This window comes from Ornithorhynchus anatinus, chromosome 8 (assembly GCF_004115215.2).
Source record: "Ornithorhynchus anatinus isolate Pmale09 chromosome 8, mOrnAna1.pri.v4, whole genome shotgun sequence".
NCBI classification, from domain to species: Eukaryota; Metazoa; Chordata; class Mammalia; order Monotremata; family Ornithorhynchidae; genus Ornithorhynchus; species Ornithorhynchus anatinus.
In genome coordinates this window covers 1,868,358-1,973,374 of record NC_041735.1, presented here as the reverse complement: position 1 = coordinate 1,973,374, position 105,017 = coordinate 1,868,358, and the positions used below count along the sequence as shown (strand labels likewise).

At 61.0% G+C, this 105,017-nt stretch overlaps 5 protein-coding genes across 6 annotated transcripts; 2 read left to right on the top strand and 3 right to left on the bottom strand.

The window, feature by feature from the left end:
* The first annotated feature begins 13,593 nt into the window (after positions 1 to 13,593).
* ZSCAN2 (zinc finger and SCAN domain containing 2) lies at positions 13,594 to 19,948 on the top strand. The gene is made up of 5 exons (XM_029071435.1): positions 13,594 to 13,668; positions 14,911 to 15,375; positions 17,120 to 17,214; positions 17,364 to 17,493; positions 18,488 to 19,948. The coding sequence occupies exons 2-5, from the start codon at positions 15,021 to 15,023 to the stop codon at positions 19,858 to 19,860; spliced, it is 1,953 nt and encodes a 650-aa protein (XP_028927268.1). The 5' UTR covers positions 13,594 to 13,668; positions 14,911 to 15,020; the 3' UTR covers positions 19,861 to 19,948.
* Positions 19,949 to 25,632: 5,684 nt separating this feature from the next.
* Positions 25,633 to 34,173, bottom strand: WDR73 (WD repeat domain 73). 2 transcript variants are annotated; one of them, XM_029070125.1, is made up of 8 exons: positions 34,086 to 34,173; positions 31,128 to 31,195; positions 30,845 to 30,933; positions 29,002 to 29,090; positions 28,515 to 28,579; positions 28,082 to 28,246; positions 27,492 to 27,872; positions 25,633 to 26,405 (listed from the first exon to the last, which is right to left on the bottom strand). In XM_029070125.1, exons 1-8 carry the CDS (start codon positions 34,139 to 34,141, stop codon positions 26,173 to 26,175), a joined length of 1,146 nt encoding a protein of 381 aa, XP_028925958.1. In that variant the 5' UTR covers positions 34,142 to 34,173; the 3' UTR covers positions 25,633 to 26,172. The 2 variants fall into 2 exon arrangements, with proteins under 2 accessions (XP_028925958.1, XP_028925959.1); XM_029070126.1 differs by lacking the exon at positions 34,086 to 34,173 and adding an exon at positions 33,662 to 33,694.
* A 4,921-nt stretch (positions 34,174 to 39,094) lies between these two features.
* Positions 39,095 to 41,476, bottom strand: NMB (neuromedin B). Its single transcript, XM_039912874.1, has 3 exons — positions 41,242 to 41,476; positions 39,699 to 39,915; positions 39,095 to 39,406 (listed from the first exon to the last, which is right to left on the bottom strand). The coding sequence occupies exons 1-2, from the start codon at positions 41,474 to 41,476 to the stop codon at positions 39,707 to 39,709; spliced, it is 444 nt and encodes a 147-aa protein (XP_039768808.1). The 3' UTR covers positions 39,095 to 39,406; positions 39,699 to 39,706.
* Positions 41,477 to 46,334: 4,858 nt separating this feature from the next.
* On the bottom strand, positions 46,335 to 62,295 carry SEC11A (SEC11 homolog A, signal peptidase complex subunit). The gene is made up of 6 exons (XM_029071260.2): positions 62,193 to 62,295; positions 52,894 to 53,003; positions 49,851 to 50,000; positions 47,822 to 47,941; positions 47,285 to 47,342; positions 46,335 to 46,775 (listed from the first exon to the last, which is right to left on the bottom strand). The coding sequence occupies exons 1-6, from the start codon at positions 62,241 to 62,243 to the stop codon at positions 46,725 to 46,727; spliced, it is 540 nt and encodes a 179-aa protein (XP_028927093.1). The 5' UTR covers positions 62,244 to 62,295; the 3' UTR covers positions 46,335 to 46,724.
* A 12,206-nt stretch (positions 62,296 to 74,501) lies between these two features.
* On the top strand, positions 74,502 to 104,203 carry ZNF592 (zinc finger protein 592). The gene is given in 16 exon segments (XM_039912873.1): positions 74,502 to 74,530; positions 86,326 to 86,437; positions 88,405 to 89,745; positions 89,748 to 90,550; positions 93,264 to 93,442; positions 94,714 to 94,890; positions 95,833 to 95,992; positions 96,091 to 96,155; positions 96,157 to 96,349; positions 96,998 to 97,110; positions 97,469 to 97,604; positions 98,743 to 98,932; positions 98,935 to 99,076; positions 100,092 to 100,155; positions 101,324 to 101,522; positions 104,112 to 104,203. Coding segments are annotated over 14 exon segments (3,834 nt in total). The 5' UTR covers positions 74,502 to 74,530; positions 86,326 to 86,437; positions 88,405 to 88,424.
* The last annotated feature ends 814 nt before the right edge of the window (positions 104,204 to 105,017 follow it).

The following is a 105,017-nucleotide window of genomic DNA, read 5'->3' as shown; positions in this document are numbered from 1 at the left end:
GTCTTCCTCCACACTTTTGCTTATTACATTTATTCGCTTTGCTGTTTGTAATTCATTTTCTGTCCGCTTCCCCCGTGACGGTGTGTGACCTCACTGTGGGCAGGAAATGTGAGATGGCAGGTTTGGGATTTCCTAAAGTCTTAGTGCAGCTCATTACACCCAGCGGGCGCTTAGTAAATATTCATTCAGTAGTATTTACTGAGCGCTTACTACGTGGACCGTACTAAGCGTCGGAACGTAGGATTCGGCAAGAGATAGAGACGATCCCTGCCCGACGACGGGCTCAAACGTTACTCCCGCTGATCCTCCCGCGCCTGCCGCCCTAATCCGGGGCTCGAAGTCTGCCAGTTTTCCACCTTCACGAGCCCTCCGAAAACCCGCTCCCTCCAGCGAGCCTTCCCTGCTTGACTCCCGACAGCCCGATTTCTCTCGTTTATTCAATCGTCGTATTTCCCGAGCGCTTACTGCGGCCCAAGCACGGTGCTGAGCCCTTAGAACAGCTTGCGTCGGCCCACGGGCCATCCCCGGCACTTCTATATTTAAACCCCTCCTCCGTGCCGGCGGACACAGGTTCCGTATATTCGACGATGCGTTCCGATTGCCCTCTTGTGACTACTTTGACGCCTCTCTTCCTCATTAGAACGGAAGCTCCTTTTAAGCAGGGTGTCTTGAGCTTCCTTTGTAATTCCCCGGGTGCTTAGTACAGTACACTGCACTCGAGAGGCACTCAGTAAATGGCACTGTACTCCCTGTGCCCAGGGGAGGGAAAGCAGTCTAACTTGATCATCCTTTACCTGCCTCACCCCTGGGAACGTAATACACGCTTGACAAATCGATCAGTGTAGCGTGGCTCAGGGGAATGAGCACGGGCTTGGGAGTCAGAGGTCATGAGTTCGAATCCCGGCTCTGCCACTTGTCAGCTGTGTGACCGTGGGCAAGTCACTTAACTTCTCTGTGCCTCAGTGACCTCATCTGTAAAATGGGGATTGATACTGTGAGCCTCACCTGGGACGACCTGATTACCCTGTATCTACCCCAGCGCTTAGAACGGTGCTCAGCACCTAGTAAGCGCTTAACAAATACCAACATTTAACCAATGCTTATTGTATGCAGAGCACTGTACTAAGAACTTGGGATGATGATGATAATAATAACGATGGCATGCGTTAAGCGCTTACTAGGCGCAAAGCACCGTTCTAAGTGCTGGCGATCGGGTCGACCCACGTGGGGCTCACAGTCTTCATCCCCCTTTTCCAGATGAGGTAACTGAGGCCCAGAGAAGTGAAGTGACCCGCCCAAAGTCACCCAGCTGACAGGCGGCGGAGCCGGCATTAGAACCCACGACCTCTGACTCCCAAGCCCGGGCTCCTTCCACTGAGCCGCGCTGCTTCTCTTAACTGTTGGCAATTGATCGACAGTGTTTATTAATAATAATAATAATAATAACGTTGGTATCTGTTAAGCGCTTACTTGGTGCCGAGCACCGTTCTAAGCGCCGGGGGAGATACGGGGTCATCGGGTCGTCCCACGTGAGGCTCACAGTTAATGCCCATTTTACAGATGAGGGAACCGAGGCACCGAGAAGTGAAGGGACTCGCCCACGGTCACACAGCTGGCAAGTGGCAGAGCCGGGATTCGAACCCCTGACCTGGGACTCCCAAGCCCGGCCTCTTTCCACTGAGCCACGCTGCTTCTCGTAGCCACGTGTTTAGTGAGCGCTCACTCTGTGCCGGTACTAAGCGCTTGGGCGAGCATATTGAAGTTGGCAGATGGGAGCCCCGCAAGACTGAGTGGGGCTTGCTGGCCTCGGCTGGGGTGCCTCTGGCCGGTGGGTCTGGCGGCCGGTGGGTCTGGCGGCCGGTGGGTCTGGTGGCCGGTCACCGAGGTCTGAGAGGAAATAGGAGTAGTCCGGCCCTCGGTCTGGCCCATCCCGCCGTCGACCCCCGGGCCGCCCTCCCTCCTCACCTCCGCCAAACTCATTCTCTTCCCCTCTCCGAAACCCTACTTAAAACTCACCTCCTCCGAGAGGCCTTCCCGGACCGAGCTCCCCTTCTCCCTCTACCGCCCCCCCGCCCCTTCACCTCTCCGCAGCTTAACCCTCTTCTCCCCCCATCTCCCTCTGCTCCTCCCCCTCTCCCTTCCCCTCCCCTCGGCGCCGTACTCGTCCGCTCGACTGTATACGTTTTCATTACCCGATTTATTTTGTTAATGAGATGGACGTCGCCTCGATTCGATTTAGTCGCCGTTGTTTTTACGAGGTGTTCTTCCCCTCGACTCCATCTATCGCCATCGCTCTCGTCCGCCCGTCTCCCCCGATTAGACCGTAAGCCCGTCAAAGGGCAGGGACCGTCTCTATCTGTTGCCCACTTGTTCATTCCAAGCGCTTAGTCCAGTGCTCTGCGCATAGTAAGCGCTCAATAAATACTACTGAATGAATGAATGAATGGTTTTGCGCCCCCGTCCCCGGCTCAGACTCTTGTCTCCACCCTCTGGAAAGTGTTCCCCTTCCCCCTCTCCTCGGGCCCCCCGGGGCTAAAAGATCCTCCGACCCCAGGCCCCAGCAGCCGGCCGGCCGGGGTCCAACCAAACGAGCCGGAGGGGGCTGAGCCGGCAGGCCTGTGGGATCTGACTTTATTAAAGGCAGCGATAATAATAATACTGTTGGTATTTGTTAAGCGCTCACTCTGTGCAGAGCACCGTTCTAAGCGCTGGAGGAGATACAGGGTCAGCGTGTTGTCCCACGTGAGGCTCACGGTCTCCATCCCCATTTTCCAGATGAGGTCACTGAGGCCCAGAGAAGTGAGGTGACTTGCCCACAGTCACACGGCTGCCAAGTGGCGGAGCCGGGATTCGAACCCGTGACCTCTGACTCCCAAGCCCGGGCTCTTTCCGCTGAGCCGCGCTGCTCCTCTGCAAAGGGGAGCAGCAGGCGGTCCGGCAGGCCGAGACCTCTCTCCGGGGCCCGGTTCCCGGGCCCGGGGGAGGGAGGGGGTTTCGGCCCCTCCCCATCCCGCGGGAGCGATCCCAGCCGGCCCGCGGGCCCGGCCCCGAGACCCTTCCCCCGGGAACGCGGGAGGCTGGAGGCCCCGGTGCCGTCCGGTGGCCACTGGACCGTGAGCGCCGTAAGCGACCGGGGCCCCCTCGGACCGAGTGCCGCTCGTCCTCGGAAAAGCCGGCACGCCCTCGGACCGGCCTCGCCCCCGGGGTCCACCGGCAACCTCGGTAGCCCGGCCACCCCCCCGGGCCCGGGGGGCGTCCCCGGCCCACCGGAAGGGCCTCGGCGGCTTCCCCCGCCTTCCTCCGGCGCCCACCGGATCCGGTCCCCCGCCTCCGGGAAGACCTGCCGCACGGAGCTCAGTTGGGCCGAGAGCTCCCCGAGTCTCTCGCGCGGCAGGAGACGTCAGCGACAGAGGGTTCCGGGACGGTGCCGATCCGCGCTCGCGCCTGGACGCCTGCGAGAAAGGCGGGGGACCTCGCCCCCACCCCCGGGCGCCGGGCCGAACCCCCGAGCGACGTCTACCCCGCCGGGCCCGTTCCCGGGGCTCCCCCGCTTCCGCCACCCCGCCCGCCCAAGCCCGCCTCCTTCCCCGTGGCCCGGGAGGCGCGGGGAGAAGGAGGGGGAGGTCAGAGGGCGCGGGAAGCAAGCCGGGGTGGTCGTCGTCGTCGTCGTCCAAGCCTCCCGAGGGTCCGGCTCTCCAGCCGGTGCGGGCGGCCCTAGGTCCGACGGGTGTTCCGGTGGGCCAGAAGGTGGGCCTTTCTGGGGGAAGCTCTTGTCGCGGCGGCCGCGCCGGAAGGGCCTCTCGCCGGTGTGGGTCCTCCGGCGGGTCGGGAAGCGCCGGCGCCGGTCGAAGGCCTCGCCGCAGTCGGGGCACTCGTGGGGTCTGTCGCCGCGGTGGATCCTCTGGTGGGCGATGAAGCGGGAGCTCTGGCCGAAGGCCTTTGCGCAGCGGTAGGGCCCCTCGCCCGTGGGGACGCGCCGGTGCCTCGGCAGGGCCGAGCCGTCGGCGAAGCCCTCGCCGCAGCCGCCGCACCCGGGGGGCCGCCCGCCCGGGTGGGTCCGCCGGTGCTCGACCTGGTCCGAGCTCCGGCCGAAGCCCTCCCCGCGGTCCGGGCAGCGGCGGGGCCTCTCGCCCGTGTGCGTGCGCCGGTGGGTGGCCACGTCGGAGCCGCGGCTGAAGCTCTGGCCGCAGTCGGGGCAGGAGAAGGGCTTCTCGCCCGTGTGCGTCCTGCGGCGCTCCGTCAGGGTGGAGCTGTCGCCGAAGCTCCTCTCGCACCGGCCGCACGCGTAGGGCCGCTCGCCGGCGTGCGTCCTCCGGTGGGTCACCGCTTGAAGGCCTTGCCGCACCGGGCGCGGCGGTAGGGCCTCTCGCCCGTGTGGGCGCGCCGGTGGCGCGCCAGGTAGGAGCTCTGCGTGAAGCTCTTCCCGCGCTCGGCGCAGGTGTCGGGCGGGGGTCCCGGACCCCCCTCCGGGAGGCCCCGCGCCTCCGCCGCCTCTCGCTTCCGCGGCCGGGGATCGGGCGGCCCCGCGCTTCCCGGCCCCCCGTCTCCTCGTCCCCGGCCGGGCCCCCGGGGGGCTCCCGACGGGGCCCCGGCCCGCTCCTCGGCCTCCGGCCCTTCCCGCTTCAGACTCGCCTCTCGGCTCCCGGGGCCTGCACGGGGTCGGGGGACGGGAGTGAGCGGTCCAGGGTCGGGGGACCGGGGGAGGCGGAAGATCCGCGTGGCGCGACCGACGCGAACCCCCCTCCCCTGCGGTCTTCCCGCCGCCGGGCCTCCCCTCCCGGCCTCCTTCCCTCCCTTCTCACCGCAAGGGCTCTGGGTCAGGATCGTCCCCTCCTCAGACGCCTGGAGGTGGGGGGTCTGCAGCTCTTCGCGTCGTTCCGGCCGGGAGCCCGCCTCGGGCGCGGAAATCCTGGGGGACGGATCACATCCGACCCCGGTCCCTGTCTCGGGGGAGTCCCCAGAGCCTCCCTTTCTCGGGTGGCGGGGGCGGGGGGGCCAGGGGAGAGGACTCGATCTCCCCCTCCTCCGCCACTCTACCTCTGTATCTACCTTTACACTCCTTCCCTCTATCAACCGTATTTATTGAGCGCCTGCTGCACGCCCGGCACTACACTAAGCGCTCGGGAGGGTAGAATAATAACAGAGGCAGTAGACACGTTCCCCGCCCACAAGGTAATTCTGCCTCCCCCCTTAGACTGTCAGCTCCTTGAGGGCAAGGATCGTGTCCACTCTTCTACCGTCCTCCGCCGAGGGCTCGGCCCAGTGCCCCGCGCAGAATAAGCGCTCGGTAAACACCGTCGACTGACCGGGAGGAGCCTCGGGCGGGGCACGCGGGAGGGCACCGTGCCCGGCTGGGTGATTTCCCCCGGATCGGGGGGAGGGAGGGGTGTTGAGAATTGGTTTTCCGCCGTCCGAGGGGGTGGGCGGCGTGAGGGAGATGAGTGAGAGGGCGGAGGCGAGGGAGAGGGAGGAAGGGATCCGGCAACGACCAGAACGCTAGGGCGGGCGAGCGACGGCGGTTCCTTACCCGGAAAATGCCCACTCTCCTGGGTCCCCGGTTCGATCTCCCCGCAGAGGGCTCCCTTCGCAGGGTCCGGGCGGCCCGTTCCTCCCGGGACGGGTCCCCGGCCGCATCATCCGGTATCATCGGCCCCTAGAACGGAGACGGTCCCCGTCCCCCCCAAATCGGCACTCCCCAGCCCCTCCCTCCACCGCCGGGCAGCAGTGCCCTGCCCTCTCACGGCGCTGGGGCAGCTCTGGCGCCGGCAGGCCCGGGCCCGAAAGAAGGAGTAATGATAATAATAAAGATGGTGTCCGTTAAGCGCTTACTAGGTGCCAAGCGCTGTCCTAAGCACTGGGGTAGATACAAGGTAATGAGGTTATCCCACGTGGGGCTCACGGCCCTTACCCCCATTTTACAGTTGAAGTGACTGAGGCACGGAGAAGTTGAGTGACTTCCCCGAAGTCACGCAGCTGAGAGGTGGCGGAGCCGGGATTGGAACCCACGACTTCCGACTCTCCAATCCTATTTATCATCGCGATCAATAGAATCAGAGATATAGACGCATCATTAACAAAATAAATGGAGTAATAAATAATATATAGAAATGTGGACAAGTGCTGTGGGGAGGGGAAGGGGGAAAGAGGGGGAAGGGTCTCTATCTGTTGCCGAATTGTACATTCCAAGCGCTTAGTACAGTGCTCTGCACATGATTAGACGGTAAGTCCGTCGATGGGCAGGGATTGCCTCTATCTGTTGCCGAATTGTATATTCCGAGCGCTTAGTACAGTGCTCTGCACATAATAAGAGCTAGAGAAGCAGCGTGGCTCAGTGGAAAGAGCCCGGGCTTGGGAGTCAGAGGTCATGGGTTCGAATCCCGGCTGGGCCACTGGTCAGCTGGGTGACTGTGGGCGAGTCACTTCACTTCTCTGTGCCTCAGTTACCTCATCTGTAACATGGGGATGAAGACCGTGAGCCCCACGTGGGACAACCTGATTCCCCTGTGTCTATCCCAGCGCTTAGAACAGTGCTCGGCACAGAGTAAGCGCTTAACAAATACCAACATTATTAGATAAATACTATTGGATGAATGAATGGGGAGGGGAGGAGGGGCAGAGGGAAAGGCCTCCATTCATTCATTCAGTCGTATTTATCCATTCCTTCAATGGTATTTATTGAGCACTAACTGTGTGCAGAGCTCTGTGCTCAGCGCTTGGAAAGGACAATTCAGCAATAAAGAGGGACCATCCCTGCCCAACAACGGGCTCGCAGTCTCAAAAGAGGGGAGACAGGCTAACCAGATAGATGACTTGTGACTGTGGGCAAGTCACTTCACTTCTCTGTGCCTCCGTTCCCTCATCTGTAAAATGGGGATGAAGACTGTGAGCCCCGCGTGGGACAACCTGATTCCCCTGTGTCTACCCCAGCGCTTAGAACAGTGCTCGGCACATAGAAAGCGCTTAACAAATACCAACGTTATTATTATGACTAGGATCAGAGATATAGGCCCATCGTTAACAAAATAAATGGAGTAATAAATAATATATAAATAGGGACAAGCGCTGTGGGGAGGGGAAGGGAGGAGCTCAATCTGGGAAGGCGTCCTGGAGGAGGTGAGCTCTCAGGAGGGCTTTGAAGGGGGGGGGAGAGAGTGGGTTTGGCGGCTGTGAAGAGGGAGGGCAGTGCAGGCAGGTCAGCGGGAGGACATGTTGGGCCCTGGCCGTCAATCAGCGGTCCGGGACGGGATGGACGGGGGTTCGGGCGTTCGGGCCTTTCCGGGCTCGGGCAGGGCGGAGAAGCCGAGCGCCACCCCACACCCCCCCCCCCCCCCCCCCCTCGACAGGAAGTACCCGCCCCTGCCCTCTTGGGATTGGCCCCGCCGACCCAGGCCCCCGTTCCCATTGGCTGCCTCGGCCGTAGCTCTTTGAGGCATTTCGGGAGATGTAGTCCTGGGCGGCGGGGCTCGGCCGGCGGCGCGGGGCATTTCGGGAGATGTAGTAGTCCTGGGCGGCGGGGCTCGGCCGGCGGCGCGGGGCATTTCGGGAGATGTAGTCCTTGGGCGGCGGGGCCCGGGGCATTCCGGGAGATGTAGTCCTGGGCAGGGGCTGGCCCTCGGGAGGGAGGACCTCGGGAACTCGGAGTTCCAGCGTTCCGTGCGCGGGGGCCGATTGGGCCGCTGAGACGGAGCGCGAGCGGCCCGGCTGGGGAGTCAGGGGTCGGGGGTTCGAATCCCGCCTCCGCCACTTTTCAGCTGTGGGACTGGGGGCAAGTCGCGTCGCTTCTCTGGGCCTCAGTCCCCTCCTCTGTCAAATGGGGATGAAGACTGGGAGCCCCACGGGGGACAACCTGATCGCCCTGTATCCCCCCCCCCCCAGTGCTTGGCACAGAGTAACCGCTGAACAAATACCGTGGCTCAGTGGGAAGAACCCGGGTTTGGGAGGCAGAGGTCATGGGTTCTAATCCCGGCTCTGCTGCTTGCCAGCTGGGTGATTTGGGGCAAGTCACTTTAATCATCATAATAATAATGTTGGTATTTGTTAAGCGCCTGCTGTGTGCAGAGCACTGTTCTAAGCGCTGGGGGAGAGACGGGGTCATCAGGCGGTCCCGCGTGAGGCTCACAGTTAATCCCCACTTTACAGATGAGGGAACTGAGGCACAGAGAAGTGAAGGGACTCGCCCGCGGTCACACAGCTGACAAGTGGCAGAGTCAGGAGTCGAACCCGTGACCTCTGACTCCCAAGCCCAGGCTCTTTCCACTCTCAGTGACCTCATCTGTAAAATGGGGATGAAAACTGGGAGCCCCACGTGGGACAACCTGATCCCCTTGTAACCCCCAGCGCTTAGAACAGGGGAGGGGACGGGCTCCCTAAAGGGGGAGTCGGCGTGGGTTAACTCTGCACCGGCTCCTCCCCAACGAGTGAGCGCGGGCCGAGTTTCGGGGAGGTATTTGGCTGGTCCCGGGGATCCGGGAACCCGGTTTCTGGACACAATCAGGCTACCCCAGGCCCTCCCACCGACTGGGACGGAGCGAGGTGGGGCGGGAGGGAGCAGCTGGGCCCGAGCCCCTGGCTGCTCCACCCAGACCCGAGACCCCCACCGGCCGAGGACCCCCGGAGCAGGCTGCTGAGCTGTGTTTGGCAGTGGGGCTGCCGTTCCCCAGGGCGGGACTCCACGTCCGCTTCAAGGGGCCGAGAGAGAAAGTCTCCACCGCCGCAGAGGGACGTCCCCCTAGGGTCAGCTGAAGTGCCAATGGAGTTGCCCCTGCTGGGTTCCGGACCATCTGTTGACCCCAAGTCCTCTGGCCCCCCCAGGCTCCTGAGTTGACCAGCCCGGGCCCAGCCCAGACAAATTTCCACCATGCCCCCCCTCTGGCACCCTTCTGCCCCCACCTGCACTGTGGCTTGGGACTCTGTCCTTTCTCCCTGCCCGGACCCCTCTGCCAGTTCCGCTGCCAGGTGCGGACAGGACTGTCTTGCTCCAGGCCGCGAGGCGGGCCACAAGAGACGGGCAGGGTGGTGGTTGGGGAAGGATTCCGCCTTCCCCACATTCGGCCCCTCCCGCCCCAAGCTGGATTCTCTTTCTGGAAATCTGAAATTTCTTTCCCCTCCAAACGGCCGCATTTCCCTTGTCTCTGCAGTTTCCCAAGGAGAATGGCGGGGGGCCCGGGAGAGAGGGGACCGCTCTGTCTCCGGGGGGTCACCTGGTCCGGGCTCCCGCCTCTAGGTAAGTGAATGATTAACCCACCTAGGCTGGCAGGGCTGGCTCCTTCTTCCAAGATCTCCAAGGGTCAAATCCAAGCCTGTTCTTGCAAATGATTCTGAGCCCGCTGGATCCCCCAGACCTCAGGCTCTTCCTTAGGTCTAAAGGAAATCTCCCTGCTGCTTTATCACCTCGCCTCTTGCCCAGCCCTCAGAAGACGAGGAGATGGTCACTTCTCCCCACAAAACCTTTCAATCCCCACTAATCCCCGCTCGACCTTCTCCCCCTCCGGGTTAAACGCCCCTCCACCTTTTCAGAGCCCTGATTTTTCTATATCCTTCATCCCCGCTGAGGCTCTTTTCTAAAAACTCCCCGGTTTCTCTTCTTTTTTTTTTTTTTTTTTTTACAATACCGTGACCTTAACTGGATCCGGAATCCCAATGAAGATCTGACCAGCACAGAACCCTGACGCCTGACTCCTCTCTGCCAAACCTCTCTCATGGTTATACGGCCTCCGCTTCGGTGCCGAGTCATAATTGCTAGTGGTCCACTATGACCCCCAGCCTCTTGCCTTCTCCAAAATAGAGTTTTGGGGGTGGACGCTTGCTCTATGGTTGTTGCTTCTGTGACAGCAAAACAAAATAAATAAACAACAGACAATAAAGACAATCAGGCAGGACACGGTTCATGACCCACAGTGGAGCTTCCGGTCCAAGGAGATGGGAGAACGGGTATTGAATCCCCACTTTACAGATGAGGAAACTGAGGCACAGAGAAGCTAGATGACTTACCCCAGGTTACAGAGCAGACAAGTGGAAGAATCAGGATTAGAACTCAGGTCCCCTGACTCCCAGGCCTGTGTCTTTCAACTAGGCCACGTTGCTTTATATTAATGCTTTCCCGCTCTGTAATTTATTTCATTATCTGCCTTCCCCTGTGTATTTTAAGCTCCCTGTGGGCAGGATTTGTGTACCAACTCCAATTTGTGTACCAACTCCAGTGAACTGTACTCTCGAACCACCGAGTTCAGTGTTCTGCACACAGTAGGGGCTTAAGAAACCCCACCGATGGATTGGGTGATTAAAAAGCAAGTTTAGTTCAGCATCAGTAGCCTTACTCGGAACAATCCACCAGTGGCATTTGAGCACTTATCGTGGGCAGAACACTGTGTACTAAGGGCTTGGGAAAGTACAACAGAGTTGGTAGACGGAATCTCTGACCACGAGGAGCTCACAGTCTTCAGGGGGAGATGGACATTGACATAAATCCAAGATGAGGGGAAATAATAACCTATAAGGGCACTTACAAAAGTGCCGTGGGGCTGGGGTAGGTATCAAAGGTACGCGGCCAAGTATGTAGTCGACAAAGAAAGGAAGACGGAGCGGGGAACAAGTGCGTAGTCGACAAAGGAAGGCGGAGAGGGGAAATAAAGAACTTAATCCGGAAAGACCTCTTGGAGGAGATGTGATTTTAGGAGGGTTTTGAAGGTGGGGAGAGAGTAGTGGACTGTCAGATATGAAGCAGGAGCGAGTTCTAGGCCCAAGGGAGAAGGTGGGCAAGGGGTCGGGGGTAAAATAGATGAGATTGAGACCCAGAGAATAAATTGGCGTTAGAGTAACAGAGTGTGCCGGTTGGCGTGCAGCAGGAGATCAACGAGGTTAAGTGGGAGGGAGCCGACGGCATGCCTTAAAGCCTTGGGTAAGGAATTTCTGTTTGATGAGGCGGTGGACGGGCAACCAACCGGAGGTTCTTGAGGAGTGGAGAAGATGTGCCCTGAATGTTTTTGCAGGCAAATGATCCGGGAGGCAGAGTGGAGCAAGCACTGGAGAGGGGAGAGACGGGAGGCAGAGAGGTCACTGAGGCGGCTGATGCAGCAGTCAGGGTGGGAAATAATAACTGTGGTATTTCTTAAGCACTTTCTGTGTGCCAGGCACTCGACTGAGCCCTGGGGTGGATCCGAGCAAATTGGGTTGGACACAGTCCCTGTCCCCCTTGGGGCTCAGTCAATCCCCATTTTACAGATGAGGTAACTGAGGCGTGGAGAAGGAAGTGGCTCACCAAAGGTCACACAGCAGGCAGGTGGGAGAGCCGGGATTAGAACCCACGGCCTTCTGAATTCAGGCCCGTGCTCTCGCCACTACACGTTTTCCGTGGTCGGATCAGGGTGGCAGCAGTTTGAATGGAGGGGAGAGAGGGAGGATTCTAGCCACGTTGTGAAGGTAGAACCGGAAGGATTCCACGATAGACCGCACGTATGGGTGGCGTCGGAGACGGGTTGAGGAAAACGTCGGAACTATGATGCCCGTCCACTCTAAACCCAAGCTCCAGGCAGGACCGGAAGAGTGACGGAACCAGCCGGCATTTAGCCTCGAGGGCACCCTCTTACAGAGAGAGAGAGCCTCAAGGCCAGCCACTGCCCACCCCTTCCCCGAGGCCCTTGCAGATCTAGGGGTCCTCAGGGGACCCCCTCCCTTCCTGTGAGATATGATGCCTCAGCCCAGGGAGCCTTACAAGCAGGAGCAGAGGAAGGCAGACACTGGAGCACGGCAAGCTTCCCTCCCCATCCAGACCACCTGTATTGAGCGAAATCAGGGGGAGGCCGGGTCCAGGGGTGGGAGGAGCCGGGGTGGGATGTCTTCTCTGGGCCGCCGGCTCTGGTCACTCTTCATTCCGTAACCTGGGAGAGGGAAGAAGCTCAGGGCAGAGGTAGGAGGAAGGACAAACCGGTGGGGGAGAGGGGTTAGCCCAGGTTGTGGTCCAGGCCCCAGCCCGGGAAGTCATCCCCTTCCGCACCCCGCCGCCGGGAAAGCCAGTGGGCCCGGGGGGGACGGGTCCCGATGTGGCTGAGGACCCCAAACTCGGGGATTAGGGTTCAAGAGATGACCACCCTGTTGGGCAGGGATTGTCTCTGTTGCCAGATTGTACATTCCAAGCGCTTAGTACAGTGCTCTGCACATACACGTCAGGACACCCCCCTGGGGCTCCAGCCATCGAGAAGTGGGGCTCCCGGCGAAAGGAGCCCCAACCCGCGCCTCGGGGCTCCCTGCCCCCACCGAGAGAGGAGCCGGTGAGGAAACCAAAGGTTAAGACGTTGGGCCACTTCGGAGCTGGGCTTCGGCCTCTCCTCGGCACCCACACCCACCTTGGGAGGAAGAAATAAGCCGCCGCCGTTAACGTAACAGCGAGGATGACACTCGAACCCTGGGCGGGGAAGAAGAGACCGAGGTCAGGGTGGACTGCAGGGAAGGAGCCTCCGACCCCACCTGCCCACCCTAAGCTTCCTGGGGGGGTTTCCTTCTCCCTCCCCTGTCCCAAAACCATAATCGCCCCCCGCCCCATCCCCGTTCTCACCTCCCCCTTAATCGCCCCACGTCCCTGGCTGAGCCGACCCCAGGTGGTGGGAAGGGATCCCTCCATCGGGGCACCCAAACGCCGGCCTCCGTGCCTCCCTTACCTCGTGGAAATAGAAGAGAACGGCAACGGCAACCCCCACGGCAAAACTCACACTCAGACTCTGTGGTCCCGCGCGGGAGAGAGAAGCCACATCAACACCCAACCGCTCCGCTCCTTCAAGTGACTCCCCCACGCCCGCTGCTCCTCTGCGGGCCTGCCCTCGCCCTCCCCTTTCCCCTCTGCCCTCACCTGACCCCACTCCATCTCCTCTGACCCGGGCCCCTGTCTCCGAAGGTCCTGTTAGTCGGGTTGCCGTGGAGACGGGAGCTTCCAAGGTAACCATGGAAACCCCCGGCCACTGAGGCTCAGCTGGGACCCCGGAGGTCCCAGGAGAAGGCAGGGAGGAAGGCAGGGAGGAAGGCAGTCTCCTCCTTCCCCCACCGGCACCCACGTGTCAGAGGTGAAGGGGTCAGAAGAAGGGCAAGGAGCCCCTCCAGAGAATGCCGCCCAATCGTCCATTCCCAGCGCTGTGCACCTAGTAGGCGCTCAATCAATACTATGGGGGTGAATGAGAAGCAGCGGGGCTCGATGGAAAGCGCCCGGGCTTTGGAGTCAGAGGTCATGAGTTCGAATCCCAGCTCTGCCCCTTGTCGGCTGGGTGACCGGGGGCGAGTCACTTCACTTCTCCGGGCCCCAGTTCCCTCATCTGTCAAATGGGGATGAAGACTGAGCCTCCCGTGGGACAACCTGATTCCCCTGGGTGCCCCCCAGCGCTCAGACCGGCGCTCCGCACCCGGTGAGCGCTTCGCAGCCGGCCGCGTTATGAGCGGAAAGGCGTCGACGGGGGCGGGCCTCCCGAGCGGACTACAAGTACCAGAAGCCCCCGCGCCGAGGCCGGGCCGGAGTGGCCGCCCGGCCCGTCCGTCATCTCGGGCAGCCAATAGGAGGGCGGGGCTCCCCGGGCGGCCGGCGGGGGGGGGCGGGGCCTTCCGCTCCATTGTTCTGGCTGGCGGCGCGGCGCGGCGCGGCCTGGCGGGGCCCGGGAGCCCCGAGACCCCCGAGACCCCCATTCCCCGGTGAGTCGGGGCGGAGCTCGGGGGGCTTGGGAGGAGGAGGAGGAGGAGGAGGAGGAGGGTGGGGGTCTGCACGGAGGCTGCCCCCCCGCTAGTCCACTGGCCTCGCCCGCCCCCCGACCTGCCCCGTCGTCGCCAACCTCCTCCTCCTCCTCCTCCTGCTCCTCCTCCTCCTCCCCGGCCTGCTGCCCAGCCTTCTCTCTCCTTCACTCGTATCGACGGAGCGCTTACTACGTGCCCAGCACCGGACCGAGCGCTTGGAATGGACAGTTGGGCCACAGCTAGAGACCATCCCCGCCCAGTGACGGGCTCACGGGCTACTCTTCTCTCCAGCCTCCTGCCCAGCCTTCGCTCTCCTTCCAGCCTCCTGTCCATCCTTCTCTCTCCTTTCCAGCCTCTTGTCCAGCCTTTCTCTTATCCAGCCTCCAGCCCGGCCTCTCTCCTTTCCAGCCTCCTGCCCATCCTTCTCTCTCCTTCCAGCCTCCTGCCCAGTCTTTCTCCTTTGCAGCCTCCTGCCCGGCCTCTATCTCCTATCCGGCCTCCTCTTTCCTTCAAGCCTCCTGCCCAGCCTCTCTCTCCTTTCCAGCCTCCTGCCCAGCCTCTCTCTCCTTTGCAGCCTCCTGCCCAGCCTCCTCTCTCCTTCCAGCTTCCTGTCCAGCCTCCTCCCCAGCCTTCTCTGTCCTCTCTAGCCTCCGTCCCAGCCTTCTCTCACCTTCCCAGGCTCCTCCCCAGCTTTCTCCCTCCTCTCCGGCCTCCTCCCTTCTTCTCGGTCCTTTTCCGTCTCCTCGGCCTTCCCCCTCCTCCCCGGCCGCATACCTCCTCCTTCCTCCAAGACCCACTCGGGGACCGAGGGGGTCCCGCCCCTTCTCCCGGGGCAGGCGGTGATCTCCCCCCCCCACCCCCCACCCCCCCGCCGCCCCGTAAAGGGGTCGAGCCCATCAAGGGGCTTCTGGTTTCCCCTCCGCTGTCTCCGGTTCTCAGACGGCGGGTGCGCCCGTTTCAGATTTCAAGGAGGACGATCTTTGGGATTTCACTCGGTCGCCGCAGTTTCCCACCCTCGGATCGTTCTTAAGGGGCGTCCCGGGCGGGTGGGATTTGATGCACCCCCTGGGGTCCAGGCATAGACGTCCACGCCTGATCCCGGCAGGGGCTCGAGGATTGACCGCCGTGGCCCTCACGGCGCTCATTCGTCGTACCTGGAGACGTCACGGGCGCTGACCGTCTCGCGTTGTCGTCTGCTTTCAGCACAGCCTGGACCAGTCGTCCCAGGGAGGATCTCTCCGGAGTGGTGAGGAAAGACAAGAGCGGGACCCCGAGCGACGACCCCGCCGAGAAGCGGCCCCCGGAGCCGGACGATGGCCGCCGAGGCCCCGGGAGGGGCTGCGGCCCCGAGCCCTCCGGCCCAGGCCCCGCGGGACGAGGAAGAGGAGGTGGAGGAGGCCTCGGCCGGGACCCTGGAGGAGAACTCCCGGGAGCGGGAAGCGGACGCGCCCGGGGACACCCCCGGGCCGGGCGTCAGGCCCCGGGAGTCTCTGGGCCGCCTCCGGGAGCTGTGCCGCAGCTGGCTGAGCCCCGAGGGGCGCTCCAAGGAGCAGATCCTGACGGTCCTCCCCGGGGAGATTCGGGCCTGGCTGCGGGAACGTCGCCCGGAGAGCAGCGAGGAGGCGGTCGCCCTGGTGGAGGATTTGACCCGGACCCTCCGGGAGAGCGGTGAGGGCCGAGATCCGTTGGGAGGGGGTGGCCGGAGGTCCGGGTCGGCTCCCTCTCCCGCCCCGTCCCGGCAGCGGGGGGCGGGACGAGCTGGCCCGGAGAGTCCGCCCCGAAGCGCCGAGCCCACGGGTACCCCCGGCGCCTACTGAATCTTCTGAGGGCTTTTTTTGTGGGAAGACCCTGTTCGGGGTACTTAGGAGCCCACGAAAAGAGGAAAGGACGTGATCCCTGCCTTCAAGGAGCGTCTGGCAGGGGAAGACGGGCAGAAACCGAAAAACAGCAGAGTTACGAGGTGCAAAATTGGTATAAGTAACGGCAGCGGAGGACTACTAACGGATAGATAAATCCATGAGTGCTGGAATGGCCGACGGGATAGCACGATCAGAAATACAGCGGGCCCCGTCACGCCCCCTCCGATCAGGGAAGGCTTCCTAGAGGTGGTGGTTTTTGAGACTGAAAGTGAAGCAGACTGAGGGGGCATCTGCAAACCGGGAGGGGACCCGAGGGGCAGCAGGAGCGCCCAGGTCTCGGGAAAGCGGCCGGAGCCCTGCCCCTTTTCCCGCCCCTCTGGGGGTCGGTGTCTACCGGCCTGGGGGCAGAGGATTGCCGGGTTTCACCCTAGCTTACCCTCGACGACCCCACGTGAGGGCAGTCTAACCAGATCATCGATCCAGCTGTTTTCATTTATGGCCCGGGGCGTTTCGTCGTTCTCTTCCTCCCTCGGGGGAGGGGGTTCCCTCTCAACCGGGGACCGACTGAATTCCAGGAACCGTCACCCCGGAGACATGGCAGAGAGCAGGGGGTGGTCTGCCAGTGACGCTTAGCCTCTGAAGGCATGCGGGACATCCCCAGCGCAACACAGAGAAGATGTGGGGAGGTGTTTCGGAAGGCAGATTCCCTGTCCTCGCCCGGGCGGCTCTGCTGGGATTCCAGCCATCACCCCTCACTTTCCCGGAATCTCTGCGCCTCCTCGGCAGGGTCGGCTGAGGATCTCTGGCCAGGGCAGGGTGGGGAGAAGGCTCCCGCCTTCGGCCGGAAACCGAGGCTTGGGACTGTCCGGGGGCTGCCGGCAGATCCGGCTTCCCAGTGAGCCGTTTGAACCTGAACGAGTCCCGGGCGAAAGCCGGGGCGGTCCCGGCTTGGCTCCTTTTTTTCCTGCGACGCCTTCCGCCCAGCGACGGGGCCGGCGGGAGAGCGGCCCCCTCGAGGGCTCTGGTGGAAAGACCCCGGGCCTGGGAGGCACGGGACGTGGGTTCTAATTCCGGCTCTCCCGCGTGTCTGCTGCGTGACCTTGGACAAGTCGCTTCGCGTCTCTGGGCCTCAGTTACCTCATCTTTAAAATGGGGATTAAGATCTTGAGCCCTGTGTGAGACAGGGACCGTCCCCAACCAGATGACCTTATATATTAAGAGAAGCAGCGTGGCTCAGCGGAAAGAGCCCGGGCTTGGGAGTCGGAGGTCGAGGGTTCGAATCCCCGCTCCGCCACTTGTCAGCTGTGTGACTGTGGGCAAGTCACTTCTCTGGGCCTCGGTGACCTCATCTCTAAAAGGGGGATGAAGACAGCGAGCCTCACGTCCCTGCATCTATCCCAGCGCTTAGAACAGTGCTCGGCACCTAGTAAGCGCTTAACAAATACCAACATTATTCTTATTTACCCCCAGCACTTAGAACAGTGCTCGGCACAAAGGAAGCGCTTCACAGATACCACGGTTATTGATACTGTTCTGGTTTCTCCCCGCTGCAGCTCTGTCAGCTTCCCGGCGCCCGGCCCGGCCCACCCGAGAGAAAAGTGAAGACCGAGCGGAGGCGGCGACACCGTGCCCCACGGCCCGGTCTCCGGTGAGCTGTGGTTTTTCTCCGGGACTCCTGAGCGCCCGGGCGTGGCCTTCCTCGCCCCTTCTCCCACACCGCGGGGGGACCCTCCCTCACCCCGTCCCGGCCGCCCGCGGGGCCCGCAGCGCTGAGGGGATGGTCTTGGGCTGTTTCAGGGGCCGGTGGCGCTCGGGGACAGCGGCGATCGCCTCTCGCGGGAGGAGCGGGGGCGCCCGGAGCCCACGCGGGAAGACGCCCACGGGGAAGCCGCCGCGTCCGAGAATCGTGGCAGCCAGGACGCGCCAGGTAAGGATCGCTTCCCGCCCCTGGGGCGAGTTGAACTCAGCCTCTCGTGACGATTCATCCGAGTCACCGCACCGGTGCCTCCTAAAACTGCAGTTCCGACAGCCTAAAATTGTGTGTGGGGGCAAACGTCACCCACCAGAACAGCCCCCTCCCAGAAACAGACGCTGACCGGTCTCCCCGCCCCACGTACACTCTCACTCCGTGCACGGTTTGGGAGCGCGTCCCGTGGGCCGGTGAGGGACGAGGGAGTTTGGACTGAGGTGAATGCTACCTTGGGGAAGACTTCCAGGAGGAGGTGAGGTTGTGGAAGGGCTTAGAAGAGGGGGAGAGCTGCAGGCTGGTGGATCTCGAAGGGAAGGGAGGTGCGGGCCGAGGGGCCGGAGGCGGGAGAGTCGAGGGCGAGGTAGGGTCAGATGAGGAGCCCGGAGTGCGAGCTGGGGGAAGCTGGTGCGACGGAGCTGATTTGGAAGCCAGAGGGGGCTGGGGGAGGGCCTGCGCCGTCCCCGCGTGGGGCCGGCCGCAGATATTTCGGCGGGAGGTCGTGGGTTCTAACCCCGGCCCCGCCGCTTCTCTGCTGCGGGACCCTGGGCCGGTCACTTCAGTTCCCCGGGTCTCCGTTTCCTCATCTACAAAACGGAGACGAAGACCGTGAGCCCCACGTGGGACGCGGACCGAGCCCAACCCGATTAGCTTGTGATCTACCCCGGCGCTTGGTACGGTGCCCGGCGCATAGTAAGCGCCTAACAGATAACCGTGACGACGATCATCATCATAATATCTCGCTCCCCTGGGGCGGGGAACGACCCATCACCTCCTCCGCGTCTGTTTGAGGGCGGCGCGGGGCAGCGCGTGCCGCAGGCCCTCGGAGTAACGGAGCGGCTTCCCCGTCGGGGGCCGGCCGTTCGTTCCCCTCCCTCCCGGGGTTCCCTCGCGGGGCGCCCCCTGACACACACCCCCCCCCCCAACCCCGCTCCTCCCCTTCGCCCCCGCTCAGGTCCGGCGGTCCCGGGGGACGAGGACGCCGAGGAGGATCGCGGCCCGGAAGGGCCGGAGGCCGGGGGAGCGTCCGGGCGTCGGGAGCGGGGCCGAGCCGGCGGGGCCGCGCGGAGCGGGGCCGGCGCGGGCCCCTCGCGGGAGCCGGGCCGCTTCATCGGCCTCCGGGGGACCTACGTGGGCGAGAAGCCCTACGAGTGCCCGCAGTGCGGCAAGAGCTTCAGCCGCAAGTCCCACCTGGTGACCCACGGGCGCACGCACACGGGCGAGAAGCACTACAAGTGCCCCGAGTGCGGCAAGAGCTTCAGCGACGGCTCCAACTTCAGCCGGCACCAGACGACCCACACGGGCGAGAAGCCCTACGCCTGCCGGGACTGCGGCAAGAGCTTCAGCCGCAGCGCCAACCTGGTGACCCACCGGCGGATCCACACGGGCGAGAAGCCCTACCGCTGCCCCGACTGCGGCAAGACCTTCAGCCGCAGCCCCAACCTCATCGCCCACCGGCGCACGCACACGGGCGAGAAGCCCTACCGCTGCGCCCAGTGCGGCAAGAGCTTCGGCAACCGGTCCAGCCTCAACACGCACCGGGGCATCCACACGGGCGAGAAGCCCTACGAGTGCCCCACCTGCGGCGAGAGCTTCGGCTACAACTCCAACCTCATCCGCCACCAGCGGGTCCACACGGGCGAGAAGCCCTACCGCTGCCCCGACTGCGGCCAGCGCTTCAGCCAGAGCTCGGCCCTCATCACCCACCGCCGCACCCACACGGGCGAGCGGCCCTACCGCTGCGCCCAGTGCGGCAAGACCTTCAGCCGCAGCTCCAACCTGGCCACCCACCGCCGCACCCACCTGGCCGACAAGCCCTACAAGTGCGCCCGCTGCGGCAAGGGCTTCTCGCAGAGCTCCAGCCTCCTCGCCCACCAGGGCGCCCACACGGGCGAGAAGCCCTACGAGTGCCCCACCTGCGGCGAGACCTTCGGCTGGAGCTCCAACCTGCTCAAGCACCGGCGGGTCCACACGGGCGAGAAGCCCCACCGCTGCCCCGACTGCGGCCGGGCCTTCGCCCAGCGCTCCCAGCTGGCCGCCCACCGGCGCACCCACACCGGCGAGAAGCCCCACCGCTGCCCGCTCTGCGGCAAGAGCTTCAGCCGCGGCTCCGTCCTGGTCATGCACCAGCGGGCCCACCTCGGGGACAAGCCCTACCGCTGCCCCGACTGCGGCAAGGGCTTCAGCTGGAACTCCGTCCTCATCGTCCACCAGCGCACCCACACCGGCGAGCGGCCCTACCGCTGCCCCGACTGCGGCAAGGCCTTCGGCAACAGCTCCAACTACATCACCCACCGCCGGACCCACCCGCGGGCCGAGCTCGGCTGAGGGCGCGCCCGGCTCCTCGCGCCCCCTCTCTGGGCCGCGGTCCCGCCCCGCCCCCCGGCTCCCGCGGGACGGGGAGGGCCGAGACGGGCGAGACCGTCTTCTCGGCGGGAGCTCCGGGAGCGGGGCCCGGTTCCTCCCGCCCCTGCCTCGGCGGGGCTCCGGTGCCTTCATCCCCCGGCCGCCTCCCCGCCGGGAGGAGTCGCCCCCGGGACCGGAGCCTTTCCTCTTCCGTGACTCTGTCGCGAGATGGCGGGAGGGGCGGCCCGGCTCGGTCTCGACGCCGGAAGGGTTCGCCTGCCTGCCGCGGCCCTCGCCCCGTCCCCCGTCTTCTCCCTCTTCAGGGGCGGAAGCGTGTCTCCCCCCCCCCCCCCCCCCCCCCCCCGCTGTCGGAGGGGGAGGGGGCTGGAACCAGGGTCCCGCAGCAGCCGGGCCCGCCCCCCGCCCCCCCGGTCCCTCCCGCGGCTCTAGGCCCCCAACTCCCCCTTCTCTCTCCCCACGTTTAGAGCTTCTTTCTCTCATCTAGCCGGTAGTTAGCGACGCTCTCCGAACCTTTTCTCCGCCAGTGAGCCGTGCGGACCGAGGACTCCCGGCCCGCTTCGGGACAGGTTCGGGGGGCCCGGCCCTGGGTCGGCTGGGTGGGAAGGTGCGTGTGTGATTGGGGGAAGAAGTGGAGGCGGGACCCCGGGGCCGCGGTGTCGGGGGGTGGGCGGAAGGTGGCCGACTGTGGAACGGCGGCTGCCGGTCCCGCGCCCCGCTCTTATAAATAAAGGGGCTCCGGTGGGGGCCGGCTTCCTTCGCGGGATCGGATCCTGGCGCCTGCTTGCCGGCTGGTCTGCGGGTATGACACCGTGCACGCACCCCCACGCCCTCACGGCCCCCTGCCCTCCAGAGGGGATAAAGCCGGCCTGAAACCTGGCCTAGAACTGGGCCGCAAAACAGCGGTGACGAGCCTGGATGGGGGCGGAAGCTGCAGAGCGGCAGGGGTTGAACAGTCCCGAACTCCTGAACATCCAGTGTGGGATAAGCTCCTCCCTTCACGCCAGAGCCTGAGTTCGGGGTGGTAATTCAAATTAGCCCACGCGGGTACTGCCCGTCGGTGGATTTATATGCTTTACCCCTCTGGTAACCGGCAGAGGGTAGAACCTTTAAGGAAACAAAGTTTCTTGGAAATCTAGCCCACTGTTCATTCAACAAGGGCAGAATTTTTAAAAAGCTAATGACGGTGATTAAACTCGGTGGATACACGTCCCGAAAGTACTTTTTAAGGGGAGATGGAGAGGTGTCCACAGAGTCGCTGGGGGTCGGAAACGATCCCACGGCATTTGAAGGAGGATGACACCGATTAGACCCTCCCGTAAATAGAAGATAAAAAGACGGGGGGGGGGGCGCGAGGCGGGGACTGTACCCCGACTCGTCGTCGGAGAGCAGGGATCTTGGCTCCCTTTTACAGCCGAGGACACTGAGGCCCAGAGAGTTTGTAGTGGCTCGCCCGAGGTCTCAAAGCGGAGCTGCGGCGAGAACCAGATCTGATTCCCAGCCGGTCCTTGCCGTCGTCACCAGGCCACGATGCCTCCTAGGCCGCACTGAAGACAGCCCCTGAAGTTAGCAAATGCAACGGCTAAATGAGCCCTTCTACACAGGCCCAGGGGAGAAGGAAGTCTTCCTTTCAGCAACCCCTGCGTCCGTGGCTAAGATCTCCCTCGACTAGTGTCATCCTCAGACCCGAAGGAGGGCTCCGAATAACAGTGCTTCCTATTACACTAGATTGCAAGGTCTTCAGGGGTCGTTCCTGACGGTTCCGTTGTACTCTCCCAAATGCTTGGTACGGTGCCCTGTACGCGGTATGTACTCAATAAATATCACTGATTGACTGAAACCGGATGGTTCATAAAGGGGAACGAAACAAGGTCCGCGGCCCTGAAAAGCTCGCCGTCTAGGCGGGAGGCAGGAGAGACGCAAATAGATCCACACGGGAGAGAAAACGACTCAGGTGACAGAGGTGTAGTGATGAGACAGGTGAGTCAACAGTGGCGTGACCGTGCCAGCCGAGGGCAACCCCGATCGGGGAGCCCGGAGGAACTGGAGGTGACCCACCTTCTGCACGTGCTCTTCTGTCACGTGGGTTAGTTCTAGAACAGGAACGATGCCTCTGGAGCAGGGCTGCCGCCCAAGAGCACGAATTAGCTCCCCGATGCCCCTGGAGTCGGCAGGTGTTACCGAGGACGTGTCTGGATCCGACGGGGGAGAATTTACCACGCCGTTCCTTCCGGGCCTCGGGCCTGGGGCGGTTGGTCGGAGGAAGCCGGACCACCTGCGCGGGGACGGGGATTCGGAGTTGGCTCAGAACTGTGGGTGGGGAGGCCGCCTTCTCCACCGGCGGAATCCGGACGGGGACCCTCGTAAACCCTCGATACGATCGATGACTGATTCGGGGGCTGGTGTGGCTCGGGGGCCTCTCGGCCCTTAGGAAAATCCTTCGGCTGGTCCATTCCGAAGGGCTGGTTCCCCCTGGGGTGCCAGCGGAGCCCCTCCCGCCCTTCAAGGATGCCCAGTGGCTGCCCCATCGCCATCACTCCCCACCCTCTGGCTGCTTCCCCCGCCCGGGGCTGTACCTCCTCCCTTCGCCCCACTGAGGTGCTGGTCGTTCCCCCCTCCCTGTAACTTGTTTCAGCGTCCACCTTTCCCCCTCCACCGGTGGACCGTAACCATCTTGAATGCAGAGAAGAGCACCTCAGTCCAGTGGAACGAGCCTGGGTGTCGGGGGATCCGGGTTCTAATACCAGATCAGCCCCTTGTCTGCTGTGTGACCTTGGCCTGTGAAGGGCCTCCACCGGCTGGGGCAAGCACCTCTTGCCGGTCCGATCCCACGGCGGCCAGGACCGCCCTCTCCCTCTGGGACTCTGCCGTCCCAACCCTTTATCGCCCACTGTCCAGGCTGCCCGAGCCCGGAGAGAAGCCGAGGTGCAACCACGGCATCTTCGGCTCCGGTCTCCCGTAGCAGCCGAGGAGGAGAGGCCGGTGGCCCCCGCTCCGCCGGGCCGAGAGCCCTCCATCCCTCGGGCTCCCGGACTGGAACCTGCCGGACACGCTCAACTCCCTCGACTTAGTGCGCTGCTTGGCACGTAGTAAGTGCTTAAATACTAGGATTTTTTTTAATGGCATCTGTTAAGCGCCTACCGTATGTCAGGCACTGTTTTAAGTGTTAGAGGTAGATACACAAGCCCGGTACAGGCCCTGTCCCACATGGACTCAGTCTAAGCAGAAGTGAGTACAGGTATCGCATCTCCATTTTACAGTTGAGAATACTGAGGCCCAGGGAAGTCAGATGGTTTGCCCAAGTTCACACAGCAGGCTAGTGGGGTAGCTGGAATTAGAAGCCGGGTCCTCTGGCTCCCGGGCCAATGCTTTATTATTATTATTATTATTATTAAATCATCATTAAATCCTATCCACCGGTTGAGCTGGAAGAAGCAGACAGAAGGAAAGGCAGATCACTTCCCCGAGGCCTAGATCATCATCACCACCCATCGTATTTATTGAGCGCTTCGAGTGCTGACGGTGTGCAAAGCACTGGTACTGTTTGGGACGGTATAACGTTCCCTCCTCGCAACAAGAAGGTGGATGGAGGGGGCTGATGAGGGAAAATGTGGGGGCGGGAGGTTACGGAGGCTGTGACCCACTGGCTCGGTAGAGGACAAGCCACTCCCGGGATGTTGGCCGAGCCAGCACGGTGCCCCCTAGGGAATGGGACCTGTTTGCCCCCGGGGCGCGGAGGGGAGACTAGTTACCGTCTGCTGAAACCAGGGGGTCCCCAGGGGGTCCCCAGGGGCCAGCAGACAGCAAGGGGTGAACTACCGGTCCCCGGAGGGCAACCAGGAGGCAGGACCGACTACTGCTGGCGTGGCGGATAGGGCACGGGCCTGGGAATCAGAAGGACCTGGGTTCTAATCCCATTTGCTGGCTCTGTGACCTTGGGCAAGTCGCTTCACTTCTCTGGCCCTCAGTTACCTCATTTGTAAAATGGGACTGAGACCGAGAGCCCCACACAGGACAGGGACTCTGTCCAGCCCGATTTGCTTGCATCCACCTCCGCTTCAGTGCAGTGCCTGGCACGGCGTAAGCGCTTAACGAATACCAGTTATTATTATTACTGTCAAGTGAAGCGTCAGCGTGTTGCACGGGCAGTAGGGGCTCAATAAATATCACCGCTTAACTGAGCAAGCTGCAAGCCGGCTGTTAGAAGACGTGAGTACAAGAGGGCAGCCTGTCCCTGGAGGAACGTAAACTCCTCCAAAGAGACCAGGGTTGCACGAGCCTACATTGAAGGGTTTGGATCTCGTGGCTGGAGCCTGGCCCTGGGAGTCGGAAGGACCTGGGTTCTAATCCTGGCTCCGCCACTGGTCTGCTGTGTGACCTTGGGCAAATCACTGCACTTCCCTGGGCCTCAGTTCCCTCATCTTTAAAATGGGGATCGAGGCTGTGAGCCCCACGTGGGACAGGGACTGTGTCCAACTCGATTTGCTTGTATCCACCCCAGCGCCTGGCACATAGGAAGCGCTTAATAAACACTATTATCATTCACTTCTCTGGGCCTCGGCGACCTCATCTGTAAAGTGGGGATGAAGAGTGTAATCCCCGTGTCCAATCCAATTAACTTGTATCTACCTCAGTGCTGAGAACAGTGCTTGGCATATAGTAAGCGCTTACCAAGTACCATAACTATCATTATTACTATCACTTGGGCCCCGGATGGTGGGCTCCACCGCCCTTAACCCCCAAAGAGGCTGAGGCTCTGAGTCGTTCCCCGGGGCTACGCAGATCCCTGATTATTTCATCACCGCCCCAGGGCTGGGAGGACCAGTTGGGCCCCATTCCAGCGTGGTCACTTCGGGTTTGCGTGCCAACCCGTCTACGCCTCCGGCCGACACTTATCACAAAAACCCCTCTGTCCCCCTGCCCCTGAGAGGATTCTGGGGGCCTGGCAACCTCTAGCCGCGGCCCGAAGGGAGTCTGATGTGGTGGGTGTTTAAGGGAACGTTGCTCTCCGGGGATTTTCCTCCCGGACGAGGACCCCGGCGACAGTCCCAACAGGAAACTCCCCCCCCCCCCCCCGAAACAACTCTCACTTTCCGAAGCCCAGAAGAGCAGCCCGGCCCTTCTCCAGGTTTAGGGGGGCCCGGGGTGGTCAATAAGTACTGACTGGCAGACCGCTGCAAGGGCTGCCAGGCCGGGGATCCACAACTCTGTCCCCACACGGACATCACCCCATCCATCGGGCCAACAGCAGGAGCCCACCAACCTCCTCGCTCTCCCCCCGCCACCTCCTCTACACGTACGAGTAGACGCGTGATATACACGTACGCACAGAGAAGCAGCATCGTCTAGTGCACAGAGCGAGGGCCCGGAAGTCGGCGAGTCCTGGGTTCTGATCCCCGCTCCGCCACTTGCCCGCTGTGTGACTCTGGGCGAGTCACTTCGCTTCTCTGGCCCTCGGTTACCTCATCTGTAAAATGGGGATTAAGACCGAAAACCCCATGTGGGACCTGATTACTCTGGATCTACCCCAGCTCTCAGAACAGGGCCCAACACGCAGCGAAGCGTTTAACAGATACCATTTACAAAAACAAAAGATAGTCCGAGGGCTGGGAGGAGAGCTGCCCCGGGGTCCGGCACGCACCAGTCCTTGTCCGAAGCCCTCCAGGAAGTGGCTGTGGATGCCCCCGTCCCTTCTAAGCAGCCCCTGGCCTTTCGCCACCAGCACCAAGCACAGAATACGCTGGAGACCGTTTATTCGAGGCGAGGGTAGTCAGACCCTTGGGCACGAGGGGGAGCGAGGTCCACGGCGTGAGGGTCGGAGGCCTCGGCTCCTGCCCCTGCGCTGGACCCGGGCCGAGTCCGCTCAGGCTCCCTCCTCCAGCGACGCCCCTTGACCAACCTCACTCCGGCGGCGGCGGCGGCGGCGGGGGGCTCCGAGCTCAGGACCGGAGGTGCCGGGTGACCGCGGCCCAGTTGCCGCCCAGAGCAAGCGGCTTCCGCGTGCTCCTCAGGGGCCGGGAGGGTTGCTGCCCTCCGTCGCCACCGCTGCCAGGGCAGGGGCTGGCTCTGGGGCCCGGCCCGCCCACCCCGACCCGAGCCCGGAACGGGGGTCCCGCCCTTCAGCTGGATTTCACGTCCCGGGACCGAGGCAGGGGACGGAGATGGGACTCCTGGGCTCCGGGGTCGGTGGGCCCCAGGTGGCAGGAGGAGGACGCCCACCCTCTCGGGGAGCGGGCCCAGCTCCTTCCTCCCTCCCGCCGGGAGCGGGAGGCCACGTCAGCCGGCGGCCCGAGGGTCCGTCCAGTCCCACACGTGCAGGGAGCCGTCGGCGGCCGCCGACAGCAGCGTTCTGGGGCGCCAGGGGTGCCAGGTGTGGGCAGTGACCGGCGGCGGGATCTCCCCTGGGCCGTCGGGGGCCATGAAGAGGTGACCCCTGTGCACGAACAGCGGCTCCGCTCCGTCCCCTGGGGCGGCCGTGGTGTCGTAGACTTCGACGGTGCCATCGAGCCCTGGAGAGGAGCACAGGTGGCTGGAAGCGAGGCTCCAGGCCTGGGGACCGAACCCGGAAATCGGGGCTGTGGACCTCCACTATACAAAGAAGCCGGGTGAGGGGGGCTTTGGGCTCTTGGGAAAACAGAGGGGCGGCGTGGCCTAGCGGCTAGAGCACGGGCTCGGGCTCGGGCTCCGGGAGGCAGAAGGACCTGGCCTCTAATCCCCGCTCCGCCACTTCCCTGCCGTGTGACCTCGGGCAGGTCACTTGGCTCCTCTGGGCCTCGGTCACCTCATCTGTAAAATGGCGATTAACACCGTGGGCCCGGGACGGGGACTGCATCCATCGTGATTACCTCGTAGTTAGCCCCGCGCTTGGCACAGTGCCTGGTACACAGCAGGTGCTTAACAAATACCGTTAAAAAATTACGAGAATGATAATTATTTCTTTAATGCTTACGACGTGCCAAGCGCTGTTCTAAGCACTGGGGGAGACAGAAGTCGCTGTCCCCACTCGGACACACCCCGGTCCCAGATGGGCCTCCCGGTCGAAGAGAGAAAACAGGTACGGCATCCCCGTTACGCGTTAAGGAAATGGAAGCAGAGAAGTCGGGAGACTTGTCCGGGGTCCGGCGGGCCAGCGGCGGAGCCGGAATTAGAACCCAGGTCCCTCTGACCTGCAGGCCCCGGCTCTTTCCGCTAGGCCACACGCCGCTTCCCGAAGGCCCCACCCAGCCCACGAGACCCTCGTCTGTGTTCTGCCACCCCCCGGGGCTGGACTGGGGGGCACTGGCCTGCTCTGCCCGCTGACTTGCCCACGGTCTTGGCCGGGGGGCCTCTGTCCTAACGGCAGGCAAAACTCCCGGGGCTGGAGGAGCTGGGCTGCGGGCAGGGAGGGGAGGGCGGCAGGGCCGACGTCCCCGGGTGCCCCGGGGGCAGGGGGTTCTGCCGTGCGTGCTGGGAGGCAGCAGGAGTCACCTGAGACCCCGGGGTGGGGGCCGAGGCCAGGGCCAGACTGAGGGGCGAGGGGCACGCTGAGCCTGGAAAGGACTACGCTGGCGGCTGCAAGTACCAGGTCGACGTCCCGACGCCCGGCTCCACCCTACCTGAAACAGCCAGGCAGCCGTCCAGAGCCGGAGCCCAGGTCACCTGCAGCAGCTCCCCGTCCGCGCCGGGCACGGCGGTCCCCGGGCGGCGGGCCCGCCACGCGGGCCGCCGCGGGTTCCGCAGGTCGGTGATCCGCAGCTGCCCTCCCGAGGAGAGGCTGGCGACGGCGGGGTCCGGGCCGCCCGCGCCGCCCCCGGCCCGGTCGCGGGCCCCAGCGCACCAGCGCTCCCCGGCGGGCCCGGGGACGGGTCCCAGGCTCGCCGGGGTCCCCGGGGCCTGGCGGAGGTCCAGCAGGCCGAGCCTCCCCGACGCAGAGCAGAGGAGGAAGGTGTCCGCGTCCAGGACCTGGAGACTGCTCACTTCGTCGTCGCCGCTCAGCCCTGGAGAGCGGCAAGCGCGGGAGGAGGGTTTGCCCCCGGCTCGGCTAGGCGAAGGGGCAGGGAGGGGGGTGGGGGGCAGGTCTGGAGGGAGGCGGGGGGTTCACCGGGCTCCCTTGGCCCGGCGGATGCCCGGCGGAAGCCGGACCGAGGAGGTGGGAGGCGCGGAGGGGGAAGGGGCCCGCGAGCCGGGCCGGGCCCGCTGTCGGTACCTGCCCTGAAGACGACGGCCCGCGACTCCACCTCGGTGACCTGCACGTCGCTGAGTCTGGCCCCGTGGACCACCCCGGGGGCCCGGCCGACGGTGGCGGCGATCCTGGGCCACGGGCCCCCGGCGGCCGCCCCGGTGCCGACGGTGCTCGCGGCTCGGATGACATCTTGGGGGAGGGCAGCGGGACCCCATGAGGGGGGCTTCTTCAAGGAAGGCGGCCCGCAGCACCCGCGCCCACCCCAGCCGCCCAGCTCCAAGGCCACAACGGACAACAGAGGGCTCTGGACCACCAGCTCCCCCGGCCACCCCCCGGGGAAGGAAGGCAGCAGCAGCGGGGTCGGACGGCCCCCGGTAGCACCCGCCTTCCCGCCCCCAGCGTGCCCACCCTCCCGGAGGCAGCTCGGGGCGGGGGGCCGAGATGCAGACACACTCACCACTGTCCTCCGCCATTTCCCAGACTTGCAGGGCACCGCCCGGGGGGCCGCTCGTAACCAGCAGCCTGGGCCAGGCGAGGACAGGAGACTCTGAGCGAGGCCGCCCCGGGGAGGCCCCTCGGCCCATCCCTCTCCGACGGGGCCCCCAGGATACCCGGCGGGCCCGTGTGCTGGACGTCCTCCGGAACTAGACCATCCCACACCCCCGACTCTCCCCTCTTCATCATCCCCGCCTCTCCCCCAGTGACCCACCCGGACCAACACCCGTGACTCTCCCCTCTCCCTCCCCCCAGGGACCCAGCGAGGGCCATCCGACACCCCTAACTCTCCCCCCGCCCACGACGCCTCCATTCACCTCTTCTCCCTGGTCTCGTCCCCTCTCCTCCCTCACGCCCCCCTTCCCCGGGACACCACAGGTACCAGAGACCCGCGAAGGGTACCCGGCTCTCTGACCGAAAAAGCTCAAGAGGCGCCCGGCCCAGCGTACCTGGAGTCTGGTATACGTTTCAGGTTGTACACCGGCCGGCCCGAGAAGCCTCCACGCTCCACCCTGAAGTCTCTGTCCGGGCACAAGCCCTCAAGGAAACCAAAAGGTGCTCAGACGTGCCCGTCTTCAAGCAGTTCCTCCGTCGCCTCCCCGGGGGCTCCCCAAAAGGGACCAGCCCAATCCCCCTGGGAGAGTGGGAGGGAGGGCACGGGGAGATCCGGGGGGCCGAGGGAGGGGAAAGCTACGGGGGATCTCTCCCCGCCTTCAAAACCTTATTAAAAGCACACCTCCTCCAGGAGGTCTTCCCTGATACACCCTCTTTTCCTTTCCTTCCACCCCCTTCTGCGTCGCCCTGACTTACTCCCTTTAATCCTCCCCATTTAGGTACATATCCGTAATTTATTTATACTAATACGTTTCCCACTCTGGACTGTAACCTCATTGTGGGCAGGAAACGCGTCTGCTGCATGATACTTTCCCGAGCGCTCAGTCCAGTGCTCCGCACACACAGTAAGCGCTCGATAAATACGACTGATTGGTTGGTTGAGGGTGCAGGAGAAGCAGCGTGGCCTACTGGATGGAGCGTGGGTCTCAGAGACAGAGGAGCTGGGTTCTAGTCCCGGCTCTGCCCAGTGTCGGCAGCGTGACCTTGGGCAGATCACTTCACTTCTCTGTGCCTCAGTTACATCACCTGTAAAATGGGGGAATAAAGCTGTGGGCCCCAAGTGGGACGTGCACTGTGTCCAACCTGATTATCTTGTATCTACCCAGTGCTTAATAAGGTGCCTGGCGCATAGTAAGTGCTTAACAGACACCGGAAAAAAAAGGACGACAGTGGGAAAGAAGTCCCAAGGAGTTGGAGAGCTGCAGCTCGGGGCCTGTCAGAGAGGTGGAGGAGGACGGGCTAGACTGTCAGTTCGTCGCGGGCAGGGAATGTGTCCGCTTAGTGTTACACTCTTCCGAGCGTCTAGTACGGTGCTCTGTACACTCCAAGTGCTCTGTACACAGCTCCTCCAAGAGGCCTTCCCAGATTGAGCTTCGCCTTTTCCCTCTGCTCCCTCTCTGCTCCCCCTTCGCCTCCCCTCAGCTGAGCCCCCTTTCCCTCCGCTCCTCCCCCTCTCCCTTCCCCTCGGCACTCTGCTCATTTGTCTAGATTTTTATTACCCTATTTACTTTGTGAATGAGGTGTCCAATCCCTTCATTCTATTTATCGTGATTATGTTGTCTTGTTTTGCCCATCCGTCTCCCCCGATTAGACCGTGAGCCCGTCATCGGGCAGGGATTGTCTCTATCTGTTGCCGAACTGTCCATTCCAAGCGCTCAGTCCAGTGCTCTGCACATAGGAAGCGCTCAATAAATACTATTGAATGAATGCTGAATGAATGAATGAACGAGCTAACCACTGCTCAGGCAGAAGCTGAAGCAGAGTGGCTCAGTGGAAAGAGCCCGGGCTTGGGAGTCCGAGGTCATGTGTTCGAATCCCGGCTCTGCCACTTGTCAGCTGACTGCGGGCGAGTCACTTCACTTCTCTGTGCCTCAGTTCTCTCATCTGGATAATGGGGATGAAGACCGTGAGCCTCACGTGGGGCAACCCGATGACCCTGTATCTCCCGCAGCGCTTAGAACGGTGCTCTGCACGTAGTAAGCGCTTAACAAATACCAACGTTATTCAGGCCCCCTGGCCCCGCTGACCCAGGCACCGATCCCCTGATCCGGCCCAACTCTTCCCCTTCCAGCGTCCCCCCGTTGCCTGGGCGAGGCAGCCTCTGCTGTAGGGTCTGAGGCCGGGATTCCCCCCCCCCCCCCGGCCCCCCAACCGCCCCGGCCCCTCTTCTCCCTGTACCTGCTTCTCCTGAGCACAGAGTTTAGGGGGGAGAAGGAGCTGGAGAATCTCATTCTTTTTCTGATGCTCACACCCCGCGACACAGATACCTGGCAAGAGAGAGCAGCATCCGGGCTAGGCCCCCGGTCGCTCCCACCCCCCGCTCCGGGGAGCCCCGGGGATCCCCATCTTAGTCCCACCCTCGGGGAGCCCCGGTGAAAGGAGGCGCCCGGGCCGGGGTCTCGGCGGGTCCGGTTCCCGCGGGCGGCAGGAGGGCCGATTCGGGCCGAGGGCGGAGAGTTACTCTTGTCTCCTGTCCACTCGATGGCTCGCGTGGGCCCCTGCAGCTCGAAGGCGTGGAGATCCTTGTACCTGAGGGGGAACGATAACGACGGCATCTGTTAAGCGCTTACTGGGAGCCACGCACTGTTCTAAACACTGGGGTAATAATAATAATAATGTTGGTATTTGTTAAGCGCTTACTATGTGCACAGCACCGTTCTAAGCGCTGGGGGAGATACAGGGTCATCAAGGTTGCCCCACGTGAGGCTCGCGGTCTTAATCCCCATTTTACAGAGGAGGCACAGAGAAGTGAAATGTCTTGCCCACGGTCACACAGCTGACAAGTGGCAGAGCCAGAATTCGAACCCATGACCTCTGACTCCCAAGCCCGGGCTTTTTCCACTGAGCCAGGTGACCGGGTGGTCATGAATTCAATCGTATTTATTGAGCGCTTACTATGTGCAGAGCGCTGGACTGAGCACTTGGAACGGACGATCCGGCAACAGGTAGAGACCATCCCTGATCAATGACCGGCTCCCACGTGGGGCTCACAGCCTTAATCCCCATTTTACGGATGAGTGAACTGAGGCCCAGAGAAGCTACGTGGCTTGCCCAAGGTTGCACAGCAGACAGGTGAGAAACACTTGCTTCAATACACTATTGAATGCCCGTCTACTCGTTTTGTTTTGCTGTCTGTCTCCCCCCTTCTAGACTCTGAGCCCATCGTTGGGCAGGGATTGTCTCTATCTGTTGCCCAACTGTACTTTCCAAGCGCTTAGTACATTGCTCTGCACACAGTAAGCGCTCAATAGATACGATTGAATGAATGAATGAAGCAGCATGGCCTAGTGACAAGAACACAGACTTTGGGAATCAAGAGGATCTGGGTTCTAATCCCAGCTCCGCCCCTTGTCTGCTGTGTGACCTTGAGCAAGTCACTTCACTTCTCAGTGCCTCGGTTACTCCCACTGTCAAACGGGAAATAAGCCAGTGCACGTGGACGACCTGATTATCGTGTACCTACTGCAGTGCTTAGAAGAGTGCTTGGCACAGAGTGAGCGCTTAACAGATACCATCATTATTAATCTCTTTTATTAATGATGGGTCTATATTTATGATTCTATTGATCTATTTTGATGATATTGCTGCCTACTTGTTTTGTTCTGCTGTCTGTCTCCCCCGATTAGACCGTAAGCCCGTCAAACGGCAGGGACCGTCTCTATCTGTTGCCGACGTGTTCATTCCAAGCGCTTAGTCCAGTGCTCTGCACATAGTAAACGCTCAATAAATACTATTGAATGAATGAATGAATGAATGAAAGGGACGGTCTCTATCTGTTGCCCAACTGTGCATTCCAAGCGCTTAGACCAGTGCTCTGCACATAGTAAGCGCTGAACAGATATGATTGAATGAATGAAAGTGGTGGAGCCGGGATTAATAATAATAATAACGATGATGGTATTTAAGTGCTTCCTATGTGCCGAACACTGTTCTAAGTGCTGGGGCTTATACAAGTTAATGAGGTTGTCCCACGTGGGGCTCCCAGTCTTCATCCCCATTTGATGGATGAGGTCACTGAGGCCCAGAGAAGTTAATAATAGTAACGATGATGGTATTTCTTAAGCGCTTACTATGTGGCGAGCGCTGTTCTAAATGCAGGGGGTTAATACAAGCTCTGTAAAATGGGGATGAAGACTGTGAGCCTCACGTGGGACAACCTCGTTCCCCTGTATCTCCCCCAGCGCTCAGAACAGTGCTCTGCACAGAGTAAGCGCTTAACAAATACCAATATTATTATCATTATTATACAGGATAATGAGAAGCAGTGTGGCTCAGCGGAAAGAGCCTGGGCTTGGGGGTCAGAGGTCATGGGTTCGAATCTCGGCTCCGCCGCGTATCAGCTGTGTGACCTTGGGCAAGTCATTTCACTTCCTCTGTGCCTCAGTTCCCTCATCTGTCAAATGGGGATGAAGACCGGGACCCTCACGTGGGACCACCTCTTTCCCCTGTATCTTCCCCAGCGCTTAGAATAGTGCTCTGCACATAGGAAGCGCTTAACAAATACCAACATTATTATCATTATTATTACAAGATAATGAGAAGCAGCGTGGCTCAGGGGAAAGAGCCCAAGCTTAGGAGTCTGAGGTCATGGGTTCGAATGTCAACTCCACTGCTTAATAATAATCATGTTGATCTTTGTTAAGCGCTTACTCTGTGCAGAGCACTGTTCTAAGCGCTGGGGGAGATACAGGGTCATCAGGTGGTCCCACGGGAGGCTCACCGTCTTCATTCCCATTTTACAGATGAAGGAACTGAGGCCCAGAGACGTGAAGTGACATTATACTAATAATAACGTTGGTATTTAAGCGCTTACTATGTGCAGAGCACCGTGCTAAGCGCTGGGGGAGATACAGGGTCATCAGGTGGTCCCACGTGAGGTTCCCAGTTAATCCCCATTTTCCAGATGAGGTCACTGAGGCCCAGAGAATAATAATGTTGGCATTCGCTAAGCGCTTCCTCTGTGCCGAGCACTGTTCTAAACGCTGGGGGCCATACAGGGTCATCAGGTTGTCCTCCGTGGGGCTCCCAGTCTTCACGCCCATTTGACAGATGAGGTCACTGAGGCAGAGAGAAGAAGAAGAAGAAGAATGTTGGTCTTTGTTAAGCGCTTCCTAGGTGCCGAGCACTGTTCTAAACGCTGGGGGAGAGACCGGGTCATCAGGTGGTCCCCCGCGGGGCTCCCAGTCTTCATGCCCATTTGACAGATGAGGCCACTGAGGCCCAGAGCGGTCAGGCCCAAAGCTGGTGAGGGGCGGGATTCGAACCCATGACCTCTGCCCTCGACGGCCTGAGGGGGGGCTGGGAGGGAGGAGGAGGGAGGAGGGAGGAGGAGGACGGAGGGAGGAGGAGGACGGAGGGAGGAGGAGGACGGAGGGAGGAGGAGGACGGAGGGAGGACGAAGCCCCCCAGCTCCACTCACAGGCGCAGCGAGTCGAACAGCCAGTCCCCCTCCATGGCTCCGGGCCCGGCCGCCATTTGGGCCCGGAGAGCGGACTTCCGCTACGTCACTTCCGCCCCTCCTCCCGGGCTCCCCCTGCCGGCCGCGGGGAGAGGCGCCGGGCCGGGCCGGGCCGAGCCGGGCCGCGCCTGCGCCCTGAAGCCTCCGCTCGGCCCCGCCCCCTCCTCCCCTCCCCGGACCCCGCCTGCTGCGGCCGGGGCTCAGGGGAGACGGCCCCGGCGGGGGAGGCCCAGGTCGGGGGTTCGAATCCCACCTCCGGCGCTTGGCATTCATTCATTCAATAGTATTTATTGAGCGCTTACTCGGTGCAGAGCACTGGACTAAGCGCTTGGAATGGACAAATGGGTAAGAGCTAGAGACAGTCCCTGCCCTTGGACGGGCTCACGGTCTAATCGGGGGAGACGGGTAGACAAGAACAATGGCAACCAGCTGGGTGACTTGGGGCAAGTCACTTCACTTCTCTGGGCCTCGGTGACCTCATCTGTAAAATGGGGATGAAGCCTGTGAGCCTCACATGGGACAGCCTGATGACCCTGCTTGTCAGCTGGATAACTGGGGGGCGAGTCACTTCACTTCTCTGGGCCTCAGTTCCCTCATCTGTAAAATGGGGATGAAGACCGGGAGCCTCACGTGGGACAACCTCCTTCCCCTGTATCTCCCCCAGCGCTTAGAACAGTGCTTTGCACATAGTAAGCGCTTAACAAATACCAACGTTATGATTATTATTAAAATGGGGATTAACTGTGAGCCTCACGTGGGACCACCCGATGACCCTGTCTCTCCCCCAGCGTTTAGAACGGTGCTCGGCACAGGGTAAGCGCTTAACAAATACCAACGTTATTATTGAGAAGCAGCGTGGCTCAGTGGCAAGAGCCCGGGCTTTGGAGTCAGAGGTCATGGGTTCGAATGCAGCCTCTGCCACTTGTCAGCTGGGTGACTGGGGGCAAGTCACTTCACTTCTCTGGCCCTCAGTTACCTCCTCTGGAAAATGGGGTTGGAGACTGGGAGCCCCACGTGGGGCAACCTGATCTCCTTGTATCCTCCCCAGCGCTCAGAACAGTGCTTGGTGCCTAGTAAGCAGTTAGCAAATGCCATCATTGTTATTATTAAAATGGGGATGAAGAGTGGGAGCTCCACGGGGGTCAACCTGATTACCCTGTATCTCCCCCAGCGCTTAGAACAGTGCTTGGCACAGAGTAAGCGCTTAACAAATACCAACATTATTATTATTAGTATTATTATATATTATACAATAATAATAATGATGATGGCATTTGTTAAGCGCTTACTATGTGCAATAGTATTATTATTACACAATTACACAATTATTGGAGAAGCAGCGTGGCTCAGTGGAAAGAGCACGGGCTTTGGAGTCAGGGCTCATGAGTTCGAATCCCAGCTCTGCCACTTGTCGGCTGTGTGACTGTGGGCAAGTCACTTCACTTCTCTGTGCCTCAGTTCCCTCATCTGTAAAATGGGGATTAAGACCGTGACCCCCCCACGTGGGACAACCTGATTCCCCTATGTCTACCCCAGCGCTTAGAACAGTGCTCGGCACCTAGTAAGCGCTTAACAAATACCAACATTATTATTATTATTATTATTGTGTTCTGGGGGCGGGGCTTCCGGGAGCCGTCTCCCGCCCCTCCCTTGCCTGGTCTCCGAGCCAGGTTCTGTGGTGCGCTTAATAATAATAATAATAATAATAATAATAATAATGGTGTTTGTTAAGCGCTTACTAGGTTCCAAGCACTGTTCTAAGCACCAGGGGAGATACAAGGTGATCAGGTTGTCCCACTTGGGGCTCACAGGCTTCATCCCCATTTTACAGATGAGGGAACTGAGGGCCAGAGAAGCGAAGTGACTTGCCCAAAGTCACCCAGCTGAGAAGTGGAGGAGGGGGGATTAGAACCCACACCCTCTGACTCCCAAGCCCGGGCTCTTGCCACTAGGCCACGCTGCTTCCATAGTAATAATAATGACGGTATTTTGTTAAGCACTTACTACGTGCGCAGCACTGTTCTAAGCGCTGGGGAGATACAAGGTGATCAGGCTGTCCTACGTGAGGCTCCCAGTCTTCATCCCCATTTTACAGATGAGGGAACTGAGGCCCAGAGAAGTGAAGTGGCTTGCCCAAAGTCACACGGCTGACAAGTGGCGGAGTCAGGATTAGAACCCACGACCTCCGACTCCCAAGCCCGGGCTCTTGCCACTAAACCACGCTGCTTCTCTAGTCAATCCCTTCATTCATTCATTCAATCACATTTATTGAGTGCTTGCTGAGTGCAAAGCTCTGTACTAAGCGCTTGGGAGAGCACAATACAGCAGTAAAGAGAGACAACCCCCGCTCACAATAAGCTTACAGTACTTACTGAGCGCTTACTTTTTTTATGGGACTTGTTTAAACACTTACTATGTGCCAAACACTGTGCTAAGCCCTAAGGCAGATACAAGCTTATCAGGTTGGACGCAGTCCCTGCCCCACGTGGGGCTCAGTCTTATTCTTATTCTGGGAGAAGCAGCGTGGCTCAGTGGAAAGAGCCTGGGCTTCGGAGTCAGAGGTCATGGGTTCGACTCCCGGCTCTGCCACTTGTCAGCTGTGTGACTGTGGGCAAGTCACTTCACTTCTCTGTGCCTCAGTAACCTCATCTGTAAAATGGGGATGAAGACTGTGAGCCTCACGTGGGACAACCTAATAATAATAATAATGTTGGTATTTATTAAGCGCTTACTATGTGCCGAGCACTGTTCTAAGCGCTGGGGTAGACACAGGGGAATCAGGTCGTCCCACGTGGGGCTCACAGTCTTAATCCCCATTTTACAGATGACGGAACTGAGGCACAGAGAAGTTAAGTGACTTGCCCACAGTCACACAGCTGACAAGTGGCAGAGCTGGGATTCGAACTCATGAGCCCTGACTCCAAAGCCCGTGCTCTTTCCACTGAGCCACGCTGCTTCTCCGCGATAACCTGATTACCCTGTATCTACCCCGGCGCTTAGAACAGTGCTCGGCACATAGTAAGCGCTTAACAAATAACAAATACCAACACTTACTAAGTGCCAAGCCCTGTACTAAGCGCTGGGTTAGCTACAAGATAATCAGGTCCCACAGTCTAAACAGGAGGGAGAACAGGTAATAAATTCTCACTGTGCAAATGAGGGAACTGTGGCAAAGAGAAGTGAAGTGACTTGTCCAGGGTCACTTAGCAGGTGTGTGGCAGAGTCATTCATTCATTCAATAGTATTTATTGAGCGCTTCCTTTGTGCAGAGCACTGTACTAAGCGCTTGGAATGGACAAATGGGTAACAGATAGAGACAGTCCCTGCCCTCTGACGGGCTTCCAGTCTAAGCGGGGGGAGACGGACAGACAAAAACAATTGCAATAAGTAGAATCAAGGATTCTATTAGAATTCTATTAGAATAGAGGTGGGATTAGAACCCAGGTCCCCTGACTCCCAGGCCCAAGGTCTTTCCACTAGACCACGCTGCTTCAAGACAGGGAGAGCAGTGGTCTGTCGGCCGTATATCAGGAAGGTAGCTGAGAAGCAGCATGGCTCAGTGGAAAGAGCAGGGGCTTGGGAGTCAGAGATCGTGGGTTCGAATCCCGACTGCCACTTGTCAGCTGCGTGACTTTGGGCAAGTCACTTCACTTCTCGGTGCCTCGGTTCCCTCATCTGTAAACTGGGGATGAAGACCGTGAGCCCCACGTGGGACAACCTGATTCCCCTGTGTCTACCCCAGCGCTTAGAACAGTGACTTGCCCACAGTCACACAGCTGACAAGTGGCGGAGCTGGGATTTGAACTCATGACCCCTGACTCCAAAGCCCGTGCTCTTTCCACTGAGCCACGCTGCTTCTCTAATGTTGGTGTTTGTTAAGCGCTTACTATGTGCAGAGCACTGTTCTAAGCGCTGGGGGAGATGCAGGGTCATCAGGTGGTCCCACGTGAGGCTCACGGTTAATCCCCATTTGACAGATGAGGTCACTGAGGCCCAGAGAAGTGAAGTGACTCGCCCACAGTCACACAGCCGACAAGCGGCAGAGCCGGGAGTCGAACCCATGACCTCTGACTCCGAAGCCCAGGCTCTTTCCATTGAGCCACGCTGCTTAACTCCTCTGTGCCTCAGTTACCTCATCTGTAAAATGGGGATGAAGACTGTGAGCCCCACCTGGGACAACCTGATAGCCTTGTGTCTCCCCCAGCGCTTAGAACAGTGCTTGGCACATAGTAAGCGCTTAACAAATACCATTATTCTTGTTATTATTATTAGCTCCCCCAGAGGGACTGGCGGGGTCAGCATGGGAAGGGGCTCTGGGGGTGAAGGGGATGGTGCCCCGTGGTCCCAACCGTGGGGGGCATATGGGATGGTGCCGCCGAGTCCCAGGTGGCATATGGGCATATGGCATATGGGCATATGGGCACAGCGGGCACGTGGGCATAGGAAGCGCTGAACAAATAGCATCGTTATTATTATATGGGATGGTGCCCCGGGGTCCCAGCCGTGGGGGCGGATGTGGCCGGTGCCCCCGGGTCCCACCGGCGGGTGCGGATGTGGCCGGTGCCCCCGGGTCCCAGCCGTGGGGGCGGATGGGGAGGTGCCCCCGGGCCCCAGCTGAGTTGGCGAGCCCAAAGCGCTTCACAGATACTCTCATCATCATCGTCGTCACCGCCGCCTGAGCCGGAGGCCCAGCCTCACTCGCTCCCGGTCTCCCCATACCCGGAACCGAGGGTCCCCGAAGGGGGGATCCGTCGACCCCGAGGTCATTCATTCGTTCGATAGTATCTATCGCGCGCTTACTACGGGCGGAGCACTGTACTAAGCCAGCACCACCCGAGTCGGCGTCCGTGACCCGTCGACTCCGCACGGCGGGCCTGACCCCGCTCCACCCCGTGCCTCCCCAGATCGGGGAGACCCTCCCTCCCGTCCCCTGCCTCCCCCACCCCACAGAAGGAGAGTCTCACACGTTCTGTGCAAACGGAAGGGTTTACTGGTGGAGGCAGGAGAGCGGGGCACCGTACAGGTGGGGTAAGGGGAGCGTGGGGGGCAGGAGCTTCCTCCGGGTCTCTGGCAGCAGATCGCCGGAGCGGCCGGGGGGCCCGCGTGGTGACGGGGGGGGGTGGATCATACGGGTAGAGCCGCGGCGCCGCTCCGCTCTCCCCTCCTCCGCCGGCCTCGGGCCCCGGGCCGGCTCTGCCCCCCGCACGGCCCCGCCGAGGGCCCGGGGGCCCGGCAGCGGCCTAGATGTATCCGCCGGGCGTCCGCACGGGCCGCCGTCGGTCCTGCCGGAGGAAGCGTCGCCGTCAGGAAGAGAAGGTCACCGGGGTCACGGCTCGAGGTGGGGACACAGCGCGGGGAGGCGAGGGGTCGGGGGAGACGGACGACGTCCGCCCAAGCCGGCGGCCGAGGGGTCGGGGGAGACGGACGACCTCCGCCCAAGCCGGCGGCCCAGAGGTCGGGGACCCCCACGTGCCCCCCACCCCAGGCCGGGGGCTGGACTAAGCAGGCGAAGAGCGGTTTCCGCGCTCGGGCCCGGAGGGCCGCGAGGGCACGCGGAGGGGAGGGGCCCCTCACCTGGGCACTCATTGCAGGGGCCCCCGGCCCAGGCTCCGACCTCTCCCCGGCAGCCGGATCTTACCCAAGCCGCGGCCCGGCTGCCCCCTCGCCTCCCCCAAGGCGGCCAGGAGCCGGGGGGCGGGCATCGAGGGCAGAGAGTCCAGCTCGGAGGGGGCGGCGGGGCCCGGGACGACGGGGCCGGGGGACGCTAAGCTCTTCTTTCCCATGAAGTGGCCTGGAAGAGAAGCAGAGGAGGTGAGGAGGGAGGAAAGGGGAGTTGGCGTCGAGGATCGGGACGCGGCATGGACCGGCGGAGAGAGCCCGGGGCCTGGGAGTCCGCCGTGCAACCTTGGGCCCGTCACCTCACTCCTCTGTACCTCATCTGTAAAAGGGGGATTCAATCCTACCCCCTCCTCCTTAGACCGGGAGCCCCATATGAGGCAGGCGCTGTGTCCAATCTGATCATCCTGTATCTACCCCGGCACTTGGAACGGTGCTCGGCTCGAAGTAAGCGCTTGGCAAGTAATTTTTATTTTCGAAAGGGTCACCGTTACTCCGGAGAGAGAGGAGCAGGGCAGGACGGATCCTACCCCCTCCGCCCTGGCCCGGCCCCGGACCCCGACCGCCACCGTGCGTGGGGATCCCCGCGGCCAGGGGACCACCGTCGCGGGGTGGGGACGGAGGGCGTTGCCGGGATCGGAGGGAGTGTGACCGGAGTCAGGAGGGGCCCGGCTGAGGTTCGGAGGGGGGAGAAATCGGTGGGGTCAGGGAGGGCACCGCCGAGATCTTTCTGAGGCACGGCTGGGGTCGGGAGGAGCGTGGCTGCAATCTAGCCGGGGGACCACGGGCAGGGTCGGGGGAGCACAGCGAGGGTCGGGGGAAGCACAGGGAGGCTCAGGGGGAGCACGGTCGGCGTCGGGAGAGCTCAGGGAGGGTCGGGGGAAGCACAGGGAGGGTCAGGGGGAGCACGGTCGGCGTCGGGAGAGCACAGGGAGGGTCGGGGGAAGCACAGGGAGGGTCAGGGGGAGCACGGTCGGCGTCGGGGGAGCACAACGAGGGTCGGGGGAAGCACAGGGAGGCTCAGGGGGAGCACGGTCGGCGTCGGGAGAGCACAGGGAGGGTCGGGGGAAGCACAGGGAGGGTCAGGGGGAGCACGGTCGGCGTCGGGAGAGCACAGGGAGGGGGAGGGGGAGCACAGGGAGAGTCGGGGGAGAACAGCTGGGGAAGGGGGAGCTGGGCCTGCGGTCGGGGGAGCACGGGGAGGGTCAGGGGGAGCCCAGCCGGGTTCGGGGGGAACAAAGGAGGGGCAGGGGGAAACCCAGCTGGGGTCAGGGGAGCGCAGGCAGGGGCAGGGGGAGCACGGCGAAGGTCAGGGGGAGCACGGCGAAGTCAGGGGAGCGCAGGGGGGAACACAGCTGGGGTCGGGGGAGCACATGCAGGGGCAGGGGGAGCGCGGGTCGGGGTCGGGGGAGCCCGGGCAGGGTCCGAGGGGACCAGGGCCCGAGTCCGGCGCGGGGAGCGGGTCCGGGAGCGGGTCCGGGCTGCGGGTCCGGCGGGCTACCTGTGGCCCAGAGGTTTCCTCGGGTCTGGAGGCTGATGCGGGGCGCGGCGCGGGGGTCGGGGCGGTCGGGGTCCGTGCGGCGGAGGGCGGGGAGGCGGAGCCGGGGCCGGTCCTGGCGGAGCGGGGCGGTGGCGGCCAGCAGGGCGAGCACCAGGAGGCAGCCCAGGGGGCCCAGGGGGCCCAGGGGGCCCAGGGGGCAGCTCCGCGGGGGGCGTCCGGCCGGCCGGGGGGCCATGGCGGCCCCGACCCCCGGCCTCGGGCTTCCGCCGGGGGACGATGCGGGAGGGGATGCGGGAGGGGACGCAAGAGGGGATGCAGGGGAGGATGCAGGGGAGGATGCGGAGGAGGGTCCCGCCGCCGCCTCCTTTAAAGCCCGGGCTGGGGCGGAGTCACCGCCGGCCCCAACGCTTCCCCCAGCGCTTCCCCCGCTCCCGGGGGCAGCCCCCCACCTTCCCCGCCCCCCTCCCCCCTTCCCCTCTGCCTGCCCGACCCCCTCCCCGGGGCGCACCTGGGCCGAGCCCCTTCACCTCCCCGGACCTCGGCCACCCCATCGGGAGAGTGGGGGTGAAAGCGCTTAAGAAATACCATCGTCGTGACCCCTTGGTAACTTCTCTGGGCCTCGGTGGACTCAGCCGGAAAATGGGGATGGAGACCGTGAGCCCCACGTGGGACGAGCCGATCACCTCGTCTCCACCCCGGGCGCTCGGCCCAGAGTAAGCGCTTCCCAGACCCCGTCGTCATCGGTGGTGTCAGGACGGTGCCCGGCACATAGTAAGCGCCTAACACATACCGACGTTATTATTATTACGGCTGGGGCGGGGGGCCGGGAGGGAGAGCCGGGGAGAAGGTAGCCAAGGCGGGCGGAGGGCCAAGGGGGCCCCGGGGCCGGACGGGCAGCGGCGGGGCCGGCAGGGACGGAGGAGGAAGGTGGAAATCGAGGCTCTGAGAGTCAGGTGGAGGCCCAAGACGCACGGGTCCTCGATGGAGAGGAGGAGGAATTGGGGGTCGGGGGGCGAGGAGCCACCCGGGGGGAAAGCGGCCGCCGCGGGAGATCGAGAAGCGGCTAGGGGACACGCACGGGGTAGAAAGAAGAAGGGCGTATAGGGAAAAAGAGAACTCCGGCAGAGAGACAACCCGGGCAGGGGACCAGGCAGAAAGTGAACCTAGGCGGACAGGCAACCCGGGCAGAGAGAGATCCAGGCAGAGACAGAACCCAGGCAGAGACAACCCAGCCGGAGAACCTGGCAGAGAGAGAGAGAGAGAGAGACTGAGGGAGAGAGAGAACCCAGGCAGAGAACCTAATAATTCTATTTATTCTATTTATTGATATGGATGCCTCTTTACTCGTATTTATGTCTGTCGCCCCCCCTCCCCTCCCCCCCAGACTGCAATCACGTCGTGGGCAGGGATTGTCTCTCTTCATTGCTGCACTGTACTTTCCAAGCGCTTAGTCCAGTGCTCTGCACATAGTAAGCGCTCGATGCATACGATCGAATGAATGAACGAATGAACCCAGACAGAGAGAGAGAGAGACCCTGGCAGAGGGAGAATCCAGGCAGAGAGAGAACTCAGCCCAAGGGAGAACCAGGCAGAAAGAACACCGAGGCACAGAGAAGCGGCGGGGCTCAGTGGAGAGAGCCCGGGCTGGGGAGTCAGAGGTCATGAGTTCGGATCCCGGCTCTGCCACTCGTCAGCTGTGTGACCGTGGGCGAGTCACTTCACTTCTCTGGGCCTCAGTGACCTCATCCGGAAAAGGGGGATTAACGGTGAGCCTCACGTGGGACGACCCGATTATCCTGTATCTCCCCCGGCGCTTAGAACGGTGCTCGGCACATAGTAAACGCTTAACGAAAACCACCAAATAATACCAAATACCGAAAACCACCACCAGAGCGGAAGTGTCGGGCACCGGGGTTGCCCCATCCGACCCGTAATTTACGGAGGGAGCCTGCTCTGTCCCAGCCCCGCTGCGGGTCTATCTTCGCCCGGACCACCTGCCTCGGTAGCGACAACCCCCATCTGAGCCGGAGTCCGGCCAGAACCGTGGCAGGACTGGGCCCCAGACCGGGGGCGTGAGAGCCTCTCGGGGCGAGCTGGGCACCTGGAACCCCAGACCAGTTTGACCCAGCTCACTCCTCACTCCCTGGCAGGGGAGTCTGGTTGGGTACCTCTACCCCGGATCCCAACCCCTCCCCACCTCCTCCCCCGGGGTGCCCTGAGCCCCCACCGGGGCCGAGCGTGGTCCCTAATCCCAGCCACGTAGGCGGGGGAGCCCGGCCTCCAGCCCCGGAGCCCCTCTACTGCTGCTAGGGGGACAAGGGGGAACCAGGACCGTTGTTGACTCCTCAGGAACCCCGCTGCGGGCACCACCCAGCTCTTCACTGGGGCATCTCTTCCGTCCCTCTCCCGGCACATGACCTTCACACGGCAGGCGTCACCACCCGGGGTTGCATCGGGGCGCCTGGGGCCGAGGCCACTGCCCCTCAAGTCCTGTTTCTCAGCGGGCCCCCTCCCCGCCCGCTCCCAGCCCGAGAACCGGCCTTCGGGCCTCCCGCCCTCCGGCCGAGATGCCGGCTTGGTCGGGAGGCAGGTGGCCGGAGGCAGTTTGAGCCCCGGTGGTCAAATCGGCTCCGGCTCCCCAGCTGAGCCTCACTGCGGGAGCGGAGTCGGACGACGCAGGGGCGGCGACACGGGCCGGGCCCTCCAAGGACGGTCAGGACGGGCTCCGCTCGCCCCGGAGATGCCGCTGAGGCGAGAGCGGCCGTATTAGTGGCGGTCTGGCCTGGCCGGCCAATCCCGACCCGCTCCGACCTCTTCCTGGCCTCTTCGGAAGGAGCTCCGAGGTCCCGGTCCAACCCCCACTTCTTCCTCTGCGATTGGGAACTCGGCCTCGACCCCCTCACGGAATCCAGCGGAGGACCCTTGGGTCTCGTGCGGCATAGTGGATAGGGTTCGGGTCTGGAGGTCAGAAGGTCCTGCTTCCAGTTCCTGGCTCTGCCACGTCTGTTGCGTGACCTTGGACGCGTCACTTACCTTCCCTGGGCCTCGGTTCCCTCCTCTGTAAAATGGGGATTGAGAACGTGAGCCCCGCTGGGGCAAGGACCGTGTCCAGCCTGATTCGCTTGTATCTATCTCAGCACTTAGAAGAGCGCTTCGCACTTAGTAAGCACTGAACAAGTACCACTTATTGAGCTCTTACTGTGTGCAGAACACTGTACTAAGCGCCTGGGAGAGTAGAGTACGACATAAGAAGTTCGCTGCCCATAATGAGATTACAATCTCGATGGGGAATACCTTGGTTTTCTCTAAGGCTTTTATTCCCAAAGCACTCTCACATTAATGAGTTCATCTCAGCCCTCATGACAACCTCGCGAGGTAGAAAGGCAGGTATTATTATCCCCACTGTATAGATGAGGAAACTGAAGTACAGTATCCTAAATGCTCACGCAGAGGCGAACGCCCTTCCCGGCATCCCGGTGGACCCGGGGCTAGAGGTCTCCCGGTTACTTACAGAGGGGAAACCGAGGCCCAGAGACTCGCCCAAGGTGCCCAGAATGCCAGGGTCAGAGCCGGGGCTACAGAGTCACGACAAGCCGTGAGCTGTAGGTGACGGCAGCGGGCCGGGGGTCGTCCCCGCGATACGTCCAGGGAAGGCGTGGTGGTGGGGAAACAAGATCTGGAAGGCCGTCCCGGTCCCGGATCCTCATCGGGGCCAGTCGCGCACCCAGGAGGGCGGTTGAGCGGGGGGCAGGGCGAAAGCAGAAGCCGTGACCCCGGGCTTAACCTGGTCCTGGAAGCGAATCCCAGAATGGGCCATTTGCTCTGGACTTCGGCCCACTGGCCCGGGGTAATCACGGGCAGGGAGGGGGCAGGGTCGTGGTCCCGTCAAAAGCCGTCCAAGCAGGAGCCCCGCTTGCTTAGCGAGAGGCCCCCCCCCAATCCAGCTCGGTCCCAGAGCTGGGGCGGGCGGGTAGTCCAGTACGGGGTCTCCGGTCAGAGGGCACCCCCCGGCCCCTCCGGATCCGCCCAGGGCAGCGGGCGGGTGCCCCCGTCCCGGGTGAGGCGAGCACCCGGGCGCTGAGGGGAGGAACTTGCTCTCGATTCGGGGCCAAGTGACCCCAAGGGACTTTTCCCTGGCTAACATCGTCACCGACGACGCTCTGCGGGCGAGTTCGTTGGAGTCCCTGCATCCGCTCCCTGATTCTAGGGTCCCGCACGTCAGTCTCTGCTGCAACTCCCTCAGGTGTGAACAGAGGTCCAGCCCTTGCTGATTTATAAGGTATCGAGTGATTATAACAACAACAATGATAATAATAATAATTGCGGTATTTGTCAAGAGCTTCCCGTGTGCCAGGAGGTGTTCTAAATGCTGGGGTGGACATGAGCAAATTAGGTTGCAAATAATCCGTCCCACACAGGGCTCACAGTCTTAACAACCATTTTACAGATGAAGTAACCGAGACAGAGAAGTTAAATGACTTGCCCAAGGTCGCACAGCAAGCAGACAAGCGGCAGAGCAGGGATTGGAAGCCAAGTCCTTCTGATTCCCGGGCCTGCGCTTTAACCTCGGTCCCGCTGCTTCTGTGTGTCAAGCACTGTTCTAAGCCCTGGGGTAGATAATCAGGTTGGATGCAGTCCCTGGCCCCCATGGGGCTTACGGGCTTAATCCCCATTTCACAGATGAGATAACCGGGGCACAGAGAAGTGACGTGACTTGCCCAAGGTGGCCAAATGGCAGAACCGGGATTAGAACCCAGATCCTCTGACTCCCAGACCCACGCGCTGCTTCCCCGCGGGGCTCGAGCGGCCGCTTGCTTGGCCGCCCCCGTAGGTTGCCCACGCTGGCCGGGAGAGGCGGCCCCCTCCGTCCCCCGGGCAACTCCGGCCACCGGTTCCCAAACGCACGTCAGGGATGAGGGTTCGAGGTGCAAAGTCTTTTTATTCGAAAGTTGCGGCGGGGAGCCGCCGGCGTCCAGAGACCCGGCAGCCCGCTTACACGCCCGGCCGGGGGGCCGCCCGCAGCGCCAGGAACACGGCACACCGGGGCACTTGGGGGACCGAAGCTTTGCTTCCAAATACAAACGCCGAAAAGCTTTGGCTTAATCTTTTAATATAAAAGTTCACTGAGGTACAAAAATGCTAAAATGTGACATGAGAACATATGAAATCTTGGGGTGCGTCTTCTCTGCGTGTGCACGCCTGCACGCAGGTACACCCACGCAGAACCAGACACGCACACGCCCCCCTCCCCCCCCAGCAGACCTCACACACGCATGCACGCACGCACGCACGCACACCAGACGCACACATATATAGACACACACACACACATTCTGCAGTGGAAACACAAGCTAACCCAAACCGGTTCTGGTTAAAAGCGCTGAGACGCAGGTTCTCCGGGGCCACCTGCGGACCAGGATCTGTTCCAAACTCTCGGGCTCCAGAAGCCGGCCGTCCACCCCGGCAGCGGTGCGGGGCCCTGTCTACTCTCGGTGAACCAGCACGAACAAGCCCAGTAAAAAGAGGACGGCGTACTGCGAAGACAGACGGCCAGACGGACACGGGGCCCCCGGTCAGGTCGAGGAGCGGCGAGCCCCGCCCCATCCGACCCCCCTCATTCCCTCCGGACCGTGAGCTCGTCGTGGGCGGGGAATGTGTCTGTCGACGAACTGTGTTTTCCCTAGCGCTTTCCCAAGTGGTGTTTTGCACACACTAGGCGCTCGATATATACGACTGAATAAATTAATTTCCTCTATCCGCCGTCCCCTCACCGATCACACGCCGGGTTGTGGACTCCGGAAGCACTCCGATACTCGCCCCAGCCCTACGGCACTCACGTCCGCGTCCTTACCCTCTACTATTTCCCCGATCGGCAATTTATTTTAATGCCCGTCTTCCCTTATACGCTGTAATTTCCCCGTTGGCAGGGATCCGGTCTACCGACTCTGTTCTTCCCCGAGCACCTAGTCCAGTGCCCCGCACCCGCTATATGCCACCGATATCGACCCGATGGCCCGGAGCCCCGGCCAGGGTGGAGACTCACCTTGAACTTGGGGTAGTCGTTCATGAGGATGGTCACGATCCCAATGTAGGGGACGAACCTACGAGAGAGTCCCCCCCGGTTGTCGTCACCCCTGACCCTGCCGGCAGCCGTCACACCTCGGGGACGGAGGAACCACCGAGGATGGGAGAGAACGACTCCGTGGGGCGGGGAGGGAGGGGCCGAGGGTGCTACACCCTGGGCGGGAAGCCGGGCAGTGCCCGGGAAGAGGGAGGGAGGGAGGGAGGGAGGGGGCAGCCGGTGGGCTGGCAAGGCCCTGGGGTGGTCCAGAGATGACCGTCACAACAACGGGCCCCTGACCGATCCGCTCTCCGGGACACCCGAGCCCCTTTCGATCCGTAGATCCCGTCGGGTCTGAGGGCTTGGGGGGGGATTCCCGGAAAAGGCCGACCCGACCCCCACGGGACCGGGCCACCCGGATCCCCGCCCTCACCCCCCACCCCGCCCCGGGGATCCAGATCCATCCGGCGCCTCGCCTCCGGCGGGGGGAGGCGGCCCCCTCCTTGGCCCCGGGCTCACCCTCGCGCCCTCCCGACCACGTCCTTCTTCTCCAGCCAGTGCTGCCCCTGCTTGTAGAGCCCCCGGTCGTCCACAGCGTTGTTGTCGCCTTTGGTCAAGAACTTGATGTGTCCGTTGCGCCTGGAGGGAGGGGAGAGAGGGGGCAGGGATCACGGCGGTGGCTCCCGGGGCTAGGACGGCGGCGGGGCGGTGCCTCAGCGTCCCCGATTGGCCCCGGTGAGCGCCAGCGGCCGAGTCCGCGCCGCCCGCCTGGGCCCTCAACCCCGTCGTCGGGATCGGCCGGACCCCGCCGGCCGATTTCCCCGCGCGGGAGTCCTGGCCCCCGGATTCATTCGGTCGTATTTATTGAGCGCTGTGTGCAGAGCACTGTACTAAGCACTTGGGAGAGTACAACGTAACAACAGTGCCCACAACGAGCTCGCAGTCTAGAGTGGGGGAGACAGACATCAATTCAAACAAATGCTACGAAGCCTCCGGAGCCACCCACGAGAGAGGGGTCAGAGCCTCGAGAAGCAGCTTGGCTTAGTGGAAAGAGCCCGGGTTTGAGAGTCGGAGGTCGTGGGTTCTAATCCCGGCTCCGCCACTTACCAGCTGTGTGACTTTGGGCAAGTCACAACTTCTCTGTGCCTCAGTTCCCTCATCTGCAAAAGGGGGATGAAGACTGTGAGCTCCACGTGGGACAACCTGATGACCTTGGATCTACCCCAGTGTTTAGAACAGTGCTTGGCACATAGTAAGCGCTTAAATACCATCATCATCATCATCATCATCATCAGACTAGACTGTAAGTTCGCTGCGGGCAGGGAACACGTCCACCGACTCTGTCACATTGAAGTGAGAAGCAGCGTGGCGCAGTGGAAAGAGCACGGGCTTTGGAGTCAGGGCTCATGAGTTCGAATCCCAGCTCTGCCACTTGTCAGCTGTGTGACTGTGGGCGAGTCACTTAACTTCTCTGTGCCTCAGTTCCCTCATCTGTAAAATGGGGATGAAGACTGTGAGCCCCACATGGGACAACCTGATTCCCCTGTGTTTACCCCAGCGCTTAGAACAGTGTTCTGCACATAGTAAGCGCTTAACAAATACCAACATTTATTTAAGTGTAGAGAAGCAGCGTGACTCAGTGGAAAGAGCCCGGGCTTGGGAGTCAGAGGTCATGGGTTCGAATCCCGGCTCTGCCACTTGTCGGCTGTGTGACCGTGGGCAAGTCACTTAACTTCTCTGGGCCTCTGTGACCTCATCTGTAAAATGGGGATTAACCGTGAGCCTCACGTGGGACCACCTGATGACCCTGCATCTCCCCCAGTGATTAGAACAGTGCTCTGCACATAGTAGGCGCTTAAATACCAACATTATTTAGTGTACTCTCCCGAGTGCTCAGTACAGTGCTCTGCACACAGTAAGAGCTCAATAAATCCCACCGAGTGATTGATCGGGCGCTGTCCCTCCCGCCCCGGGGAGCTCAGTCGCTAGAAAAAGGTCGGGTCAGCGGCTGGCGAGCCCCTCGGGCGAGGCCGCCGCCAGGCCCGCGGGAGGAACGGGGGAGGGAGGAGGGGGGAGGATAAGCCATGGAGCGCGTGGGAGTCGGAGGTGTGATGTCGAGTTCTAAATGGGGAGCCGGCAGCAGTACGTCAGCGCGGTCGGCGGAGGACGCCGAGAGGGAGGTGTTGCCGACACGACACGGAGACGGCCAGCCCTGCCCCGCGGGGCCCAGAACGGCCGCAGCGGGGGCAAGTAACAACCCCCCGGGGCCCGAGGAGGGGGCACGGCCCGGGGGTCGAGAGGGTCGGTTGGGTGAGGAGAGGCTGGCGGAGCGGGGGGACCCCGGGTCGCTCGCCCCCGCCCCCCAGGCTGGACTCACACTTCGGCCCGCGGGGCCTCCCTCGCCAACTTGAGTCCCAGCTGCGGGGCCGGGCACCGGAGGGAGGTGGGGGTGGGGGAGATCCTGGGGTGACCCCAGCTGCTGCCCAGCGGCCGCCCTCGATGCCCCCTCAGCTGAAGGTGCCCCCGCCCGCCCCCGCCCCGCACCTACTTTTCGTGGATCTTCAAGACGCGGTGGACGATGGGAATCTCCCGCCCCTCGATCCTAAAGACGACGATCTCGCCCACTCGGATGGGGTCTTCGACCCGGTTGGTCAGGAAGAGGAGGTCTCCTCGGTGGAACGCGGGCTCCATGCTGCCACTGAGATAAACCGCGTGGCGGGATCGGCACGGGGCGGGAGGGAGAGAAGGGGGACGTGTCAGAAGCACCCGCGCCCCAAGGGGTGCCTTAAAACCACCCCCCCCCCGAAGAGTTCTCTCTCCTTCGTCCAATCATATTTATTGAGCGCTTACTGTGTGAAGAGCACTGTACTAAGCGCTCCTCACGTCACGGACGACTTCAGGCCAAGAGGGGCTTTAAAACATCACCGTCCTGGGATCGTAAGAAACACCACTACCGAGTCAAGGTCCGGTGGGGCAGCGGGAGGAGAGATCTCTGTCTCTCCCGGGAGGGTGGGTGCCCCGAGGGGAGACTGGGACTCTGTGGAACTTCCCCAAGCACTGAGGACCGAGCGTGGCAGCCAGGGGGGCCGCTCGGTACATACTACCGTGGCTCCCGCTGCCCGCCTCCTTCTTGGGCTCCCACTGGAGCCTGCTGGTGTGCCCGTCCCATAGCCCACCTTGTGCGAGTGGCTTCCGAGCGCTCATTCAATCCTATTTAGCGCGCGCTTACTGTGTGCAGAGCGCCGTACTAGACGCTGGGCTTGCGCGGACCGCCCGCCAAGCAACGGTGCGGAGGGGAAATGGGGCGACCGATTCTGGGCTCCCCCTCCCGCACCCTTCCCGGTCGAGTCTTTTGTGGTAGAGGGGTCCGGCTAGATGGCTTCCGGCATTACTATGCGAAGACGCGCTCTCCCGTCCTGTCTCGAAGATGACAGAATGCCGCTAAATCCTTAACCTTTCGAAATTTCAAATGAAGATCGCGGTAGGAGAGGAAGTGATGAACTTTACAGAAACAGCAGCGCGAAGCGCTAAACCTATTCTGGTATTCAAATGAGAACAGTGTGCCATTGTGCTAACGATGTGGCCAAGATAACCCAGTGAGACGGGGGACGGAGGAGGAGGAGGAGGATGGAGGACCCCTCGTCCACACAGGCAGAGATAAAGCCTTCGGGCAGAGATAACACCGGGCAGAGATATGATATGACTCGGGCAGAAGTAACACTTGAGGCCTCCTCCTTCTCCCCGCTTCACGGGTGGGTGGTGGGAGGGAAGTGGGGGCGCGCCGGATGGGAGGATGGGAAAGAGGAGCCCGAGGAAAGAACTGATTGCGAGCGGCCAGGAGATGAATTAGCGCGCCTCTCGGGGAAAAAAATGGGATCCGGGGCTGACGCACCGACTCGTCACCGTGACTCAAGCCGCCGAACACTCCCGGACCCGCCCGAGACTCTCCGTCTCTCCCAGGAATCCACGCCTGGTTTTCCGAGCTCCTCGGGAACGGGACTCTCGGGATCTGGAGGGGCGGGGGACGATCTGTTCCCGTTCCCGGCTTTCGGAGCTCCCCGGGGAACGGGAACGGGCGTTTCCCTCGGTGGGTCTGGAGCCTCGAGTTTTCAGGGGAACGGAAAGGCAACCTGGGGCCCGACGGGACCCCGGCAAGATCTCGCTGTCCTGGCGGGCGACCCTGAGAGCCACCGGCCGTGGGCCCGGTGGGCACATGGGGTGGGGGGAGGCCTCCTCGGCCAGAAGCAGCGTGGCCTAACGGATGGAGCACAGGCCCGGGGGTCCGAAGGTCCTGGGCTCTAATCCCGGCTCCCCAACTTGTCTGCTCTCTGAACCTGGGCAAGTCGCTTCACTTCTCTGTGCCTAAATTCCCTCGTCTGTAAAATAACGATTGGGACCGTGACTGTGAGACAGGGACTGTGTTCAACCTGATTCGCTTCGATCGACCCCGGTGCTTAGTAAAGTGTCCGGCACATAGTAAGCGCTTAACAAATACCATTAAAAAAACCAAACAACCGAACAAAACCTTTCCCACCAACTGCCCAGTCCCACAGGCAAAGCCGGGATCAGAACCCAGGCCTCTGGGTTCCCGGGGTAAGTTCTCCCCAGAGAAGCAGCGTGGCTCAGTGGAAAGAGCCCGGGCTTTGGAGTCAGAGGTCATGAGTTCGAATCCCAGATCCGCCACTTGTCAGCTGTGTGACTGTGGGCGAGTCATTTAACTTCTCTGTGCCTCAGTTCCCGCATCTGTAAAATGGGGATTAAGACTGTGAGCTCCACGTGGGACAACCTGATTCCCGTGTCTACCCCAGCGCTTAGAACAGTGCTCGGCACATAGTAAGCGCTTAACAAGTACCAACATTATTATTATTACCCCAGAGCTCAGAACAGTGCTCTGCACATAGTAAGCGCTTAACAAATACCAACATTATTATTATTATTACCCCCCGACCCCACCACAGATGACAGGGCGAAGCAGCGTAGTGGAAAGGGCACGGGAGTCGGAAGGACCCGGGTTCTAATCCCAGCTCCGCCACTTTGCTGTATGGCTTAACTTCTGTGCGCCTCAGCTACCTCATCTGTAAAATGGGGATTAAGACTGTGACCCTCACGTGGGACAGAGACTTCGTCCAACCTCACTAGCTTGTATCCACCCTAGCGCTCAGAACAGTGCTCGACACACAGTAAGTGCTTAACGGATACCATAATGATAATAAAAATAATGATTATTTCTATGATTTGGGCTTTTTTTTCTCCCGGGACCCCCCACGGACAGACACGACGCGGTAAGATACAACGCACAGGATGACCCAGGATAAGGGAGGCCCAGGCACGCTTTGGCGGGGCGGCTCCGGAGAAGGGAGAAGGTGAATTAGGGCAGATGGCACGTCCCGGGGCACCACCACACACACTGTGGCCGAGGTGGGTGCAGGGGGGCGAGGGACCCCCCCGGGAAAGCGGAGGGAAGCCCCCGGGGCGAAGGAGGGTCAATCTCCAGCCGCCCGCTGCCAGCGGCGGGTTTTCCGGGAGTCCCCGGGGAGCGGCCTCGCTCTCGCCCGCTCGAGCGGCAGCGCAACGGGGCCGAGGGCGGTTACCTGAGCACCACCACGATGGGGCTCTCGCTCCCGGTCACCACCATCAACCCCTTCCAGATCATCAGCGCCGAGGACACGATCATGCCGAAGTTGAGCACCTGGTAGTACAGCTGCAACAACGAGAGAGACCGCGGAGGGTCGGCGCGGACGGGGCCGGGCCTGGAAAAACCAGAGACCTCCGGCCGCAGGCCCCGGGGGGGACGGGGACGGTGTCCAACCCGATTAGCTGCAACTACCCCGGTGCTCGGAACAGTACCTGACACATAGTAAGCCCTCAACAAATACCATTATTATTATTATTATTACATTTTCCGCCCCAAACCAGCTTACAGTCCAGAGGCCGAGTTTACAGCCCGGATGTCCAAGCGGGAGGATCGGTGGCAGGGTGGCCAGCTGACTTCCCTGAGCCCTCCTCCCGCCCGACACAGAGAGACTGCTCCCGGAGGGGCGCTGCCCAGCAACCCCGAGTGGAAAGAGCCCGGCCTTGGGAGTCAGAGGTCATGGGTTCGAATCCCGGCTCTGCCCCTTGTCAGCTGGGTGACTGCGGGCGAGTCACTTCACTTCTCTGGGCCTCAGTGACCTCATCTGTCAAACGGGGATGAAGACTGTGAGCCTCACGTGGGACAACCTGATGACCCTGCATCTCCCCCCGCGCTCAGAAGAGCGCTCTGCACATAGTAAGCGCTTAACACATACCAACAGGGCCTCGTGAGCCCGGGCGGTGGAAGCCGGGGACGGGCCCCCGGCCTGGGCTGGCTCGGACGGGTGCCAGGGGGACGCAGAGCGAGCCTTCGGTGAGGGGCTCCCTACCAGCCGGGGTGGGGTACGCGCGTGGGGGAGTCCAGGTCCCCGGGGGGGGAACCGGGACCCCCACGCGGGTTCTGTTTTCCTCGATCCAGGCTCGGCCATCGGGGCTGTGGGGCTGAAGGCCACCACCGAGCCAGGGCTTCTGCCAGCCTGCGGGCCCCCCTCCGGTCCAAGGGTCTGGTCACTCTCACCTGCGGTGGGGCGGAGGGGGAGAGGCCGGTGGTCACGCGGGAACTAACCAGAACTTGAAAGCCTCTTCACCAGGATGGCGACACGCCCTGCAGGCAACCCAGGCGGACCAGAGCGGTACCTTTAGGTAAAAACCACCATCGCCACCATGGCACCAGCTTCTGGTAGGGATGTGGCCCCAGACCCGCGTGTCTGCCGGGGGGAGGAGGAGGAGGGGAGAAGAGGAAAGGCCTGCGGGGCTCTCACCGGTCTCACGACCTCTGCAAATCCCCGCATCCCAACCACGGATGGTGACAAAAGGTACGATCTTAGTTCTGGAAAACGAGGCGGGGCCGGGCTGACCCCAAGTAGGGGAAAAGGGGAGCCGCTTCCTGCTCCCCTATTCTCGGGGGGCACAAACTACACCCGGCTTGCTGAATAATAATAAAAATAGTGGTATTTGTTAAGAGGTTACTCTGTGCTAGGCACTGTACTTAGCGCTGAGGAAGGCAGAGGATAGACTGGTTGGACCCAGTCCCCGTCCCACACGAGGCTCACGGTTTAATCCCCATTTTACGGTCGCGGTAACCGAGGCCCGGAAAAGTGAAGTGACCAGCCCGAGGTCACAGAGAAGACAGGCGGCGGAGCCGGGATCAGAATCCAGGTTCTTCTGATTCCCGGGCCCGGGTTCTAGGCGGCTCTCCGCCGGCCCGGTCCCGTCCGTGGCCAGCGGACAGTTAGGCGGTGACCCACACGCTCCCGGTCCGAGCCACGTCGGCCGCCGGTGTCCCCGCAGACGCGACGGCGGGAACCCGGCAGGGCCACGTCCGCAAGCGGGCAGGGAGGCGGCGTAGCCTAGTGCAAGGAGCGCTGGCCTGGGAGTCACAGTACCTGGGTTCCGACCCTGCTGCTGTGTGACCTTGGGCAAGGCACTTCGCTTCTCCGTGCCTCAGTTTCCTCAACTGCAAAATGGGGATTCAATACCTGTTCCCCCTCCCACTTAAGACTGTGAGGCCCATGAGGAACAGGGACTGTGTCCGACCTGGAAGCAGCTTGGCCTAGCGGGCAGAGCGCGGGGCTGGGAGTCAAAAGGATCTGGGTTCTAATCCCGGCTCTGCCACCTGTCTGCTGCGTAACCCTGAACGAGTCACTTACAGAGAAGCAGCGTGGCTCGGTGGAAAGAGCCCAGGCTTGGAGTCAGAGGTCACGGGTTCGAATCCCAGCTCCGCCACTTGTCCGCTGTGTGACTTTGGGCAAGTCACTTCACTTCTCTGGGCCTCAGTTCCCTCATCTGTCAAATGGGGATGAAGACCCTGACCTCCATGGGGGACAACCTGATCACCGTGTATCTCCCCAGCGCTTAGAACAGTGCTCTGCACATAGTAAGCGCTTAACGAATACCAACATTATTATTATTACTACTTAACTTCTCTGTGCCTAAAATGACCTCATCTGTAAAATGGGGATGAAGACTGTCAGCCCCAGGTGGGACAGGGACTGCAACGTGATTCGCCTGTATCCACCCCAGCGCTTAGTACACTGTCTGAATTATAGTAAGCACTGAACAAATACCATGATTATTATTATTACCTGTACTTACCCCAGCACTTAGAACAGTGTTTGTCACCTAGTAAGCACTTAACGACCGTTGAAAAAAACAACCGAGCGTTTGGTCCGAGTTGTCTCAGACCAACGCAGGGCCCAGATCCCTTCGCCGGCTCTCTCGCCCCCTTCCCTGAACCACGGCTCAGCGGTCATCCTGAGCCGACGAGGCCACGCTGCCGGACGATGGCAACGGGCTCGCGGGGAGAAGACCTCTGCCAGGGCACCCAGGGGTGGCGGCAGCGGTGGCTGAGCGGCCCCGGGTGCGACACGCTCCGCTAGGCGCTTGAGAGGTCCAAGACTCAAAAGAGACGGGCTCGCTACCGACCGGGGCACCCGGTTCAATCCGCCGTCCCGCCCCTCAATGAGGACCGCGTGAGACCCGCGGCCTCTTCTCCCGCCGACCCGCGAACCGCCCGGAAGACCGACCCTCCATTCCACTGGGTTGACCGGAGCGGGGCTGGCCGTCCCCGGCCCGCCTCCCAAAGCGGCGAGGCAGGCGAACCCTCCCGTCAGCCCTCGGTTCCTTGCGGAAACGTTTCCCGGCTCTGCCCCTCCGTAGGACGCGCTCCGACGGCCCAGAATGTTAACTGGGTCCCCGCTCGGCGCGGGGCACCGCTCAGCCTGCCACTTCTCCTCCGAATGTGGGCCACGCACACAATAGCTCCTTCAGGGACTCCGGCGAGACGCTGGGAAACGGGACAGAGGGAAGGCAGGGAAGGAGGAGTAATCGGAGAGCCATTACTTTGAAGCAGTTACGGAGGGAACCCACCATAAATAAGGATGTGTCACGCCCGGACTTTGCAACGTTTGGACAGGATTTAGAGTGGCCTTGCTCAGATCTTGCTCTGATGAGCAGAAAGCGAAGAATGCCATCTTCGCTTCTTTGAATAACTGGTTGAGACCGGGGGAAGTGTGTGTGTGGGGGGATAAACAAAGGAGGATTTGAGGGCCAAAAAAGGTCTGAACACGTCTGCAAAATTAATAAAGACAGAGTCTGCCGCTGGCTGCGTGCAGGTGGTTAATTCACTGACATCTAGAAACCCCGATCTCCACCTCACCACCTCTCCAGAGATAACGACGGTGGTATTTAAGCGTTGACTAGTGCCACGTACTGGGGTAGATGTAAGATGATAAAGCCGGACTCACTCCCCGTCCCAAACGGGGGGGGGTCATTCGTTCTGCGTGACTCAGTGGAAAGAGCCCGGGCTTGGGAGTCACAGGTCACGGGTTCTAATCCCGGCCCCGCCACTTGTCAGCTGGGCGACTCTGGGCGGGTCGCTTCACTTCTCTGTGCCTCAGTGACCTCACCTGGAAAATGGGGATTAAGACTGTGAGCCCCACGTGGGACAAGCTGATCACCTTGTAACCCCCCTCAGCGCTCAGAACAGTGCTTTGCACACAGTAAGCGCTTAACAAATACCATCATTCATTCATTCGATCGTATTTATCGAGCGCTTACTGCGTGCAGAGCACCGTACTAAGCGCTTGGAAAGTACGGTTCGGCAATAAAGAGAGAAAATCCCTGCCCACATGGACTACAGTCTAGGTGGGAGAGAGACGATGTGTGTGACTGTGGGCAAGTCACTTCACTTCTCTGTGCCTCAGTTCCCTCATCTGTAAAACGGGGATGAAGACTGTGAGCCTCACGTGGGACAACCTCATTCCCCTGTATCTCCCCCGGCGCTTAGAACAGTGCTCTGCACGTAGTAAGCGCTTAACAAATACCAACATTATTATTTAATCCCTAGTTTATAGGTGAAGAAACAGAGGCCCAGAGAAGTGAGTTGCCCGAGGGCACGAGGCAGGCAGAACTGGGATTAGAATCCAGGTTATCGAGGTCCAGGCCTGTGCTCTTTCCACGAGGCCAGGCTGTTTCCCCGAGATGAAAGGGAAGGTAAAAGTGGGGCACGGAGAAGTAGGGCCAAGTTAGGAAAAGCTGAAGAAGAGGAGGCTGATTCTTTATAATAATGTTGGCATTTGTTAAGCGCTTCCTATGGGCAGAGCACTGTTCTAAGCGCTGGGGTAGACACGGGGGAATCAGGTTGTCCCACGTGGGGCTCACAGTCTTAATCCCCATTTTACAGATGAGGGAACTGAGGCACAGAGAAGTGAAGTGACTTGCCCACAGTCACACAGCCTTTATCGTAGGAGAGTGGGGAGTTCTGACCCCATGAGAGGGGATAAACCTGCTGATCCTGAGAGGCAGCAGGGCGTAGCAGATAGGGCCCGGACCAGGGAGGCAGAAGGACCTCCTCCAAGAGGCCTTCCCAGACTGAGCTCCCCTTTTCCCTCTGCTCCCTCTACCCCCTACTTCACCTCTCCGCAGCTAAACCCTCTTTGGGGTGAAATTCGGATGTGAAACCCTCTTTTCCCCCCTTTCCCTCTGCTCCTCCCCCTCTCCCTTCCCCTCGGCACTGTACTCGTCCGCTCAACTGTATATATTTTCATTACCCTATTTATTTTGTTAATGAGATGGACATCCCCTTGATTCTATTTATTTGCTATTGTCTTAATGAGATGTTCATCCCCTTGAGTCTATCTATTGCTTTTGTTCTTGTCTTTCCGTCTCCCCCATGAGACTATAAGCCCGTTATAGGGTAGGGACTGTCTCTGCCACCCCCTCCACCTGCGCCTCGGACCCCATTCCCTCTCACCTTCTTAAAACCATCGCCCCTGCCCTTCTACCTTCCTTAACTTCTATTTTTAACCACTCGATCTCCAAGGGCTCCTTCCCCTCTGCCTTCAAACATGCCCACGTCTACCCCATCCTAAAAAAAACCCGCTCTCGACCCCACTTCCCCCTCCAGTTATCGCCCTATCTCCCTACTACCCTTCCTTTCCAAAATCCTAGAACGAGTCGTCTACAATCGATGCCTAGAATTCCTTAACTCCCATTCTCTCCTAGACCCCCTCCGATCTGGCTTCCATCCCCTCCACTCTACCGAGACTGCTCTCTCTAAGGTCACCCGTGACCTCCTTCTTGCCAAATCCAATGGCTCCTACTCCATTCTGATCCTCCTTGACCTCTCTGCTGCCTTTGACACTGTCGACCATCCCCTCCTCCTCCATACCTTATCTCACCTTGGCTTCACGGACTCTGTCCTCTCCCGGTTCTCCTCTTACCTCTCTGGCCGGTCATTCTCGGTCTCCTTCGCTGGAGCCTCCTCCCCCTCCCATCCTTTAACTGTTGGAGTTCCTCAAGGGTCAGTTCTTGGCCCTCTTCTGTTCTCCATTTACACTCACTCCCTCGGCGAACTCATTCGCTCTCACGGCTTTGACTACCATCTCTACGCAGAGGACACGCAGATCTACATCTCCGCCCCGTCCTCTCCCCCTCCCTTCAGGCTCGCATCTCCTCCTGCCTCCGGGACGTCTCCACCTGGATGTCGGCCCGCCACCTAAAACTCAACATGAGCAAGACCGAGCTCCTCATCTTTCCTCCCAAACCCGGTCCTCTCCCAGACTTCTCTATCACCGTGGATGGCACGACCATCCTTCCCGTCTCTCGGGCCCGCAATCTCGGTGTCATCCTTGACTCGTCTCTCTCGTTCACCCCACACATCCTATCCGTTACCAAGACCTGCCGGTTTCACCTCTACAATATCGCCAAGATCCGCCCTTTCCTCTCCACCCGAACGGCTACCTTACCGTTACGGGCTCTCGTTATATCCCGGCTAGACTACTGTGTCAGCCTTCTCTCTGACCTCCCTTCCTCCTCTCTCGTCCCGCTCCGGTCTATTCTTCACTCCGCTGCCCGGCTCATCTTCCTGCAGAAACGATCTGGGCATGTCACTCCCCTTCTTAAACAACTCCAGTGGTTGCCTATCGACCTCCGCTCCAAACAAAAACTTCTCACTCTAGGCTTCGAGGCTCTCCGTCACCTTGCCCCTTCCTACCTCTCCTCCCTTCTCTCTTTCTACCGCCCACCCCGCACGCTCCGCTCCTCCGCCGCCCACCTCCTCGCCGTCCCTCGGTCTCGCCTATCCCGCCGTCGACCCCCGGGTCACGTCCTCCCACAATCCTGGAACGCCCTCCCTCCTCACCTCCGCCAAACTGATTCTCTTTCCCTCTTCAAAACCCTACTTAAAAATCACCTCCTCCAAGAGGCGTTCCCAGACTGAGCTCCTCTTCCCCCTCTACTCCCTCTGCCATCCCCCCTTTACCTCTCCGCAGGTAAAGCCTCATTTTCCCCTTTTCCCTCTGCTCCTCCACCTCTCCCTTCCCATCCCCCCAGCACTGTACTCGTCCGCTCAACTGTATATATTTTCGTTACCCTATTTATTTTGTTAATGAATCGTACATCACCTCGATTCTATTTAGTCGCCATCGGTTTTTACGAGATGTTCTTCCCCTTGACTCTGTTTATTGCCATCGTTCTTGTCTGTCCGTCTCCCCCGATTAGACCGTAAGCCCGTCAAACGGCAGGGACTGTCTCTATCTGTTGCCGACTTGTTCATCCCAAGCGCTTAGTCCAGTGCTCTGCACATAGTAAGCGCTCAATAAATACTATTGAATGAATTTGTCCATTCCAAGCGCTTAGTCCAGTGCTCTGCACATAGTAAGCGCTCAATAAATACTATTGAATGAATGCCCCTGGGCTCTAATCCCAGCTCTGCCCCTTGTCATCTGTGTGACTTCGCGTTTCTCTGTGCCTCCGTTACCTCACCTGGTGACGAAGCACCGAGAAGCAGCGTGGCTCAGTGGCAAGAGCCCGGGCTTGGGAGTCAGAGGTCATGGGTTTGAATCCCGACTCTGCCCCTTGGCAGCTGGGTGACTGTGGGCGAGTCACTTCTCTGGGCCTCAGGGACCTCATCTGTAAAATGGGGATTAACTGTGAGCCTCATGGGGGAGAACCTGATGACCCTGTTTCTCCCCCAGCACTTAGAACAGTGCTCTGCACATAGTAAGCGCTTAACAAATACCATTATTATCTGTAAAATGGGGATTAAGACTGCGAGCCCCGTGTGGGACAGGGATTGCGTCCCACTTGCCTGGCTTGTATCTACCCCAGCGCTTAGGATAGAGTCTAGCACGCAGCAAATGCTTAACAGATGCCTGAACTATTATTATTATTCTCCTCCAAAGGCCTCTGAGGCTGTGGGAGACAGGATCAGTCTGATGAGCGCTAAACTCTGGGCCGTAAGGGGTCGAGGGAGTCAGGAAGATAATTCCGCTGGGTCGAGGGGCTCCCTGGAGGAGCAGCGTGGCTTCGTGACAAGAAGTCGTCGGGGGAGAAGTCGTGGATTCTAATCCTGCCTCCTCCACTCGTCTGCTGTGCGCCCTTAATAATCATAATGATGATGGCATTTGTTAATCGTTTACTATGTGCAAAGCACTGCTCTGAGCGCTGGGGGGGGCGGATATAAGGTGATGAGGTTGTCCCACGTGGGGCTCACAGTCAGAGAAGCAGCGTGGCTCGGTGGAAAGAGCCCGGGCTGGGGAGTCAGAGGTCATGGGTCCGACTCCCGCCTCTGCCACCTGTCGGCTGGGCGACTGTGGGCAAGTCACTTCACTTCTCTGGGCCTCAGTCACCTCATCTGTAAAATGGGGGTGAAGACTGTGAGCCTCACGTGGGACAACCTGATTCCCCTGTGTCTACCCCAGCGCTCAGAACAGTGCTCGGCACATAGTCAGCGCTTAACAAATACCAACATTATTATTATTATTCTCTGGGCCTCAGTGACCTCATCTGTCCAATGGGATTAAAACCTGTGAGCCCCACGTGGGACAACCTGATCACCTTGCATCCCCCCAGCGCTTAGAACAGCGCTTGGCACATAGCTGTGTGACTTTGAGCCAGTCACTTCACTGGGCCTCAGTGACCTCATCTGTCAAATGGGGATGAAGGCTGGGAGCCTCACGTGGGACAAACCGATGACCCTGGATCTCCCCCAGCGCTTAGAACAGTGCTCTGCACAGAGTAAGCGCTTAACACATACCAACCTTATTATTCTTCTTCTTCTCTGTGCCTCAGTGACCTCATCTGTCAAATGGGGATGAAGACTGGGAGCCCCACGGGGGGACAACCCGACGACCCTGCATCTCCCCCAGCGCTTAGAACAGTGCTCTGCACAGAGTAAGCGCTTAACACATACCAACCTTATTATTCTTCTTCTTCTCTGTGCCTCAGTGACCTCATCTGTCAAATGGGGATGAAGACTGGGAGCCCCACGGGGGGACAACCCGATGACCCTGCATCTCCCCCAGCGCTTAGAACAGTGCTCTGCACAGAGTAAGCGCTTAACACATACCAACCTTATTATTCTTCTTCTTCTCTGTGCCTCAGTGACCTCATCTGTCAAATGGGGATGAAGACTGGGAGCCCCACGGGGGACCACCCGACGACCCTGCATCTCCCCCAGCGCTTAGAACAGTGCTCAGCACATAGCCAGCGCTTAACAAATACCAACATTATTATTATTATGCTCGGGGCCTCAGTGACCTCATCTGTCCAAGGGGGATTAAAAGCCGTGAGCCCCACGTGGGACCCCCTGATCACCTTGTATCTCCCCCAGCGCTTAGCCCAGTGCCGGGCACAGAGGAAGCGCTTAACAGATACCCCCATTATCATCCCCATTGGACAGATGAGGTCACTGAGGCCCAGAGAAGTGGCCAGAGGCGGAGGGGCGGAGGCGGGATTCGAACCCGCGACCTCTGCCTCCTTCGGCCGGTCCCGGGGGGAGGAGCGTCCGGAGGCGCGGGCCCCCGCCCGGCCTCACCTGCCGCTTGTTCATCCGCCGCACATCGTCCAGAAAGTCGAGGGACAGCATGGCGCCGGCGAGCCGACCGGATCGGGAAGGACCGGCGGGCGGCGGCGGCGGGGCGGGGGCGGGGCCGACGCTCGCGGGGAGGGGCGGGGGGGGGGGCGGGCGGGGGGGGGGCGGGCGGGCGCCGCCCCGCATTTCCGCTTCCGGGGCGCGGGGTCGCTTCCGCCCGCGCCCGCCGCCAGACAAAGGGCAGCGCCGCGCGCATGCGCCCCGACGCCGGGCCCGCGGGCGGGGTCTGACGTCACACCCCAGCGGGCGGGGGAGCGAGGGACCGACCAATGGGGAGCCTCCCCTAGGCCACGCCCCCCCGAGACCACGCCCCCTCCCTTGGGCGCCCCAGGCGGGAGGGCGGCGGGGGGCGCACGTGACCCGCAGGCCCCGCCCCCCCCCTCCGTCTGAGGGAATCGGGCCTCCGTTCCGCTGCCATTCATTCACTCGGTCGTTCATTCATTCATTCGCATTTCTTCATCATCGTCATCGTAATAATAATGATGATGGTATTTGTTAAGCGCTTATTATGTGCAGAGCGCTGTTCTAAGCGCTGGGGGAGGTACAGGGTCATCGGGTTGTCCCACGGGAGGCTCACGGTCTTCATCCCCATTTGACAGATGAGGGAACTGAGGCCCAGAGAAGTGAAGTGACTTGCCCACAGTCACACAGCTGACAATAATAATAATAATGTTGGTCTTTGTTAAGCGCTTACTATGTGCAGAACACTGTTCTAAGCGCTGGGGCAGATACAGGGTCATCAGGTGGTCCCACAGGAGTCTCATGGTCTTCATCCCCATTTTCATAATGTTGGTATTTGTTAAGCACTTACTATGTGCAGAGCACTGTTCTAAGCGCTGGGGGACATACAGGGTCATCGGGTTGTCCCACGGGAGGCTCACGGTCTTCATCCCCATTTGACAGATGAGGGAACTGAGGCCCAGAGAAGTGAAGTGACTTGCCCACAGTCACCCAGCTGACAAGCGGCGGAGCCGGGATTCGAACCCATGACCTCTGACTCCCAACCCCGGGCTCTTTTCACTGAGCCACGCCACTTCTTGAGCGCTTACTCTGTGCGGAGCGCTGTACTGAGCACTTGGGAAGGTACTATTTGGCAACAGCGAGAGACAATCCTCTCACAGACTGAAAGGTGGAGACAGACAATAATAATAATAATAATAATAATAACAATAATGTCCCCCGTGGGGCTCATTCTTTATGGTCCCCCTGCCTCTCCCCATTACATCCGGCCTTAAAGTCTATACTTCCTGACTCAGTTATACTTCAAACCACCACTGGCTCCCATCTCGCCCATCCCCATTCAGGGTTATTACCCTATTTAGTTTGTTATTACCCCATTTAGTTTGTTAATGAGATGTCCATCCCCTTGATTCTATTTATTGCTATTGTTTTTGTCCGTCTTTCTCCCCCGATTAGATTGTAAGCCCGTCAGTGGGCAGGGACTGTCTCTATCTGTTGCCGATCTGTCCATTCCAAGCGCTTATTCCAGTGCTCTGCACATAGTAAGCGCTCAATAAATACTATTGAATGAATGAATGACGGATAATAATCATAATAATAATAAGAAGAAGAAGAATATTTGTTAAGCGGTTACTGTGTACCGAGTACTAAGCCCTGGATGATAGGTCGGACACAGACCCTGTCCCACATGGGGCTCCCAATCTTTATCTCTATTTTACAGATGAGGCAACTGAACCCCAGAGATGTGAAGTGACTCACCCAAGGTCACACAGCAGACAAGTGGCGGAGCCCGGATTAGAAACCGCGTCCTCCGACTCCCACGCCCGTGGCCGTGCTGCTTCCGAGGCCCAGGTCGGTATCGAGACAGACCGGCTGGGAGCGGGGTGAGAGCGGGGCCAGGGAAGGAGAAGGTGACCGTACCGGGTGACCTGCCCAGACCCCGAGGTCCAGGATTCCCCGGGAGGGTTTACCCAGAGGAGATCCAACCACAAATTTCCAGCCATGTGGATGAGCAGCGGAGACCCCGCCGTGAGAAATATCCCCGCTTCTGGCTTCTTTCTCTCCCCCGGGAACGGCTGCTGTTCTTCCTCCCGACCTCCCTCGACTTCCGTCTCCTGACCGGCCCGCTCCTGATGTTCTCTCAGCCTGTGTGAAAAGCTTGGGTTTGGTTTTTGTAATTTTATTCTCCTCAAAGGGAGCCTATCACATGGCATTGCGGCTAGACTGCGAGGCTGACTCAGATTTCTGCCAACTATCACCCGACAGCCCTGCGCTTCACTTCTCTGTGCCTCAGTGACCTCATCTGTAAAATGGGGATAAAGACGGTGAGCCCCACGTGGGACAACTCGATTACCTTGTATCTACCCCAGCACTTAGAACAGTGCTTGGCACTTAGTAAGCGCTTAACTAATACCATAATAATAATAATTATCATCATCATAAGGAGAATAATGGCATTTGTTAAACGCGTGCTATGTGTCAAGCACTCTTCTAAGCGCCGGGATAGATACCAGCCGTTGACTTTGGACACAGTCTCTGTCCCACATGGGGCTCACATTCAAAGGCCGGTGTGGATAACTGGAAAAAGAAGTTTGGCTTAAAGCATCTCCTTGGACCTTAGCCCGTTAGAGGTAGACAAACTCAATTTTGTCCAAGCTTCTCTGATCTGTCTCCTTTGGTTTGGAAGATGGCAGAGCGGTTCTGTCAATCAAACAGTCAGTGGTGTGGATCGAGCACTTATTGTACATGGAACACTGTACTAAGCATTTGGGAGACACGATAGGGTTAGGAGATGTGATCTCTGCCCTAGGGGAGTTTACAATCTAGCGGAAGTCAGACAGAAGTCATAGGCTAAACCCGTGGTAGCAAGGGGGCTGAAGCAGGAAGAGGAAGGGGCCCCCGGGATAATAATAATAATTATAACAATTGTGGAATTTGTTTAGCGCTTACTATGTGCCTGGCACTGTACTAAGCGCTGTGGTGGATATAAGCAAATCTTCTTGGACAGTGTCCCTGCCCCACATAGGGCACACAGTCTCAACCTCCATTTTACAGAGGAGGTGACTGAGGCCCAGAGACTTGCCCAAGGTCACACAGCAGACAAGTAGCGGGGCTGGGATTAGAACCAGGTCCTTCTGATTCCCGGGCCCACGCTCTATCCACTAGGCCATGCTGCTTCTTGCCCACCCCGCACCCCCTGCCCCCCCGCCACGCTTCTTCCCTCCATTCTCTGCTCCAAGTTCAAGATTGGGGCTCTCCGCCCCGGGCTAGGCTGGTTTGGGTTGGCGTTCCTGGGATGGGAGGGGGAGATGGAGGGATTTCCCGGAGGGTCAGGGACAGAGATGACCCCCGGGAGGTGAGCGGGAGAGATTCTGATGTGGTGACCTAACTAAAGGCCAGCCTGGGACAGGTCCCCCACTCAGCCTGCTGCACGGGAGAGGGCCGGAGCCGGACATCTCTGCCCCTTCAGGGAGAAAGGGACCCCCAGGCCACTTATTAAGCACCGATTGACTGCCTACCTGCCTGCCTGCCTGAAACCAAAGAGACTCAAAGCGAACGGCCCAGGGCCCAACGGGCACAGGCCATTTTACGGGCAAGGAACATGGTAATTTGGGAACCCACAAGCGGAGAGGCCCATCCGTCGTGGAGCGGAGTGGAAAGTGGGGGGGGGGTCGGTGACCCCCTCAGCTGTAGGACCCAAGGCCTCTGGCAAAGGCTGACCCCACTTTACTCGATTCTATTTATTGCCATTGTTCTTGTCTGTCTGTCTCCCTCAATTAGATTGTAAGCTCATCAAAGGGCAGGGACTGTCTCTATCTGTTACTGATTTGTACATTCCAAGCACTTAGTACAGTGCTCTGCACATAGTAAGCGCTCAATAAATACTACTGAATGAATGAAATGACCCCCAATGGCCCGTTTGCTCTAAGCCCGTCCTCTCCCCATTCCCAGACCCTCCTAGAGCCCCTAAAATCCCTTCTGCCCTCGCGGTGAGAAGGTGGCACTTTGCCCACATGAGTTTTGGCCCGTAAAGATGCCGAGGGTTCCCTCTCCACCTTCTCTGATTTGCAGAAAGCAGGAGGCCACGGGGCCAGTAGGTCAGGCCAGGGATCTTAGGGGAAGGACACCACATCAGAGTCTCTCCCGTTTGCCTCCCCGCGTCCTCTGTGTCCCTGGCCCAGCCTTGCAGGAAGCAGTGTGGCCCAATGGGTAGAAGCACGGCCTAGTGGAGAGAGCCTGGGCCTAGGAGTGAGGGGACCTGGCTGTGTGACCCAGGGCAGGTGAGTTAACTTCCACATGCCTCAGTTTCCTCCTCTGCCAGATGGAGATTCGAAACCCGTGCTCCCTCTTACTTAGCCTGGAAGCCCCATGTGGGACCTGATAATAATAATAATAATAATAATGTTGGTATTTGTTAAGCGCTTACTGTGTGCAGAGCACTGTTCTAAGCGCTGGGGTAGATACAGGGTAATCAGGTTGTCCCACACGAGGCTCACAGTCTTAATCCCCATTTTACAGATGAGTAACTGAAGCACAGAGAAATGAAGTGACTTGCCCACAGTCACACAGCTGACAATTGGCAGAGCCGGAATTCGAACCCATGACCTCTGACTCCCAAGCCCGGCCTCTTTCCACTGAGCCATGCTGCACCTGATGACTTTGTATCTACCCCAGGGCTTAGTACAGTGTTTCACACATTGTAAGCACTAAACGAATCCCTCGGTTACTATCATCAGGTGAAAGGGGGAGGGATAAGGGGACACATCTAGGTATTTAATAATACTAATGGCAAGAATACTAAATGATGATGGTATTTATTAAGGTCTTCCTAGGTGCTAAGCACCGTGCTAAATGCATTGCCCTTGCACTTGAATCTGTACCCTTTAAGTGGTTGATATCCTGTACATACCCGTAATTTGTTGGACGAAGCAGCGTGGCTTAGCGGAAAGAGCCCCGGCTGGGGAGTCAGAGGATGCGGGTTCTAATCCCGGCTCTGCCATCTGTCTGCTGCGTGACCTCGGACAAGCCATTTAACTTCTCTGTGCCTCAGTTCCCTCATCTGTAAAATGGGGATGAAGACTGTGAGCCCCACAGGGGACCACCTGATGACCTTGTCTCTAACCCAGCGCTTAGAACAGTGCTTGGCACAGAGTAAGCGCTTAACAAATACCATCACTATTATCATTTTAATAATAATATTTATCAATAATATAATTTAAGTCCATCTCCCCATCTAGACTGTTAGCGCCTTATGGGCAGGGAACATGTCTGCCAACTCTGTTGTACCGTAATCTCCCAAGTGTTTAGAACAGGGCTCGACGCACAGTAAGCACTCAATACATACCGTCCGTGTAAACTCCTTGAGGGCAGGGACTTGCCTCTTAACTCTCGTCTACTCTCACGAACACAGCGAGCATGCCTGTGGGAACTTTTTATCGCGTATCTACCCCAGTGCTTAGTTCAGGGCTTGGCACATAGTAAGCGCTTAACAAACAGCACAGTTATTCATTTTACTATGCAGCGGTTCTTTATGCGTAGCACTGACCTAGACACCAATCTAATCTCCCCCGATTAGACCGTAAACCCGTCAAAGGGCAGGGACTGTCTCTAGCTGTTACCGATTTGTACATTCCAAGCGCTTAATACAGTGCTCTGCACATAGTAAGCGCTCAATAAATACTACTGACTGAATGAAAGAACCTGTGAGAGTACAACAGAACAAGAAGACCTGATCCCCGCCCTCAAAGAGTTTACAATATTACTTCCTCAGATCTGTAATTACTTTAGCGGCTGCCTCTTCCACCGGATTGCAAGCTCCCGACGGCAGGGGTCACATCTACTAAATCCACCATACTCTCCCAGGTGTTTAGCACATAGAAGGAGCTCAATAAATACTACTGTCTCATTGATGCCTCTCAGCAATCTGGCTCCCCAGTCAGTGGTATTTAGTGAGCACTTACTCTGTGCAGAGTACTAAGCGCTCAGGAGAGTACAACAGAACAATAAACAGACACATTCTCTGCCCTCAACGAGCTTGCAGTCTAGAGGACTGTACTCATTCATTCATTCATTTATTCAATAGTATTTATTGAGCGCTTACTGTGTGCAGAGCATCCAACAATAAACAGTCACGTTCCCTGCCCAAAACAAGCTTACAGTCTAGAGTGGGGGAGACAGACAGCAATACAAATAATAATAATAATGTTGGTATTTGTTAAGCGCTTTCTATGTGCAGAGCACTGTTCTAAGCGCTGGGGTAGATACAGGGTAATCAGGTTGTCCCACGTGAGGCTCACAGTTAATCCCCATTTTACAGATGAGGGAACTGAGGCCCAGAGAAGTTAAGTGACTTGCCCACAGTCACACAGCTGACGAGTGGCAGAGCCGGGATTCGAACCCATGAACTCTGACTCCCAAGCCTGGGCTCTTTCCACTGAGCCACGCGGCTACTCAATAATGACTGTAATAAATTAAATTACAGATATGTACGGGAGCGGTGAGGGGCTGGGAGGGGGAAAGAGCAAAGGGAGAGAGTCAGGGTGACGCAGAAGGGAGTGGGAGGAGAGGAAAAGTGGGACTTAGTCTGGGAAGGCCTCTTGGTGAAGTCCCTTCAATATATGCATCATTATTATTATTATTATTATTATGGTATTTGTCAAGCGCTTACTATGTGTCAAGCACGGTTCTAAGCACCGTGTTAATGGCTCGGACACAGTCCCCGTCCTACACAGAGCTCACAGTCTTAATCCCCATTTTACAGATGAGGTAAGTGAGGCACACGGAAGTTAAGAGATTTGCCCAAAGTCACCCAGCAGACGAGTGGCAGAGCCACATTTAGAATCTAGGTCCTCCAGACTCAACCACTCAACAGAGTCTTCCTCACTAGGCCCTTCCCCCGGTGTGGACAGGGCTTTTCTGGGTATTTGTAACCCAGAAAACTCAACAACAGTACTCAAACCCAGTGTAACTCAACAACGGTACGTTAAAGGATAAACTGTTTTATGTAAAAACACACACACACACGTACAACACCCCTCTCTCCCTCCCTCAGCTTTAAAGAATCCTGCACTATCAAGACTGGAAATCTGGCCAGATCTCTAAAGAGGAACGAAGAGACGTGGCCCATTTCATAAAGGCAGAAGCCTTAGCTAAGCTGAAGTGTGGAAGGTAGTGGATAAGGTAGGGTCCCGGGAGTCAGAAGGACCTGGGTTCTAATTCTGGCTCCTTCACTTGTCTGCTGTGAAACCTTGGGCGAGTCTTTTAACTTCTCTGTGCCTCATTTCCTCGTCTGTTAAATGGGGATTAAGACTGTGATCCCTATGGGGGGCAGGGACTGTGTCCAAGCTGATTAACTGGTATCTATCCCAGTGCTTAGTACAGTGCCTGGCACATAGTAAGAACTTAAGGAACACCATAAAAAAGGCACCCCCAAAATCTTCAACTCCGTCGATCAAGAAAGGAGAACAAGGCAAGCAGCTTCCTCCCCCTCCGGATAGGCCTGGCGGGAAAGCTGATAAGGAACTGTGAAAAAGCTGTTGAGCTTTGATGGCTTTGTCACCTTGCTTTTATCAAAAAAAAGCAACCAGAGGGCGAGACATTGGCATACACACCCCTGGGCCAAGTAGAATCGCTGGAGCCTTGGACAGAGAGAGACCAAAGGGGCCTATTGACCCGAAGGATAGGGTGGCTTGGGCGTAATGGCCATCAGTCATTATTCTGGGGGATGGGACTGGTCACCGGAGCGGGGGAGAAAGATACTCTCCCTCATCTTGTGAAGAAGGGGCATAGGTAATTACGGGCAGGTCAGCCTAACTCTGAAACAATTTGCCACCTCCTAACAGAGCCCAAGATCCTAGAAGATACATGACTCTGTGAAGAGCAGACTGTGCCAAACCAATTTAATCTCTCTCTGTGACCGAACGACAGGCCGTGTGGCCCAGGGAGAGGCAAGAGACGTCATTTTTCTAGACTTCTGTAAAGCTTTTGAACATGAAAGATTCCGTACTGTATTCTCACAGGCGCTTAGTACAGCTCTCTGCGCACAGTAAGCGCTCAATAAATATGATCGACTGGGCCAGGCCAAGGGTCCATCTAGTCCCCTTCGGCTCTGAAGGTGGCATGGGGAACTTGGAGGAACGCTGCACGTGGTGTTTAACCTACGGTGTGCAGAGCAATATACTGAGCACTGGGGAGAGTTCAGAGAGTTGGAAGACACGATCCCTGCCGTCAAAGAGCTTACGATTTGATAGCCATTCATCCTTTCGAACTGTCGTCGTTCCACCTAACGTCAATCGAGCGTATTTATTGAGCATTTCCTCTGTGCGGAGCACTCTGCTGAACGCTCGGGAGAGCAGACTGCAACAGAATTAGCCGTCAAGTTCCCCGCCCCTAACGAGTTTACAGTCTCCGGGACATCTCCCGGCTCCACTACTTGGCTGCTGCGTGACCTTGGCCAAGTCACTTCACTTCCTCTGTCCTTCGGTTACCTCATTTGTAAAATGGGGATGGAAACCGTAAGCCTCACATGGGCCAGGGACCGTGTCCAACTCGATTTGCTCGTGTCCACCCCAGCGCTTACTACAGTACTTGGAGCATGTAAGTGCTTAACGAATACCATCCTTATTATTATCTCTCCTCTTCTCCTCCTCCTGCCTCTCTCTGTCTCTCACATAGCTCATTCTGGACACAGCTCATTCTGGACCCGCTGGCCTACGAATGTTTCCCAACCCCCTCTTGACCCTGAAGTTGTTATGAGAACTGGAGGTGGAGTGGACGATGAGCTCATCCCCCGTGCCATTCCCAGCGAACCGTCCGCCTGGTCTAGGACAATGGTTTCCAAGCATGGTGTTCCAGCATATCCGGCCCAGCCGGCACGTCGGTGTGGCTTGGCGACCCACCAGCTGGGTTCCGGCCGCCTCAGCCGGGATGTCGGGTTTTACCTTGTGCGCACAGGTGAGTGCCAAGCCGCTCATAATTAAGCAGGGAGAGCCCAGGACCCTTTTATTGTTCTGAGACAAACTGAAGGCAAGAGGAGCAGACTGGGATTCCCTCCCCACTCTTCCCTGTTTTTATTATTATTATTATTTTAACAATATTTGTTAAGCGCTTACTATCTGCCGGGCACTGCTCTAAGCGCCGGGGTACGTAGGAAGTCATCAGATTGGACACAACCCATGTCCCACAGGAGGCTCACAGTCTTAATCCCCATTTTACAGATGAGGCTCACAGCCTTAATCCCCATTTTACAGATGAGGGGCTTGAGGCCCAGAGATGTGAAGTGACTTGAAAACTATGATTCCAGGTAAGGATTCTAATTAAGCACTTACTCTGTGCCAGCCACTGCTCGAAGCACTGGGGTAAATACAAGTTAATCAGGTTGGACACAGTCCCTGCCCCACTTGGGGTTCACACTCATATCCCCATTTTGCAGATGAGGTAACTGAGGCCCAGAGCCGTGAAATGACTTGATAATTATGATTCTAGTCAAGGATTCTAGTTAAGTACTCTGTGCCAGCCACTGCTCGAAGCGCTGGGGTAAATACAAGTTAATCAGGTTGGACACAGTCCCTGCCCCACATGGGGTTCACGCTCATATCCCCATTTTTTAGATGAGGTAAATGAGGCACAGAGAAGTGAAGTGACTCGTCCACGGCCACAGAGCAGACACGCGATCGAGCCGGGATTAGAACCCAGGTCCTTCCGACTCCTAAGCTCATGCTTTATCCACTCGGCATTGCTGCTTCTCGTGGGCTGTCGGAGGCCCCGGCAAGCGAAGCGACTCACCCAAGGTCACATAGCAGGCAATTATCAGAGCCGGGATTAGCACCCGGGCGCTCTGACGCCGAGGCCCCTGCTCTTTCCACTAGGACATGCTGCTTCTCGCTGCTTCGCCGGGGCTGGGTGGGGAGGGGAGGGCTTAAATTGCAGTGAGGGAGTTTGGTTGGACATTTAGATGAACTTCCTGTCTGAGGGATTCATTGCTGGGGCGGGAGATGGAGGGAAGTTTGGGGTTTCCTATTCCTGGAGATCTTCTTCCTCAGGATCACAATCCTGGAACTCCCGAGTCTCTGCCACAGAGTGAGATTAGAAGGGGCCCGTGGGTCATATTTTTAACAATGAGGTGTATCACTGTGATCACCGAAATCTATGACCTCGGACTGGGAGCCCCATGTGGGACAGAGACTATGAAGGACCTGATTATCTTCTACCTACCCCAGCGCTTACTATTGTGTTTGGCACACAGTGAGCGCAATCAGAATACCCCAATCATTATTATTACTGATACCTATGCTGACCTGCGTAGCAGTGAGTGGGGAGGTAGTTCTCTATCTGCTCTAAATCCCCACTGTGTTTAAGCTAGGATTCCTGCTGTGTGTGCCTGAGGTGTTGTTTTCCTGGAGTGGGAGTTTAGCATGAAGAGGTGTTGGTATTCTGAAGGAAGTGTGTGTAGTGGGTGGGGGGTAGGGGAGAGTGTGAAGCTCTGTGTGTATGGGGTGGGGGGTGTCAAGACCAGAGTGCTTGTGTCTTGATAAAATGCGTGTGTGAGATAAAGGCAGCAGGGCCCCATTTTGTGGATGTATGTAGAGTTTGGGGTACATGTGCATGATCGGGGTTAGGGTCAGGGCCCACTGCGTGTGGGTGGGGAATTAGGGTCCTTGCGTGCAATGGGCCGGGGTCCTTGCGGGTATTGGGGGAGGGTGCCACGGTCGGGGGAGAGAACCAGGGTCAGAGTCTTGGTGTCAGTGGGGAGGTAGGGTCCTTGTGGATGGCGGGGAGGGGGCTAAGGGGGCCGGGGGCCTGGTCCCGGGGAGGGGGGTGGGATTTGGGGTCCACGTGGGTGGCTGGGGAGGGGGCCGGGGTCCTGGCCCTGGTGAGGGGGGGTTAGGGTTCGTGTGGGAGGTGGGGAGGGGCCCGGGGTCCTGGCCCCCGTTAACGGGGGGGGGATTGGGGGTCCATTTGGGCGGCGGAGAAGGGGGCCGGGGGCCTGACCCCAGTGAGGATGGGAAGTTGGGATCCATGTGAGAGGCGGGGGAGCGGACCGGGGGTCTGAATCCCGTGGGGGGGCGGATTAGGGTCCCTGTGGACGGTGGGCAGGGGGGAAGTTGGGGTCCGTATGGGTGGTGGGGGAGGGGGCCGGAGGCCTGGCCACTGTGTATGAATGTGGGGGGGAGTTGGGGTTTGTGGAAAAGGTGGGAGAGGGGGCTGGGGTCCTGACCCCAGTGAGAAGGGGAAGTTGGGGTCCTTGTGAGGGGGAGGAGGGGGCCGGGGGCTGGAGCCCCGTGAAGGGGGAGGGGATTAGGGTCCGTGTGGAGGGGTTGGAATTTGGGGTCCATGTGGGTGGTGGGGGAGGGGGCCTGGGGCCTGACCCCTGGAGGGGCGGGGGAAATTAGGGTCTGTGTGGACGGTGTGTGGTGGGGGAGAGGTTGGGGGTTCATATGGGCGGAGGGGGCTGGGGGCCTGACCCTCGTAGGGGGGAGGGAAGTTGGGGGTCCGTTTGAGGGGGGTTGGGGGCCTGACCCTGGTGTGTGTGTGTGGGGGGGGATTAGGGGCCATGTGGATGGTGGGGAGGGGTTGCAATTTGGGGTCCATGTGGGTGGCGGGGGAGGGGTTGGGGCCCTGAGTCATGTGGGGGGGGGATTAGGGTCCGTGTGAGGGGGTGAGGGGGCGAGGGCCTGACCCCGGTGTGTGTGGGTGTGTGCGGGGGGGAAGTTGGGGTCCGTAGGTGGGGGGAAGGGGTCCTGACCCCTGTGTGTGTGGGAGGGGAGAGTTGGGGTCCGTGTGTGTCTGTATGTGGGAGGGGGCCGGGGCCCTGACCCCTGTGTGATTGGGGAGAAAGGGGAAAGGGTCCTGACCCCTGTGTGTGTTGGGGGGGAGAGTTGGGGTCCGTGTGTGTCTGTATGTGGGAGGGGGCCGGGGGCCTGACCCCTGTGTGTGTGTTGGGGGGGGGGATTTGGGGTTCCGTGTGTGTGTGTGTGTGTGAGGGGTCCGGGGTGGGGACCCCTGTGTGGGGGGCAGTAGGGGTCGGTGGAGGGGGATGGGGTGTGGCCGAGGCCCGGGGGGCATTTTGGGGGTGTGAGTGCGGGGGTCCCGGGGGGAGGCGGTGGGATGGGATGGGGTCCGGGCCCCGGCCCCGTCCCCGTCCCGTCCCGTCCCGCCCCCGGAGCCGCAGCCCCGCCCGCCGCCGCCGCCGCCGCCGCCATGTTGTGGCTCCCGCTGCCGGCGCCGGACACCCGCGCCGCCGGACCCCGGCCGCCCCCCGGCCGGACCCCCGCCCACCGCCACCCCAGACCCGGACCCCCGCCCGACCCCGCCCGACCCCGGTAAGCGCCCCGGGGAACACCGCCCGGGAGGGACCCGCGCCCCGCGCCCCCCTTAGGGCCCTCACCCCGGCCCACGCCCTGACCCCTGACCCCCTGACCCCGGACGGACGGACCCCCCGCCCCCCCCCCCCCCCACGGGAGCCCACAGACCCCCGGACACCGAAGGACCGGCCCGCACGCAGGCCTCTCCACCCCACCTGGGCGGGCAGGCAGACAGACAGACAGACCCCTGGTGTGCACCCCCCGGACACGGACGGACGGACCGGCGGACACGCAGGCCTCTCCACCCAACCCGGGGGCAGACAGACAGACAGACAGATCCCTGATGTCCACTCCCCGGACACGGACGGACGGACCGGCGGACACGCAGGCCTCTCCACTCCTCTTGGGGGGCAGGCAGACAGACCCCTGGTGTCCACTCCCCGGACACGGACGGACCGGCGGACACGCAGGCCTCTCCACTCCTCCTGGGGAGACAGACCGCTAGTGTCCACTCCCCGGACACGGACGGACGGACCGGCGGACACGCAGGCCTCTCCACCCCACTTGGGGGGCAGACGGACAGACCCCTGGTGTCCACCCCCCGGACACGGACGGACAGACGGGCGGACATGCAGGCCTCTCCACTCCTCTTGGGGTGACAGACGGACCGACCCCTGGTGCCCGCCCCCCGGACACGGACGGACAGACGGGCGGACATGCAGGCCTCTTCACTCCTCTTGGGGTGACAGACAGACAGACCCCTGGTGCCCGCCCCCAAGGGACCGGACAGACGGACAGACACGCTGCCTTCCCCACCCACGGACCGATAGAGACAGAGGCCAGCCGCTGCCCGCCACCGGGAGATAGACCCGCCGCCTTCCTCCCCCACTCCTAAGCGCCCTCCCGGGAGACTGACATTCCCTCCTCCCTCCTCACACCCAGCACATGACCCTCCGCCCTGCTAGGCGCCATCCCCGGCCCCAGCTGCCCGCTCCATCTCCTCTTGCCCCTTCCCCCCCCCGCAGCCTTCCCCTCCCCGACCTGCCACATGCCCCTGGGCTAAACTTGAGGTGGGCAGATTGGGGCTTCAGCCCAGGGCATGGGGGAAGCCACTCTCGGGCCCTCCTATTAGGCCCTTCCCGGTTCAGCAGGGATGGGGGGGCAGGGAAGAGGGGGGTCTGTGCCAGTCTGGCAAGATCTTGGTAGGAGGAGGGCGTGGGGGTGGGTAGGGCAAGACTCCACGGGAAAGGGTGGTCCGTGCCCACCTGGGGTGACCCTGGAGAGAGGAGATGAGCTGCGCTAGCAGGGTGGGAGCTGGTAAGTTTGGCCTAACCCTGGATCCTCCATGGGGAGGACCCCAGGACAGGTGAGGCCTTCTCAGGAGGCTGGACGGCGCCCGGGCGCCCCGGGATGCCGACGGCCCCTGCCCCTCTCCCACCCTACACAGCTGACCTCCAGGGTCCCCGCACCCCCCGGCGTTGACAGCTCAGCTCGGGGTGCCCGGTGGTTTCTTCCTTTGGGACCAGCTTAGACTGTGAACCCTTGTGGGATAGGGCCTGTGCCCGATCTGATTATCTGGTGACTACTTAGTACAGTGCTCATCACGTAGTTTGCACCTAACAAATACCATTATTATTACCGTTATTGATGTTATTGTTTTCTTTTCCCTCTAGCACCGCTGGGGAGGGGAGCCGGGTGGAGGAGAGGCTGCGCGGCCCCCGCCCCCTCTATGGTTACAGTGTGCCAAACGCTGTATTAAACGCTGGGATAGGTACAAGATGCAGGTTGGACACGGACTCTGTCCCACAGGGGGCTCAGAGTCTAAACTGGTGGGAGGAAGATTGAATCCCCATTTGATAAAAGAGGTAACTGAGGCCCAGGTCCAGGGTCACATGGCAGGGAAGTGGCGGAGCCTACTGAGAGCTCACCTCCTCCAGGAGGCCTTCCCAGACTGAGCCCCCCCTTTCCCTCCGCTCCCCCAGCCCGCTCTTCCCCCTTCCCCTCCCCTTAGCACTGTGCTCATTTGTATATATTATTTATTACCCTATTCATTTTGTTAATGAGGTGTATATCTCCTTGATTTTATTTATCTTGACGATGTTGTCTTTTGTTTCGTTCTGTTTTGCTCTGCTGTCCGTCTCCCCCGTTTAGACTGTGAGCCCTTCATTGGGTGGGGATGGTCTCTATCTGTTGCCGAATTGTCCATTCCACGCGCTTAGGACAGTGCTCTGCACATAGCGCTCAGTAAATACTATTGATCGAATGACTGATTAGAACCCAGGTCCTCTGACTTGGGCCTGGGCTCTTTTGCCATTTCAGTTGGGTGATGGAGCTGCACCACCCGCCTTGGCTGGTCGTTCCCCTGACCTGGTCACTTCACCTTCCCCTGCAAGATGGCGGTGGGCACACCAGGGCGGGGGTGAGGGTGGCTCTGTGCTGGGCAGCACCTGGGAGTCAGCACACCTTTCAGGGGTGACCGGGCAGAGGGAGATGGTTTGGGGAAAACTGAGGCCTCCAGGAGTGGGGGCTCAAGAACCACTGGGCCTTTGGGCTTTGGGAGTTTGACTTTCAGCTGGGCCGGGGGCTGGGTTTGGGGAAGCTGAGGCTGAGTGTCGGAGGACCTAGGGGGTTGTGGGGGTGTCTAGAATTTTGGAAAGTGGCCGGGCCGCCGGCTGGTCACCCGGCTGGGATTGGCAGGAGGGCGGCACCGGGTGGGGCGTCCCGGGATTGGGCAGAAGGTTTTGACCCAGAGGTTCCTGCGGGGCTGAGTGGCGTTGGGGTGGGTGATTGCGCTTTTGACAGGAGGGAGGGAGGGGTTTGGAATCGCTGCCTTGGCATCGGCCGGGCACCCTCTGTGACTCGGGGCCCGGGTGGTCCGGGGCAGAGGGGCTCGGCCCCGGCCGAGCGGTTGGGCTCTTCGGGGGCCGATAGGCATTTGCGGATCGGGAGGCTGGGGCCGGGGGGCGGCTGCCGGGGCTAGCGGGCGTGTGGAGGGGTGGGAGCTCCACCCGGACCGTCCGGGGGCGTCGTTCGGCCTGCAGCGGTGCCAGTCTGGTGCCAGGACCCTCCCCGGACACCCCCGTCTACGGCCGAGCGTGCTCGGACCCTGGAGTTCAGGGCTGAACCTCCGAGCCCACGCGAGGCCCGGAGTGGGCCCGGCAGTGGAGGTGAGAGGGCGGGAAGGGGGCAGGATCCTGCCGGGCCCAGCCCGAGTCCTTGTGGGTCCCGGCCTCTTGGAAGGGGAAGCGGGTGAAGCAGAACCGGGCCCGGGCCCTTCCCGGGGCCGAGACCTTACGGCGGCCGCGGGGTTTGGCGTCTCGGGTGCCGCCGGGCCATCCCTTTAAGGGGCAGGCGGACAGAGGTTCCAAGTTCAAACCAGGGTTTAAAGTTCAATCCCCGGTTTGTACAGACTCGGAAGGTTCCTGGGATGAATCCCTGCATGGGAGAGGGAGAGTTGGGCACCCCGGACCCGAAGTGGGGGTGGCCTGTCCTTCCTCCGCCGCTCCTCCCACTCTTCTCTTCAGCCTGTGGGACCCTCTCATCCCCCGCTCTGGGGCTCAGGCCTCCTCCAGGGGGCCGGGAAGCCCACGGGGGCTGCCCAGGCCGGGGACCGGCAGAAGGAGGGCACCTCTCGTTGCCCTTGGATCTGCGCCCGCCCCCCAATTTCAGGACTGGCGACTGCGCTCCTCCCCGGCCCACCCCCCAGAGTCCCCCAAGTCTGCCTGCTCCTTTCCCAGATTCGGTTGGGTGGTGGAGCACGGGCCTGGGAGGCAGAAGGTCATAAGTTCTAATCCCGGCTCCGCCACTCATCTCTTGTGTGGCCTTGGGCAGGTCACTTCACCGGGCCTCGGTTACCTCATCCGTAAAATGGAGATCGAGTCCTTGAGCCCCACTTGGGACGGGGACCGTGTCCAACCTGTTCGCCTGTATCCACCCCAGCGCTTATTACAGTGCCCGGCGCAGAGTAAGCGCTTCACAGATACCACAGTTATTATTATGGGCCCTGGGCTTCGGGTGTTGCCGTTGCCACGGCCGAGGGGGAGACCCGGCCTCGCCCGACGAGGGGTGACGGGGGATCCCCGGGCCCCGAGGGACCAACTGGCCAGAAGGTCCTCCGCCTGTGGGGGTCTGGGCCTGCCGGGGTCCCGCAGCCCAGTCTTCCCTGGGCCCCGAGGGGCCCCGAGCTGCGGACGTGCAGGCCTTATCGTTGGCCAGTTCATTTCTGCCTTTAACGGATCTCTTCGGGCAAACCCTGAGCCCCACAGCCCCTCCTGGCACGGGGGAAATCTCCTCCTCTGAGGATGGGGAAGTGAGAGGGGGGCGGGGCAGGCCCCGCCAGAGCAAGCAGACAGACGGGGACTGTAGCCCGTTGGAGTTAGCGGTTTTCCTTTGCCTGCCCGGGGAGGCTCAGCCCGCGGGGCCGGGGTGGGCCGGGGATCGACGCCCCGGCTGGGCCTCACTCCGGGCCCCCTTCAGGGCGTGGGCCGGGACCGGAGGCGTCCGGTGTCCGAGACGACCGGACGGTGGCCGAGGGAGGGGCCCCAGGTTGGGTGAGGCGACGCCGTCCCCCCCCCCCCAACCCCGGCTTCTCTGCTGTAACCAGTTGAACGGATGATACCAACCAGTCAGTCAGTGGTACTTATCGAGCACTTCCTGTGTGCAGATCACTGTACCGAGCGGTTAGGACCGTACGAGACAAAAGGCTAGGTCGCTTTAGACGATCTTTGCCTGCAAGAAGCTTACAGACTAGATGGGGTGACAGACATTAAGATAAATTACAGATGGATCCGTCCATAAACGCTGCAGGGCTGGGGGAGGGGTGACTGTCAGTGCTTAAGGAGAACAGACCTAGGAAACGATTTGGATGCCTAGTTTCCTGCCCTCACACTCCTCCACTCCAGCTGCTGTCGCCAACTCCTCCTCCTCTTCCCCCCTCCTCCTCCCTCTCTTCCCCATCCCCTCTCCTCCTCCTCTTTCTCCTTTGTTCCTCCTCCTCCTCCAGCTTAAGGGGATCCACAACCTTTCCGTTCTCCTTCCCGGACCTGGCACTGACTCCCATCAGGGCAAGGACGCAGGAGAAATGATTCCAGCTTCATTACGTGCCAAAAATGAAAATGGCACTGACCTTGTGCCAAAGACTGCGCTTAGTACAGTGCTCTGCACACAGTGAGCGCTCAATGAATACAATTGAATGAATGACCCTGGGATAGAGCAAAGAGTGTCACATAGAGGCAGTAGGAATTTTGATATTTGTTACTGCCCTAAGAGCTGGGATAGATAGAAGATAATCAGGCTGGACACAGTCACTAGTCCACACGGGGCCCGCAGTGTAAGAGGCTGGGAGAGCAGGCATTTTATTCCCGTTTTACAGAGGAGCAAATGGAGGCCCGGAGAAGTTAAGTGACCGCCTCCGGTCACGCAGGAGACGAGCGCTGGGGCTGGGACTTGAGCCGTGGTCTCCCGACTAGGCTGTAGACCCTAGACCGTAAACTCCTTGTGAGCAGGGAGTATGTTCTTTTGTACTCTCCCAAGTGCTTAGTACAGTGCTCTGCACACAGGAAGCGCTGGATAAATACGTTTGACTGGCTGACTGATGCCCAGGCGCGTTCTCTCGGGCCACACCTTCCCAGCTCGCTGCTCAGAGTGAGACCGGGGATTGGCTGCGGGATTCCTCCTGCCCTCCCTGTCCCTCCCGACTGCAGGGAGTGGTTCTTGGGGGGACGGGGGGGTCCCCAGGCTGGCGACTGGGCCCCAACTGGAACCCAGGTGCGGTCACCCGATCGTCCCGGGCAGGCCAAGTCCTCACACTCTGGCACCGGGAGCAGCAGTGAGGTCCAGTGGAAAGAGCCTGGGCCTGGGCGCCAGGAGACCTGGGTTCTAATCAATAAGTTGAACAGCGGTATCGATTATGTACTGCATTTCACTCAGTGAGATTGATTTATTTATGGTATTTGTTAAGCACTTACTAAGTGCCAAGCACTGTACTAAGTTCTGGGGTGATACAAGCTAATCAGATTGGACAGAGTCCCACGCGAGGCTTCTAGTCTTAATCCCCGTTTTCCAGATGAGGACACCGAGGCACAGAGAGGTCAAGTGCCTTGCTCAAGGCCACACAGCAGACGAGTGGCGGAGCCGGGTTTAGAACCCAGGTCCTTCTGACACGTAGGCCCCTGTTCCAGCCACTATTTATGGAGTGCTTACGGTGAGTAGAGCCACCGTGCAATATCGTAGAGTCCGGTCTACGGGATCCCTGCCCTCAAGGAATTTACAATCTAGTGGGGGAGGCGGATATTAAAATAAATTACAGATAAGGTCTGCTGGGTGACCTTGGGCAAGTGACTTCACTGCTCTGTGCCTCAGTTTTCTCATCAGTAAAATGGAATTACCCGTTCTCCCTCCCTCTTAGACCGTGAGTCCCATGTGGGCCAGGGACTGTGTCCAACCCGATTATCTTGTGTGCACCCCAGTGCTTAGCGCGGTAGGAAATGGCACAGTTATTATTATTGCCCTGAGGCCCCTGGGCGGGAGTGGCTCTCTGTTGACCTGGAAGGGCACGGACGGGGTGTGCAGGCTGTCCAGGAGCTCTGGAGGCACGTGGCCGTGGGTGAGGGCGAGAGAGAGAGTTCACTCTGTAGTATTCACGGGTGGTGACAGGTCGACGTCCCCGCCAGGAGCCGCTCAGCCCCCAGGGCTGGCTGTGTGAGGCGTGGGTGGGCCACCCCCTCAGGACCCCCTGCTTCCCTCTCCGGGCACCTCCTCTGCCCAGCGGGCCCCATCCTCTCTGGCCGGTGGAGCGGCCTGGGATCCCTCCCGTTCTCTGCCCAGCTCACGGCACCCGCGGAGGCCGGGGTGGGGGGGAGGTGTGCCCCACCGGGCCGCGCAAGGACGTGTGACCAGGACAGGATGCCCTGCGGCCCGTCGTCCCGGCCCCTCGGCCAGCTGGGGGCCGCTGGGGGCCGGAGCCTCGCCTAGCCGGGCTCTGGCCTCTGAGCGCGGGGGCCGGGCGAAAGCCCACAAAATCCGCAAGCCCTTAAAATCTTCGTGTGTGATGCCCGCGAACAATAGCCCAATTATTACCAATTAGGACTCTTAATTATCCTCCTAAGCCCTCCTGGCCCTGCACTTTTCCTCCGGTTGATCCGCTGCTCCGCCGCCTCTTCCTCCGCTTCCCACACTCACTCATCTTTGGGGGCTGGCTCTCTTTGGACCACCCCAGAACTCGCCAGCCCGCTCCCGGCCCCCACCACCCACCCCACGCCCCTCAGGGTGGGACCCAATCCGGGGCCACCCCTCGGGCCGGGGCCTTACAGGTAGCTTGCAGAAACGCCACCTGGCTTCGCCAGCTTTCTCGGAAACAGACGCGGGTTAAAGCGACACGGCCTTGGTTGTCGTTTTCCGGCTCCGAGTTTTATCTGAACCCGCCGCGTTCCCTTGGAGTTTTAGGGCGGACTGGGGCCGGGAGGCGGCCAGCTCCCGTCCAAAGGGGGATCTGCATTGGCAGATTTAGCCGGGACCCCGAGGGGACTCTCTCAAGAGGGAGGCAGGCGTGTGAGTGGTCTTGGGGGCCGAAGCCACTCTCTCTGTCTCCTTCCGCTCGTTGGGAGCAATGCCTGGAACTTCTCCGGGTGGATTGTCCCCCCCCCCCTTCCGTACACTCCCATGCCAACTCCAACTCCCTGGGAATTGGAGACGCCGCTTAGCCTTGTAGAAAGCAGCGTGGCCTATCAATCGTCAATCAGTCGAATTTATTGAGTGATCACTATGCGCAGAGCGCTGTCCTGAGCGCTTGGGTGAGCACAACCGAATTTATGGACACATTCCCCGCCCCAGACGAGCTTACAAGTCTAGAGGGGGAAACAGACGTTAATATGAATAAATAAAAGAGCCTGGGACCTGGGTGTCTGACGATCTGGGTTCTATTTCTGGCTCTGCCAGTTGCTTGCTGTGTGACCTTGGGCAAGTTCCTTAACTTCTCTGGGCTTCAGTTTCTTCCAACTGTAAAATGGGGATTCAATACCTGCTTTCTCCCTCCTTAGACTGAGAGCCCCATGCAGGACAGGGACTGTGTCCTTGCTAACTTGTATCTACTCTAGTGCTTCCAACAGTGTTTGACACATAGTAACAGATACCATTTTTTTAAAAAAAGAGAGAGAGCAGGGACCTGGGAATCAGAGAACCTGGGTTCTAATCCCAGCTCCGCATCTTGCGTGCTGTGTGACCTTGGTCAAGTGACTTCATTCAGTAGTATTTATTGAGCGCTTACTATGTGCAGAGCACTATACTAAGCACTTGGAATGTACAAATCGGCAACAGATAGAGACAGTCCCTGCCCATTGACGGGCTTACAGTCTAATCGGGGGAGACGGACAGACCAAAACAATAGGAATAGCTTCCTCATCTATGAAATGGGGATTCAGTACCTGTTCTCCCTCCTCCGTAGATCGTGAGCCCCACGTGGGACGGGGATTGTGTCCCACCTGGTTTTCTTGCGTCTGCCCCGGTGCGCTCAGCTCGGTGCTTGGCACATGCTAAACGCTGGATAAATACCACTTGAGCAATCCCATCAGAGTCACTTATGGGCCCTACTCAACATCAAAAGGTCCAGACGGGATCACGGGCCACAAAATCTTGGATCCAAGTCAGTCTCCCGGCATGGAAGCTATGCTCACCTCGACACAGCTGCGCCGGGTAGGATATGTGAGAAGGTTGGGCGGCGGCAGGAGACCCAGACAGCTGCGGAGTGGAGAGGTGAAACGGGGAAACCGAAAGCCAGGAGGGCAGAGGAAAGGCTTTAAGGACAAGGACAGACGGATGCCCCGGCCCTATGGAGAGCTGGGAGCCTGTTGCCCGGGAGAGATGGGCCTGGCGCACTGCGCCCGGGCGGGATCGGCCGTTTGAGCCGAAGCTCTGACGGGCCCTGGAAACCAGGAGGCCAGAGGGAACCTAGCACTGGCAACGGCCAACCGGACGGTCCGGCCACACGAGTCACCCGGGGGTGTCGTCTAAGAGAACGGAAGACAACTTCGCGTGCGTGTGCACGCTCAAGGCCTATTCCAAACCCCGTGTACGCAGACTGAGGAATAATACTGATCGACTGGTTGACTGATAGGAGCCAGACCTCGGCCATTCCGCTGGGCCCAAGGCACCTGGCTCTCCCTAGGTTGTAGCCGGGAAACTGTTCGACTTTATTTAATGGCATCTGTTAAGTGCTTAATGTGTGCTGGGCACCGTATTAAGCGCTGGGGTAGATGCAAGCTAATCAGGTTGGACGCAGTCCGTGACCCACGTGGGGCTCACGGTATCAATCCCCATTTTACAGATGAGGTCGCTGGAGACCAGAGAGGTGAAACGGCTTATCCAAAATCACACAGCGGTCAAGGAGCGGAGAGCCAGGATTAGAACCCGGGTCCGTCTGACTCCGGGCTCCGTCCGTTAAGCCGCGCCGGTCCCTCGCCGTCTCCGCGGGTCTCCTTGCGAGACCCTCAGGCCTCAACCCGGGGGTTCGGCTCTGGACCGGGGCATCCATCCCGGGGGGGCCGAGGTTCCGTCGGACGGGGTCTTGGGCGGCGACCGACCCCCGTATCGAGGCCCCGAGGCTGGGCCGGGAGTCACCCGAGGGGGCTGGGTCCAAAGGCCGGGGTTCCCGGCTCGGTTTCTGCAGCGAGGGGGCTGGGGAGCCGGACGTCTAGCTGGGCCCAAGATGGGCCCCAGCCACACCGTCAAATTGCGGCCAACGGCCGTGCGCGTCTTCTCGCTCCCCTCCCCGGCACCGTGACCACACTGCCCGTTGTGGCCGAGTAACGCCACCTGTGTGTTCTCGCCGCCTTCCCCGGCACCATTGGTGGAACGTGCGCACACCCCAAGTAACCGCCCCGAATCAGCTGGCCGAGGGGCCTCGGGCACATCCCTCTGCCCCGCCCGGCCCGTCCCCGGCCTGCCGAGCCCGGTGTTTCAGCACCCGATGGGTTGAGCGGGGCCTTAGGTACCCGAGGTGGCGGGCGCGTTGGTCCGTGAGCTCACAATGTTGGTATTTGGTAAGCGCTTCCTCTGTGCAGAGCAATAATAATAATAATAATGTTGGTATTTGTTAAGCGCTTACTATGTGCCGAGCACTGTTCTAAGCGCTGGGGTAGACACAGGGGAATCAGGTTGTCCCACGTGGGGCTCACAGTCTTAATCCCCATTTTACAGATGAGGTAACTGAGGCACCGAGAAGTTAAGTGACTTGCCCAAAGTCACACAGCTGACAAGTGGTAGAGCCGGGGTTCGAACCCATGACCTCTGACTCCAAAGCCCATGCTCTTTCCAGTGAGCCACGCTGCTTCTCGTTCTAAGCGCTGGGGTAGATACGGGGTAATCGGATTGTCCCACATGAGGCTCATAGTCTTAATCCCCATTTGGCAGATGAGGTAACTGAGGCCCAGAGAAGTGAAGTGACTTGCCCCCAGTCCCCCAGCTGACGAGCGGCAGAGCCGGGATTCGAACGCATGACCTCTGACTCCCAAGCCCGGGCTCTTTCCACTTAGCCGTGAGGTCTTCGAAAGGGTCAGTTGTGGGCCTTTGAAGCTCCCCCTCGGTCCACTCCCCCGGCCCCCTGAGGCCCTCTGCCTCTCACACCTCCCCTCCCTCGCTTCCTCTGTGCTCGGTCATCTCTGCCCGCCCCGTCTCCCTGCTCCCTTTGACCCCTCTCTGACCCTCCTGACCCCCTCCCCTCCGCGGGCCCCGTGGCAAGACAGATGAAATGAGAAGCAGCTTGGTCTAGCGGCAAGAGCACGGGCTTGGGAGGCAGAGGTCGTGAGTTCTAATCCCAGACTCCGCCACTTTCATTCATTCATTCGATCGTATTTATTGAGCGCTTACTGTGTGCAGAGCACTGGACTAAGTGCTTGGAAAGATAGAGACAATCCCTACCCAACAGCGGGCTCACTTATCTCCCGAGTGACCTTGGGCAAGTCACTTCAGTTCTCCGTGCCTCAGTTACCTCATTTGTAAAATGGGGATTGAGACTGTGACCCCCCCAGGTGGACTGTGTCCAACCTGATTTCCTTATATCTACCTCAGTGCTTGGAAGAGCATAGTAAACGCTTAATAAACCCAATTAGTAGTAGTATTATTAAATGGATGGAGAGAACCGTGATTAGACTGTAAGCCCGTCAAAGGGCAGGGACCGTCTCTGTTACCGATTTGTCCATTCCAAGCGCTTAGTACAGTGCTCTGCACATAGTAAGTGCTCAATAAATACTATTGAATGAATGCACCATGCTTTGAGCTCTGACTCAATCGTATTTACTGAGTGCTTACAGTGTGTAGAGCACTATAATAGTAATGATGGTATTTGTTCAGCGCTTACTATGTGCCAAGCACCGTTCTAAACCCTGGGGGAGATACAAGGTAATCGGATTGTCCCACGTGGGGCTCACAGTCTTAATCCCCTTTTTAGAGATGCGGGAACTGAGGCACAGGGAAGTTAAGTGACTTGCCCAAGGTCACCCAGCACTGTACTAAGCACTTGGTACAGTATACCAAACACATTCCCCTCCCACAACGAGCGAACGGTCTAGGGGACTCCCGGCCCCGCCATCGGCGCCGGCTCCTCCTTCGGCTCCCCGGGCGATACGCGACGGTGGGAAGTCCGAAAACCGGTGTGCCCTTCCAACTGCAGACCCGTTCGTCTCTGGGATGGGAGTCCTGGGCGGCCGGGCCGTCGGTGGGGGGTCCCGGGTCTGGCCGGAGTTGGCCGCCGTCCGTCGGTCTGTCTCCACTCCCCCCCCCCCCCACCTAAAGGTCTTGTGCTTTCCTCTCGGTCTCCGTAGGTGGTGTGCCTAAACCAGACTATGTGCCCACAGAGAAGCTCTCGCTCCATCTTCAGCCCCCCTCGCACAGCGATGCTCACCGCCCCCTTTCAGCTCCGGGAACTTCACTAAGGTAAGGTGCCAGCGGGGCTCCCGGGAGATCCGCGCTCCCCCCGCCCCACCCTGTGCCCCCCGTCCTTCCACCGCTCGCGGCCGCGGACCCGGGCCTAACCTGGGCCCGATCAGTGGCCGGGGCGCGTGGGTGAGGATGGCGGGACTCTCCCAACTTCCCCTCCCTTGCCCGGCTGTCCGTTCTGGAGTCTTCCGTCAGCCAGTCGTATTGAGCGCTTGCCTTGTGCAGAACACTGACCTGAGTGGTTGGGAGAGTACACTTTAACGATATAGCAGACGCATTCCCCGCCCACCCCAAACTGCCACGCTTCTAAATGAAAAGTTGTCATCCCTGATCAGGAGGGTGACAGACACATGCTGCTAAAACTCCCCTCTGCCGGTCAAGCAGTCAGTGGCATGTGTTGAGCACTTATTGTGTGCAGAGCACTCTGCTCAGCACGCGGGAGAATATAATACCACAGAATTGGTAGACACATTCCCTGCCCACAAGGAGCTCGTAGTCTGGGGGTTAGTGCCTTCTCCACCCCTGCCCTCTCAGCCTCTGTGATGGGTGGGGACAGATGGTTTGGGCTGCCCCGGGGGGTGAAGATCTAATCTTCGGGTCCTCCCACCCCCGGACGTCCTGGTTTTCTTCCTGGCAAACCGCAGGAAGTCTGGGGCGGGTTTGGGTGGGATCTGTGTGTCCCGCTCCCGGGGATTGGCGGGAGCCGCGTGTCCCGCTCCCGGAGTTCGGTGGGAGCTGCGTGTCCCGCTCCCGGTGTTCGGTGGAAGCCGTGTGTCCCGTTGCCCGGGTTTGGTGGGAGCCGCGTGTCCCGCTTCTGGGGTTCGGCGGGAGTTGAGTATCCCACTTCCGGGGGCCGGTGGGAGCCGTGTGTCCCGCTTCCGGATTTTGGTGGGAGCTCGGGGTTCCACTAAGGGAAGGAGACCAAGCCGGTGAAGATGTAAAACCGGCTCGCTCTCTAGGGCCTGCCCGGGATGGGCTTCCTGCCTCCTGGTGCACCTTCCCCCTCAAGCCTTTCCACTCTCGTCCCCCGTCACCCCCTGCGCCCATCCCCACCCCAGGCCAGCGGTCCCCTGACCCGGCCAGCACAATCCCGCCTCTTCCCTTCCCCGCTTCAGTGAGTCCTCCCGCTCCCCCAGCCGCTCCGATGTTTCTATGTCAAAGCCGAGGGTTTGAAAGCCTCACCTCCTGCCCAGAGGGAGCGGCCAAGAAGGGTGAGGGGGGTCTGCGTACCCGTCAGGGGGAGGGGGGGATCGTGCCCACCCTGTGGGTAATTTGTAGAATAATTGATAGCGATTTCTGGCAATTAAATAGCAAATGGTTCGGTTCCTTGGCATCTCGTTGGTGTGGTGAAACAGTTAATTAGCAATATAATTGCAGAGAATAAATGAGTCTGTGGTGGCGGTAATCTCCAGTTATGAAGTGAAAGTCAGAGGGAGGACCGAGTCCCAGAGTCTCGGCCTGGCCGAGGCTCGGGGTGGGAGGAAGCGGTGGGGTGGGCCAGGTTCCGCCACGTCTGGGGCGTGCCGGCCACCCAGGGGGTCGCCCGGGGGGTAGAGGCCCGCTCCCCAAAACGGAGTCGTCGGGGGACCGCCAAGCGCCGGCCGGCGGGGGGGCGGCGCCCGCCGCAGGGTTGGTCGTTCAGTCATTCGGCGGTATTTATTGAGTGCTTACTCCGTGCGGAGTGCTGTACCGAGTCCCTGGGAGAGTACCGTATAACAGTAGACAGACACGTTCCATGCCCACAATGAGCTTACAGACTAGAGGAGGAGACAGAGGTGAATAGAAATGAATAAATGACAGATGTGGACGTAAGTGCCGGGGGGCGGGGGGCGATGAATAAAGGGAGCGAGTCAGGGCGACGCAGAAGGGGAGCGGGAGAAGAGGAGAGGGGGGCTCAATCGGGGAAGGTCTCTTGGGGACCCCGTTGGAAGGGTCCCCAGCAGCACCCCCCCGTCGCGTTGCAGCCGTCGCCCAGCGCCCAGTCATGGGGGACATGAAGACCCCGGATTTCGACGACCTCCTGGCAGCCTTCGACATCCCCGACCCGACCAGCCTGGATGCCAAGGAGGCCCTCCAGCCGCCCAGCGAGGAGAGCGAGAGCCCCCTGAAGCCGGCAGGGATGGGCATGGACGAGGGCCTGCCCCTGGCCCCCGCCGGCCCGGCCCCGGACGTCCCCGCCGTCAGCGTCATCGTGAAGAACACCAGCCGCCAGGAGTCGTTCGAGGCCGAGAAGGAGCCCCACCCCGTCCTCCTGCACAACGGCTTCCGGGGACCCGACCTGGGCCCGGAGCCCCCCGGCCCGGGCCCCCACTTCGGCAAGTTTGACTCGCCCTTCGTGAACGGCGACAGCGCCCGGGGTTACCCCGGCGGCAAGGCCGAGCCGCCCAAGGCGGAGCCCCTGCCCACCTTCAGCCAGTTCAGCCCCATCTCCAGCCCCGAGCCCGAGGATGCCCTCCAGGACCCCGGCGCCGGGGAGAAGCAGAGGCCTGCCGAGAGCCCCTTCTTCCCCGCCCCGCCCGGCCTGGCCCCTCCCGGGACGGCGGTCCTGGAGGCCCTCGGGAAGCTGCCCGAGCTCAGCATGTTCGACCACTACTGCAAAAAGGAGCCCAGGTTCGAGCCGCAGCCGGGCGGGGCGGCCGAGCCGGGGCCGGACTCCGGCCGGGGCCCCGGGGAGGCCCACCGCTTCCCGGGCGAAGCCCTGGCCTTCCCCGGCCTCCCGGCCAACCACGTCGGGGACCCCTCGGGCCCCGGGCCCGAGCCGGGCCTCTGCTCCTCCGTGCCTCCGCGCCAGCGTCTCAAGCCGGCGCACTCCAAGTTGTCCTCGTGCGTGGCGGCCCTGGTGGCCCTGCAGGCCAAGAAGGCGGCCGCCGGCCTCGCCAAGGACGACGTGCCGGGGATCGTCCCGGGGCCCCCGGAGCCCGCCCGGGAGGACGCCGCGGGAGGCAGCCCGGGGACCCCCCAGTCGCCCCAGAGCCCCTCGGAGGCCGGGAGGAGGGGCGGCAGGGCTCCCCCGGACAGCCCGCGCAGCGTCTGCAGCGACAGCAGCGCCCGGGGGTCCCCGCCCGCCATCCCCAAGGTCAGGATCAAAACCATCAAGACGTCGTCGGGGGAGATCAAGAGGACGGTCACCCGCATCCTGCCCGACCTGGACGACGCCGGCAAGTCGCCCGCGGGGTCGCCCGGGGCCGGGCCCGAGCAGGCCGCCGGCCGGACCTCCCCCGCCCGGAGCGAGCCCCCGGACGGAGAGGCCGGGAGCCCGGCCGGGGACGGGGACGGGCCCGGGGCGGCCCCGGGGCCGCGGTCCGGCCCCGGAGGCCGGGGGGCCCCCCGGCCCCGCCGCCGGGCGCGAGGCCGCAGCCGGGCCCGGCGACGCAGGCGTCCGCCCCGGCCCCCGCCAGCTTCCTGCCCAAAGCCGTGCACCTGGCCAACCTGAACCTGGTCCCGCACAGCGTGGCCGCCGCCTCCGTGGCCGCCAAGTCTTCGGGGCAGCGGCGCGGCCAGCCCCAGCCCCCGCAGATGTCGGTGCCCCTGGTCCACCAGGTGAAGAGGGCCGCCCCGGTGGTCGTGGAGGCCTTCAACAGGGTCCTCCACGGCGCCAACCCCGTGCCCGTGTACGCCCCGAACCTCAGCCCCCCGCCCGACAGCCAGATCCGCCTGCCGCCCAGCGGCTTCAGCTGCCCCGAGTGCGGCGACGCCTTCGCGCTGGAGCGGAGCCTGAGCCTGCACTACGGCCGGCGCAGCGTCCACATCGAGGTGCTGTGCACGCAGTGCGCGCAGACCCTGCTCTTCTTCAACAAGTGCAGCCTGCTCAAGCACGCGCGCGACCACAAGAGCAAGGGGCTCGTCATGCAGTGCTCCCAGCTGCTCATGAAGCCCATCGCCGCAGACCAAATGTTCCCGCCGGCGGCCCCGCCCGCCCCGGCCCCGGCCCCCGCCTCCCCCAAGGGCGGCCCCGCCCCCGCCCCCTCCCCGCCCGCCATGCCGCTCTTCTCGGACCCGCTGAGGCTCATCCGCCACGGGATCAAGTGTCTTGAATGTAAAAAGCAGGTGCAGGACTGCGTAGCCCTGGCCGCTCACTACCAGAGGACGGCCGAAGACTCCGAGGGGCTGGTGAGTGCGGCCGGACGGGCCGGGTGGGAGCCGGGAGGGGCGCCGGGAGGGGGCGGGGGGCCGAGTTCTGGGGGGTCGGGGGTCCCCGCGCCCCCTCGGGGGCTCTGGTGGGGGGAGCCCGAGAAGCAGCGTGGCCTAGTGGGTCGGGCACCGGCCTGAGTGTCAGAAGGACCGGAGTCCTTCTGAAAATGATTACCATTATTACGCTTCTCAAGCATTTACAGCGTACCGAGTTTCTGAAGGAAGCATGGGTTCATTACTACAGAGTCAACTAAAACAGCGTCCTTGTCCAAAGAAAGGGCTCACCATCAAACTGAGGAAGGACAGACACCTCCAAAAAGATGAATCTGATCCTAGCCCTGGGGTCTGCTAGGTGATGTGTCTTCTCTGGGCCTCAGTAATCTCGTCTGTAAAATGGGGGTTAAGACTGTGAGCCCCGTGTGAGACTAGGTCCCACCCCACCCCGGTGCTTAGAACGGTGCCCGTCACCTAGTAAATTGTTATTCACTCTCTCCCAGGTCGGGAATTAGCCCTGGGGGGGGCTTGCTGGCTCTCTGCCCAGGGGCAGCAGGGCCCCCTCTGTCATCCTATTCCCCCCCACCCCGGCAATGGAGTAATTTAATAATAATAATGTTGGTATTTGTTAAACGCTCACTAGGTGCGGAGCCCTGTTCTAAGCGCTGGGGTAGATCCAGGGTCGTCGGGTTGTCCCACGTGAGCCTCCCAGTCTTAATCCCCATTTTCCAGATGAGGGCACCGAGGCCCAGAGAAGTGAAGTGACTTGCCTCCGGTCACGCAGCTGGCAAGCGGCGGAGCCGGGATTAGAACCCATGACCTCCGACTCCCAAGCCCGGCTCTTTCCACTGAGCCACGCCGCTTGGCGGCCAGAGTAACCTCTGGCCTAACACCGCAGGCTGGGCCAAGCGTCACTCTTGGTGGACTCTGGGCGGGCTGAGGGCGGGGCGTCGGTGAGGGGCTTCAGGAGCCCGCTGAGTCTCCCTCTTCCCTCCCACCCACCTGGGAGTGAAGTGCCGGGGCGGGGAGGGAAGGCCCCTTGCAGTCCCGGTGCGGCCCCTCCTGGGTGGGGCCGGGGCCCCCCCGACCCGAGGCCGAACCGAACCTGGCGGTTTGGCCCAGGGGCCGGGGGGGAGGGAGCGGCCCCCCGCCGCTGCCCCAGCCTCGCCGAGCAGGTTCGCGGGCAGCTGCTGGAGGTCATCGGCAGGTTAGGGTGTCCCTGGGAGGCGGGCGGGGGCCTGCAGCGTTGGAGCATCGGACCGCTGGCCGTCTGCGGCCGCTGGGGTCCCGGGCCTTTCAGACTCCTGGCCGGACCTTGGGCTGGCGAGGGCGGGGGCTTCCGGCAAGTCAGGGCTGCAGTCCGCCCTTCCCCGCCTCGCTGGGGTACAGGGCTGGGTGGCGGAGCCGGGGCGGGCGCGGGGCCCCCGCCGCCTTCTCGCCGGGTCCCCCGCTGGCTCCCGGCCTCCCCGTCTGTCCTTACCGGCGGGGGCCCCCCGCCCCCTCCCCGGCAGAACCCGTGTGTCGCCCCAGGCGGGAAGGGGCCGGACCTGGCGCGGGGGGCCCATTCGGCCCAGGGTCCCCGGGCAGGGGCAGCTCAGAGTGAGCCCCGGCGGCCGCCCGGCTCTCCCTGCCCGGTTTCTGGAAGGACGGGAGGGCGGGCCCGGCTCCCCCCCGGGCCCCCCGGGAAATGTGAGCTCCGGCTTCTCTCTTCGGCTCCTCCCCTTCCACGTTTCCCACTGCCCGTGGAGCCCCAGGCCTCGGCCCCTCCGGGACGGCTGCCGACCTGCCCCTCGTGTCCTCTGGGAGGGCCTCCCGGTCCCCGCCTCCCTGCCCGCCCTCGCCTGGGGCCTTGAGAGGGCACAGCCCGGTACCGGGCCACGTGGGAAGTCCCCTGGGCCCCTCCCAGCTTCCTGGAGTCCGCCTGCCCCGCCGCCCGGCAGGAAGCGGCCCCCCGGTCCGAGCTCCCCTGAGCCCCGGGGGCCGGGGGGGGGGGGGCCTCTGGCGCTTCCCCGGCCTGCAGCCGGAGCACAGAGTTCTGCCCCCGTGGCCGATGCAGATCACCACCCCCGCCCCGCCCGTCCCCGCTCTCCGGCAGGCCTCGGAAACGGGGAGAGGGCCGAGCAGAACGGGGAGAGGGGGGGAAAGGGACCCGTCCCGCGGTCCGGGCTTGAGGAAGAACAGGGCCCCTGTCGTCCCCTCCCTCTGCCCCCGCTGCAGGCAGGCGGGATGTCCCGTGGTGGGGAGTGGGAGCAGCTGTGAGGAGTTCCGGGCCCTGCCGTTTCCGGGCCCGTGGGGTTGGGCACGGTGGGGAGGTGCCCAGGTAGGGAGGCAGGGCTTTGGGAGTGCAGGGTGAATTGCATTCTCTAGCTTCCCAGGGGCGGGGCTGAGCAGCCCCTTGGCCTTGGGGGGAGCTTCTGGTGTTGGGGGTTTGGGGAGGATCCTACGGACTGGGGTGGTGGCTCTGGGAACTTGACTCCCTGGGCCAAGGGAAGCAAGACCACTGGGAATCCCCGGGAGGGGTGTCCGGGGTTCTGCTTGGGCCCCGAGCCCCCGTGGGGGCGACGGGGAGGGCGAGGAGGAGTCCCGAGCCGAGGGGGGAACCGGGGAGGAGGGAGGACGGCCGGCGGGCCGGCGGCTGGTTCCGGTCTGCGGCGCCTGAGGTCCCGGGCGCCTTCGGCCGCGCCCTCCTTCTCCCCAGACCTGCCAGGTGTGCCAGATGATGCTGCCCAACCAGTGCAGCTTCTGCGCCCACCAGCGGATCCACACCCACAAGTCCCCCTACTGCTGCCCCGAGTGCGGGGTGCTGTGCCGCTCCGCCTACTTCCAGACCCACGTCAAGGAGAACTGTCTGCACTATGCCCGCAAAGTGGGCTTCAGGTGAGCGCTACCGGGCGCGCTCCCTCTCCCTCTCCGCCCCCAGCCTCCGGTCATCGCGTTGGGGCGGAGAAGGATCGGGCCCGGGATCGGAGGGGCACGAGGAGCCTGGGCCGGAGGGTCGGGGAGACTCGTTTCGTGTCGGTCTCGTGGAGTGGCAGGAACAAGGCTGAGGGACCCGTGGCAGACGAGGGAGGCTCCCGGGGTTTCTCCGGAGGCGGGTGGAGTTTCTTTCCAGGAACGGTGGTGTCCGTCCAGAGGCCAGGGGAAGACCGGGTGAGGGCCACTGGCTCGGCTGGGGGTGGGTGGCGGGGTGGGGGCAGGACGGGGGCGGGGAGCGAGGGCCCCCGGGACTCAGGAGCCGGATTCAGGGTCCCGCCCTCTTCCCCCTCCATCTCCCTCCCCGCTGTCTCTCCCCTTCTGTGGTGGGTCGGGGCCCCAGGCCGGCCGGCCGAGAAAGGCAGGGAGGGTGGAGGCCACAGGGCCGGAGCAGTAGATCTCTGCCCATCCCCCATGTCCTGACCGGCCGCCTCAGGGACCGCCCGCTCCCAGGGCGTAGACCTCTGCTCGTCCCCCGCTGCGGACCATCTGCCTCGGGGACCGCTTCCGGACCGTAGACCTCTGCCCCTTTCCCCCTCTTCGGACCAGTCACCTCAGGGTTCGCTCCCAGAGAGTAGACCTCTGCCCGTCCCCCCTCTCTGGACCGTCCGCCCTCCTTTTCCCTCCTCTTTGTTCACTGTGCCGGGCGGCGCAGAGAGAAGGGGCCTCAGGAGTAGTGAATTGGCCGGGGGGCGGCTGGGGGGGTCAGGTCTCCAGGTCAGAGCCCGGTAGTCGGCAGGAGGGAGGGGCAGCTATGGCGGACGTTGGGTTTGTTTCACGGAGGCCAGGAGCGGCCGGGCACCGGAGTGGCCCCAGGGACGGTCGGAGAGTTAGTGCTGGTGGACGGCGACTGAGCCCAGGAATGAGGGAGAGGCCCCCGCGAGGCCGTCGCCGGGCCCCCTGGCCCGGCCCCTCCGGCCCGGCCTGGAGGACCCGGAATCCCAGGAATTTGGTGTCTGGCTGGGACCGATGGCTTTATGGCGGTGGAGCCTCCTGAAGCCGGCGTTCTCACCACCCCCGCCGCCGCCGCCCCGCCGAGCGGAGATAGCGAGAGAAGAGGTGCTGGGCCGCCAGGCCGAGCCGCCCCGCTGGGGGAGAAAGTTTGGCCCCCAAAAGGCGTTGCCCCCGGGGTGGGCTCTATGGTGTCCTCTCACCGGTCCCACCCTCCCCGCCAGGTGCATCCACTGTGGCTCCGTCTTCACGTCCCTCGCCCTGCTGAAGGGGCACATCCACGAGCGACACTGTCAGGTCTTCCACAAGTGCGCGTTCTGCCCCATGGCCTTCAAGTCCGCCAGCAGCACGGCCGCCCACAGCGCCAGCCAGCACCCCAGCCAGCCGCACAAGGCCTCTCAGTAAGTGCCACCCCGGGGCGGAGGCGGGGGCGGGAGGAGATGAACGCTGGCCACCGAGGAGGGTCCGGGAGAGACGGGGTGGTCTAGTGGTATGAACCCGATGCTGGCCGTCGTGAGACCTGCGATTGAGAAGCAGCGTGGAGGGAGCACAGACCTGGGAGTCAGAAGGACCTGAGTTCTGGTTCCTGCCTGGCACTTGACTGCTCTGCAACCTTGGGAAAGTCCCTTAACTTCTCTGGGCCTCATTTCCCTCATCTGTAAAATGGGGATTGAGATTATAAGGCCAGTGTGGGGCGGGGACTACTGTGCCCAACCCCATTAATCTGAATCTTCCCCGGCATTTAGTACAGTGCCTGGCACGTAGTAAATGGTTAACAAACGCTACAGATGTTATTATTATTATTAATTATTATCATCTCAAGTCTGCCCCGGATGCTTTGTCCCCTCAGGCAAACGATTTAATCTCTCTGGGCCTCAGTTTCCACATCCGGAAAATGGGAAACCCTCTCTCCCTCCTCCTCCTCAGACTCTGAACCCCCAAGGGGACGGGGACCTTGTTCGATCGGAGTCCCTGGTTACCGACCCCAGTGCTCGTGTGTAGTAGGTGCATTCGTTCGTCCATTCAGTAGTATTTATTGAGCGCTTACTATGTGCAATGCGCCGTACTGAGCGCTTGAATGGACAGTTCGGCAACAGATAGAGACCATCCCCGCCCGGTGACGGGCTCACAGTCTAAACGGGGGAGACGGAGGCAGAGCGAAACAGAACAAAACAAAACAAGACGACATCGTCTAGATAAATAGAATGGAGGTGCAGAGTTGACAGCAGAACCTTGGTCCCACCCCCCCCTCCACCCGGCAACCTCTCCCCACCGTCGCCCTGGGGCCGGCGGTGGGCCCGCGCCGGCCCCCAGGCCCCCTCCCAGCCTCTGGTTGTCCTCAGGCTGATCTACAAGTGCTCCTGCGAGACCGTCTTCAACAAGAAGAAACTAGTGCAGCAGCACTTCTACCAGAACCAGAGCAAGCTGCTGGTGGGCGTCTTCAAGTGCCCCGAGTGCCAGCTGGTCTACATGCAGAAGCAGCTGCTCATGCAGCACGTCAAGGTGGACGCCCCGGGGGGGCGGGGGCCGGGCCCGCGGCGGGAAGGGCCCCCGGGCCGCCGCCCCAGCCCCTGACCCCCCTCTCTTCTCCTCTCCTCCAGAGCGTGCACGGCGTCCCGCGCAACGTGGACGAGCTGTCGGGCCTCCAGTCGCGGCCGAGACGCCCTCCGGCCCCAGGAGCCGCCCGCCGCCGGCCCTGCCCGTCAGGGACGGCCCCCGCCGAGCGTGGCGCGGAGGTCCGGCACGGGGCAGAGGCCCCGGCCCAGGAGGAAGAGCGTGGGCTGGACCTGCCGGGAGTGCCGGGAGTGGCTCCCTGATCGGGAGAGCTACGTGTCCCACGTGAAGAAGAGCCACGGCCGGGTGAGGGCGGGGGCCGACCGGGGGCGCCGCGGTCAGACGCGGGATGCTCCCTTACCCCCTCGCGCGCACGAGGCGGGGAGACCCAGAGCCAGTCGCTGGTGTTTATCGAGTGATTATTGAGCGCCGGGCACTGTGCCGAGCGCTTGGGAGAGTACGGTGCATACGGAGTTGGGTAGGCACGGTCCCGGCCCACAAGGAGCTTACGGTCAGGGTCGCGCCCGGCAACGGGGCCCCCACGGAGAGGTTTTGGACCGTCCCCAGAGGGGATGGGCTCCTGCCTCCGTGAGGTCCGGGGAGACCCTGTCCTGGGCCGAGGTTTTGATGCTGCCCCATCTCCCCGGAGTCTGCCCCTACCCCCGTCCTTCGGGAATCTGCCTCTGCCGCCGGCCCCGTCTCTCCGGAGTCCCGTCCCCTCTCCAGCTCCCCGGCGTCTGCCCCTGCCCCACCTCTCTGGAATCTGCCCCTGCCCCCGCCCAGGCTCTCCGGAATCTGCCCCCGCCCCCCTCCATCTCCTCTGAGCCCAGCCCCCCCCGCCTCGTCTCCCTCAGACTCTGCCCCAGTCCCCTCCCCGTCTCCCCGGAATCGGCTCCTGCCCCCACCCCGTCTCCCCGGGCTCTGACGCCGGCCCCGCCGCTCTGCTCCACTCAGGTCCTGAAGCGTTACCCGTGCCGTGAATGCGAGCTCTCCTTCCACACCTCCGTCACCCTGCGCAGACACGTCCGCAACAACCACGACACAGCCAAGAAGGTCTACACCTGCTGGTGAGCGCCCGGCCCGGCGGCCCCCCGGGGTGGGGTCCCGCGGGACCAGGGCGGCTTTGGCTCCGGGGGAGGCTGGACTAGGGTGACCATCGGGGCAAGTGAGGCCGAAGGCACCTCCTCTCTGTTTCCCCGCCCACCCGCTCCTGCCCTTCGCTCAGCCAGTCTGGGACCGTATCCCAGGAAGCACAGCAGGATCCGGTTGGGGGGCTTGGGGCTCCGTCCAGATCCCCATCCACCCATCCCCTTCCAAAACGTTTCCTCTGGTTTGGGGGCCACCGGCCCGACAGAGGAGCTTCCCCGTCCGCCTTCCCCTCCCCGTGCCGCGGGATCTCCCTCCGACGGCGCCGTCTCCCCGCAGGTACTGCCCCGAGGAGCGGCCCACCTTCCCCCAGCTTCCCCTGCTGGAGAGCCACATCAGCCTTATGCACGCATCAAGAGCCCCGACTGGAGCCAGGCGTCCAAGGCCGCGGCTCCGGAGAGGGGACCCTGCCCAGGTGAGGCCGCCCGGCTCCATCCGGGCCGGGGAATGGGCGGGCCGGGAGGAGTGGGGGAGGCGCGCACGGGTCCGGGCCTCAGAGGGCGGACCCCGGCGGGAGACGTGGGCCTCGAGCAGTCGCGGGGCCCGCATGGCTGCGTGCGTCGGGACTCTGGATCCCAGGAGCCCCCGGGCAGCCGACCCCTGAAGAACGAGGACGGGCTGGCTGTCGTGCTTGGGTTCGGGTAGCGTTGTGGGCAGATGAGCCCGTTACTCGTCGTGGGTTTGGTCGGGGGCGTTTTGGGAGCAGGGGTTGCTTCGGAAAGCTAACGGGGCAGGAACCCCGGATTTAGAGTCTTTTCAGCCCTGCTGGGGAACTCTCGGCACTCTCTTTGGACACCCAGCTGGGCGAGGTGGGATTCCACCCAGGTGGATGTGGGGGAACAGCGGCTTCACCCCCGCAGCCGGACCCCGGGGCCTCCCACCGCTTCAGCTTGGGCCCGGGTCGTGGGGGTGGGTGAGGAGGGCGGGCGTAGAGGGCCTCGTACCCGGCCCACCCTCCCTTGCGCTCCCCGCCGACCCGCCCAGAGACCGAAGTTTCCTTGAAGATAGGGAATGTTCCTTACGCTTCCGTTGAACTTCCTCGTGCCCGGTGATGATAATTACGGTAGTCGTTAAGCGCTTACTGTGTCCCAGCCACTGTTCTAAGCACCGGGGCCGGTACAAGGTAATTGGGTTGGACACAGTCCCTGTCCCGCACAGGGCTCACACTCTTAGTCCCCATTTTGCAGATGAGGGAACCGAGGTTCAGAGAGGCAGAGTGACTTGCCCGAGGTCGCGTGGCAAACAAGTGGCGGAGCCGGGATTCGAACCCATGACCCTCCCGACCCCCAGGCCCGGGCCTCTATCCTCTAGGCCACGTGCGTTGCATCCGAGGGGAGCTCAGCGCAACCATTCGTGGACGTTTCCTGGGGTCGGGAGCTTCTCTGAGGTGGGGAGCGTGGGGGGCTCGGGTGGGCCTGCTGAGCAGGGCTGGGGACTGGAGGGTGACTGGCCCGGAGGCCAACCCGGGGGCCCGAGGGAGGTGAGAGGCCCGGTCCCCCTCTCCCCTCCCTTCTCCCACCACCGGTCGCCAACCGGGCCGCCCTGCCTTGCAGATGAGAGGTCTGAAGAGAGCAGCCGGCGCGGGCGGGGAAGGCCCGGGCCCGACCAACGGAGAGGCCAGCCCCGCCCCCAAAAGACTCCAGGCCCTCTTCCAGTGTGCGAAGTGCAGCTTCGCCACGGACTCGGGGCCCGAGTTCCAGGCCCACATACCTCAGCACCGGACGGGCAGCTCCGCGGCCCAGTGCCGCTCTGCGGCCTCTGCTACACGTCGGCCGGCTCCCTCAACCGGCACCTCTTCATCGTGCACAAGGTGAGAGACCCGGCGGAAGAGCAGGAGGAAGAAGCGGAGGAGGAGGGGCGGGGGCAGAAGAGGAGGAAGAAGAGGAGGAGGAGGAGGAGGAGGGAGGAGGAGGCCGGAGGGGGCGGCAGGAAGAGCCGGCCCCGCAGCCCCCCGCGGAGACGAGCGAGAACGGACACGAGGACCTGAACGGGGAGCCTCGCGGGGAGGGGGCGGGGGGCCCCGAGGACCGCGGGCCGGACGCGCAGAGCCAGCCGCCGGCCACTCGGGACCAGGAGGGCCGGTCTCCGCCGCCCCAGGTCTGACCGGACGCTCGGCGGGGCGGCCGGGCAGGGGAGGGGCCGGACCGGCCTGTAACCGCCCGAGGTCGACGGGAAATAAAAGCTCTGGCCGTGGTGTGCGTGTGGCTGGCTGTGGCCCCTCGCGCCCCTCCCCGCCCTCGCCCGGCCCGGCGAGCGGAGCCCGGGCCGTTCCGGGTCTGCGGCCGCCACCCGCCGCCTCGCGGTCTTCTCCTCCTATTTATGGCCGGACGCTTCCTCCCGGCCCGCCGCCTCCCCTCCCCGCGGCGGGCACCCTCGGCCCGCTCCGCCCCTCTCTGCCCGTTCCCTCCCGTCGCCCGGCTCCGGCCCCCGGCTCAGGGTCTGTGAGAAGCAGCTGGCCTGCAGGCGGGCGGGAGGGACGCCCCTCCGCCCCCCCCGCCCCCGGATCTGCCCGGGCCCCTCCTCCCCACGGATGGTTCCGAAGGGTCGGTCGTAGTGGCCGCCTTGACGCCCCTGCCCCGCTCCCCGCCCCCCCCCCGGCCCTTGTCTTCCCTCCCACCCCCCGACCTCCACGGGGCGGGGGGTGACTGCAGAAACCCGAACGGGCCCCGTGGGGCTGGGGTCCCCGGGGGGGTCAGGGGCTTCCGATGGGTGTGAGGGGGTCGCCGCCGCTCTCCCTCCCCCCCCCCCCCCCGGGGTTTTTGATATGAACTCTTTGGAATCTTTGTACTTTTGATACCGTGCCACCAGAGGGCGCCGCGGGGCGGGGGGGCGGCCCCCTCCCCAGGCCGCGCTCGTGTCGACTTGAGACTCTTTTGAATAAAAGCTTCCTTCAACGCCGCAGCCGGCCGGATCTCTCATTCCGCCTCGGCCCCGGCCGGGGCCGAGCCGAGCCCTCCCGGGAGCCTGTCCGGCGGTCCCCGCCCCCCCACCGCCGGCCGGGTTAACCCCGGGCTGGGGACGGCCCGGCCCCTCGGGCCGCCGGGATCCCGGGCCTGCACCCGGGCACCCGAGACCTCGGGAGATCTCCGGGAGACAGGGCTGGTCCCCGCGGCCCCGGGCGTCCCAGAGGGGTGGCTTTGCCGTCCCTCGGGGTTCGGCCCCGGGAGTCCCAGCAGGCTCAGGGCGGCGCTGCCATCCCTCGGGGTCCGTGCCCTCCTCGTTCTCTGGTGCCCGCCCCGCCCGTGGCCGCGGTCCAAGCCTTATTCGGTCTCACCTGGCCGGGGCTCTGCCCCTCCCCTCTCCCGCCCCCAGAACGGGAAGGACTTCGGGCGGTCGGCGCTGTGAGGAAGGGGGAGCGGACCTGCCTTCCCGGATTTGGAAGCCTGGATCAGGTAGTGGGAACTGGGGGGCCGGGCAGGGCGGGGTTGAGAAGCGGCATTAGCCTGGGAGTCGGAAGGTCATGGGTTCTAATCCCAGCTGTGTGACTTGGGGCAAGTCACTTAACCTCTCTGTGCCTCAGTTACCTCATCTGTAAAATGGGGATTAAGTCTGTGAGCCCCACGGGGGACAACCCGATCACCTTCTATCCTCCCTCGCAGCCCTGAGAATAGTGGCTTTGCACTTAGTAAGCGCTTAACAAATGCCATCGTTATTATTATTGTCCTGCTGTGTGACCATGGGCAAGTCACTTCGCTTCCACTGGGCCTCAGTTACCTCAGCTGGTAAAGTGCGGCTGGAAGACTCTGAGCAACCAGGTGGGACACCTGATTTGCTGTATCCACCCCCCGCGCTTAGTACGGTGCCTGGCACACAGTAAGTGCTTAGCAAATACCATAATTATTATTACTATGAGCTGGCAAGCGGGAGGAGGGTGGGTGTGGCTTCCAAGTTGTTTGAGAGTGCCGGTCACGTTCTGAGCGCTGACTTTTCCTCCGAAGGATTGAATATCAATTATTAAATATTAAATCAGATAAAGGCGCGTGGCCTTTCCAGATTAGAAGGCAAATCCGCTTTTATTCCCCCTGTCAAATGCCACAGTTTTCAGGGGAAATGCTAACGGTAGCTGGAAAGGTTAGCGCGACAGCAGGGAGATTGTGATCGTCTGAGCCCCGTGTAATTACTGCATTATCCGAGGCGCTGTCGCCTCCCCGCTCTGAGACCTGCCTCGCTCCCCTCATCGCATTCCTCTTCCGGGCGCCGCCGGGGCTGCTAGCCGCCGCCTGCCCCGAAGCCTCCGGCCTCCCCCCTCAGAACTTTCTCCCTCTCAAGTGGTTCTCCGGCCTGCTCCATCTGATAGGGATAGAAGAGGCTCGGGAAGTGGGGCCGGGAATCGGTGTGGGGAGACTCCGGCGATAGGAAAGACTCCTGGTGGCGCTGGAGAAGCTGCATGGCCTGGTGGCTAGAGCACCAGCCCGGGACTCAGGACCTGCGTTCCGATCCGGCTCTGCCCCTTGTCTGTCGCGTTGACCCTGGGCAAGTCGCTTTCACTTCTCTGGGCCTCGGTTGCCTACCTGTAAAATGAGGATTCAATACCTGTTGCCCCCTCCTACTTAGGTTGTGAGCGCTGTCTGAGGCAGGGGCTGTGTCCTGACATGATTACGTTGTATCTTCCCCAGCACGTAGAGCAGTGCTTGATGCATAGCAAGTGCTTTAAAAAATACCAAAAAACACCATTGCTGGTTCTCTTCTCTAAGGGAGAGGGGTGGGCACTGAGCAGCAGGGAGAGGGAGGGAAGAAACAGGAAGCTAGCGGAGTCAGGACGGACAGCAGAGCTGAACAGTGGTTTGAGGACAGTTTGGGGGCAGGAGTGTTGCATCCCCAGGGCAGGGAGAACACACTCAAACTAGGGTCTTCTTCCACGATGCCTTGGGTGGAGAAGGCTGAGGCCACAGGCTGGACTGTGGGATTGGAGTCTTGTAAAATAAATATGGCGGGATGTGGGGAGGGTCCTGTTCCATCCAGCCTCAGGAACCCTGGGACAAGTCTCGGTTCCGGTTCCTAAGATTCACGCATTCATTCATTAATCGTACTTATTGAGCTCTTACCGTGTGCAAAGCACTGTACTAAGTGCTTGGGAGGGTACAATGTAACAGACTTATTCCTGCCCACAGTGAGCTCACAGTCTAGAGGGGGAGACGGGCATGAATATAAATAATAGATAATAAATGACAGGTATATACCTACGTGCCGTGGGGATGGGAGGGAGGATTGATGGAGCCAAATAAGAGCGGCCCAGAAGGGAGTGGGAGAAGAGAGGAGGGCTTAGGGAAGACTTCTTGGAAGAGATGTGCTTGAATAAGGTTCCGAATGGGGAGAGCAATTACATGTCCGATACGAGGAGGCAAGGTGTTTCCAGGCCAGAGGTAGGATGTGGGCAAGAGGTTCGACGGAGAGACAGACGAGATTGCGATTAGGGGTTTGATGCTGGAGACTGCTTGGCGGATGGGAGTCTGGCAAGCAGATAACCCCGGCAGCGGCATAAAGGAACTAATTGCCCCAGGCCAATCCCGGGCCTACGGTTGAACCTACTGGCCCACCAAGCTGGATGGGGGCAGAACCTGGGGATTTTGGAGACCTGTAGTGGTGTCAGCCGCGGGCGGGGTGGAGTCTGGTGTGTCTGAGGAGAGGGAGAAATGGAGCCAAGGAAGGGAAGGTGGGGAGGTGGGGACGGCCTCAGCGGGACAGATTTAAATGGAGGGTCGGCTGGTTCAGGCTGTCGGACCCCTCCCGTCTAGACCCTGGGTGTGCCCCAGCTCCTCTCCAGCAGGGCTGACCTGAGGAGGTTCCCGGCGAGGGTGGGCTCAGGTATCTCGGGCCTCCAGGCTTCCGCTTCCGTTGATTCCTGAGTCTCCAAGCTCTCTGGTTAGAGCAGCCCCCCGGCAACCCTCTCTCCTCGCCAGAGCCCAGCCAAGGCCTTGGCTCAGCTCCACACCAACCCTCCCTTTCCCTCTAGCTGTAAAGATCATCATGGCAGGGAATGTGGCTATTGTATTGTACTCTCTCAAGTGCTTAGTACAGTGCTCTGCACACAGTAAGTGCTCAGTAAGTACGACTGACTGACCTTCCTCTGCCCAAAGCGGGTCTGCCCTCGCCCCCTTACTAGAGGGTTAAGCATTCTGGCTACTGTGACAGGAGGGGCAGGAGGCTTGCGGGACAGGGGCAGACGCACCCTGGGGCGGAGGAAGGGAGGGATGGGGTGGAACTGGGCAGAAGGAATCCCTCCCACCACAGTGCTGTGGCCATTCAAGGGAAAGAGCGGAACCTCGGGCGGCTTGGGAAAGTGGGCTTGAGTTTCCAAGCGGGGAACCCCCATCCCCAAGCCCCACTGCTCCCCAGAAACCCGGGACCTCCGAGAGCATCCGTCGCATCTCCTCCCGGCCGTAGCCCCTGCCCTGCCTTGGGGAGCGCGGCGAAGGGTCCTCCGGCCCCCACATCAGCTGATCGCAGATGCCACTTTCAGAATAACAAACATCTACTATTACCAGACGCAAAACATGTTCACGGGGCCACCCCTCAGAAACAGGCCCAGACGATTCTTTTTATAAACCATGATGCAAGCCCGTCGACCTGCTGTTGCGTGCCGAGTGTCCCGTCGGCCGCTCGTCCTACCCCAGATTTGAAGGAAACGTTCCTCGATGCGAGCCCGTCGGCCACATCTGGGAGGGTCGGCCCTTTCCCGGCCTTGGACGTTTCCTTCAGACACCAGGCCTCTTCTCTCTCGGGTTCCCTCTGCCAGCCGGGACTGTAAGCTAGACTTAGTCCTCTAGACTGGAAGCTCCTTGCGGGGAAGGAATGTGTCTCCCAACTCTGTGGTATTGTACTCTCCCAAGCACTTAGTACGATGCTCAGCACACAGTAAGCGCTCAATAAAAATGATTGATAGGGATGGATGCCAGGATCCCCTCACCCTCTTATTTCCCAGGGCGGAAACCGCTCTTTGCTGTACCCGTCGCCGTTCTCCGGTTAGAGATTCAGGCGGTGCTTCAGGCTTGTGACCCAAACGGCAACTTCTGAGACAACCCCTTCGAACCAATCAACGGTACTTATTGAACACTGTACTAAGCTTAACGGTATTTTTGAGCACTTATTACGTGCAGGCACTATACTGAGCACTGGAGTAGATGCAACTTATCAGATTGGACACAGTCCCTGTCCACATGGGGCTCACAGTCTTACTCCCCATTTTAAAGATGAGGTACCCGAGGCACAGGGAAGTGAAGTGACAAGGTCACCTAGCAGACAAGTGGCGGAGCCGGGATTAGACCCAGGTCCTTCTGACTCCCAGGCCCGTGCTCTATCCACTGGGCTATGTTGCTTCTAACGTGTCATACTCTCCCATGAAAGTAGGATACGGCCGAGTTGGCGGGTGCATTCCCTGCCCACGACGAGCTTCCAGCCCGCTCCCCACTCCTCCCCCAGCCTCCAGTTTCATGGTTTATACTTGAATCGACCGCTCCGTAGTATTTACTGAGCACCTACTCTAAGCACTTGGGAGACTACAGTAGAGGAAAAAGACCCACTCTCTGCCCTCGAGGGGCTTACAGTCTGATGGCTCCCAAATAACATATTGCTGGGGTGGTCACATCTTTTCAAAATTAGGCCGATGACAATAAGCTAGCAGGAACCTTTGAAATGTTTAACAATAGCTTCCCCGAACCTCTTGCTGTCTGTCTCTCCCGGTTCGTATTTACTTCTCTGGGCCTCTGCGACTTTATAATGCTGTATGGGAGTGACCTCAGAGATCATTCTGTGCCCAGAGAGGCTTAGTTGGAGAAATGCCAGGAGACGCTGCATTGCAGCTATTGGCTGAACCACTGGAGGGTTTCTG

Excerpts from the sequence above, each read along its gene's own strand:
- ZSCAN2 (XM_029071435.1), top strand. The coding sequence starts at position 15,021 with ATGGCCGCCGAGGCCCCGGGAGGGGCTGCGGCCCCGAGCCCTCCGGCC. Across the intron at positions 17,215-17,363 it reads GCCCCACGGCCCGGTCTCCG|GGGCCGGTGGCGCTCGGGGA; the intron begins GTGAGCTGTGGT and ends GGGCTGTTTCAG. Across the intron at positions 17,494-18,487 it reads TGGCAGCCAGGACGCGCCAG|GTCCGGCGGTCCCGGGGGAC; the intron begins GTAAGGATCGCT and ends GCCCCCGCTCAG.
- WDR73 (XM_029070125.1), bottom strand. The coding sequence starts at position 34,141 with ATGGCGGCCGGGCCCGGAGCCATGGAGGGGGACTGGCTGTTCGACTCG. Across the intron at positions 31,196-34,085 it reads CTGTTCGACTCGCTGCGCCT|GTACAAGGATCTCCACGCCT; the intron begins GTGAGTGGAGCT and ends GTTCCCCCTCAG. Across the intron at positions 29,091-30,844 it reads TCTGTGCTCAGGAGAAGCAG|GGCTTGTGCCCGGACAGAGA; the intron begins GTACAGGGAGAA and ends GGTTTCCTTGAG.
- NMB (XM_039912874.1), bottom strand. The coding sequence starts at position 41,476 with ATGGCCCCCCGGCCGGCCGGACGCCCCCCGCGGAGCTGCCCCCTGGGC. Across the intron at positions 39,916-41,241 it reads AGGAAACCTCTGGGCCACAG|GCCACTTCATGGGAAAGAAG; the intron begins GTAGCCCGCCGG and ends CTTCTCTTCCAG.
- SEC11A (XM_029071260.2), bottom strand. The coding sequence starts at position 62,243 with ATGCTGTCCCTCGACTTTCTGGACGATGTGCGGCGGATGAACAAGCGG. Across the intron at positions 47,343-47,821 it reads GTGGTCGGGAGGGCGCGAGG|GTTCGTCCCCTACATTGGGA; the intron begins GTGAGCCCGGGG and ends ACTCTCTCGTAG. Across the intron at positions 46,776-47,284 it reads ACGACTACCCCAAGTTCAAG|TACGCCGTCCTCTTTTTACT; the intron begins GTGAGTCTCCAC and ends CTGTCTTCGCAG.